Source organism: Rana temporaria, chromosome 5, assembly GCF_905171775.1.
Source record: "Rana temporaria chromosome 5, aRanTem1.1, whole genome shotgun sequence".
Classification (NCBI taxonomy): domain Eukaryota; kingdom Metazoa; phylum Chordata; class Amphibia; order Anura; family Ranidae; genus Rana; species Rana temporaria.
In genome coordinates, this window is record NC_053493.1 from 19,194,984 (window position 1) to 19,339,162 (window position 144,179).

At 47.5% G+C, this 144,179-nt stretch overlaps 1 protein-coding gene across 2 annotated transcripts; it reads left to right on the forward strand.

The window, feature by feature from the left end:
- The first annotated feature begins 37,912 nt into the window (after nt 1–37,912).
- Nucleotides 37,913–105,321, forward strand: LOC120939845 (anterior gradient protein 3-like). Of its 2 annotated transcripts, none has more exons than XM_040352241.1 (8): nt 37,913–38,260; nt 59,445–59,573; nt 60,922–60,985; nt 91,696–91,748; nt 94,675–94,751; nt 99,114–99,177; nt 102,930–103,013; nt 104,940–105,321. In XM_040352241.1, exons 2-8 carry the CDS (start codon nt 59,474–59,476, stop codon nt 104,987–104,989), a joined length of 492 nt encoding a protein of 163 aa, XP_040208175.1. In that variant the 5' UTR covers nt 37,913–38,260; nt 59,445–59,473; the 3' UTR covers nt 104,990–105,321. The 2 variants fall into 2 exon arrangements, with proteins under 2 accessions (XP_040208175.1, XP_040208176.1); XM_040352242.1 differs by lacking the exon at nt 37,913–38,260 and adding an exon at nt 48,518–48,622.
- The last annotated feature ends 38,858 nt before the right edge of the window (nt 105,322–144,179 follow it).

Consider the following 144,179-nt stretch of genomic DNA (forward strand, 5'->3'; position numbering starts at 1 on the left):
ATCTAAGGGCAGGCAGAAGGAACCTCAGAGCTGAGGGCGGAGCCATCCAGCATACCCGGTGTGTTTGCTATAGTGATCTAAGGGCAGGCGGAAGGAACCTCAGAGCTGAGGGCGGAGCCATGCAGCATACCCGGTGTGTTTCCTATAGTGATATAAGGGCAGGCGGAAGGAACCTCAGAGCTGAGGGCGGAGCCATGCAGCATACCCGGTGTGTTTGCTATAGTGATCTAAGGGCAGGCGGAAGGAACCTCAGAGCTGAGGGCGGAGCCATCCAGCATACCCGGTGTGTTTGCTATAGTGATCTAAGGGCAGGCGGAAGGAACCTCAGAGCTGAGGGCGGAGCCATGCAGCATACCCGGTGTGTTTCCTATAGTGATATAAGGGCAGGCGGAAGGAACCTCAGAGCTGAGGGCGGAGCCATGCAGCATACCCGGTGTGTTTCCTATAGTGATATAAGGGCAGGCGGAAGGAACCTCAGAGCTGAGGGCGGAGCCATGCAGCATACCCGGTGTGTTTCCTATAGTGATATAAGGGCAGGCGGAAGGAACCTCAGAGCTGAGGGCGGAGCCATGCAGCATACCCGGTGTATTTCCTATAGTGATATAAGGGCAGGCGGAAGGAACCTTAGAGCTGAGGGCGGTGCCATCCAGCATACCCCGCTGTATTTTCTATAGTGATATAAGGGCAGGCGGAAAGAAACAATGGCGCCGAAGGTGCGGCCATCCCGCATACCCTGGTGTGTTTTCCTTGGTGATCTAAGGGCAGGCAGAAGGAACCATGGTGCTGAAGGTGCAGCCATCCAGCATACCCTGGTGTGTTTCCTATAGTGATAAAAGGGCTCCCTGAAGAAATCTCAGAGCTGAGGGCGGAGCCATCCAGCATACCCAGAGTTATCATAGGCTTAGCTCCAGAGGCAGCTCTCTAATTAGGCAGTCGCCTAAGGCCTCGCAATCACAGTTGCCTCGCGGCGACCTAATTTGCCTGTGGTCAATACTAATGTAGGTGCCATCAGATCTCTCTATCACCCCTCTTTCTTTATCACCTCCCACTCTCTCCCCCCCTCTTGCATTGGCTGAATATGTCTGATGGGTGAGGAGGGTGCCCTGGAAGTGTGCTAGAGCTGTGCATTTTCTGCAGCCATTTTTCTTGCTTGTATTATTTTTCCCATTATGGGCCTGAATGGGGCCTCACGTCTAAGTTTTGCCTAAGGCCTCACAAAGCCTAGAGCCGCCTCTGCTTAGCTCTTGGAGAGAGCGAATATGGGTGGAAAGACAGGTAAGTATTCAACCTTCTTTTTCTGAGTGCTGGTTGGTGTTTGATCCAACGTCACAACACCTAAAAATAAATGCGCTGGAATGCATATGAAATCGCATGCCTTTTTAATGCACATCATGTGAGCAGAACTTGTACCTGGAGTCCCAGTAGATCGAATATTCGGCTGACCAGTCTACACCCAGAACTGAATCTCCCGATTTTAGGACTGATCCTTTAAGGAATGATTGTGGAGAAGATGAGGGGGGGGAGGTCTTATTTATTGATCATAAGAAATGTTTTTAAATTTGGATATAATTAGCAGTTGCTTTGTGTCGATTTATAAAAGAAGAAGAAAAAAGAAAGATTTTATTTTTTAACTGCTGCTACTGTACAGGCTCCATAAAATGTTGACCACCGGCTCTTGAAACTGTTCCTTTGCCGCTGTGCCTAGACGTTGCGTACGTTTGCTGCAAACCCGGGCAGTACACAGGCGTCTAAATCACTTCACTCTTATTCTACATACCGTAGCCCCTCCCCCCACGTGTGTGCGCGCTCAGGAAAACACGCCCTTTTACTACACCCCGCCCCCCATCCTATTTGGCCACAAGGGTGGCATTTAAATTGGATCTAAACCTGATCTAGAAGTCTTTATTTTTTATTATATATATATATATATATATATATATATATATATATATATATATATATACTTTTTATATATGTATATAATACTTTTTATTTATTTATATATATATATATATATATATATATATATATATATATATATATATATATATATTAACATGTTGAAGTTTTAAAAAAATTGTTCGAAATCTTTTAATGCAATGCCACCTGATGATCCTAACCATGAAGGTCATTGTTCAGGCACTTCCTGTTATGGGGTGACAACAGTCTTGCAAAAGTTCTCCTGCGTTGTCACCCCCTAGTGGAGGCCGCAAGCAGCTGTGCGCAGACATGGTTCAACGTTGTCGGGTAGGAAGCCAGTCCAGAGCAAATAAGTGCAGAAAGTAGGGTTGCTCCAATACCGTTTTTACCGGCAAGTACCAATATTTTTTTGATCAAGCACTCGCCAAAGCCTTATGGGTGCGATTTGAGCCCATACAAAATGAATGGCTCAAATTGCACTGCAAAGAATTTCATGCAATTTGAACAGGAATGTGGTAGGATTCCTGCCCGAATCGCATGCGGTCCGCCCCACCGCCTCTGTGTGATCACAAGCTGAAATCGCTATGACAAGCCTGGGTTCACACGGGAGCGGTGAGGGGAAACCGCATGCAATTTGGAACACTGCACTGCAAAGGTGTGGCACCTTTGCAGTTGAGTTGAGAGGTATCTTAACCACTTAAGACCCGGACCTTTAGGCAGGTAAAAGACCAGGCCAGTTTTTGCGATTCGGCACTGCGTCACTTTAACTGACAATTGCGCGGTCGTGCGCCGTGGCACCCAAACAAAATTGGCGTCCTTTTTTCCCCACAAATAGAGCTTTCTTTTGGTGGTATTTGATCACCTCTGCGGTTTTTATTTTTTGCGCTATAAACAAAAATAGAGCGACAATTTTGAAAAAAATGCAATATTTTTGACTTTTTGCTATAATAAATATCCCCCAAAAACATGTATACATTTTTTTTCAGTTTAGGCCGATACGTATTCTTCTACCTATTTTTGGTAAAAAAAAAACGCAATAATCGTTTATCGGTTGGTTTGCGCAAAATTTATAGCGTTTACAAAATAGGGGATAGTTTTATTGCATTTTTATTTTTTTTACTACTAATGGCCGCGATCAGCGATTTATTTTGTGACTGCGACATTATGGCGGACACTTCGGACAATTTTGACACATTTTTGGGATCAATGTCATTCTCGCAGCAAAAAATGCATTAAAAATGCACTGTTTACTGTGAAAATGACAATTGCCGTTTGGGAGTTAACCACATGGGGGCGCTGAAGGGGTTAAGTGTGACCTCATCTGTGTTTCTAACTGTAGGGGGTGTGGCTGTAGGTGTGACGTCATCGATTGTGATTCCCTATATAAGGGAACACACGATCGATGACGGCGCCACAGTGAAGAACGGGGAAGCTGTGGTTACACACAGCTCTCCACGTTCTTCAGCTCCGGGGACTGATCGCGGGACTCCAGCGGCGATCGGGTCCGCGGCAGGAGCCCGCGACCCATGGCTGGGCACTTGGAGGACGTGCCTGTGCCCAGCCGTGCCATTCTGCCGACGTATATGTGCAGGAGGCGGTCCTTAAGTGGTTAATATAGCGCGGTCTTACCCCGAAGGGTCCCGACGCGTATAGCGGAGTTCCTGGGAAAAGAGGACCCAGTGCAATTTGAACCCAAACAAAACGAATAGGCTCAATTCGCCCGATTTGAACAGGAGTCGCACCGCATTCGGAGGAGAATGAAAACTCCTCCTACAAGCTTTAACCAGACACTGATAGAACTCACAGGACTGCTTTATACTGCTGATGAGAAAAGGTATTTAGCTGTTTATATTTACTAAAATAATTGCTTTTCCATGTTCTGTGGGACATTGGGTACAGTGAATGCAGGCTTCTGGGTTTAATAACACTTTAAGTTCATTTATCCGATCTAGGCCACCTCCCCCTCGACCAAAATCTCCCACCCGCCCCAGATGCACAGTTACCTGAATCTGACAGCCGTGGACTTCCTGGAGATGCTTGGGATAGAAACGCAAAGAGCTTTAGGTTAAGACCTGTACACGCGATCATATTTTCTGACAACAAATGTGTGATGGAAGGGTTTTTGTCGGATAATCCAACCATCTGTACGCTCCATCAGACAATTCTTGTCGGAATTTCCAACAACAAATATTGGGTGTTCATGCTCTCAAATTTTACGACAATAAATGTGTGCTGTCAGCCTATACAATCGTGTGTACACAAGTCCCTTGGATTATAAGATTGTGTGTACACGAGTCCCTTTGATTATACGATCGTGGTGTACACAAGTCCCTTTGATTATACGATCGTGTGTACACAAGTCCCTCGGATTATAAGATTGTGTGTACACGAGTCCCTTTGATTATACGATCGTGGTGTACACAAGTCCCTTTGATTATACGATTGTGTGTACACAAGTCCCTCGGATTATTAGATTGTGTGTACACAAGTCCCTCGGATTATAAGATTGTGTGTACACAAGTCCCTCGGATTATAAGATCGTGCGTACACAAGTCCCTCGGATTATAAGATCGTGCGTACACAAGTCCCTCGGATTATAAGATCGTGCGTACACAAGTCCCTCGGATTATAAGATCGTGCGTGCACAAGTCCCTCGGATTATAAGATCGTGTGTGCACAAGTCCCTTGGATTATCCGATCGTGTGTGCACAAGTCCCTCGGATTATCCAATTGTGTGTACACAAGTCCCTCGGATTATCTGGTCGTGTGTACACAAGTCCCTTGGATTATACAATTGTGTGTACACAAGTCCCTCGGATTATCTGATCGTGTGTACACAAGTCCCTCAGATTATCCGATCGTGTGTACTAAAATCCAAAGAACAAAACACGCATACTCCGACCCAATGCAGTTGCCCAAAGGGTGGCTCCAAAGAGCATAAAAAACACGTTTCGTGTATGTTGGCTGAAAAAGTTCTGCCGTCTGTATGCAGAACAAGTTCACGGCCAAGGCCCTTCGCACAAGATTACACAGATTTGTCCGATGGAAATCCCGATCGCGTGTACGAGGCTTTTAGTGTTTCTCAACTCCAGCCCTCAAGGCGCCCCAACAGGTCATGGTTTCAGCATTTCGTTCAGATGAAACCACTGTGGCATTACCAAGGCAGTGAAACTGATCAAATCACCTGTGTGAAATAATGGAAAGCCTGAAAACATGACCTGTTGGGGCGCCTTGAGGACTGGAGTTGAGAAACGCTGCTCTAGGTGGATCACTGCGATGCTGCCAGTTGCTTAAAGTTACACAGCCCCGGGCGTAAAAATTGTAACTCTACCCCTGTTATGTCTCGTATATAAAAAAAAAAAAAAAAAACTTCACTTGCCAAGTTCAGTAAAAGAGGTGCTAATTTTTAATAAAAAAAATAAGTAAAATTCTACCTTCGTCAATCACAAGCTCTTGGGACCCAAGTCTGCATCACCCGAAGCTTTGGCCATTTCCCTCTGGTCTTCTTTCCATACAGTCCTATGGCTCGGGGTCTCACCAGACCAGGTCTCACCAGAAGAGATCAGGGAGACCTTACAAGACACACAAGGGTTCTGACTAGGGTTGTCCCGATACCACTTTTTAAGGACTGAGTACAAGTACCGATACTTTTTTTTCAAGTACTCGCCGATACCGAATACCGATACTTTTTTAAAATGTGTCCCCAAATGCAGCCATGTCCCCCCCACAGATGCAGCCATGTCCCCCCCACAGATGCAGCCATGTCTCCCCCCATATGCAGCCATGTCCCCCCCCATATCCAGCCATGTCCCCCCATATGCAGCCATGTCTCCCCCCATATCCAGCCATGTCCCCCCCATATGCAGCCGTGTCTCCCCCCATATCCAGCCATGTCCCCCATATGCAGCCATGTCTTCCCCCCCATATGCAGCCATGTCTCCCCCCATATCCAGCCATGTCCCCCCCATGCAGCCATGTCCTCCCATATGCAGCCATGTCCCCCCCATGCAGCCATGTCCTCCCATATGCAGCCATGTCTCCCCCCCATATGCAGCCATGTCCCCCATATGCAGCCATGTCTCCCCCCCCATATGCAGCCATGTCCCCCCCCATATCCAGCCATGTCCCCCCCCATGCAGCCATGTCCCCCCATATGCAGCCATGTCTCCCCCCCCCCCCATATCCAGCCATGTCCCCCATATGCAGCCATGTCTCCCCCCATATCCAGCCATGTCCCCCTTACCTGCATCCCGCTGCCACCGACTGGTTAATACGCGCGGGGAACATTACAGCTTTCATTTGAAAAGCTGTAATGATTCGCGCCGCGCTGCGTATAGACACTCCCCCTTGCTCGGGATTGGACAGTTCACCCGAGCAAGGGGGAGTGTCTATACGCGGCGGGAAACACTACAGCTATTCAAATGAAAGCTGTAATGTTCCCCGCGCGTATTAACCAGTCGGCGGTGGCGGGATTCGGCGTAACGGGGGGGGGGGTATTCTATTTCGGTATCGGGGGTATTTGCGGGAGTATGAGTACTCCCGCAAATACTCGGAATCGGTCCCGATACCGATACTAGTATCGGTATCGGGACAACCCTAGTTCTGACAACTGTCCAGCCGGAGACCAGATACCACTTTCTCAGAGACGCAAAATTTGAGGCGGAGTGACGCCGTCCTTTGCACTCATCGGGGGTTCAAGCATGGTGGAAGATTTGGGTGAAGCTTCTATTTTTTTTTTTTTTTTTTTTTTTAAATTAGTTAACTTTGTTGTCCCATCACACTCCCCAAAATAGTTTTGGTGATCACTGGTTTGATTTTCTTTTTTTTCTTTTAAGATTTGTTGGTTGATAAAACTGATTTTGTTTGGAACATGAGGCTCGCGGTCTTCTGCCGCTGTACTGTGCCGGTTTGCAGCGTTGATCAGTGAAAGTCTTGTGAACAGTAACATGTTTGTAATAAAACCTGATGGTGCGTTCATCATTTTAAAGAAAAGGTATTTTTATTTTATTTTTTTTCTTGCTGTTACTTGGATGATATAGAAAATGTAGATTGGATATACAGTGGAACCTCGGTTTACGAGTAACGCGGTTAACGAGCGTTTTGAAAGACGAGCAATTGATTTATTTTTTTTAACCACTTAAGACCCGGACCTTTAGACAGCTAAATGCCCAGGCCAGGTTTTGCGATTCGGCACTGCGTCGCTTTAACAGACAATTGCGCACTGGCTCCCAAACAAAATTGGCGTCCTTTTTTTCCCACAAATAGAGCTTTCATTTGGTGGTATTTGATCACCTCTGCGGTTTTTATTTTTTGCACTATAAACAAAAATAGAGCGACAATTTTGAAAAAAAGTCAATATTTTTTACTTTTTGCTATAATAAATATCCCCCCCAAAAAAAAAAATATATATATATTTCCTCAGTTTAGGCCGATACGTATTCTTCTACCTACTTTTGGTAAAAAATCGCAATAAGCGTTTATCGGTTGGTTTGCGCAAAATTTATAGCGTTTACAAAATAGGGGATAGTTTTATTGGTAATTTTTTACTACTAATGGCGGCGATCAGCGATTATTTATTTATTTATTTATTTATTTTCTCGTGACTGCGACATTTATGGCGGACACTTCGGACAATTTTGACACATTTTTGGGACCATTGTCATTTTCACAGCAAAAAATGACAGTTGCAGTTTGGAAGTTAACCACTAGGGGGTGCTGTTGGGGTTATGTGTTCCCTGAAGATTGTTTACAACTGTCGGGGGGGTGTGGCTGTAGGAGTGACGTCATCGATTGTGTCCCCCTATAAAAGGGATGACACGATCGATGCAGCCGCCACAGTGAAGAACAGGGAAGCCGTGTTTACACACGGCTCTCCCCGTTCTTCAGCTCCGGGGACTGATCGTGGGACTCCAGCGGTGATCGGGTCTGCGGGTCCCGCAGCTTCGGACCGGGTCGCGGGAGCATGCCGCGAGCCACGGCTGGGTACTAGTACAGGACGTACCTGTACGTACATGTGCCCAGCCGTGATCTTTTTGCAAACGTATATGTGCAGGAGGCGGTCCTTAAGTGGTTAACAAGCGTTTTGAAAGACGAGCAATTTGATTTTTTTTTTTTTACTCAGTTTGTGAGTGTTGTCTCGCAAAACGAGCAGGATTCGAGCTAATGGGGTGTGCAGTACCGCATTTGGCCAGGGGGTTCGGGGGTGCCAGTGACACTCGGAAATACTCCATTTCCGAGATCAGCCAAGCTGTCCCCGAGTATTTCCGAAGGCTCTCCGGTGCCCCCCCCCACCTCTGGCCACATGCGGTATTGCATGCCATAGAAGTTAATGCGGAACAAATTATCTTTGTTTCCATTGACTTCTATGGTGAAACTCGCTTTGATATGTGAGTGCTTTGGATTACAAGCATTCTCCTGGAACAGATTATGCTCATAAACCAAGGTTACATTGTATAGTCGATCCGCCATAACAATGACCACTGACATGTAAAGGGAATAGCATTATATTGTTACAATGGCATCTGAAATTCAGTGGGATATACAGTGTGGAAAATAATTATTTGATCCCCTGCAGATTTTGTACGTTTGCCCACTTACACTGAAGAAAAAAAAAGGGTCTATAATTTTTTATCATAGGTGTATTTTAAATGATGGAGACAGAATATTAACCAAACATCCAGAAAAAAAGTATTGTAAATTGAGTTGCAGTTCAGTGAGTAAAATAAGTATTTGATCCCTTACCAACCAACAATAATTCTGCCTCCCACAGACTGGCTACAGTAGGTGCTCATGTAGTGCACAGATTAGTCCTGTAGAAGGAGCTCCCTTCCATTCAAACCTCACCATCATGGGCAATACCAAGGAGCTGTCAAAAGAAGTCGGGGACAAGATTGTAGACCTACTTAAGGCTGGATGGGCTACAAGACCATCATCAAGAAGCTTGGTGAGAAGACAAATGTTGGAGTGATTATTCGCAAATGGAAGAAATACAAAATAACCATCAATGGCCCTCGGTCTGGAGCTCCATGGAAGATTTCACCTCATGGGGTGAGGATGGTCATGAGAAAAGTGAGGGATCCGCCCAGAACTACATGGGAGGAGCTTGTGAATGATCTCAAGACAGTTGGGACCACAGTCACCAAACAAACCATTGGTAACGCAATACACCGCCATGGATTTAAATCCTGCAGCACCTGCAAGATCCCCCTCCCCAAGGAGGCCCATTTACAGGCCTGTCTGAAGTCTGCCAATGAACATCCAAAAGATTCAAAGAAGGATCGGAAGAAAGTGCTGTGGTCAGAGACGAAAATTTAGATCTTTGGTATGAACTCGACTCGCCATGTTTGGAGGAAGAAAAAATGCTGACTATGACCCTAAGAACAACCTTACAGTAAAGCACAGAGGTGGAAACATTGGGCTTTGGGGCGGTTTCTCTGCTAAAGGTACAGGCCGACTTTGCCGCGTTGAGGGGCCAATGGACGGGGCCCTGTATTGGATGACAACCTTCTTCCCTCAGCCAGAACACTGAAGATGGGTCATTGATTGATTGGTCCTCCAGCATGACAACAACCCAAAACATACCACCAAGGCAACAAAGGAGTGGCTCAAGAAGAAGCACAAAGACTCTCACGAAAATACTCTCAACCAGATTGTTACCCTATATACCAGTGATGGCGAACCTTGGCACCCCAGATGTTTTGGAACTACATTTCCCATGATGCTCCACTACACTGCAGAGTGCATGAGCATCATGGGAAATGTAGTTCCAAAACATCTGGGGTGCCAAGGTTCGCCATCACTGCTATATACCCACACTAATACACCATGATCGGGTAGGATTTACGCCGGAAAGGGAAGGCAGGGAGAACACGCAAAGAGCGATAAGTGCCATACACTACGCTCAACATCATCAAAAACCATTAGTGTTAGTATCCACAGACGCAGAAAAAGCGTTTGACAGAGTTGATTGGTCGTTCCTGAGGGCGACCATACAACATATAGGGCCGGATTCAGGTAGCCCAGCGTAATGATGTGCGGGCGTAACGTACTTCCGATACAATACGCCGCCATAAATTAGGGCGCAAGTTCCGTATTCATAAAGAACTTGCGCCCCAAGTTACGGCGGCGTAACGTATGTGGGCCGGCGTAAGCCCGCCTAATTCAAATGGGGATGATGTGGGCGTGTTTTATTTAAATTAATGGTGACCCTGCGTATTTTACGGCATGCGCCGTTCGTGAAAGAATCCCAGTGCGCATGTTCGAAATTCCGCCGCAAATCGTCATTGTGTTCGACGTGAACGTAAATTACGTCCAGCCCTATTCGCGAACGACTTACGCAAATGATGTTTAAAATTCGACGCGGGAACAACGTCAATACTTAACATTGCGTACGCCTCAAAATAGCAGGAGCAACCTTGCGCCAAAAAAAAGCCTAACGTAAACGACGTAAAAAAATAGCGCCGGGCGTACGTAAATTTGTGAATCGGCGTATCTAGGTTATTTGCATATTCTACGACGGAAGCGCCACCTAGCGGCTAGCGTAAATATGCACCCTAAGATACGACGGCGTAAGAGACTTACGCCAGTCGGATCTTAGGCTAATGTCGGCGTATCTTGCTTTCTGAATACAGAAAGAAGATACGCCGGCGCAGCTTTGAATTTACGCTGCGTATCTATAGATACACGTACAGGTACGACGTACAGGTACGTCCTGTGCTAGTGCCCAGCCGTGGGCGCCCGCGACCCGAAGCTGCGGGACCCGCGGACCCGATCGCCGCTGGAGTCCCGCGATCGCTCCCCGGAGCTGAAGAACGGGGAGAGTCGTATGTAAACACGGCTTCCCCGTGCTTCACTGTGGCGGCTGTATCGATCGAGTGATCCCTTTTATAGGGAGACTCGATCGATGACGTCAGACCTACAGCCACACCCCCCTACAGTTGTAAACACACACTAGGTGAAGCCTAACTCCTACAGCGCCCCCTGTGGTTAACTCCCAAACTGCAACTGTCATTTTCACAATAAACAATGCAATTTAAATGCATTTTTTGCTGTGAAAATGACAATGGTCCCAAAAATGTGTCAAAATTGTCCGAAGTGTCCGCCATAATGTCGCAGTCACGAAAAAAATCACTGATCGCCGCCATTAGTAGTAAAAAAAAAAAAAATTATAAAAATATCCCCTATTTTGTAAACGCTATAAATTTTGCGCAAACCAACTGATAAACGCTCTATTGCGTTTTTTTTTTTTTTTTTTTTTTTTTTCAAAAATAGGTAGAAGAATACGTATCGGCCTAAACTGAGGAAACATTTTTTTTTATATATATTTTTGGGGGATATTTATTATAGCAAAAAGTAAAAAATATTGAATTTTTTTCAAAATTGTCGCTGTATTTTTGTTTATAGCGCAAAAAATAAAAACCACAGAGGTGATCAAATAAAACCAAAATAAAGCTCTATTTGTGGGGAAAAAAGGATGCTAATTTTGTTTGGGAGCCACGTCGCACGACCGCACAATTGTCTGTTAAAGCGACGCAGTGCCGAATCGCAAAACCTGGCTTGGGCATTTAGCTGCCTAAAGGTCCGGGGCTTAACTGGTTAAGGACCGCCTCCTGCACATTTACGTCTGCAGAATGGCTCAGATGGGCACATGCACGTACAGGTACGTCCTGTGCTAGTGCCCAGCCGTGGGTCGCGTGCCCGAAGCAGCGGGACCCACGGACCCAATTGCCGCTGGAGTCCCGCGATCGGTCCCCGGAGCTGAAGAACGGGGAGAGCTGTGTGTAAACACGGCTTCCCCGTTCTTCACTGTGGCGGCGTCATCGATCGTGTGATCCCTTTTATAGGGAAACACAATCGATGACGTCACACCTACAGCCACGCCCCCCTACAGTTTGAAACACATATTAGGTCATACATAACCCCTTCAGCGCCCCCTTGTGGTTAACTCCCAAACCGCAACTGTCATTTTCACAATATACAATGCAATTTAAATGCATTTTTTGCTGTGAAAATTACAATGGTCCCAAAAATGTGTCAAAATTGTCCGAAGTGTCCGCCATAATGTCACAGTCACGAAAAAAATCGCTGAACGCCGCCATTAGTAGTAAAAAAAAAAAATTAATAAAAATGCAATAAAACTATCCCTTATTTTGTAAACGCAATAAATTTAGCGCAAACTAGCTGATAAACGCTCTATTGCGTTTTTTTTTTTTTTTTTTAACCAAAAATATGTAGAAGAATACGTATCGGCCTAAACTGAGGAAAAAAAATGTTTTTTAGATATTTTTGGGGGATATTTATTATAGCAACTATTAAAAAATTAATTTTTTTTCAAAATTGACGCTCTATTTTTGTTTACAGCGCAAAAAATAAAAACCGCAGAGGTGATCAAATACCACCAAAAGAAAGCTCTATTTGTGGGAAAAAAAGGACGTAAATTTTGTTTGGGAGCCACATTGCACGACCGCGCAATTGTCTGTTAAAGCGACGCAGTGCCGAATCGCAAAACCTGGTGTGGGCCTTTAGCTGCCTAAAGGTCCGGGTCTTAAGTGGTTAAGATCCCGGTGGGAAACTTGAGAGTACTTTTAGAGTTAGGTTTTGCCTTTACTTCCACTTACTACTGATGGCTTGTTGCCAGATACCACAGCAGGGCTCGGGTTCAGGGCTGTTTTGGTGGCAAAAGGGGGACCTACTCAATATTAGGTGGGTGCTCATAAATGATCAGTGTTTATTTGGGTCGTAGGCATTATTCTAATCGTTCAGAAATTCCCACTTAACCACAATTTTTACATGGTCTTTATCTCGAATAAAATGAGCAGGTAAGTCGATGTGCTCTTAGTAATACATTACATACAGTGCATCTAGCTTGTATAATTTAACCACTTCCCGCCCGGCCTAGAGCAGATTGACGGCCGGGAAGTGGTTCTGTTATTCTGACTGGATGTCATATGACTTCCAGCAGGATAACATGCTGGCGCGCGGCAATCGGGGGTGTGGCGGGTCAGTCTGACACCCCGCATCTCTCATAGTGATAAGGAGTCTCTGTCAGAGACTTCTTACCATGTGATCAGCTGTAACCAATCACAGCTGATCATCGCGTGAACCAGGAAGTGCCGGTAAACAGCATTCCCCGGTTCACGCTGTCGGGGAGAGCCAATCGCTGGCTCTCCATGTTAGGGGGGGGGGTCTGTGCTGATAATCAGCACATTGATTATCAGCACAGCCCCCTCAGATGTGCCCTAATATTAACCACTTAAGACCCGCACCTTTAGGCAGGTAAAGGACCTGGCCAGTTTTTGCGTTTCGGCACTGCGTCGCTTTAACTGACAATTGCGCGGTCGTGCGAAGTGGCTCCCAAACAAAATTGGCGTCCTTTTTTCCCCACAAATAAAGCTTTCTTTTGGTGGTATTTGATCACCTCTGCGGTTTTTATTTTTTTGCGCTATAAACAAAAATAGAGTGACAATTTTGAAAAAAAAATCTATATTTTTACTTTTTGCTATAATAATCATAATATCCCCCAAAATTATATATAAAAAAAACATTTTTTTCCTCAGTTTAGGCCGATACGTATTCTTCTTCCTATTTTTGGTAAAAAAAAATCGCAATAAGCGTTTATCGATTGGTTTGCGCAAAATGTATAGCGTTTACAAAATAGGGGATAGTTTTATTGCATTTTTATACTTCTTTTTTTTTTTTTTTCTTTTTTACTACTAATGGCGGCGATCAGTGATTTTTTTTCGTGACTGCGACATTATGGCGGACACATCGGACAATTGTGACACACTTTTGGGACCATTGTCATTTTCACAGCAAAAAGTGCATTAAAAATGCATTGTTTACTGTGAAAATGACAGTTGCAGTTTGGGAGTTAACCCCTTCAGCGCCCCCTAGTGGTTAAGTGTGACCTCATCTGTGTTTCTAACTGTAGGGGGGCGGGGCTGTTGGTATGACGTCATTGATCGTGTTTCCCTATATCAGGGAACAGACGATCAATGACAGCGCCACAATGAAGAACGGGGAAGCTGTGTTTACACACAGCTCTCCCCGTTCTTCAGCTCCGGGGACCGATCGCGGGACTCAATCGGCGATCGGGTCCCGCGGTCACGGAGCTTCGGTCCGGGGTGCGCGCCCGCGACCCACGGCTGGGCACTTAAAGAGGACGTACAGGTACATGCTTGTGCCCAGCCGTGACATTCTGCCGATGTATATCTACAGGAGGCGGTCCTTAAGTGGTTAAAATCTGCCAGTGCCCAGCAGTAACACCTGTCAGTAATTTATCAGTGCCACCTGTCAGTGCCCATCAGTGCTGCATATGAGTGCCACCTATTGGTGCCCATCAATTCTACATATCGGTACCTCCTCATCAGTGCCCGTCAGTGAAGGGGAAAACAAAATTTTATGACAAACTAAGAATTTTTTTTTTTTTAGTTTAGCAAAAAAATAAAAACCCCAGAGGTGATCAAATAGCGCCAAATTCTTTTGTGGGAAGAAAATTATGAAAATGTACAGCGTTGTATGACGGCCCAATTATCATTCAAAGTGAGACAGCGCTGAAAATTGTCCTGGGCAGGAATGGGGGGGGGGGGGGGGGAGAGTGCACAGTATTGAAGTGGTTAAACTCTACAAAAATATCGACCATTATATTGGGCAAGCGTTTGCAGACACCCGACCTTCACACCTACGCGAGCTTGTTGGACATCCCGTTCTAAAACCACGGCTGTTAATTTGGAGGCGGCGCCCACTTATCAGCTGGAAAAAGCTTTGCACAACATTTTGAACTTTGTGGACATTTCTATTCGGCCAAAAGGGCATTTGTGAGGTCCGGTGGTGATGTTGTTGAACACGAGGTGTTCAGTGGGGTTGAGGTCAGGGTGCTGCACAGGCCACTTCAATTACTCCTCAGCCTTTGTTGTAGCATTAACTAGGGTTGTCCCGATACCACTTTTTTAGGACTGAGTACAAGTACCGATACTTTTTTTTCCAAGTACTCGCCGATACCGAATACCGATACTTTTTTTTCCAAGTACTCGCCGATACTTTTTTTTAAATGTGTCCCCAAATGCAGCCATGTCCCCCCCATATATGAAGCCATGTCCCCCCATATATGAAGCCATGTCCCCCCCATATATGAAGCCATGTCCCCCCCATATATGAAGCCATGTCCCCCCCATATATGCAGCCATGTCCCCCCCCATATGCAGCCATGTCCCCCCCCATATGCAGCCATGTCCCCCCCCATATGCAGCCATGTCCCCCCCCATATGCAGCCATGTCCCCCCCCATATGCAGCCATGTCCCCCCCCATATGCAGCCATGTCCCCCCCCCCATATGCAACCATGTCCTTCCCATATGCAGCCATGTCCTTCCCATATGCAGCCATGTCCCCCCCCATATGCAGCCATGTCCCCCCCATATGCAACTATGTCCCCCCCATATCCAGCCATGTCCCTCCCATATATGCAGCCATGTCCCCCTTACCTACATGCTGCCGTATCCCCGCTGCCGCTTGGTTAATACGGGCGGCGAACATTACAGCTTTCATTTGAATAGCTGTAGTCTTTCGCGCCGCGCTGCGTATTGGACAGTTCACCCGAGCAAGGGGGAGTGTCTATACGCGGCGCGGCAGGAAACACTACAGCTATTCAAATGAAAGCTGTAATGTTCCCCGCCCGTATTAACCAAGTGGCGGCAGCAGCGGGGATGCGGCGTAGCGTTGGCGGCAGCGGCGGGGGGGGGGGGGGAGTATTCTATTTAGGTATCAGGGGCATTTCCGGGAGTACAAGTACTCCCGCAAATACTCGGAATCGGTCCCGATACCGATACTAGTATCGGTATCGGGACAACCCTAGCATTAACAGTACCCTTCACTGGAAACACCTGAACTTAACCCAGTCATGCCTAATGGTAAAACAAATGTGAACTACTTCCCTACCGCCGTTTTGTCATATGACGGCCACAGGAACCCTGCGTCCCTCCGGGCGGCCTCCATATGACGTCCTGGGATTCCCTGCATTGTGGAGAGTGTACTCGCCGCATCACTGGGGACCTAGAAGCGCGTGCCTGGCGGCTGCGATGTCTGCCGGGCACCAGCGATTGCTCATCACAGAGCAGAGACTTGGATCTGTGTATGTAAACACAGATCCACGTCCTGTCAGGTGAGGAGACCGATCTGTGTTTTGTCAGTACAGAGGAACACCGATCGGTCTCCTCCCCTTGTGAGTCCCCTCCTCCTACAGTGAGAATCACTCCCTAGGTAACACGTTTAACCCCTTCCTCGCCCCCCTAGTGTTAACCCCTTCCCTGCCTGTCACATTTATACAGTAATCAGTGCATTTTTATAGCACTGTACACTTTATAAATGTAAATGGTCCCAAAAATGTGTCAAAAGTTTCCGATGTGTCCGCCGCAATATCGCACTCCTGACAAAATTCGCAGATTGCCGTATTACTAGAAAAAAAAATAATAATAAAAAAAATGTCAGAATTCAATCCCCTATGTTGTAGACGGTATAACTTTTGCGCAAACCAATCACTATACGCTTATTGCGATTTTTTTATTTTATTTTTTTATAATTTTTTTTTTTTTACCAAAAATATGTAGAATACATATCGGCCTAAACTGAGGGAAAAAAAAGTTTTTTTAAAAAATAAAAAAAAAAAGGATTTTTATTATAGCAAAAAGTTAAAAATATTGTGTTTTTTTTTTTTTTTTTCAAAATTGCCGCTCTTCTGTTTTTGTTTATAGCGCAAAAAATAAAAGGTGATGAAATACCACTAAAATAAAGCTCTATTTGTGGGAAAAAAAGGACATCAATTTTGTTTGGGAGTCACGTCGCACGACCGCGCAATTTTTAAATTAAAGCGACGCAGTGCTGAAAGCTGAAATTTCGCCTGGGCAGGAAGGGGGTATATGTGCCCAGTAAGGTTACAGCAGGTGATCAAATACCACCAACAATGGGGCCCAATGACACCCAATAATGGGGCACAATTCCGCCCAATGAGACCAACAATGGGGCCCAATGAGACCAACAATGGGGCCCAATGAGACCCAATGATGGAGCGCAATTACTTTCATTAAAACAAAATGATACCCCCCCCCCCCCCCACTGATGCTGGGACTTTTTCTACTCCCGATGGTCACAGTCCGGCCTCCCTAAAGTCTGAAGGACAGTAAACCGGCCCTTTGTTTAGAAAGTTTGGCGGCCCATGCTCTATAGCAGTAGACATCAGTAACAACCTTCTAAAAATGAGGCTGCACTGCCATCTTGTGTTCAAAAATCATAATGACTTTTGGAAGCCAAACCGCAAGAAAAGAGCTTGAAGGGTGGATTTGACTCGGGGTTGCCAAGCTCCTGCAGCATTTTTTACTGACAAAACATAGAAAATTTACTGGCAGAGCACATTTTTTTTACTGGCAACCTGAGAAATTACAGAATTCCTATTGAAAACTAACACAGTGAATATTTGAACAGTATAAACCAGTGGCGGCTGGTGCTCAAAATTTTTGGGGGGGCGCAAACGAAAAGAAAAAAATTGCAGCCTCACTGTGCCCATCACATGCAGCCACTGTGCCATCAAACGCAGCCACTGTGCCATCAATTGTCACCACTGTGCCATGCCATCAAACGCAGCCACTGTGCCATCAATTGTCACCACTGTGCCATGCAACACAGCAACTGTGCCATCAATTGTCACCACTGTGCCATGCCACCAAATGCAGCCACTGTGCCATCAATTGTCACCACTGTGCTATGCAACACAGCAACTGTGCCATCAATTGTCACCACTGTGCCATGCCATCAAACGCAGCTATTGTGCCATCAAACGCAGCCACTGTGCCATGCAACACAGCAACTGTGCCATCAATTGTCACCACTGTGCCATGCCATCAAATGCAGTCACTGTGCCATCAATTGTCACCACTGTGCCATGCCATCAAACAGCAACTGTGCCATCAATTGTCACCACTGTGCTATGCAACACAGCAACTGTGCCATCAATTGTCACCACTGTGCCATGCCATCAAACGCAGCTATTGTGCCATCAAACGCAGCCACTGTGCCATCAATTGTCACCACTGTGCCATGCCATCAAACGCAGCCACTGTGCCCCTCAATTGTCACCACTGTGCCCCATAATGCCACTGTGCCCATTGTCACCACTGTGCCCCATGATGCCACTGTGCCCATTGTCACCACTGTGCCCCATGATGCCACTGTGCCCATTGTCACTCACCACTGTGCCCCATGATGCCACTGTGCCAATTGTCACCTTTGTGCCCTTTGTCACCACTGTGCCCCATGATGCCACTGTGCCAATTGTCACCTCTGTGTCCTTTGTCACCACTGTGCCCCATGATGCCACTGTGCCCATTGTCACTCACCACTGTGCCCCATGATGCCACTGTGCCAATTGTCACCTCTGTGCCCTTTGTCACCACTGTGCCCCATGATGCCACTGTGCCAATTGTCACCTCTGTGCCCTTTGTCACCACTGTGCCCCATGATGTCACTGTGCCCCTTTCCCTGTAAAAAGCACTTACCTGAGGATTCCATGTCCTCCCTCGATGTCTTCTGCCGCTGTGGTGAAGCTTCAACCAATCAGGTTCCTGATAACCAGAATCCGGGAACCTGATTGGCTGAAACGGCCGTTTGTCCTATGCAAGGAGCGCAAATTCCCTGCGCTCAGAGTATAGACAGCTGAGAGCCGGAGAAAAGCCTATCAGAGCTGGCGGCGCCCGTGCGTCCCTATGGACGGGCCGCCACTGGACGATAAACATAATATGGAAACACCGACCATACCCATAACAAAGTAATTTGCTTGATTTACACTTAAGTCAACACAGCATGAAATTATCAGCCCCTGATATTTAATAGCAATTGTAAAAAAATCACCGATTTTTTTTTTTTACAAACTGTCAGTAAATTTACTGGCGTTTGGCAACCCTGATTTGACTGTGGAAAGGAAAAGCTGTAATTTTTATCCCTACTCCACACCAGGATTGCACTCTATTGCAGGTATGTACCTTCTTCTGTTCTGTAGATACTGAGAGAAGCTATATACCATTACACGTACTGATAGTGAATGTCAAATAGATGGGTGTGCCTACTACAGTCACACGATAAGCCCCAATGTTGTAATAAAGCATTGCTCCTCCGAACCCCTGTTCAGTTCGCACCAGAACCTTCGAACGGACCGACCGTTCGCGCTAACATTTAGAACCCCATTAAAGTCTATGGGACTCGAACGTTCAAATTCAAAAGTGCTCATTTTAAAGCCTAATATGCAAGTTATTGTCGTAAAACGTCTTTGAGAACCCGGGTCTTGCCCCAGGGAACATGTATCAATGGAAAAAAAGTTTTAAAAATGGTTGTTTTTTCTGGAGTAGTGATTTTAATGATGCTTAAAATGGAAAAAAAAATGAAAAATTTCTTTAACCACTTCCATACCGGGCACTTATACACCTTCCCGCCCAGACCAATTTTTAGCTTTCAGCGCTGTCACACTTTAAATGACAATTGCGCGGTCATGCTACACTGTACCCAAACTAAATTTTTATAATTTTGTACCCACAAATAGAGCTTTCTTTTGGGGGTATTTGATCACGTCTGGGATATTTATTTTCTGCAAAAAAAAAATGACTGAAAATTTAGAAAAAACATATTTTTTTGTTTCTGTTATAAAACATTGTAAATAAGTACGTTTTCTCCTTCACTGATGGTACTGCACTGACGGGCACTGATAAGGTGGCACTGATGGGCACCGATGAGGTGGCATTGATGGGCACAAATATGCGGCACTGATAGGCGGCACGGATGGGCACTGATAGGCGGCACGGATGGGCACTGATAGGCGGCACGAATGCGCACTGATAGGTGGCATAGATGGGCACTATCGTATGTGTTGTACTTATGGATGCCAATCAGTGCCAAACAATGCCTGCCAATCAGTGATACCCATTGTGGGCACTGATTGGCATCCATTGCGGCACTGATTGGCATCCATTTTTTGTGTCATTGTCATCCCTGGTGGTCTAGGGTGGCATACCTGTGGGGTTTTTTTTGCATCCCTGGTGGTCCAGTGGGCATCCTCGGGGGGGCTGTGCTGATAATCGATCAGCACAAAACCCCCCTGTCACAGGAGCAGCCGATCGCCTCTACTCGCGTCTGATAGACGCGAGTGAGGAAAAGCCGATTACCGGCTTTTCCCGTTTACATCGTGATGAGCCGTGATTGGACAAGGCTGATCACGTGGTAAAGAGTCTCCGTGAGAGACTCTTTACCTTGATCGGTGTTGGGGGGTGTCAGACTGACACCCCGCAACAACGATCGCCGCGATGCGCGCCCCAATATCCTGAGGACGTCATATGACGTCTGGTCAGGATTCTACAACCACTTTGCCAACGTCAGTTTGTCATTGGCGGGCGGCAAGTGGTTAAATATCGTACCTGCTGGGTGTCTATAGTATGCCTGTGAAGTGGCACGTGTTTACAACTGTCCCTGCACAAAATGAGATTACTATAAGAAAAAAGTAATTTAAAACTGCTTGCGGCTTTAATGTAATGTCTGGTCCCTGCAATATGGATGAAAATCATTGAAAAAAATAGCACAGACACAGACAGTACACACACCACGTAGCTTTAGGTGCAAACTACAGAGCACACAGCCAGTACACCACGTGAGAATACTGCAGCTAGCACAATCATCTGCCTGCCAGTAAATTAGGAAGTGCAGATCTAGCTAAACTATACAGTGTATAAACATATGTACAACACCTGGGATGCATATATATCCTCTACACACTGTAACTTTAACTGACTAGCCTGCCTGCCTGCTCTATCTACCTACTAAAAATGACACTCTCTCTCTCTCTCTCTCTCTCTCTCTCTCTCTCTCTCTCTCTCTGTCTTCTCTCTTTTAACCACCGCAACACACTACACAAGGATGACCTGCAGGCGGCCTTTTATAGTGTGGGGCGTGTACTAAACCCCCTGAGCCATAATTGGCCAAAGCCATGCTGGCTTTGGCCAATTATGGCTCTCCGTTTTTTGCAAGCTGTGATTGGCCAAGCATGCGGGTCATAGTGCATGCTTGGCCAATCATCAGCCAGCAATGCACTGCGATGTCGCCGTCAATTATGGGCCGTGAAACGCAACACGAATTTGGCGCGAACGGCCCAAAACGTTCGTAATTCGACGAAGGATCGAACATACGATGTTCGAGTCGAACATGAGTTCGATTCGAATACGAAGATCATCACTAATGACCACTGCCCTAAATGATACCCTTTATTGGCTTTTGGGATGCCTTAGAGTTTTTTTCAGGCTTTATACAAATAGTATGATTGATACTGCCATACAACAGGGTGTGGGCATGGATTTTGTGTTCCATGCAAGTCTATGAGTCTGAAAAACCAGCTTGAGGCTGGGTTCACACTAGAGATTGCAGCGGCTCCCAGCAGCATTCCGGTGCATCTCCATTCAGCATTTGAGGTCCAAATGTAGCCCCAAACTTTTGGCTAAATTGGGACCTGAAACTGACCAAAAGACGCACAGGACTCCTGTGCAATTCGCACCGGAGATGTGTGATCTAGCTCCATAGAGCAGGGGTAGGGCCCTCCAGCTGTTGCAGAACTACAAGTCCCATCATGCCTCTGGGAGTAATTGTAACTGCCAGCCTTGCAATGATTAATGGGAAATGTAGTTCCACAACAGCTGGAGTGCCCCAGGTTGCCTACTCCCTGCCATAGAGAGCCGGTCACAATCTGCTGCTTTGCGAATTGGATGCAGAGAAAGCTGCATCCAATTTGCAGTAGTGTGAACCCGACGTAAAACAAGTCAAATGCAGGTCATGAGGAGGTCAAATGCACTTGTCCCATGAATTCTGGATGATCCCAGAAACAATTTAACCCCTTGCCACCCAGGCCAATTCTCTCCTACATGAAAAAATTATATTTTCGCTAGAAAATTACACAGGATCCCCAAACATTATATATGGTTTTTTTTTTAACCACTTGCTTACTGGGCACATATACCCCCCTCCTGCCCAGGTGAAATTCCAGCTTCTGGCACTGCGTCGCTCACTGACGTCCTTTTTCCCCACAAGTAGAGCTTTCTTTTGGTGGTATTTGATCACCTCTGCGGTTTTTATTTTTTGCGCTTTAACCACTTCCATACCGGGCACTTACGCACCTTCCCGCCCAGACCAATTTTCAGCTTTCAGCACTGTCGCACTTTAAATGGCAATTGCGCGGTCATGCTACACTGTACCCAAACAAAATTGGCGTCCTTTTTTCCCCACAAATAGAGCTTTCTTTTGGTGGTATTTGATCACCTCTGCGCTTTTTTTTTTTTTGCGCAACAACTAAAAAAAGACAGAAAATTTTGAAAAAAAAATACGTTTTTATTTTTTTCTGTAATTTTTTTTGTAAATAAGTAAGTTTTCTCTTTCAATTACGGGCACTGATATGGTGGCACTGATGGGCACAGATGAGATGACACTGATGGACATCAATGAGGTAGTACTGATGGGCACAGATGAGGTGGCACTGATTGGCGGCGCTGGTATGCGGCACTGATGGGCACTCATAGGCGGCACTGATGGGCACACATAGGCGGCACTGATGGGCACACATAGGCGGCACTGATGGGCACACATAGGCGGCACTGATGGGCACACATAGGCGGCACTGATGGGCACACATAGGCGGCACTGATGGACACACATAGGCGCCACAGATGGGCACTCATGGGCGGCACTTATGGGTGACACAGATGGGCACTGTGGGGTGGCACTTATGGGTGGCACAGATGGGCACTGTGGGGTGGCACTGATGGGCACTGTGGGGTGGCACTGGACACTGTGGGGTGGCATTGATGGACACTGTGGGGCAGCACTGATTTACTTATGTTGCCAGTCAGTGCCCATTTGTGGGCACTGATTGGCATCTTTTTTTTTGGCATCTTTTTTTTTTCCCCATTTTTTTTTTTTTATTTTTTTTTTTCAGACTTTTTTTGCACTCTGTTTTTTTTTTTTACCTTCCCTGGTGGGCTTACCTGGTGGTCCAGGGTGGGCTTCCCTGGTGGTCCATGTGGCGATCCGAGGGGGGGTTGCGCTGATAAACAATCAGCGCGAACCCCCCCCTGTCAGGAGAGCCGCCGATCGGCTCTCCTCTACTCGCGTCTGTCAGACGCGAGTGAGGAAGAGCCATCAACGGCTCTTCCTGTTTACAACGTGATCAGCCGTGATTGGACACGGCTGATCACGTGGTAAAGAGTCTCAGTGAGAGACTCTTTACCGAGATCGGTGTTGCGGGGTGTCAGACTGACACCCTGCAATAACGATCGCCGCGATGCGCGCCCCCGGGGGCGCGCAGCGGCTGAGAATCCTGAGGACGTCATATGACGTCCAGTCAGGATTCTACAACCACTTTGCCGACGTCAATTTGTCATTGGTGGGCGGCAAGTGGTTAAAGGAGTTCTCCAAGCTAAAACTTTTAACCCCCGCTGTGCCTGGGCTGTAAAACTATACAAAATAAACTTTCACTTACCTGCCTACGATCCCCCGTTGTTCCAATATCGCCGTCCCGTTCTCCGGTCCCGGTCTCTTCCACTTCCTGCGGGTCGGTGACTCACAGTGCGCTCAGCCTATCAGCGGCCGCAGCAATGTCCCGTCGCGGCCGCTGATAGGCTGAGCGCACTGTAGTTTTACAGCCCGGGCACAGCGGGGGTTAAAAGTTTTAGCTTAGAGAACTCCTTTAAACAAAAAAAGAGCGAAAATTGTGAAAAAAAATTCAATATTTTTTACTTGTTGCTATAATAAATTAAAAAAAACAAAAAACATTTTTTTCCTCAGTCTAGGCCGATACGTATTCTTCTACATATTTTTGGTAAAAGAAAATAAAAAAATAATCGCAATAAGCGACTGGTTTGCGCAAAAGTTATAGCGCCTACAAAATAGGGGACAGAATTATTATTATTTTTATTAGTAATGGCGGTGATCTGCGATTTTTTATTGGGACTGCGACATTATGGCGGACATATCGGACACTTTTGACACATTTTTGGCACCATTCACATTTTTACTGCGATCAGTGCTATAAATATATAGAAAAAAAAGTGTGATCACAATAAACGCGCCCTAATGACTCACACCGCTGCGCTACGCTGACTAAATACAATAGAAAGTTTCACAGCTGCTGTTTTAAAAGTAAATGTGACAAAGTATATATAATGTGTTCAAATAATGATATAAGAAATAAATTATATATAAACAGCGCTAATGTGTGTGTGACCCACACTGTGAAATTACAAAAAGCAATGAAATAAATTTATTAAATGTAAACAAATGAGCAAAACCTGTGATTGAAAGTGTTTATAAGCAAACAATAGTTCAAAAGTGTTGAAGAGCAGCAAGGTAAAACACTTTCTCTCTCTCAAATGTGAAATCTTCAAAGTGATTTTTTCAAAGAATTCTTCCACCACACCCGATGTGCAAAGTGATTCCTCCACCAATAAGATTGGCCACTCACCAGAACCATTTGCCTGACGCTCTTGTGTTTCGGCACAATAGCATGTAATGATTGTTCAAACCATTAAGTGAGCTTCCATTTCCAACCGTGTGATAAATAAGATCCTCGTAAATAGTGTTGAGCAGAATACGCCATATTCGATTTCGCGATATATCACGAATATATAGCCGAATATTCGAGAAATATTCGCTAAATTCGAATATTCGTGATATTTTATCGAAATGAAATGTTTGCAAAATTTCGCTATTGCGAATGCGAAAATAATTGCGAAATTTCGACAACTGCGGTAGGAGCACTCTGGCTCAGAATATTCGTGATATTTTATCGAAATTTCGCAAAATGCGAATGCGATATTTATTGCGGAATTTCGACAACTGCGGTAGGAGCCCTCTGATTGGCTCAGAATATTCGTGATATTTTATCGAAATTTCGCAAAATGCGAATGCGATATTTATTGCGGAATTTCGACAACTGCGGTAGGAGCCCTCTGATTGGCTCAGAGTATTCGTGATATTTTATCGAAATTTCGCAAAATGCGAATGCGATATTTATTGCGGAATTTCGACAACTGCGGTAGGAGCCCTCTGATTGGCTCAGAATATTCGTGATATTTTATCGAAATTTCGCAAAATGCGAATGCGATATTTATTGCGGAATTTCGACAACTGCGGTAGGAGCCCTCTGATTGGCTCAGAATATTCGTGATATTTTATCGAAATTTCGCAAAATGCGAATGCGATATTTATTGCGGAATTTCGACAACTGCGGTAGGAGCACTCTGATTGGCTCAGAATATTCGTGATATTTTATCGAAATTTCGCAAAATGCGAATGCGATATTTATTGCGGAATTTCGACAACTGCGGTAGGAGCCCTCTGATTGGCTCAGAATATTCGTGATATTTTATCGAAATTTCGCAAAATGCGATATTTATTGCGGAATTTCGACAACTGCGGTAGGAGCCCTCTGATTGGCTCAGAATATTCGTGATATTTTATCGAAATTTCGCAAAATGCGAATGCGATATTTATTGCGGAATTTCGACAACTGCGGTAGGAGCCCTCTGATTGGCTCAGAATATTTGTGATATTTTATCGAAATTTCGCAAAATGCGAATGCGATATTGATTGCGGAATTTCGACAACTGTGGTAGGAGAACTCTGATTGGCTCTGATGCAAAAGAAGGGCGGAGAAAATAATCACGCAATATTCCTATTGCCGAATATTCGCATTGCGAATATTCTGCAATATAAAATGATCGCTTCAGCTACTCGGCCGGGTCGGCCCAAGGTCTCTAATCATACCAGCAATGCTTTTAGACGTCGATGGAGATCACTAGGATGTGATCTGTTCTAAAAATAAAATTGAAAAAATCCGAATATTCGGAATAGCGAATTTTGGCCGCGAAATTCGAGTTATTCGCGAATACTCGAATATGCCATATTCGAGCCGAATATTCGCAATACGAATATTCGTGAGCAACACTACTCGTAAATAATGAAGAAAGCATATAATAGTGTGATAACGTAAAACCAGTTTTAATAACACAAGTGAAGAAATATAATAGGGATTCTGAGGATTTTGCCAATGACAACATTTATACGTGGCAGAGCACTGTTGACCGGAATGATGACACTGGCCCAGATTCAAGTAGAATTGCGCGATATTTGCGGGGGAGCAGGGCAAAATCGATTTTGCCCTGCGCCCCCGCAAATATTTTGCGCTGCCCTCGATTCACGGAGCAGTAGCTCCGTGAATTGCGAGGGCGCGCCGGCAAATTTGCCCGGCGTAAGCGCGCACAAGTTAAATGATCCCGCCGGGGGCGGGAATCATTTAAATTAGGCGCGCTCCCGCGCCGAGCGTACAGCGCATGCTCCGTCGGGAAACTTTCCCGACGTGCATTGCGGCAAATGACGTCGCAAGGACGTCATTTGCTTCTAAGTGAACGTGAATGGCGTCCAGCGCCATTCACGTTTCACTTACGCAAACGCCGTGAAATTCAAATTTCACGGCGCGGGAAGGCCGCTATCAGGGCCGGACTGGGAGTAAAAACCAGCCCTGGAAAACCTTTCATACCAGCCCCATAGCATTATTATACCAGCCCAACGTCATAACGTCATTATTTTCTTGTTTATAAAAGAGAAAACCATACATTTTAAAGAAACATTTAAAGAGCGTATTATATAAAGATAAGACAGATATGAAAGCACATAGGGCTAGGGAGATTATATATATATATATATATATATATTACAGTGGAACCTCAGATTACGAGCATAATCCGTTCCAGGAGAATGCTCGTAATCCAAAGTACTCACATATCAAAGTGAGTTTCCCCATTGAAGTTAATGGAAACAAAAATAATTTGTTCCGCATTGACTTCAATTGCATGCAATACCGCATGTGGCCAGAGGTGGGGGGCACCGGAGAGCATCGGAGACACTCGGAAATGTCACTTGCCACTTGTCCCTTGTCACCAGATTCAGCATGTCACGACAGCAGGGGACTGGGTGACAGAGGACTGGGTGACAGAGGACTGGGCGACAGCAGGGGACTGGGCGACAGCAGGGGACTGGGTGACAGAGGACTTGGCGACAGAAGGGGACTCGGTGACAGAGGAATTGGCGACAGCAGGGGACTGGATGACAGAGGACTTGGCGACAGCAGGGGACTGGGTGACAGAGGACTTGGCGACTGGGTGACGGAGGACTTGGCGATAGCAGGGGATTGGGTGACAGAGGACTTGGCGACAGAGAACTTGGCGACAGCAGGGGGCTGGGTGACAGAGGACTGGGTGACAGAGGGCTGGGTGACAGGGGACTGGGTGACAGCAGGGGACTGGGTGACAGCAGGGGACTGGGTGACAGCAGGGGACTGGGTGACAGCAGGGGACTGGGTGACAGAGGGCTGAGTGACAGAGGGCTGAGTGACAGAGGGCTGAGTGACAGAGGGCTGAGTGACAGCAGGGGACTGGGTGACAGAGGACTGGGTGACAGAGGACTGGGCGACAGAGGACTTGGTGACAGAGGACTTGGCGACAGCAGGGGACTGGATGACAGAGGACTTGGCGACAGCAGGGGACTGGGTGACAGAGGACATGGCGACTGGGTGACAGCAGGGGATTGGGTGACAGAGGACTTGGCGACAGAGAACTTGGCGACAGCAGGGGACTGGGTGACAGAGGGCTGGGTGACAGTAGGGGACTGGGTGACAGGGGACTGGGTGACAGAGGGCTGAGTGACAGAGGGCTGAGTGACAGAGGACTGGGTGACACAGGGGACTGGGTTACAGAGGGCTGGGTGACAGCAGGGGACTGGGTGACAGCAGGGGACTGGGTGACACAGGGGACTGGGTGACAGAGGGCTTGGTGACAGAGGCCTGGGTGACACAGAGGACTGGGTGGTAGGGGACTGGGTGGTAGGGGACTGGGTGACACAGGGCACTGGGTGACAGGAGGGGACTGGGTGACAGAGGGCTGGGTGACACAGGGGACTGGGTGACACAGGGGACTGGGTGACACAGGGGGCTGGGTGACACAGGGGACGGGGTGACACAGGTCTGGGTGACAGGGGACTGGGTGACAGCAGGGGACTGGGTGACAGGGGACTGGGTGACAGAGGGCTGGGTGACACAGGGGACTGGGTGACACAGGGCTGGGTGACACAGGGGACTGGGTGACACAGGGGACTGGGTGACACAGGGGACTGGGTGACAGCAGGGGGCTTGGTGACAGCAGGGGGCTTGGTGACAGCAGGGGACTGGGTGACAGCAGGGGACTGGGTGACAGAGGGCTGGGTGACAGCAGGGGACTGGGTGACAGCAGGGGACTGGGTGACAGCAGGGGACTGGGTGACAGCAGGGGCTGGGTGACACAGGGGACTGGGTGACACAGGGGACTGGGTGACACAGGGGACTGGGTGACAGCAGGGGACTGGGTGACACAGGGGACTGGGTGACACAGGGGACTGGGTGACACAGGGGACTGGGTGAGATAGGGGACTGGGTGAGATAGGGGACTGGGTGACACAGGGGACTGGGTGACACAGGGGACTGGGTGAGACAGGGGACTGGGTGAGACAGGGGACTGGGTGAGACAGGGGACTGGGTGACACAGGGGACTGGGTGACACAGGGGACTGGGTGACAGCTGGGGACTGGGTGACAGCAGGGGACTGGGTGAGATAGGGGACTGGGTGACAGCAGGGGACTGGGTGACAGCAGGGGACTGGGTGACAGCAGGGGACTGGGTGACACAGGGGACTGGGTGACACAGGGGACTGGGTGACAGCAGGGGCCTGGATGACACAGGACTGGGTGACACAGGGGACTGGATGACACAGGACTGGGTGACACAGGGGACTGGGTGACACAGGGGACTGGGTGACACAGGGGACTGGGTGACACAGGGGACTGGGTGACACAGGGGGCTGTGTGACAGCAGGGGACTGGGTGACACAGGACTGGGTGACACAGGGGACTGGGTGACACAGGGGACTGGGTGACACAGGACTGGGTGAAACGGGACTGGGTGACACAGGGGACTGGGTGACACAGGGGACTGGGTGACACAGGGGACTGGTTGACACAGGGGACTGGGTGACACAGGACTGGGTGAAACAGGGCTGGGTGACACAGGACTGGGTGACACAGGGGACTGGGTGACCCAGGACTGGGTGACACAGGGGACTGGTTGACACAGGGGACTGGGTGACACAGGACTGGGTGAAACAGGGCTGGGTGACACGGGACTGGGTGACTGGGTGACACAGGGGACTGGGTGACACAGGGGACTGGGTGACACAGGGGACTGGGTGACACAGGGGACTGGGTGACACAGGGGACTGGGTGAGATAGGGGGCTGGGTGACACAGGGGACTGGGTGACACAGGGGACTGGGTGACACAGGGGCTGGGTGACACAGGGGACTGGGTGACACAGGGGACTGGGTGACACAGGGGGCTGGGTGACACAGGGGACTGGGTGACAGCAGGGGACTGACACTGGGGACTGGGTGACACTGGGGACTGGGTGACACTAGGGACTGGGTGACATAGGGGACTGGGTGACACTGGGGACTAGGGGACTGGGTGACACAGGGGACTGGGTGACACAGGGGACTGGGTGACAGCAGGGGACTGGGTGACACAGGGGACTGGGTGACACAGGGCTGGGTGACACAGAGGACTGGGTGACACAGGGGACTGGGTGACAGCAGGGGACTGGGTGACACAGGGGACTGGGTGACACAGGACTGGGTGACACAGGGGACTGGTTGACACAGGGGACTGGTTGACACAGGGGACTGGTTGACACAGGGGACTGGTTGACACAGGGGACTGGGTGAAACGGGACTGGGTGACACGGGACTGTGTGACACAGGGGACTGGGTGACCCAGGACTGGGTGACACAGGGGACTGGTTGACACAGGGGACTGGGTGACACAGGGGACTGGGTGACACAGGGGACTGGGTGACACAGGGGACTGGGTGACACGGGGGACTGGGTGACACGGGGGACTGGTTGACACAGGGGACTGGTTGACACAGGGGACTGGTTGACACAGGGGACTGGGTGACACAGGACTGGGTGAAACAGGGCTGGGTGACACGGGACTGGGTGACACGGGACTGGGTGACACGGGACTGGGTGACACGGGACTGTGTGACACAGGGGACTGGGTGACCCAGGACTGGGTGACACAGGGGACTGGTTGACACAGGGGACTGGGTGACACAGGACTGGGTGAAACAGGGCTGGGTGACACGGGACTGGGTGACACGGGACTGGGTGACTGGGTGACACAGGGGACTGGGTGACACAGGGGACTGGGTGACACAGGGCTGGGTGAGATAGGGGACTGGGTGACACAGGGGACTGGGTGACACAGGGGACTGGGTGACACAGGGGCTGGGTGACACAGGGGACTGGGTGACAGCAGGGGACTGACACTGGGGACTGGGTGACACTGGGGACTGGGTGACACTAGGGACTGGGTGACACAGGGGACTGGGTGACACAGGGGACTGGGTGACACTGGGGACTAGGGGACTGGGTGACACTGGGGACTAGGGGACTGGGTGACACTGGGGACTAGGTGACACTGGGGACTGGGTGACACTGGGGACTAGGGGACTGGGTGACACTGGGGACTGGACTCTCTCTCTCTCACCATTCCATGGTAAACCCCCCCCCCCCTCCCCCTCCCCTCTCTCTGAGATTATTAGACAGACTCTTTGCTGCCCCTGGAAAATGTAAACAGAGAGGAGGGGGGGGGGGCGGGGGGTGCACCGTTATATGGTGAGAGAGAGTCGAGAGATGTATACAGGATTTGTTCCTCACCTTGTGCTCCAAGGATGGCCGGGCCGGGCGTTCACTTCTTCTCCTTTGGCTGCGGCTGAAGACACGTGACTCTGCACTGGGCGGTGCTGGCGCCGCACGGGAAGATGGAACAAGGTCTGACGTTCGGTTCTTCTCCCGCTCGGCTCCTCCCCTCCCTCAGACACGTGACGTGACACGATCGCTCCAGTCCACACAGGCACAGCGCGGGAAGGAAAGTGCAGCGGCGAGCATGGCGGCCGCAAACCGCCGGCGGCCGGCCGCCGCTGCTTTTATTAACATACATAATGTGAGTGAGACTTTAACATGACACTGGAGAGGGGAGGCGCATAATTTAAAAGTGCGGCCGCGGCCGCGATGGCGGCCGCCGCGGCCCACAGGCAGCTGAGCTAATTAATATTTGATTGACAGCCGGCGGCCTACCGGGAATTTTCCCGGTATCCCGGTAGGCCAGTCCGGCCCTGGCCGCTATACTTTAGCATTGGCTGCCCCTACTATTAGAAGGGGCAGCCTTGCGCTAAAAGTAGCCGTACGGAAACTCCGTACCTGGCTTGCGCGGGGCCCGCGCAAGCTTGTGAATCAGTGGTAGTATGCAATTTGCATACTACACGCTGATACACAATGGGAGCGGCCCCCGCAAGAATGCAGCCTAAAATCTGCGAGGCATAAGAGCCTTATGCCGCGCAGATTTTAGCCTGCAGTCGGTGTAACGAGGTTCCTGAATCAGGAGCACTCGTTACACCGGAGCAAGTAAGCACTTGCGCTGTGTAACCTATGGTTGCGCGGGCGCAAGTGCTTCTTGAATCTGGGCCACTGTCAATGAAGGTATAGAACAACAGGCGAGTGCCACTATACTCCCGAAGAAAGATATGGTGAAGTCCACTGTAAAGGGAACTACAGGGAAGGGTACAAAACCACCTCCTGTTCAGGCACGGAACAATATACCAACACCTAACAGAGATGATCATCCCTCTACATCTTACGGATCACCTGGACCATCGCGATATGATAGGGAGAATTACTAATATCATACACAATATCAATCACCCAGAATGTACCAGAAGCCAAGCAACCATGAACATTATCATCAGTACCCCCAACAGGGCACCCAGAAATGGTACCAACATAATTTCTCCCCTCCTGGGTACTATTCAGGACCTGGTCAGGTCCCCACCTCCAATAGATTCCAACCATTGGAAGGAAATGAAGATGGGGCCTACCACCACCACCACCAACCTTTTCTAGGACAGAGGGGGAGGGGAGGCACTCCGAAGAAATCCCCTGTGGCTGGAGCCCGTATATAGACGGCCTCCTGGCAATTGGCATCCACACTGCGGCCGTACAAAGTCGTATGGCCTGCAGGAAGTGGTTAAACGGAGACCCCATAAAATGGCAGTTGTTTTTTTTTTAAAGTTAAAGATATTACGCGGGGTAAATAGCTACTCAACATGTCACGCTTCAAAATTGCACACGCTCGTGGAATGGCGCCAAACTTTGGTACTTAAAAATCCCCATACGCGACGTACATTTTTTACAGGTAACATGTTTTGAGTTACAGAGGAGGTCCTGGGATCCAATTTTTTTGGTCTCGCTGTAACGTTTGCGGCGATACCTCGCCGTTTACATATGTGGGCGCGACTTACGTATGTGTATGTGACAAACGTATGTGTTTGCGTCTGCACGCGGGAACAGGGGCGCTTTCAATTTTTTATTTTTTTGTTAATTTTACTTTTATTTCTCTAGTTTGATGCTTTCTTTTAAAAAAAAAAATATTTTTTTGTCACTTTTATTTCTATTACAAGGGATGTAAACATCCCTTGTAATAGGAATAGTGCGTGACAGGTCCTCTTTAGAGTGAGAACTGGGGTCAATAAGTCCTCGGCTGGGAAGCCTGAAATTAAAAATTAAAAATATATATAAATCTTGGCTTCCCAGCCGAGGCAGCGGCAATTTTCCTAATGCAGAGGCCGGGCGTGACGTCATAACGTCACGTCCGGCCTCCGAACGATCATTGAGACCATCTGGTCTGCCAGAAATCTCTATGGTCACCATCCGATGCCAGTCGGTTCCTTCTCTTCGGTTCGCTCATCACAGGAGCGAGTCGGGAGAAGCACCAAAGGGCGGCGAGAGTGAGTGCAGGTAGGAAAGATTTTTAGGATATTGGGGGTTATTTGCGAAAAGGCAAATCCACTTTGCACTACAAGTCGCTGTAGATCCCAGGGGGACACGCAAGGAAAATAAAAAATAGCATTTTTGCTTGCACATGATTGGATGATAAAATCAGCAGAGCTTCCCCTAAATTCAGAGCTTCCCTTCAGATCTACAGCGACTGCGCTTACAAGTGCACTTGTAGTGCAAAGTGGATTTGCCTTTAGTAAATGACCCCCAGAGTGTCTACAAGCCGAACATGGTTTCAATTGCTACTTGGTGTATTCAGCGCTCCTAAAGCACCTCAAAAATGCGGCTTGCAGGACTTTTTTCTTTTTTGACATCCTGCCAGCGCAGCGCCCCAGTGTGAAAGCACTTGGGCTTGCACACTGGGATTGCAGATGAGCAGCGGCGTAGCATGGGGGGTGCGAGGGGGGCCACCGCCCCCGGCGCAAAATTTAGAGGGGCGCTGTCATGAGTGTGAAGAGGAGAGAGCGCCAACAGCAGATGGGACATAGGAACATATGCATGATGTCATCACTCCAGGCTTTACCAGTCATTATCAAGCACGCTCTCCTCTTCCCTACAGCCACCGCTGTCTCGCACAGTGGATCATGTGACCAGACTAGAGATAGCTGAAAATAGGTAAGTCCATGGGTCAGGGGGGGGCGCAAATTACTTGCCTCTCCCCAGACGCTGACAACCCACGCTATGCCACTGCAGATGAGGCATTTTACAGGCGATATTTTTAGCGCTAAAGCACCTGAAAAACGCCTCTGGTGTGAAAGGGGTCTAACTATAAAGAGCGAGGCAGAAAGATTTCAAAGCAGGCTGGGGTTTCAAGATGTGCTTTTCAAGTGAAGAAGCACAAAGAAAAGGGCAATGTTGAGGAAATTAGACACAGTGGTCGGCTAAGGAAACCTAATGCATCAGCTGAAAGACCCATGCTGCTTACTTTCCTTCCAGCGGAAGGGGCTTTAGCGGCGCCTGGGTGCCGCCCCCCTATCCTTACCACCCCCTGTATGCAATGGATAGATTCATGCATAGCATGAATCTATCTACTGCCACCCCCTATTTTGTATGCCACCCCCCCCCCCCAAAAAAAAACACCAGCCGCAACTGTCCAGCGGTGCCATCAGCACAGAACTGGTGGAAACCAGTGGGACTCGGGTACACCCATCTACTCTCCAGAGACATCTGGCCAGAAGTGGTCTTCATGGAAGAATTTCTGCCAAAAAGCCATTCGACATGGAAACAAGACTAAGCGACTCGACTACGCAGAAAAACACAGGAACTGGGGTGCAGAAAATGGAAGCAGGTGCTCTGGACTGACGAGTCAAAATGTGAAATATTTGGCTGTAGCAGGAGGCAAGTTGTTGGGGGGGGGGGGGGGGAAGGAGAGCGGCATAATAATGAATGTCTGCAGCCAACTGTGAAGCATGGTGGAGGTTCTTTGCAAGTTTGGGGCTGCATTTCTGCATATGGTGTTGGAGATTTGGTCAGGATCAAGTGCTGAGAAATACAGGCAGATTCTTAATCGTCATGCCATACCATCAGTGAGGCGTGTGATTGGCCCCAAATGTATTCTGCAGCAGCATAATCACCCCAAACATACAGCCAATGCCATTAAGAACGATCTTCATCGAAAAGAAGCCAAGGAGCCCTGGAAAAGATGGTTTGGCCCCCACAGAGCCCTGATCTCACCATCATGTAGTCTGCCTGGGATGACATGAAGAGACTGAAGGATTTGAGGCAGCCGTCATCCACAGAAGATCTGTCCTTAGTTCTCCAAGTTTGGAACAACCTGCCTGCCGAGTTCCTTCAAACACTGTGCGCAAGTCTAACTTGATGCTGCTTTGAAGGTAAAGGGCGGTCACACCAAATATTGATTTGAGTTTTTCATTTTATTAACCGCTTGCCGACTGCCTCACGCAGATATACATCGGCAGAATGGCACGGGCAGGCAAAGCAATGTATATATACATTGCTTTGTATCCTGCCCCCTGGTGGGCGTGTCCGCCGGTGTCCCGCGATTGGGTCACAGAATGGCATGGGCAGGCAAAGCAATGTGTATATATATATATATATATATATATACATTGCTTTGTATCCTGCCCCCTAGCGGGCGTGTCCACCGGTGTCCCGCGATTGGGTCACAGAATGGCAGAACGGGGGGATGCCTTTGTAAACAAGGCATCTCCCTGTTCTGCCTGGTGACATGTCACTGATCGTCTGCTTCCTCTCATCAGAAGCAGCGATAACTGACGTGTCAAGTAAGCCACACTCCCTAACAGTTAGAATCACTCCCTAGGACACACTTAACCCCCTTCCCGACCCCTAGTGGTTAACCCCTTCCCTGCCAGTCACATGTATACAGTAATCAGTGCATGTTTCAATTACTTATTGCTGTATAAATGTGAATGTTGTCAAAGGTGTCCGATGTGTCCGCCATAATGTCGCAGTCACAAACAAAATGCCATAAAACTACCCCCTATTTTGTAGACGCTATAACTTTTGCGCAAACCAATCAATATACGCTTATTGCGATTTTTTTTTCTTTTTTACCGAAAATATGTAGAAGAATACATATCGGCCTAAACTGAGATAAAATCAGATTTAAAAAAAAAATCAAAAAATTGGGATATTTATTATAGCAAAAAGGAAAAAATATGGCTTTTTTTTTCAAAATTGTCGCTCTATTTTTGTTTATAGCGCAAAAATTAAAAACTGCAGAGGTGATCAAATACCACCAAAAGAAAGCTCTATTTGTGGGGAAAAAAGGACAACAATTTTGTTTGGGAGCCACGTCGCACTGCCGCGCAATTGTCAGTTAAAGCGACGCAGTGACGAATCGCAAAAAGTGGCCCGGTCAGGGCCGCCATCAGGGAGGTACAGGCAGTACACCTGTAAGGGGTCCGGAGGCCCCCAGGGCCCCAGATTTGAAACCCCCCTTTTTTTATTTTATTTTTTCTTAAAAAAAAAATATTTTTTATATAAAAAAAATGTTTTATATATTTGTTTTTATTTCTTTTATATATATATATATATATATATATATATATATATATATATATAATTTTTTTATTAAAGAGCTCAGAGGGCCCCATGTGGCAAACCCCCCCTTTTTTTATATATATAAATGTTTATTTTTTTATTTTTGTTTTATATATATTTTTTTATTAAATTTTTTTTATTAAAGGGCCCACAGGTCCCCAGGGCCCTGGATGGCAACCCCCCTTTTTTTTTATAAATGTTTATTTTTATTTATATATATATATATATATATATATATATATATATATATTTTTATTAAAGGGCCCAGAGGTTTATTTTTTTTATTTTTATTAAAGGGCCCAGAGGTCCCGGATGGCAACCCCCCCTTTTTTAAAAAAAAATATATATTTATTTTTATATATATTTTTCTTTATTTCCTCTTTTTTTTGTAAAGGCCCCCCCCCCCCCCCCCGGCTTCTCAATTTCAGGTGGCAACAATCCCCCCCCCCCCCGGTTCTCTGCACCAGGGGGCCCATGTCTGAAGCTGTGTAAAGGGCCCCATAATTCCTGATGGCGGCCCTGGGCTCGGTCATTTGGCAGCCAAATGATCCCGGGGGTGAAGTGGTCAATTGATAAAAATAAAATAGTAACACATTTACAGCATTTTTTCCACACCTGGCTAAAACTTTTGTACAGTAAGTATGTATCCTGTATATACTGTGTGTATGTATACTGTATATACTGTGTGTGTGTATGTATACTGTATATACTGTGTGTGTGTATGTATACTGTGTGTGTGTATGTATACTGTATATACTGTGTGTGTGTATGTATACTGTGTGTATACTGTATATACTGTGTGTGTGTGTATGTATACTGTGTGTGTGTGTATGTATACTGTATATACTGTGTGTATGTATACTGTATATACTGTGTGTGTGTATGTATACTGTATATACTGTGTGTGTGTATGTATACTGTATATACTGTGTGTATGTATACTGTATATACTGTGTGTGTGTATGTATACTGTATATACTGTGTGTGTGTATGTATACTGTATATACTGTGTGTGTGTATGTATACTGTATATACTTTGTGTATGTATACTGTATATACTGTGTGTGTGTATGTATACTGTATATACTGTGTGTGTGTGTGTGTATGTATACTGTGTGTATGTATACTGTATATAGTGTGTGTGTGTGTGTGTATGTATACTGTATATACTGTGTGTATGTATACTGTATATACTGTGTGTGTGTGTGTGTATGTATACTGTGTGTGTGTGTATGTATACTGTATATACTGTGTGTGTGTGTGTGTGTATGTATACTGTATATACTGTGTGTGTGTGTGTGTGTGTGTGTGTGTGTATGTATACTGTATATACTGTGTGTGTGTGTGTGTGTGTATGTATACTGTATATACTGTGTGTGTGTGTGTGTGTGTATGTATACTGTATATACTGTGTGTGTGTGTGTGTGTGTGTATGTATACTGTGTGTATGTATACTGTATATACTGTGTGTATGTATACTGTATATACTGTGTGTATGTATACTGTGTGTATGTATACTGTGTATACTGTGTGTATGTATACTGTATATACTGTGTGTATGTATACTGTATACCGTATACTGTGTGTATGTATACTGTATATACTGTGTATGTATACTGTATATACTGTGTGTATGTATACTGTGTGTATGTATACTGTATATACTGTGTGTATGTATACTGTATATACTGTGTGTATGTATACTATGTATACTGTGTGTGTATATACTGTATATACACACCTTCCTTGCCTTGTGATGACGCCTTACCAGGTTCTCTCCTATAATCACACTGCACTCCGGTGATCTTGAATCTCTCCCTTTTTTCTCGGGAGGATCTCCTCCTCTCCAGGGTTGCCTATCCTTGCTCTAAATGTTACAAGATAACCAAGTATGTATCTTTCAACCTTCGAGCTCCAGTGAGTCCGGGACGCTTCCCGGGAAACAATAGCCCCATACAATCTGAAGGTATTATTTTTCACTGGGAGCGGCCCGGCCCCTTCCATCCCCGGCCTCGGACACTGGGCTCTTTTAGAGCTTTTCTTTAATTTCCTGACATGCGATCCGCGGAGAGGGAGAGGGGTGGCACCGATCGGCCATGAGAACAGAACAAGTAACAAAGTTCCCAGTTCCACCTGTTTTCAGTTTTACGGGGAGCGATTTCCCTGTTGCCGTGGCGACACAAGGTGCAGGTCACCTGTTCAACGTTCGACTATAAAACCCTTATCTCAGCCGGGATAGAGCAGCCAGGACGTAGCTTCAGATTCTCCCAGGGTAAGTCATTCTTTTACTTGCTCCCCCTTTTATTGGGTCATGTAGCCTATATTGAGGGTATAATGGGGCAACTTCACCCAAAACTCATTTTTTTTAAACTTTTTGGGGCTGACTTCTTATATTTCTCAAAGAATCCAGTAGAGCTCCTGATCACATCTCCCTGAACAACCAAGACATGGAGGAACAGACTTGGATGGACTGATCAGTGGCGTCACTAGGGTTGGTGTCACCCGGTGCGGTAAAACATGGTGTCACCCCCCCTCTGTCTAGGCTGCCCAGCACCTAGCAGGCAGCGCACGGGCACGGGGCCCACCACAAACCAGCCCCTGTAAATGATAGTATAGGGCAGGTTAGGGTAGTATAGAGTGGTATAGTGGCAGGTTGGTGTACTGGGGTGGTATAGGACAGGTTAAGGTGGTATAGGGCATGTTGGGGTGATATAGGGTAGTTTGGGGTGGTATAGGCAAGTTAGGGTTGCATAGGGCAGGTTGGGGTGGTATAGGGCAAGTTAGGGTGGTACAGGGCAGGTTGGGGTGGTATAGTGCAAGTTAGGGTGGCATAGGGCAAGTTGGGATGGCATGGGAAAGGTTGGGGTGGTACAGGGCAAGTTAGGGTGGCATTGGACAGGTTGGGGTGGTATAGGGCAAGTTATGGTGGCATAGGGCAGATTGGGGTGGTACAGGGCAAGATAGGGTGGCACAGGGCAAGTTGGGGTGGCATGGGAAAGTTTGGGGTGGTACAGGGCAGGCTGTGGTGGCACAGGGCAGGCTGGGGTGGTACAGGGCAAGCTGGGGTGGTATAGGGCAGGCTGGGTGATACAGGGCAGGCTGGGGTGGTACAGGGCGGTTTGGGGTGGTACAGGGCAGGCTGGGGTGGCACAGAGCAGGCTGGGGTGGTACAGGGCAGGCTGGGGTGGTACAGGGCAGGCTGGGATTGCACAGGGCAGACTGGGCATGTCAGCTAAAAAAAAAAAAAACAGGATGGTGTCACCCCTCTAGCGGGTGTCACCCGGTGTGGACCGCACCCCCCTAGCAACGCCTCTGGGACTGATGGACTAAGTCAGGGATCTTCAAACTACGGCCCTCCAGCTGTTGCAGAACTACACCTCCCATGAGGCATTGTGAAACTCTGACATTCACAGACATGACTAGGCACGATGGGAATTGTAGTTCCCCAACATCTGGAGGGCCGTAGTTTGAGGGCCCCTGGACTAAGTGGTCAGAGGGAGATGCAATTGGCCAATGTCCATGCAAACTGAAATGACACCTTTGGGTGAACTTGTCCTGACAAATGCGATATCCTAGGGCAGGGAAATAACCGGCTCTGTAAATAGTCATTTAGGATTTGCATTCATAGTCTGTGCTTCTACAAGTTTCCTGAACACTTTTATAAATGCCCAAAGGGTTTAAAACAAGCCTGTGGGCGTTGTATTGATTTTTACAGCCGACTCTCAGCTTTCAGGTAGGTGATTGTATGTACTGGGCTCCAGAAGTGCTGCAGTACCTCTGCAGGCGCCTGCGGTGGTTCCTGGGCTATTCCATTCCTCTGGGATCCCAAGACCAGGGCCGTCTTAATAGCATTGTGGGCCCCTGGGCAAAGTAATACTCTGGGGCCCCTACAATGATGATAGTGCAGGTAAACAGACATCAAGTAGGTAGGAGGCAGACTGCCCCCCTGTGTATCTATCACTCTCAGTGCCATCATGGAGCCCCCAATTTCGGGGCAGCATGGGCTCAAGGGCCAGCTGCTTTGGGGAAAGTGCAGGAGCCCCCCATGTAGCTGGGGCCCCTGAGCAGTTCCCAGGTGTGCCCTCTCATTAAGACAGCCCTGCCCAAGACCATGGTAGACTAGTTTTAAAATTTACAGCAGGAGGAGTTCAGGGCCATCCATTCACCAAACCCTTCTGCATAGCGGGGGGGGGTCAAAGTTGTTGCGGGGGGGGGAGTTCAAAGTTGTTGAGCGGGGGGCCGGGGATCAAAGTTGCTCAGCGGGGGGGTTCTCCTACCTGTGAAAATACCGCTCTGCTCTGTCCCGACTGCCCGTCTGTTCCATCCGCCTGCTGCAGTCCGCTCCATGGTGTATGACTGCACTGTACCGTCGCACTGTGATTGGGCGTGTAGCGGTCATGTGCGGAGGCGGGACTTCTAGACGATCGCTGACAGGCCAGCCCCACGCCGCACATGTCCACCATACGCCCAATCACAGGGCACCGAACTCAAACATGGCGGCGGGAAACCAAAACAAACATGGAGGCACGGAATGTCGCCCCACCAAATGTCGCGCCCAGGGGCCCTGTTTTCCGGGACTCTAGTCTAGTCGCCGGGACCCCGGGACACACTTTAAATTGCGGGAGGATCCCGCGAAATCCGGGACGGTTGGGAGGTATGCTTCTGTGACTAATGAACTTGGAAGTGATATGTATTGTATTACTTCCGGGTTTAGAGCGTTCATTCCTCAGCTACTGTAGCCAGGGAAGAACATAATAAAGCTGTGGCGGCTGGTGCTCACATTTTTTTGGGGGGGGTGCAAACAAAATGAAAAAAACAACCCATCAATTGCCACCACTGTGCCCATCAAATGCCGCCACTGTGCCCATTAAATGCCGCCACTGTGCCCATCAAATGCAGCCACTGTGCCCATCAAATGCCGCCACTGTGCCCATCAAACGCAGCCACTGTGCCCATAAATTGCCGCCACTGTGCCTATCAAACGCTGCCACTGTGCCCATCAATTGCTGCCACTGTGCCCATCAATTGTTGCCAGTGTGCCCATCAATTGCTGCTACTGTGTCCATCAAATGCTACCAGTGTGCATCCCCCGCCTGCCCGGCACTTACCTGTCTAGGTGGGGCAGCGGGTCACGGCGGCAGTGTCCTCCATGCTCCTTCATGTCTTTTCCCGTCCTCTGCTATGATTGGACATCCAATAGGCACCGCCCCCTCTCTCCTGCCACCTGTCTATCACCATAGAGAGTCATGCATTGCATAACTATCTATGGTCGCCGCTGCCACCCCCTATTCAGGTGCGCAACCCCTTTTCAGGGGCCGGGCACCTGAATTACAGTGGTGGGGTATTTTTTGGAAGCACCTGATTGGAGACATAGGCGTCCAAAAAGGTTTACAGCGGGCGCTTTACTGCGTTTGATGGCACAGTAGCGGCGTTCGATGGGCACAGTGGCTATGTTTGGGCGCAGTCGCGGTGTTTGATGGGCACAGGGCGATGTTTGATGGGCACAGTGGTGGCGTTTGATGGGCACAGTGGCTGCGTTTGGGCACAGTGGCTGCGTTTGATGGGCGCAATGAAGGCGTTTGGGCGCAGTGGTGGCGTTTGGGCACAGTTTTGGCATTTGATGGGAACAGTGGCTGCAATTTGATGTTTTTTTGTTTTGTTTGCGCCCACCCCCAAAAAATTATGAGCACCAGCCGCCACTGCCTTGGACTTGGTTACACTGGTTAGATCACCAGATTAAAACAGAGTGGGAAAAAAAGCCTAAAAAAAATGAATGCAGCCACCACATCTAATAATTTGTAAGCTGCAATAGATTACATCTTTGGTTTTGGGTTTAATACCACTTTGACTTTTCTAAAAGTCTTTGGCTGGTCAATACTGCCCTTGGGGGGGCTCTTCTCAACGATCCAGGGAGGGGTTCTAACATGATATCAAGTGTGTTTCTTTACAACATCACACAATGGATGCAGGGAGCCGTGGTGGTGACACAATGTCATGGGGGCCCCCCCCCTCCGCGGTGACACAATGTCATGAGGGGGGCCCCCCTAAGGCTCTGCACTCTGTCTTCATTATTCTGGTTTAATAGATGATGGGTGTAATTCATCCTGGAAGAATGAGGACACGCAGGGAAGGAAAATCTCGGCAGGGGACAGCTTTCTTAAACATTTTTATATATGCATTAAAATACCTACCTAGACCCAGTCTGCTGGAACAGTATAGTCACCTGCTGACTTGACAGCATTCGCATGTAGCTCAACTTCTCAATAAGACAATTCCTATTGCCCAACACCTGGAACTACATGTCCCGGGCACTGGGCAAGAAGTGTTGTGGTTTTTTTTTGTTTTGTTTTTTTACATTTATCCCTTCTGCGGGCAATCAGTAGGATTTAGAGCTGATGGTTGGCTCTCTTGTAAAAGCAATACAAGCGGTTAACTAGCTGCTGGATTGCTTTTACAAGCAACAGGAGGGGACTCTGCCCTCCTCAGGCTGTCCCGTCCCACTGGGACACCCAATCAACCAGCCAGCGCTTCCACGAGCTGATCATAGAGGCGGACAAAGAACTGCTCTGTTCATCTCTGTGTTATAGGGAACAGGAAGCAATAAGCATGCATCACTTCTGGTTTCCCCAATGTCATTTTTAAAAATGGAAAGATCGTTGCGATCAAATGGGATCAATGAGGAGGGATCTGGAGTCTTATAGACCTCTCCATAATGTGTACCTGTCACATTCCTTGTGCACTGACGCTCCCCATTCAACCTAATGGAGCTTGAGAGGTCCTGCAAAGAAGAATGGGAGAAACTGACCAAAAATAGTTGTGCCAACCTTGTAGCTTGAGGCTGGGTTCACACCTCCGACAGATGCGGTTCGCAGCAGGGGTGCGGTGCATTTCTGTTCTCTGTTTCAGGGATAAATCGGTGCTGAATTTTTGCCTGAATTCTGCCCTGAAACGGAGCCAAAGATGCACACCATTCCTGTGCAGGCCGCTCTGCGCAACAGAGATGTGTGAATCGGCTCCATAGAGAGCCTGTCACAATCTCCTGTCCTGCTAATTGGATGTGGAGAAACCCACATGGAATTCACATAGGTGTGAACCCAGGCTAATACTCAAACGGACTTGAGGCTGTAATTTGTGGCAAAAGTGCTTCAACAAAGTATTAAGCAATGGCTGTGAACAGGGCTGGACTGGGACAGAAATTTGGCCCTGGACTTCATCCAGACGGGCCCACTTTGACAGGTCTCTCCCATGGTGGCTGGACAACTCCCGCACCCCCCGGGCCAACCAAGCCCCCTCTCCCCCTTCACTAGCCACTAGCCGTTCTACTTTATTAGAGTAGAACGGCTGGTACTGGCAGGGCTGTCTTAATGAGAGGGCACACCTGGGCACTGCCCAGGGGCCCCAGCTGCATGGGGGGCCCCTACACTTTCCCCAAACCAGCTGGACCTTGAACCCACGCTGCCCCGAAATTGGGGGCCCCATGATGGTACTGAGAGTGATAGATGCACAGGGGAGGCAGTCTGCCTCCTACCTACTTGATGTCTGTTTACCTGCACTGTCATCATTATAGGGGCCCCAGAGCATTACTTTGCCCAGGGGCCCATGATGCTATTAAGACGGCCCTGGGTACTGGTACTCTTATAGGCAGTACCAGTGGGGAATCTAGACATTATTTCACCCGGGCAAAGAATCAGTTTGGTGCCCCCCCTTATGGGACAAGATTAGGCAGAAGTGAGAAACTCCCAGGCCATAGCTGTTGAGTCAGCTATCTGTCCCCTCCCACATGCTCCTCTGTCATCCCCCTGCTCCTCTGGTCCTCTCCCTGCTTCTTTGTCCCCCCAGGTGAGCGCTGCGGGAAGGGTGAGCGCAGCGGTCCGCTGTCACTGAAGCCGGCCCACTGAGCCATCGACCCACCAGGAAACTCCCTGTAGTCCCAATGGCCAGTCCATCCCTGGCTGTGAATACTTATGTACATGTGATTTTTTTTTTTTTTTATATATATACAAATTTACAAACATTTAAAAAAAAATTCTTTCACGTTGTCATTATGGGGGATTGTTTGTAGAGTTTTTAGGAAAATAAGGAATTTAATCAATTTTGGAATAAGGCTGTTGCATAACAAAATGTAGAAAAGGTGAAGCGCTGGGAATACTTTCCGGATGCAATGTAAATAGAATTCAAAGGTTTATAACTAGAAGGATCACCAGCAGGAGGAAAGAGGTCCTCATACCTCTACATAGACCTTTATATCACTAGAGGGGTCACCAGCAGGAGGAAGGAGGTCCTCATACCCCTATATAGACCTTTATATCACTAGAGGGGTCACTAGCAGGAGGATTTCCGCTCTATAGATCTTTATATCACTAGAAGGATCACCAGCAGGAGGAAGGAGGTCCTCATACCTCTATATAGACCTTTACATCACTAGAGGGGTCACCAGGCACCAGCAGGAGGAAAGAGGTCCTAATTCCTCTATATAGACCTTTATATCACTAGAGGGGTCACCAGCAGGAGGAAAGAGGTCCTCATACCTCTATATAGACCTTTATATCTCCAGCAGAAGGAAGAAGGTCCTAATTCCTCTCTATAGATCTTTATATCGCGAGAGGGATCACCAGCTGATGTCTTTATATCACTAGAAGGATGCAGTGGCGGTGCGTCCATAAGCAGCGTTATTGAGAATCATTACTAGCCTAGCTAATTTACGGCGGTGTAGCCTAAACAGGCTAGGCTACGCCGCCCTAAAGTTAATCCCTTGTACCTGAATCTACCTATTAAAGTTGAGGTTCACCCAAAAACAAATAGGTAGATTCAGGTACATGGGATTAAATTTAGGACGGCCTAGCCTAGCCTGTTTAGGCTACACCGCCGTAAATTAGCTAGGCTAGTAATGATTCTCAATCTTCTTACCTGCTAATCTACGGCGGCGTAGCCTCAAACGAGCGGGCGTAAGGGCGACTAATTCAAATGACTTGGAGGGGGGCGTGTATCATGGTAATGAGGCTTGACCTCACGTTTTCTGCGTTTTTTGTCACTGCGCATGCGCCGGGCGACTACATTTCCCAGTGCGCATTGCGGCTAAGTACGCCGTACGGGCCTATTGATTTTGACGTGGACGTAAACGACGTAACTCCCGATTCGCGGACGACTTACGCAAACGACGTAAAAAATTCGAACCTCGCGGCGGGAACGGCGGCCATACTTTAACATTGTTATTCCACCTCATAGGCGCAAGCCGTCGTATCTTAGATATGTTTTAAGCGTATCTCTGTTTGAGCATACGCTTAAACATACGGCGGCGTAGATTCGGAGTTAGGTCGGCTTATCTACTGATAAGCCGGCCTAACTCTTTCTGAATCTACCTATTAATTTTTAACATTAGATTGAGGCTCATTTTGTCTAGGGGAATCGGGTGTTTTTTTTAAATCGAAGCAGTACTTACCGTTTTAGAGAGCGATCTTCTCCGCCGCTTCCGGGTATGGGACTGGGCGTTCCTATTTGATTAACAGGCTTCCGACAGGATTCCGACGGTCGCATACATCGCGTCACGATTTTCCGAAAGTAGCCAAACGCAGGCGCCGTATAGAGCCGCACCGACGTTCGGCTTCTTTCGGCTACTTGTGACGCAATGTATGCGACCGTCGGAAGCCTGTCAATCAAATAGGAACGCCCAGTCCCGAAGACCATACCCGGAAGCGGCGGAGAAGATCGCTCTCTAAAACGGTAAGTACAGCTTCGATTTTTAAAAAAAAACACCCGATTCCCCTTGACAAAATGAGCCTCAATCTAATGTTAAAAATTGTTTTTCGGGTGAACCTCCGCTTTAACATGTTCAGTCTGGAGGAAAGAAAGGAAAAGGGGGAACATGGACTGAAACCTTTTAAATACACGAAGGGTGTGAATAAGGTTCAGAAGGCCAGTAAGGACAAGAACACGGGGACACAACTTCAAACTAACAGGAGAAAAGTACAAAACATAAAAGTCGTGCAATTTTTGCCGCCATTTCGACGCGATTTCAGGCAATGACTGTGTAACATTGAGTTCTATGGACCTCAACTCGCATGAAAGTCGGACCAAAGTAGTGCAGGGACTACTTTCAAGTCGCCACGACTCGAAGTCGCACAGATATGAATGGTTAAAATTGGAAATCGTGGGGAACGACTTGATATGTGACTTTGCAGTCCCAAGTCGCAGGACAAGTCGCACATGTGTGAAAGGGGCCTAATTGATTCTCGGAGAAGACTTCCAGCAGAGGTAGCAAGTCAGTCAACAGTAAGTGGATTAAAAACATGCTTGGGATAAACCTACATCTAATACTTTGAGACTTTGGGCCAGATTCAGAGAGATCGGCGTATCTCTGTGCGGGCGTAGTGCATCTCATTTGCACTATGCCGACGTAACATAGAGAGGCAAGTACAGTATTCACAAAGCACTTGCCCCCTAAGTTACGGCGGCGTAGCGTAAATGGGCCGGCGTAAGCCCGCGTAATTCAAAGTAGGCTGGTAGTGGGCGTGTTGTATTGAAATGAGTCGTGACCCCATTTAAATGAAGCGCCGAACGAACTGCGCATGCGCGCGCATGCTCAGAATCACGTCGAATTTACTCCCTAAGATACGCCGGGTCCATTCATGCGACGTGAACGTAACCTATGCTAAGCCCCATTCACGTACGACTTACGTAAACGACGTAAAATACGGCGGCTGTTCCGACATCCATACCTTTGCATTACTTGCGCCTCATATAGCAGGGGTAACTTTACGCCGGACGTAAGCCTTACGTAAACGACGTAGCTAAATGCGACGGGCGCAAGTACGCTCGTGAATCGGCGTATCTAGGTCATTTGCATATTCGACACGTAAATCTACGGAAGCGCCCCATTTACGTTGGTCGTATCTTGGCAAAATTCAGGCGTATCTGGTTTCCAGAATACGCGTATAGTTACGACGGCGCACATTTGGACTTACGACGGCGTATCTGGAGATACGCCGTCGTAAGTCCTTTCAGAATCTGGCCCTGAGTTTCTAAATAAGGTACAGTTGGACATGATTTTGCTGCTGGACTTTGCCCTGTCTAGATAGTGATGGCACAAAGGATGCATTACATTACCAGCCATTGCTGTATATTGATTGCAGATGGAAGTAAAACTTAAGTCAAAACTTCTTTTTAACTTTGGAAAGAGTGGAGAGGGATTAGAACCTCTCTCGGGTTTTTATTGTTGCCTGTGCCTCCGTTGGGGAGATTTACTCTCTCTATTTGTCCTTCTTATTGATAATCAAAATTAAAAAAATAAAAAAGTTTTGCCTTTACTTCTACTGTGAGGGGTTGTAAAGGTTTTGTGTCTTTTTTCTTTTTTAAAGCGGAGTGGAACTTCTGCTTTTCGGAACCCCCCCCCCCCCCCATTCGGGGGGTTCTCCGCTTTAAATAACAAACATGCCATACTTACCTCCTTTGTGCAGGGTTTTGCACAGAGTGGCCTTGATCCTCCTCTTCTGGGGTCCGTCTGCGGCACTCCTGGCTCCTCCTCTCCTTGAGTGCCCCCCCCCCCCGGAGAAGCACTTTCCATGGGGGGCACTTGTGCTCCCGAATCCTGCTTCTGCGTCCATTGACACAGATAGCGAGACGCAGTCCCAGCTCCTGCTGCTATCAATCTATTCAATGAGGACCCGAGACACAGTGGCTGGAGCTGCTGTGCTCATCCCCGTCGCTGGAAAGATCGGGTTCAGGTAAGTAAAGGGGGGGGGGGGGCTGGGGGGGTAGAATGCATTAAAGCGGATGTGCCATGGGAAAAAAATATTAAAAGCCAGCAGCTACAAATACTGCAGCTGCTGACTTTTAATATTAGGACACTTACCTGTCCTGGAGTCCAGCGCCGATCGCAGCAGAGGACGAGCGATCGCTCGTCACCCTGCTGCTCCCCCCGCCATCCACGCTGAGGGAACCAGGAAGTGAAGCGCTGCGGCTTCACTGCCCGGTTCCCTACGGCGCATGCGCGAGTCGCGCCGCGCCCGCCGATTGGCTCCCGCTGTGTGCTGGGAGCCGAGTGTTCCCAGCACACAACGGGGGGGGGGGGGTGACGGGATGTGACGGAATGCCTGTCTTTTGCCCGTGAATGCCGGGCCGGAAGTGGGTGCAAATACCTGTCTTTAAACAGGTATCTGCACCCCCCTCCCCCCTGAAAGGTGTCAAATGTGACACCGGAGGGGGGGGGGGGTTCCGATCAGCGGGACTCCACTTTAGGGTGGAGAACCGCTTTAAGATGAAACAACCCTTTTAAGATCCATATTGTCTCATGCATATTTTTTCCCGAGAAAAAGGGAGTGCCGGTATGTGAGGCTTGGCACGGTGAAGGCCATCATGACCCTGGGCTGGATAAGTAGAAAATAAAACGGAGCTCATCAAATAGCACAAGTACCACACCCGGTGAAGGTGTGTGGCGCTGAAACACGTAGGTGGAGGGCCTCCCAGGATACAACCTCTGTCCTCCTTTTTCTTTGGGATGAGTTGTAGTGCCTTCCATGGTCTGACTTCCTGTCCACTCCACACCTTTCCTCTCCTGACTACCGAGTAAGAGAGAATCCAGCAACTGCAGACGTTACCTGGCTTCCATAGAACCTGGTTGTATTCTGATCTTCATGTTGTAAGTGTAATTGTATCACTTTACTTCATTAACTCCTTCCCAACAAGCATACACACTTACACAGCCTTGAAAAAAATGTCATACCCCTTGAAATTTTCCACATTTTGTCATGTTACAACCAAAAACATAAATGTATTTTATGTGATAGACCAACACAAAGTGGCTCATAATTGTGAAGTGGAAGGAAAAATTTCCTGGCATCAGTGGGAGTGAACATCTGGTATTAGGGGGAGAAATACTGCCCCATTGCTGTTATGATAGGGAGGATAAGTGCCCCATTAGTGGTGTCAGTGGGAGAAATGGTGCTCCATTGTCGGTGTCAGATGGCAGAATAGTGTCTCGTTTCAGGGGGAAGGATAGTGCTCCAAGGGCCGGATAAAGGCAAGCAAAGGGCCGCATCCGGCCCTCGGGCCGCAGTTTGGAGACCACTGATCTAAACCATGGGTCTTCAAACTACGGCCCTCCAGTTGTTCAGGAACTACAATTCCCATCATGCCTAGTCATGTCTGTGAATGTCAGTGTGTTACAATGCCTCATGGGATGTGTAGTTCTACAACAGCTGGAGGGCCGTAATTTGAGGATCCCTGATCTAAACCATTCCATTGTAGCTCTGGCTGTATGTTTATGGTCGTTGTCCTGCTGGAAGATGAACCTCCGCCCCAGTTTCTTCTAAGATTGCCCTGTATTTGGCTCCGTCCATCTTCCCATCAACTCTGACCAGCTTCCCTGTCCCTGCTGAAGAAAAGCATCCCCACCACATGATGCTGCCACCGCCATGTTTCACGGTGGGGATGGTGTGTTCAGGGTGATGTGCAGTGTTAGTTTTCCCCCACACAAATAGCTAGATTCAGGTAGTTTGCCGCAACTTTAAGGAGGCGTAGCGTATCGTATTTACGCTACGCCGCCTTAAGTCAGAGAGGCAAGTACTGTATTCTCAAAGTACTTGCCTCCTAACTTACAGCGGCGTAGCGTAAATGCGGCGGGCGCAAGCGCGCCTAATTCAAAATAGGCTGAGGGGGCATGTTTTATGTTAATATGCTTTGACCTGACGTGATTGACGTTTTTTTGGAACGGCGCATGCGCCGTCCGCCTACATTTCCCAGTGTGCATTGCGGCTAAGTACGCTGCACGGTCCTATTGATTTCGACGTGGACGTAAATGACGTAAATTCCTATTCACGGACGACTTACGTAAAATGTTCGAATTTCGAAGCGGGAACGGCGGCCATACTTTAACATTGGCTACGCCACCTAGGGGGCATCTTTAACTTTAGGTGGCCTATCTCTTACGGAAACGGCGTATCTGTACTGCGTCGGCCGGGCGTACGTTCGTGAATAGGCGTATCTAGTGATTTACATATTCTACGCCGACCGCAATGGAAGCGCCACCTAGCGGCCAGCCTAAATATTGCACCCTAAGATAGGACGGCGCAAGCCGTCTTATCTTAGATAGGTTTAAGTGTATCTCTGTTTGAGAATACACTTAAACTTAGGTCGGCGCAGATTCCAAGTTAGGTCGGCGTATCTACTGATAGCGTTTTGCTTTTAGGCCAAAAGCTTCAATTATGGTCTCATCTGACCAGAGCACCTTCTTCCACATGTTTGCTGTGTCCCCTCCCCCACATGGCTTCTCACAAACTGCAAATGGGACTTCTTATGTCTTTCTTTCACCAATGATTTTCTTGTTGCCACTCTTCCATAAAGGGCAGATTTGTGGAGAACACGACTAATAGTTGTCCTGTGGACAGATTCTCCCACCCCCATGCCTAAACATTTTTTACCTTTTGTAGCAAGGTCTCGGGCCTTGTCCAGTCTAATGAGAACTTTTCAAGCCAAAGATGGCTGACATCCTTCTGTATGTGGTGGGTTGTGAGGCATAGTGGGTGCAAGATGGACAAAGTTATTGGGTGCCATAGACACCTGGGTGGCACGAGAATGGCCGGACATCAATGTATGTGTAATGGACGTTCCCTAGCACAATTCTAGGGCAGAAAAACCTATTCTGCCTCTGACCCAAATTATGAAAACATGCAGAGAGCGATGGACAATCCGCTTGCTTCCTGTGTCCAACCGTCAAAAGATGCAGAACCCTTTTATTACCACAGCTTTATAGACAGAATGACATCATTCACATTAGCACAACTGATTGGTCAGTCCATATATGGTTTCTTCCTGTGACGTCTGTTCTTGGCATGCTGCACACATTTCAAAGTCTTTGGGGGCCATCTTTCTTTATTCGATAGAGGGGGCTATGGGAGGAGCTGTTTAGGAGTGCAGTAGAAGGGAGGGGTTGGAGACATCTGCTTTCACTTAACCACTAGCCGACCGCGCACCGTCATTATACGGCGGCAGGTCGGCTTTCCTGGGCGAGAGCCCGTAGCTATACGGCGGCTCCCTGAGCCGCCACTAGGGGGCACGTGCGCGGCGCCGGAGGCGTGCGCGCGCGCCCCCCGCTCGCCACCGACTCCCGTGCGTGTGCCCGGCGGGCTCGATTGCCGCCGGGCACACGCGATTGCTCGTTACAGAGCGGGGACCGGGAGCTGTGTGTGTAAACACACAGCTCTCGGTCCTGTCAGCGGGGGAAATGCTGATCTTCTGTTCATACAATGTATGAACAGAGGATCAGTGTTTCCCCTAGTGAGGCCACACCCCCCCCCTACAGTAAGAACACACCCAGGGAACATACTTAACCCCTTCCCCGCCCCCTAGTGTTAACCCCTTCACTGCCAGTGGCATTTTTATAGTAATCCAATGCATTTTTATAGCACGGATCGCTATAAAAATGCCAATGGTCCCAAAAATGTGTCAAAAGTGTCCAAAGTGTCCGCCATAATGTCGCAGTACCGAAAAAAAAAATCGCTGATCGCCGCCATTACTAGTAAAAAATATATTAATAAAAATACCATAAAAATACCCCCTATTTTGTAAACGCTATAACTTTTGCGCAAACCAATCAATAAACGCTTATTTGCGATTTTTTTTTACAAAAATAGGTAGAAGAATACGTATCGGCTTAAACTGAGGAAAAAAAAAAATTTTTTATATATTTTTGGGGATATTTATTATAGCAAAAAGTAAAAATATTCATTTTTTTCAAAATTGTCGCTCTATTTTTGTTTATAGCGCAAAAACTAAAAACCGCAGAGGTGATCAAATACCACCAAAAGAAAGCTCTATTTGTGGGAAAAAAAGGACACCAATTTTGTTTGGGAGCCACGTCGCACGACCGCGCAATTGTCAGTTAAAGCGCGCAGTCCCGAATCGCAAAAAGTCCTCTGGTCTTTGGGCAGCAATATGGTCTGGGGGTTAAGTGGTTAATCACATCCTGAAGGGTTGGTTAACTCTATAATGTCTTAAGGACTATAATATTCTAATACACTCACACATACATATGTATATATATATATATATATATATATATATATATATATATATATATCAAGAAATAAAACAATATAAGGAAAGAAAAGCAACATTTGAGTGGTTTTAGTAAAAAGAAGCATAACACAAAATAATCATTTTATTTTAACTCCATCACATATGCCCTCCCTGCATTTTAAGCCCACGCTGTAGCCGTCTTTCGGCTATAGTGTGGGCATCAACTACTTAAAGGGGAGTTCCAGCCATTTGTATGTTTATTAAAAGTCAGCAGCAACAATAAGTGTAGCTGCTGGCTTTTAATAAACAGGCACTTACCTGCTCCAGCGACGCGCCGGCCGGGGCTCCGCTCCTCTCCCCCCCTCCCCGGCCGGCGTCTTCATTTTCAGTGTGGGCACCCGGCCGTGACAGCTTTTGGCTTCACGGCCGGGCACCCACTGCACATGCGCGAGCGGCACTGCGCATGCGCGAGCGGCGCGGCCCGGCACCGTGTAATTGGCCAGGAGATCGCCTAGGACCTGTGACGTGTCCTAGGCGATCGCCTACAGCAGCTCCTTCCTGAAGGCGATTAAGCTTAGTCGCCTACAGGAAGGAGGAAGTGGGACAGGAAGTCCCACTCTTCCTGAAGCCCCCACTCCTCCCCCAAAAAAAATTACATGCCAAATGTGGCATGTAAGGGGGAGAGGAGTGGGTTAAGAGGAAGTTCCAAATTTGGGTGGAACTCCTCTTTAAAATCACTACAATTTACATAAATCACCCAGAGGGGAATGTTTTTTTTTTTCCTCAACAGAAATGGAGTTACTCTTTAGGCTGCATTCACACCTGAGCGTAGGGCGTTCGGTCGTTTTTTCGGGGCGTTTTTTTTCGCGCGTATTCATGCTTATTTGCGCGTTTGCATACAGCGTCGTGCGACGTTTTTGTACTTCGGCGTTTCTTATTTTAGCCAATAGGAAAAATTATCATCTTTTCATCACTTGTTGCTATGTTGGTAGATTTTTTTTAATCTTCTGCCTGGGCGACAAGTTCTATTGATTAAAGCGACGAAACGCCCATAGCAAACGCCCGTTGTCGCGCGATACGCTCAATACGCGCGTTTCCCATTACTTTCTATGGGGAAAAAAAAACGCTCAAACGCCGCTGTCGCGCGATTCGCGCGACAAAAAAAGGTCCGGGACTTGTTTGAGCTTCGCGCGACAGGCGTTTGGGCGTTCAGGCGTTCAGGTGTGAACAGTCACCATAGGGAATAATGTTAATTCTCCCCTCTGGCGTTTGTGAGCAGTGCGCTTCAGGCGTAAAAACGCCTAGGTGTGAATGGGGCCTAAACACCTGAAACCAGTTTTGCAACTTTGGCATGTGTTAGTTAAACTATGCATAGCATTACAACAGGAAGAAAGGGGGAATCCAATATCTTACAGTTGTCACCACAATAGAGGGGGGATGGGAAATCCAACATTTTATGGTTGTTACCACAATAACGTGATATGAAGTCCAACATTTTACAGTTGTCAGGAGAACAGGGAGAAGGTCAAAAATATAACATCTTAAGGTTGTGACTTGGGACAGAAAAGCCTCGTACACAAGACCGGTTTTCCCGGCAGGAAAACTGCCAGGAGAGCTTTTGGCCAGGAATCCCAGCCGTTTGTATGCTTTGCTTCCTTGCAGTTTTCCTGTCAGAAAAACAGACAGGAATCCCGACGGGAAAATAGAGAACCCTGCTCTCTATTTTCTTGTTGGGTTTCCTGGCAGAGTGTTTCCTGTCGAGAAAACCTGATGGCCTGGATTCACAAAGCACTTGCGGCAACGTATCTCCAGATACACCGCGTAAGTGCAAATATGCGCCATCGTATCTGTGCGCCGGACCCACAAACTAAGATACGCCTAAAAACAGGCTTCATCCCAACGACGTAACTTGCCTACGCCGGCGTAGGGTGGGCACACATTTACGCTGGGCGCATATTTACGCTCACATTGACCATTCAAATATGCAAATGAGGAAAATACACTGATTCACGAACGTACGTCCGGCGTAAAGTTATGCCCCATAAAGGAGGTGTAACTCGGCAGCATCCATGCAAAGGGCTGCACCAGGGAACCCAAGCCGGCGTAATTTACGTTGGACGTGTGTGACTGGGCGTAGATTACGTTCAGGGCGTACGCAGTGATCCGACGTATTTTAGGCAGTTGTTCCGACGTGGTTGTGAGCATGCGCACGGGGACGCGTCCACGTCCCGGCGCATGTGCAGTTCATTATACGTATCTGTCTGGCGCTTGTCCCATCATTTGCATGGGGTCACGGCTAATTTTCATGGCTCACGCCCACTTCCACCTAGGCCAGCTTACGCCTTAGAAACCCAGCGCAGTTTTGGGAGCACTGGCTTTGTGAATTCCGTGCTTGCCTCTCTGCACTGCGTCGGCGTAGCGTACAGGATATACGCTACGGCGGCATAAATGTGCACCGCTGTCTGTGAATCCGGGCCATGGTCTGTATGGGTGAAAAACCGTGCATGCTCGATAACACTTTGACGCATGCGCAGTAGAATACAAGGTTAGTGTGGGGTGTAGCAAGATGGCGGCGACAGCATCGAATGTGACGAGACACCAGCTCGTCGTAGTCGATGACGTCACCGCGCTCTTGCCATTCAAAAGAACGAATCGATTTCGTTTCCAAGTCAAGCCTGCCAGGAATCGGGAATACTGTCTTTTTTTTTTTTTTCCCGACTGGATTCCCGGTCGTGTGTACAAAGCTTAAGGGATGGAAGATCCAAATCTTACAGTTTTCGCCACGACAGAAAGTGCTGATAAATCCAACATTTAACAGTTGTCACCAGAACAGGAAGAGAGGGGAATTCTTTATGGATATGTCAATTCTAGTTGAGCCTCCAGTACAGGAAGTGAGGGGAAATCTCTCAATTGGACACATAGGAACAAACCTGATGGAGGCTTCAACCCTTCCCTGTTCTCAACTAAAATGAAGAGGTTTTTTTCTTGGATTTCCGCTAGAAAAATCTGATTAGTGGCCCTGTATTGGATACCAAATTTTGGCCACTAGATGGAACTGTTGATCATAGGAAGTTGTAATATTATAGAAAATAAGGAGAAATCTTGTGCAGCCTGGACAAATAATAAATGTTTTATAAAGCGCCCCCTATATGTACATTGCTTATTTTTTGATGGACATAATTGACTACAGATGTAGCACCCTCCCAGATAGGCTGCCAGGTTAGGTTAGGCTCCTCTGTAACTGCACAGATGGGCACTGATGTGACATGGATGAGCAGTGTGATGGCACAGATGTGGCACTGATGGGCACTGTGATGGCACTGATTTGGCACTTATGGACACTGTGATGGCTCTGATGGGCTCCGTGATGCAGCCATCTCACGCTGCTGCGCTGTCTCCCTCCTCTCACGCTTTATCGATCAGTGTGAGGAGAGAGCTGAACCAGACGTGACACTGATTTGTTGACAGCGATCACATGGTAAAGGGCTGCTGTGATTTTTTCCCTTTGCCCCAAATACCCAGCCATCATGCACACTCCCGGGTGAGCACCCGGGGGGGGGGGGGGGGCGTGAGAAGTGTGAGCCCGTCAAAAAACACCCTCCAAGAACTAGGCAGGACGCACTGTAGCCATCATTCTGGCTATAACGCAGTCGGCAAGTGGTTAAGCACTGTCCTCACCCAAGATGACTGCAGAGGGTCACACAGAGCACTAGAGTGCAATCGTGCTGCTGCTTTGCGATGACCCAGGAAGTCATAGAGGAAACAAGTTCCTCTCGTCTTCCATCCCTTCTGTATTGCCACTTAGCTCCAAAGCCACCTACAGAGTGGAGTACAGACTGCCCCTGTCTACAAAGCTAAGGAATTTGGAAAAAAATAATATACACTGCTCCAAAAAAATTAAAAGAACACTTTTGAATCAGAACTCCTGGATATTGATCTGGTCAGTTAAAGCGGAGTTCACCCATTTATAAATTTTTTTTTTTCTTCCCCTAGATTCCTGCTCGTTCGGTCTAGGGGAATCGGCTATTTTATATTAAAATATGTGCAGTACTTACCCGTTTTCGAGCTGCATCTTCTTCCGTCGCTTCCGGGTATGGGTCTCGGGAGCGGGCGTTCCTTCTTGATTGACATTCTTCCGAGAGGCTTCCGACGGTCGCATCCATCGCGTCACTCGTAGCCGAAAGAAGCCGAACGTCGGTGCGGCTCTATACTGCGCCTGCGCACCGACGTTCGGCTTCTTTCGGAAAATCGTGACGCGATGGATGCGACCGTCGGAAGCCTCTCGGAAACCTGTCAATCAAGAAGGGAACGCCCATTCCCGAAGCCCATACCCGGAAGCGACGGAGAGGATGCGTCTCGTAAACGGGTAGTACTGCACATATTTTAAAATAAATAGCCGATTCCCCTAGTAATAACGAGCAGGAAGCTAAGGGGAAAAAGTGCCCTCTAAGGGTGAACCCCCGCTTTAAGTAGCAGAGGGGCGAGGGGTGTATTCAGAGGGGGAGGGGCGTATAAAGAAGGGGAGGGGTTTATTCAGAGGGGGAGGGGTGTATACAGAGGGGGTTGTTAATCAGTTTCAGCTGCTTTGCTGTTAATTTGAATTAACAGGTGCACTAGATGGGCAACAATGAGACGACCTCCAAAACAGGAATGGTTTTTCAGGTGGAGGTGTCTGACATTTTTTTTTCCTACTCATCTTTTCTGACTGTTTTTCACTAGTTTTGCATTTGACTGGGGTCAGTGTCACTACGGGTAGCACGAGGCGATACTCGGACCCTATAAAGGTTGTACAGGCAGTCCAACTCCTCCAGGATGGCACATCAATATGGTCTCAAGAGAAGGTCTCAAGAGCATGGAGGAGATTCCAGGAGACAGGCAGTTACTCTAGGAGAGCTGGACAGAGCCGTAGAAGGTCCTTAACCCATCAGCAGGACCGGTATCTGTTCCTTTGTGCAAGGAGGAGCACTGCCAGAGCCCTACAAAATGACCTCCAGCAGGCCACTGGTGTGAATGTCTCTGACCAAACAATCAGAAACAGACTTCATGGGGGTGGCCTGAGGGCTCGGTACGTCCTCTAGTGTGCACCTCAGTCTGTTCAGGAGCTCAGTGATGCTCTGGTCCAGATCTGGGAGGAAATACCCCAGGACACCATCTGTCGTCTCATTAGGAGCATGCCCTGATGATGTCAGGCATGCATACAAGCACTTGGGGGGGGGGGGGGGGCATACAAACTACTGAGGACCATTTTGAGTTGTTGCAATGAAATTTTAGCAAAATGGACTCGCTTGCTGCATCATTTCCTCACTTTGATTTTCGGGGTGTCTTTGAATTCAGCCCCCTGTAGGTGGATAATTTTCATTTCCATTAAATGATGTGCCATCCTTTCATTCCCAAAACATTACCCCGTCCATATCAGTATAGATATCCAGCATGAGATTTTGCCCATGGAGATCTAGGGCCAGATTCACGTAGCGCAGCGGATCTATAGATCCGCTCGATCTACGTGAAGTAAGATCCGCTCCCGCAAGTTTAGGAGGCAAGTGGCTAATTCACAAACAACTTACCTCCAAACTTGCGACGGCGGATCCTAAATCCCCGGCGGAATTCAAATTCCGCGGCTAGGGAAGTGTACTATTTAAATCAGGCGCGTTCCCGCGCCGATTTAAATGCACAGGCGCCGTCCGCAAAATTTCCCGGCGTGCATTGCTCCCACTGACGTCACTAGGACGTCAGTGGTTGCGACGCTTACGTAAACGACGTCCGTCCGTATTCGAGAACGACTTACGCAAACGACGTTAAAAAATTTAAATTCGACGCGGGAACGTCGGCTATACTTAACATTGGCTGCGCCTGATAAAAGAAGGGGTAAGTATACGACGGAAAACCGCTACGGAAGCGACGTAAGAACACTGCGACGGGTCCGCGTACGTTCGTGAATTTGCGTATCTCGCTGGATTTACATATTATTTATCGTAAATCAGCGGGAACGCCCCGGCGCCATTTTTAAATTGAAAAAAAGATCCGACAGTGTAACACATGTAACACTGTCGGATCTAGGCCCTATCTATGCGTATCTGATTCTATGAATCAGGCGCATAGATAGGACCAGTGTAAGTCAGAGATACGATGGTGTATCTGTAGATACACCGTCGTATCTCTTTGTGAATCTGGCCCCTAATATGTTTTTAAAGTGTTCCTTTCATTTTTTTGAGCAGTGTATATATATATATATAAAAAAAACAGCCTAGCCTAGAGTTAGACTTTAATAGCTAGATTCAGAAACACTTACGACGGCGTATCACTAAATACGCCGTCGTAAGTCCGAATCCGCGCCGTCGTATCTTCAAGCGTATTCTCAAACTGAGATACGCTTAAATCTTGCTAAGATACGACCGGCGTAAGTCTCCTACGCCTTCGTATCTTAGTTGCATATTTACACTGGCCGCTAGGGGCGTGTACGTGGATTTACTCTGAGAATATGCAAATGAACAAGATACGCCTATTCACGAATGTACTTGCGCCCGATACGATGTTTACGCAAGGCGTTTTTCCGGCGTAAAGATAAACCACCAGAAAGATGGCGCAGCCCATGCAAGGTATAGGCGACGGAACAGCCGTCGTATTTTACGTCGTTTGCGTAAGCGTACGTGAATGGGGCTGGGAGTAGGTTACGTTCACGACGACGGCAAGGAGTATTTGCGACGTGATTCTGAGCATGCGCGCGAATGCGCCGTACCAACGGCCCTCATTTACATGGAGTATTTTACATGGAGCACGCCCCCTACCTGCCTAATTTGAATTAGGCGGGGTTACGCCGGCACATTTACACTACGCCGCCGTAACTTAGGATATAAGTTCTTTGTGAATACAGTACCTGCCTCTCTAAGTTACGGCGGCGTAGTGTATCCGAGATACGCTACGCCCGCACAAACTTAAGCCAGTCTTTCTGAGCCTGGCTAATACTCTTCAGGAACAGGCTGCTGGTGCTGGAGCATGCTCGGCATTGAAACTTTCAGAAGCAATAGCAATTTCAGCTAAGGAACATCACAAAAATATAAAAGCCTTGAGTGCAAATTTAGGAGATCCCTACTTTAACCTGAAATCTTGTATCCCCCCCCCCCCACACTTCCTGTTTTATAAATGTGTAGAACCATGCAACATAAATGTCATTCTACGTACCCCCCTTTCTTCCAGCTGCCTTTGGCCAAGTTGAATGATGTTGGGCGTCTCAACCCAGAAGAGGGCTAGAGGGTGCCAGAGCTGCTTTTTTTTATTAACTTGCACTGGGGGAAATTTTTAAATGTACAACCAACCTAGACTTGGGCTCTAGTGATGTTTTGATATTTCATAATGCTGAAACCATTTTAAAATGTCAAACCGCCAGTTTCAATTTAATTATTTTTTTAAATGTTCCTTTTTTTATTTTATTTTTTTATTCTCTACAGGGCAGCTCACACCACAAACAGGAGACACAATGTTTCTGTCATTGGCTGTACTGTTCATCGTAGTCACCTTCTCCTCCAATCTCGCCATGGCAGTGAACAGGGAGAACCGACTGCAGACACTTTCCAGAGGTCGTATAGCTGATGTTAGACGCTGACCATTTTATGCATGTAATAGTTACCAGGAGGGTGTTACATGGAGGCAGAAAAACATAGTAATAAACTATTTCATGAAAATGAGTTTACAGGGCCATTAAGTATTGGATGTGTATAGGTTATTGTCAGAGAATAAGGATATTGTTAAGTGTCACATTAACGGCAAATCAACAAGAATATCTGCTACACTAATTATCCCTGTTGGTGTTCAAAAGAATATATGCATAATTTATTTAGTAGATCATATTAGGAAATATGTATAGGTTGTATTATAGTTAATGTTATACCTGTTGAATACAGTGTTCCCAGCCCCCCTGAGAGCCATTAGCCCCCACAATGCCCTCTAACCTTCTATAGTGGCCTACAGTGCCCCCATCCCCCCTGTGAGCCCTTAGCCTCCACAGTGTCCACCAACCTTTTATAGTGGCCTACATTGCCCACCAACCTTCTATAGTGGCCTACATTGTCCCCAGGCTCCCTGAGAGCCCTTAGCCTCCACATTGCCCTCCAACCTTCTATAGTGGCCTACAGTGCCCCCAGCCCCCCTGAGAGCCCTTAGCCTCCACAGTGTCCACCAACCTTTTATAGTGGCCTACAGTGCCCCAGCCCCCCTGAGAGCCCTTAGCCTCCACAGTGCCCACCCACCTTCTATAGTGGCCTACAGTGCCCACCAACCTTCTATAGTGGCCTACAGTGCCCACCAACCTTCTATAGTGGCCTACATTGTCCCCAGGCTCCCTGAAAGCCCTTAGCCTCCACATTGCACTCCAACCTTCTATAGTGGCATACAGTGCTCCCAGGCCCCCTGAGAGCCCTTAGCCTACACAGTGCCCACCAACCTTCTATAGTGGCCTACAGTGCTCCCAGGCCCCCTGAGAGCCCTTAGCCTCCACAGTGCCCACCAACCTTCTATAGTGGTCTACAGTGTTCCCATGTTCCTTGAGAGCCTTCAGCTGCTGCCTGTTCACTTCCTGGATTTACACAGTGACACACCTCCAGCTCTGCAGTTCTCATTGGCCCTCTTATGACTCATCCCCTCCCTTCCTGGCAAACTCTCACGAGAGTGAAAGAGAGAGCTGTGCATGATGTAATAATCCTAGTCTAACGAGCAGACAAGAAACAGGAAGTGGGCTGTATAAGGGATTTACTGGGTTTTTCTACCCAAAGTTAAAACAACAACAAGGGGGAAGATTTAATAGATGGAAAGATGAAACAAAATGACTGAAGGTCCACTTTAATCATCTTGGACAGTGCACCAAATAGTTCTGATATTATTGTGAAAAGGTCATACAGGTCAATGAATCAACAACATGTTTTCTTCCAGGATGGGGAGATGACATCACATGGGTCCAGACATACGAAGAGGGATTGTATAATACAAAAAAGAGGTAAGGGGATTTACAGTATCTCATGACTTGTAGACACTTAAAGGGTCAGCCCACTCAAAACATAGGGCCAGATTCACGTAGATCAGCGGATCTATAGATCCGCTCGATCTACGTGAATTAAGATCCGCTCCCGCAAGTTTAGGAGGCAAGTGGCTAATTCACAAACCACTTACCTCCAAACTTGCGACGACGGATCCTAAATCCCCCGGCGGAATTCAAATTCCGCGGCTAGGGGAGTGTACTATTTAAATCAGGCGCGTTCCCGCGCCGATTTAAATGCGCATGCGCCGTCCGGGGAATTTCCCGGCGTGCATTGCTCCCACTGACGTCACTAGGACGTCAGTGGTTGCGACGTGAGCGGGACTTGCGACGTGCGTGTTCGTGAATCGGCGTACGCAAACGACGTAGGAAAATTCAAATTCGACGCGGGAACGCCGGCTATACTTAACATTGGCTGCGCCTGATAAAAGAAGGGGTAAGTATACGACGGGAAAACCGCTACGGAAACGACGTAAGAACACTGCGATGGGTCCGCGTACGTTCGTGAATTTGCATATCTCGCTGATTTACATATTATTTATCGTAAATCAGCGGGAACGCCCCCGGCGCCATTTTTAAATTGAAAAAAAGATCCGACAGTGTAACACATTGTAACACACTGTCGGATCTAGCCCTATCTATGCGTAACTGATTCTATGAATCAGGCGCATAGATAGGACCAGTTTACGTCAGAGATACGATGGTGTATCTGTAGATACACCGTCGTATCTCTTTGTGAATCTGGCCCATGGAGTCTTGGAGGTCTATTTATAAAAATTTGTAGAATGAATGTCACACATTTGTGCATACTGCACTCCTTGCAGCTGTAATCTCTCAAGTAGAGTAATCCTTATTATCATAGCTCCATCTAGTGGCCAAAAGGCAGTATACATTCTCATTGCGACATTTCAGAAAACTATGCCACATTTCAGCCACTAGATGGTGCTGACAATGACAGGTATTCATCTACTAACTACTAGACTATAGCATTTAAGGCCAACATTTGTGCAGCATGAATGAAAATTTGTAACATTTGTCCAACTAAAGTATTATAAATAGACCCCTATGTCTTCCTGTTGCAGTAACTCTCTTAAAATAAACCTGCGCTTTGCCTGTGCCATGCTAGTCCAACCGGTTGGCACAACAGCCAATCCCCAAGCACCAGTACTACCCTTAAATCCTTGTACCCTTGTGACAAACGTTAAAGTGATTGTCATTTTTCCCATGTCTGTCAAATTTGGTTCCTTAACCACTTTGCCGCCCGCCCTATTACAAAATGACGGCGGCAAAGTGGTTTAAATATCCTGACCCAACGTCATATGACGTCTTCAGGATATTGAGCCGCTGCACGCCCCTGGGAGCGCAAATCGCGGCGATCGTTGTTGCGGGGTGTCAGTCTGATACCCTGCAACACCGATCTAGGTAAAGAGTCTCTGACGGAGACTCTTTACCACGTGATCAGCCGTGTCCAATCACAGCTGATCATGATGTAAACAAGAAGAGCCGGTGATCGGCTTTTCCTCACTCGCGTCTGTCAGACACGAGTAGAGGAGAGCCGATCGGCTGCTCCTGTGACAGGGGGGGTTTGTGCTGATTGATTATGAGCGCAGGCCCCCCCCCCCCCCCCGAGGATGCCCACACTAGATCACCAGGAATGCCACCAGACCTCCAGGGATGCCCACCACCAGGTATACCAATCAGTGCCCTCAATGGATGCCAATCAGTGCCCACAATGGGCATCACTGATTGGCAGACATTGTTTGGCACTGATTGGCATCCATCAGTACAATATGTATAAAGTACATCTGTGCTGCTTATCCGTGCCGCCTATCCGTGCTCATCTGAGATGCCTATCTGTGCCCATCTGAGATGCCTATCTGTGCCCATCCGAGATGCCTATCTGTGCCCATCTGTGACGCCTATCTGTGCCCATCCATGACGCCTATCTGTGCCCATCCATGATGCCTATCTGTGCCCATCTGTGTCGCCTATCTGTGCCCATCCATGTCGCCTATCTGTGCCCATTCGTTTTGCCTATCTGTGCCCATAGATGCCACCTATCTGTGCCCATCCATGCCAACTATCAGTGCCAATCATTGCCGCCTATCAGTGCCCCATCAGTGCTGCATATTAGTGCCCACCTCATCGGTGTCCATCAGTGCCGCCTATCAGTGCCCCATCAGTGCTGCATATTAGTGCCCACCTCATCGGTGCCCATCAGTGCCGCCTTATCAGTGCCCGTCAGTGCAGCCCCATCAGTGAAGGAGAAAACGTTCTTATTTACAAAGTTTTGTAATGGAAACAAAAAAAAAAGAGCATTTGTTTTTCAACATTTTCGGTCTTTTTAAAAAAAAATTGGCAGAAAATAAAAATCCCAGAGGTGATCAAATGCCACCAAAAGAAAGCTCTATTTGTGGGAACAAAATGATACAAATTTAGTTTGGGTACAGTGTAGCATGACCGCGCAATTGTCATTCAAAGTGCAACAGCGCTGAAAGCTGAAAATTGGTCTGGGCGGGAAGGTGTATAAGTGCCCCCCGGTATGGAAGTGGTTAAGGTGATATGCTGGGAAAAAAATAAAAAAAATCACATAAATGTTCAGTGCCAAGATGCCAACCTGTGCCCCGCCGTCCCTTAGGGTTAGCAGTGATGTCGCTATCACTACTCCTGTCAGCCTTGTAACAGAAGCAAATGGCACAGGGATCCCGCCTCCCTGCCATAAACCAATGTGCCCGGGGCAGTCCCCCCTCCTGCCCCCCCTTGCCCCGGCCCTGTATACAGTATATGATGCAGTCTGTCAGTAGCATTAAAACGGCAGTTATTGTTTTCCTGTAACACACAGTGGAACCTCGGTTTAAGAGTAACTTGGTTTGAGAGCGTTTTGATTTGCGAGCAACTTTTTTTTATTTTTTAACTCTTACTCGTTTCGCGAGTGTTGACTCGCAAGACGAGCAGAATTTAAGCTAAATAGGCCTGCAGTACCTCATTTGGCCTGAGGTACAGGGGCGCAGGAGCTGAGAAAATCCGAACATTGGCCTGCAGTACCTCATTTGGCCTGAGGTACAGGGGCGCAGGAGCCGAGAAAATCCGAACATTGGCCTGCAGTACCTCATTTGGCCAGGGGTACAGGGGCGCAGGAGCCGAGAAAATCCGAACATTGGCCTGCAGTACCTCATTTGGCCTGAGGTACAGGGCCGCAGGAGCCGAGAAAATCCCAACATTGGTCTGCAGTACCTCATTTGGCCAGAGGTACAGGGGCGCAGGAGCCGAGAAAATCCCAACATTGGCCTGCAGTACCTCATTTGGCCTGAGGTACAGGGGCGCAGGAGCCGAGAAAATCCCAACATTGGTCTGCAGTAACCTCATTTGGCCAGAGGTACAGGGGCGCAGGAGCCGAGAAAATCCCAACATTGGCCTGCAGTACCTCATTTGGCCTGAGGTACAGGGGCGCAGGAGCCGAGAAAATCCCAACATTGGTCTGCAGTACCTCATTTGGCCAGAGGTACAGGGGCGCAGGAGCCGAGAAAATCCCAACATTGGCCTGCAGTACCTCATTTGGCCTGAGGTACAGGGGCGCAGGAGCCGAGAAAATCCGAACATTGGCCTGCAGTACCTCATTTGGGTGTACAGGGGCGCAGGAAACAAGCCAAACTGTCCTCGGGCCTTTTCGGCTGTTTTCGGTGCCCTCTGGCACCCCCTGCCTACGTCTGGCCGCATTCGGTATTGCATCCCATTGAAGTCAATGCGGAACAATTATTTTCATTTCCATTGACTTCAATGGGAAAACTCGCTTTGATATGCGAGTACTTTAGATTGCGAGCATTCTCCTGGAACGGATTATGCGCGTAATCCGAGGTTCCACTGTAGTTTTATTGCCTTTTGATTCTACCGCTTGAGTTGCTATTTCTCCTTTACATGTCATAGGGTGACAACGCTGGTTATTCTGCAGCAAAATTGTACAGCACTGTTGTCACCCCGTTTACAGGGTCATCTTATGGTGGTCATACACCAGTGATCTCCAAACTGTGGCCCGAGGGCCGGATGCGGCCCTTTGCTTGCCTTTATCCGGCCCTTGGGGCAGTATGCCTCCCACTGATACGAGACACTGTTCCGACATCTGACACCGACAGTGGAGATCGATTTCTCCCACTGACACCACTAATGGGCCACTATTCCCCCCTATGATACAAACTAGGGTTGTCCCGATACCACTTTTTTAGGACTGAGTACAAGTACCGATACTTTTTTTCATGTACTCGCCGATACCGATATTTTTTTTTTAAATGTGTCCCCAAATGCAGCCATGTCCCCCCATATATTGCAGCCATGTCCCCCCCATATATCCAGCCGTGTCCCCCCACATATATCCAGCCATATCCCCCCACATATATCCAGCCATGTCCCCCCACATATTGCAGCCATGTCCCCCCACATATATCCAGCCGTGTCCCCCCACATATATCCAGCCATATCCCCCCATATATTGCAGCCATGTCCCCCCATATATGGCAGCCATGTCCCCCCACATATTGCAGCCATGTCCCCCCACATATTGCAGCCATGTCCCCCACATATTGCAGCCATGTCCCCCCATATATTGCAGCCATGTCCCCCCACATATATCCAGCCATGTCCCCCCACATATATCCAGCCATGTCCCCCCATATATTGCAGCCATGTCCCCCCACATATATCCAGCCATGTCCCCCCACATATATTGCAGCCATGTCCCCCCATATATTGCAGCCATGTCCCCCCATATATATCCAACCATGTCCCCCCACATATATCCAGCCATGTCCCCCCACATATATCCAGCCATGTCCCCCACATATATCCAGCCATGTCCCCCCACATATTGCAGCCATGTCCCCCCACATATTGCAGCCATGTCCCCCCACATATTGCAGCCATGTCCCCCCACATATTGCAGCCATGTCCCCCCATATATTGCAACCATGTCCCCCATACCTAGTAGATGATGATGCCGCCGCCGCTGCCGCATTAATCAGCGTGCGGGGAACATTACAGGCAACTTTCGTTTAAATAGCTGTCCAATCCTTGCCGCGCCGTGTATAGACACTCCCCCTTGCTCGGGATTGGACGGATCTGTCCAATCCCGAGCAAGGGGGAGTGTCTATACACGGTGCGGCAAGGATTGGACAGCTATTTAAACGAAAGTTGCCTGTAATGTTCCCCGCACACTGATTAACGCGGCAGCGGCGGCTTTACGGTATGCGGTGGCGGGGGGGGGGGGGGGGGGGCAAGTATTCTATTCAGGCATCGGGGGCATGGTATCGGTATCGGGACAACCCTAATACAAACGACGGGGCACTATTTCTCCCCCTAATACCAGATGTTTAGTCCCACTGATGACAGGAAAATTTCAACCCCCGCTGGCCAAAGTCCAGCCCTCCAAGGGTCTGAAGGACAATAAACCGGCCCTTTGTTTCGAATGTTTGGAGACCCCTGTCATACACTATACAATCTGATTGTACAATTATCTTTTAGATTTACCAAAAACAATATAATAAAAGGACACCCCCTATTCATCCAATGGATCCGTACCCAATCCAGGCCCTTGAACTGCATAGTTGACAGTAGATCTAAAAGGAAATTTAGAACAACAAGCAATTTTTTCTCTTTTATTCTGACTCGGTGTGCGAGTGTTGTCTCGCAAAATGAGCAGAATTCAAGCTAACGGCGTGTGCAGTACCGCATTTGGCCAGAGGTGCGGGGGCGCCGGTGACACTCGAACGGTTTGGAGCCGTTCGGAAATACTCAGTTCCTGTCCGAGATCAGCCGAGCTGTCCCCGAGCATTTCCGAGGCTCTCCGTCGCCCCCCACCCACCTCTGGCCTAATTCGGTATTGCATGCCATAGAAGTCAGTGTGGTACAAATTATGTTCGTTTTCATTGACTTCTATGGGGAAACGCGCTTTGATATGCGAGTGCTTTGGATTACAAGCATTCTCCTGGAACGGATTATACTGGAGCAGGGCTCGACAAATCCCGGGCGCCAGGTCGCCATGGCGACTAGAAATGGTGTCCTGGCGACTTGGCTTGGAAGGTGGGCAAAAAAAAAAAAAAAAAAAAAATTTTTTTTTTTGTGAGCTGGCGTCATCTGGTGGTGAGCTGTTGGTATTACAAGTTATTACCACCAGATGTGTAAGCTGGCGCCATCTGGTGGTGGCCGTTGGTATTACAAGTTAAGCATTACAAGTTAAACAGCAATTCTAATGTCATTTTTCACTATTTTTCACTGCCATCTTCTTCCCTCTAATTAGAACCCCCAAACATTATATATATTTTTTATCCTAACACCCTAGAGAATAAAATGGCGATCGTTGCAATACTTTCTGTCACGCCGTATTTGCAAAGCGGTCTTACAAGCGCACTTTTTTGGGAAAAAATTACACTTTTTTTAAATAAAAATCAAAAATAAGACAACAGTAAAGTTATCCCCATTTTTTTTTATATTATGAAAGATAATGTTACGCCGAGTAAATTCATACCCAACATGTCACGCTTCAAAATTGCGTCAGCTCGTGGAATGCCGACAAACTTTTACCCTTTAAAATCTTCATAGGCGACGTTTAAAAAAATCTACAGGTTGCATGTTTTGAGTTACAGAGGAGGTCTAGAGCTAGAATTATTGCTCTCGCTCTACCAATCGCGGCGATACCTCACATGTGTGGTTTGAACACCGTTTTTATATGCGGGCGCTGCTCACCTATGTGTTCGCTTCTGCGCGCAAGCTCGTCGGGACGGGCGCGTTTTCTGGCTCCTAACTTTTTTAGCTGGCTCCTAGATTCCAAGCAAATTTGTCGGTTCCACTGTATAACGAAAACAACAAATTCATTTGTATTCAAGCAATGATATATAATGATATATAACTTGTTACAACTGTAACTCCACTTTTGCCGGACAGCTTGGCCTGGAAAAATAAGAGATACAATACAGCTATGTACAATGGGGGCTCAGAAGAACAAACCCTGCTTTGCTGATGCCAGTGACAGACGGCCGTATATACCGCATGTCATTTATTTTATTATATTGCCCACAGATCTACTACTTGTACAACCATTTATTCAGAAGTCCTTCAGTTTATAGTCCATATAAAAAGATTATAGCGATGTGATTGGTTGTGTAACCATGAAATGTCCATCCACAAATGGAAGCCTCCACAAGGGGATTAGATGCAAAATCCAGGGGGAGCCACAGAGTATAAAAGAGAAGAGAGGAGCCTCTATGTAGCAATTTGGTTACATTTAATGAAGGTACAACATATAGCAACTTACATGGTTGATAATTAACCGCTTAAAGGGTCACTAAAGGAATTTTTTTTTTTAGCTGAAATGACTGTTTACAGGGCATAGAGACATAATAGTTAACTGATTCCTTTTAAAAATGATTACAAATAGATAAAAAAACAATCATATAATGTGCCTGCAGTGTAGTTTCGTTTTTGCTGTTGTTTCCTGGTTCTCTGATGTACAGAGAGCCACTAGAGGGCAGTCAGCCAATAGAGAGCAGTGATACTTTGTCTAAAACTCCTCAGCACCAATCCAGTTTCGTTTTACACACAGTAATCACACCTCCTTGATTAGTGACCACCGTGAGAAATCTCCCAGTACTGTGGTTATCAGGAAACAGGCAACCAGGAAGTGTCCAGAACAGAGAGGATTTACAGCAACATCAAAGCAAAAACGAACACTGAGGACATGAAACCAGGACTGCAGCAAGGTAAAGGAAGCTATTTAGCTAAAAAAAAAAATTCCTTTAGTGACCCTTTAAGGACCGCCTCCTGCACATTTACGTCGGCAGAATGGCACGGCTGGGCACATGCACGTACAGGTACGTCCTGCACTAGTGCCCAGCCGTGGGTCGCGGGCGCGCACCCGCGACCCGGTCCGAAGCTCCGGGACTCGATCGCCGCTGGAGTCCCGCGATCGGTCCCCGGAGCTGAAGAACGGGGAGAGCCGCGTGTAAACACAGCTTCCCCGTTCTTCACTGTGGCAGCGTCATCGATCGTGTCATCCCTTTTATAGGGACGCACAATCGATGACGTCACACCTACAGCCACACACACCTACAGTTAGAAACACATATTAGGTCACACATAACCCCTTCAGCGCCCCCTTGTGGTTAACTCCCAAACTGCAATTGTCATTTTCACAGTAAACTGCTGTGAAAATGAAAATGGTCCCAAAAATGTGTCAAAATTGTCCGAAGTGTCCGCCATAATGTCGCAGTCACGAAAAAAATCGCTGATCGCCGCCATTAGTAGTAAAAATGTTTTTTTAATAAAAATGCAATAAAACTATCCCCTATTTTGTAAACGCTATTAGCCAGATTCAGAATGTGCGTCCTAACTTTGCGGTGGCGTAGTGTATCGTGTTTACACTACGCCGCCGTAAGTTAGCGAGGAAAGTACATGATTCACTAAGTACTTGCCTGCTAAGTTACGGCGGCGTAGCCTAAAGCGGGCGGGCGTAAGGGCGCCTGATTCAAAATAGGCTGAGGGGGCGTGTTTTATGTTAATTTGGGTAGACCTGACGTGATTGACGTTTTTTTTGGAACGGCGCATGCGCCGTCCGCCTACATATCCCAGTGTGCATTGCGGCAACGTCCGCCGCACTGGCCTATTGGTTTCGACCTGGATGTAAATTACGCAAATCCCTATTCACGGACGACTTACGCAAACAACGTAAAATTTTCGAATTTCGACGTGGGAACGACGGCCATACTTAACATTACTATTACAGCTATCTGATGGAATAACTTTAGGCCTGATAATGCCTTACGTAAACGGCGTATCTGTACTGCGTCGGCCGTGCGTACGTTCGTGAATAGGCGTATCTACTGATTTACATATTCTACGCCGACCGCAATGGAAGCGCCACCTAGCGGCCAGCCTAAATATTGCACCCTAAGATAGGACGGCGCCGTCGTATCTTAGCGAGGTTTAAGTGTATCTCTGGTTTTGAAAAAAGCTGCGCTGCAAAATGTGAGAAATATCAACGTGACAGTCAAATATAAAAGGGTGCTACATGCACAAACCACTAGTGTAATCTGAAATAAACCAATGAATAGTGCAAAGTCCATATGAGTGGAAGAATCGTAGAGAAAATCAAAAGAAGGCAGAAAATTCTCCAAATGGGTGAAAAGTATCCTGGCAGTGTCCCGTGAATCTGTAAGACAGATGAAAGTGTCCTCCAGACCTCCACCAGTATATCCTAGCTGCTTACCAGATAAATGAAATAATCAAGCATGTAGCCAAGTAAAACCACCGAGACAGTTTCCAGGATCTCCAGGGTACGTTTTTCACTTTCACATATCAGACCACTCAATCAGAAAGTACAAAACCTCCCAAAATATCTTCTTGTATTTCTTAAGTGTATCTCTGTTTGAGAATACACTTAAACTTAGGACGGCGCAGATTCCGAGTTAGGTTGGCGTATCTACTGATACGCCGGCCTAACTCTTACTGAATCTGGCTATATAAATTTTGCGCAAACCATACGATAAAAGCTTATTGTGATTTTTTTTTTTTACCAAAAATATGTAGAAGAATACGTATCGGCCTAAACTGAGGAACAAAAATGTTTTTTTTATATATATTTTTTGGGGATATTTATTATAGCAAAAAGTAAAAAATATTGATTTTTTTTTTTAAATTTGTCGCTCTATTTTTGTTTATAGCGCAAAAAATAAAAACCGCAGAGGTGATCAAATACCACCAAAAGAAAGCTCTATTTGTGGGAAAAAAAGGACGCCGATTTTGTTTGGGAGCCACGTCGCACGACCGCGCAATTGTCTGTTAAAGCGACGCAGTGCCGAATCGCAAAACCTGGCCGGGTCCTTTAGCTGCCTAAAGGTCCGGGTCTTAAGTAGTTAAAAGAGGCACATCTAGGTATGCAGACATCCAGGGTAAAGCTGCCCATATAGACCATCCTCCTCACCGCTGGGTCTCACCGCTGTCAGTCTGCAATCGTGACCGGGAAGACTACCCTGCAGTAAAGCGATCTGAAAGCCAGGCTTGAATCGCTCGTGGAAGGGACGATGTTGATGGCGGTGCGGAGGACGGACTATGTGGACAGCTTTACCCCTGATCCCTGCATACTTAGATGTGCCTCTTTTAATCATCAACCATGTGAGTTGCTAAATGTTGTACCTTCATTAAATGTAACCATATTGCTACACTTAGAGTCGCCTCTCTTGTCTTTTATACTCAGTTGTGACATGACGCTACTCTTATATCAAGACATCGCTTGTATATCAAGGCAAAATTTTATTTAAAAATTGTGCTTGTCTTGAAAAACGCTCTCAAACCAAGTTACTCTCAAACCAAGGTTTTACTGTATACTGAATCATTTTATACATTTGTCATTTGTGGACATTTCCACTAGATGGCAGCACCCAATCGTTGACCATTTTCCTCCCACGTGTTTTTTCTGGTTTTGAAAAAAAAGATTGAAAGTCTGCACAAAGATTCTAGTAACATTTTCTGCACTAGGGATTTCAGTTTTGGTGAGATACTCCCCAAGGGTTAAATACTTCTAAAGGGATGCAGACACTGTAACTTTTCTCATCAGAACACTGAAAGTGCACCAGGCAGGGGCGGACTGACCATCCGGGCACTGCCCGAGGGCCCCATGCCACTAGGGGGCCCCATCAGGGTTTCCAGCCTCAGTAAAACCAGGGACAGTATGTAAAAATCTGTGTTTTTTTTTATACATCTGTCCCTTACCGACATCCTTTTGGTCTAAAAATCCCAAGACCATAGCTCTCCAATACCTTTTCAGTGTGTGTATGTGTATTGTGTATACTGTTTGGCCCCATAATCTATTGCCCGGGGGCCCCATAATCTCCTACTGCCGGGGGCCCCATAATCTCCTATTGCCCGTGGGGCCCCATAATCTCCTATTGCCCGTGGGGCCCCATAATCTCCTATTGCCCGTGGGGCCCCATAATCTCCTATTGCCGGGGGCCCCATAATCTCCTATTGCCCGGGGGCCCCATAATCTCCTATTGGCCGGGGGCCCCATGAGTTGTCAGTCCGCCCCTGGCACCAGGTGATTATAACGAACCAGACCCTCCCATTTAGAATCGGTCAGCACAAGACACAGGGGGCCAGATCCACAACCAGCGGGCTTAACTTAAATGTTCCTATTTAAGTTACACCGCCGCAAAATCTCTACCTAAGTGCCCGATCCACAAAGCACTTACCTAGAAATTTGCAGCGATGTAACTTAAATCCGTCCGGCGCAAGGCGTGCCCAATCTAATGGGGCGAGTCCCATTTAAATTAGGCGCGCTCCCACGCCGGACGTACTGCGCATGCTCCCGACGCTATTTTCCCGACGTGCTTTGCGCGGATTTATGTTGCGCCGAGTTTTGAGAATCGCGACAGGTGTAAAAGAAAAAAAAAGAGTTGCGGCGGGAAATTTTTTTTTTACAAAATTTGACAGCGACGTAAACGGGTCTACTTTTACATGGTTTACACTTTGTAAAAGCAGCCCTAATTTTGCGACGGCAAATGAATACTTACGGAGAAATAACGAAGGGAAAAAGCTTTGTGGATCTCCGTAAGTGCTAATTTGCATACCCGACGCGGAATTTCGACGAGAAATGCCCCCAGCGGCGGCCGCGGTATTGCATCCTAAGATCCGGCAGTGTAAAACTATTACACCTGTCGGATCTTAGGGATATCTATGCGTAACTGATTCTATGAATCAGCCGCATAGATAGAAACAGAGATACGACGGCGTATCAGGAGAAACGCCTGCGTATCGCTTTTGTGGATCTGGCCCAGTGTAACAAACAGTAATCTTTTCTAAATATTTTTTTCCTGATTGAGGCATTTAAAAACAAATATTGCATTATGGCCACTAGATGGCGCTTATGACCATTCCGGATAGTTCTGTAGCACAGAATTTTTTTCCTCAGTTTAGGTCGTATGTATTCTACATATTTTTGGTGAAAAAAAAATTGCAATAAGCGTATATTGATTGGTTTGCGCAAAAGTTATAGCGTCTACAAAATAGGGGATAGTTTTATAGCATTTTTATTATAAATTTTTTTTAGTAGTTATGGCGGCGATCTGCGATTTTTATCAGGACTGCGACATTGTGGCGGACACATCGGACACTTTTGACACATTTTTGGGACCATTGCCATTTATACAGCTATAAAAATGCACTGATTACTGTAAAAATGTCACTGGCAGGGAAGGGGTTAACACCAAGGAGTTAATTGTGTTCCCTCTGTGTGTTCTAACTGAAGGGGGGATGGGACTTAGTAGGGGAAATTACAGATCACTGTTCATACATTGTATGAACCGATGATCAGTCATTTCTCCCCCTAAGACAACCGGAATCTGTGTGTTTACACACACAGATCTCGGTTCTCGCTGTGTCACGAGCGACCGCAGGTGCCCGGCGCTGGTCATTGTGCCTGCCGGGCACCCACGATCGCTCGTGATCTGTGTGTGTGTGTAGACGCACAGATCCCGTTCTCTTAGGGGAGAAATGACTGATGACTAGGCGATCTCTAATTTCTCCTAGCATCCGCTACGGGATCGAGCAGCGGGCACTTTAGTGGCCACATGGCGAAGCGACGTAACATAATGTCGTTTCGCCCAGCTGAGCCATGTTGCCGCAGTAAAACTGCGGCAGCTGGTCGGCAAGTGGTTAAAGGGGAGTTCCAGCCATTTGTATGTTTATTAAAAGTCAGCAGCAACAAAAAGTGTAGCTGCTGGCTTTTAATAAACAGGCACTTACCTGCTCCAGCGATGCGCCGGCCGGGGCTCCGCTCCTCCCCCCCTCCCCGGCCGGCGTCTTCATTTTCAGTGTGGGCACCCGGCCGTGACAGCTTTCGGCTTCACGGCCGGGCACCCACTGCGCATGCGCGAGCGGCACTGCGCATGCGCGAGCGGCACTGCGCATGCGCGAGCGGCGCGGCCCGGCGCCGCGCCGTGTAATTGGCCAGGAGAACGCCTAGGACCTGTGACGTGTCCTAGGCAATCGCCTACAGCAGCCACTTCCTGAAGGCGATTAAGCTTAGTCGCCTACAGGAAGGAGGAAGTGGGACAGGAAGTCCCACTCTTCCTGAAGCCCCCACTCCTCCCCCAAAAAAATTACATGCCAAATGTGGCATGTAAGGGGGAGAGGAGTGGGTTAAGAGGAAGTTCCAAATTTGGCTTGAACTCCTCTTTAAGGAGCTGTAGTAGGGGATGCTAAACTTTTTCCTCTTTTCTGGCACATTGGACACGGGGTGCAGTGCCGGGACATGGTATTTCGGTGCCCAGGGTGAAGATGGCAAACTGGTGTCAGCGAGGCGATGAAGAATGGAGCCGCTGAAGCTCTCATTGTGCGCCCCCTATATATATTTTTTTTAAAAAAGAGCAACCCCCCCTTTTTAAAAAAAGGGCCCTGGGGACCTCTGGGCCCTTTAATAAAAAAAAATATATATATATATATATATATATATATATATATATATATATATATATATATATATATATATATATATAATATATATATATATAAATATAAATGTAGGTGTGTATATATATAAAAAAAGGAGGTTGCCATCCAGGACCTCTGGGCCCTTTAATAAAAATAAAAAAAACAAACCTCTGGGCCCTTTAATAAAAAATAAATAAATAAATATATATATATAAAAAATAAACATTTATAAAAAAGGGGGGGTTGCCATCCATGGGGACCTCTGGGCCCTTTATTAAAAAAAAATATATAAACAAAAATAAACATTTATAAAAAAATTTAAATAATATAAAACAAAATTAAATTTGTTTTAAAAAAAAGGGGGGTTGCCATCCGGGGCCCTGGGACCTCTGGGCCCTTTAATATTAAAAATAATAATAATAATAAATAAAATATATATATATATATATATATATATATATATATATATATATATATACAGTATATAGAAAATATATAAAAAAATGATTTTTTTATAAGAAAAAGGGGGAAATCTTGGGCCCCTGGGGACCTCCGGACCCATAAAAAAAAATTGTCCCTTTTTAATAAAAAATAAATAAAAAAAAGGAGGGGTTGCCATCCGGGGCCATGGGGAACTTCGGACATATATATTTTTTTTATAGGGGGTTGCCACCTGGGCCCCTTACAGGTGTACTGCCTGTACCCCCCTGATGGCGGCCCTGCACCCGGGGCATCTGTTCCTTTTGCCCACCCTATTTCCCGGCCCTGATTGGGTGAAACATCAGAAAGTAAAGTCATTCTGATTAAAGATATGAAAAAGAATGGATCCGTCACTCGCTCTGTAACACGTCTCATTACACACAGGGAAGTTATCGTCACAACCACATCCTCATACTTCACAGGTCAGCTCGCCCCTGCAAACTCCCTACAAGGAACTTCTCTCTATTGTTGTCTGGCCTTCCATCTCCTCCTATCACCGAGGAAATCTCAGAATCTAAAGACAGCTCAACACATTGTGATTGGCTGCAAACAAATCTAAAGCCTACTCATCACATTGTGATTGGCTGCAATCAAATCTAAAGCCTACTCATCACATTGTGATTGGCTGCAATCAAATCTAAAGCCTACTCAGCACATTGTGATTGGCTGCAAACAGAACGATTTTACTAATGGTGGTTGGAATGTATTTTTAAAATGGTCTACGCAAAAAAAAAAAAAGAAGTTATTTGATTTATATCATGTAGGTAAAATCAATGTTATAAAACTCTTTTCTGCATGTTCTGCTCGCTGTCCTGCGGTTTTATGTGACACTAAGGAATTCTCCGTATAAAAAAAAAAACTGCCATTGTCTTAACCACCTCCCATCCGGGCCAATTCTGGCACTTCGCTCCTACATATAAAAATCATCATTTTTTTTTCTAGAAAATTACTCAAATATATATATTTTTTAGCAGAGACCCTAGGGAATAAAATGGCAGCTGTTGCAACTTTTTATGTCCCACGGTATTTGCGCAGCGATTTATGAAACGCGTTTTTTTGGACAAAAATTTAAACCGTAAAGTTAGCACTTTTTTTTTGTATAATGTGAAAGATGATGTTACGCCAAGTAAATAGATACCTAACAACGTGTCACACTTTAAAATTGTTCACACTCATGGAATGGCGCCAAACTTTGGTACTTAAAGATCTCCATAGGCGACGCTTTAATATTTTTTTTACAGGTTACATGTTTAGAGTTACAGAGAAGGTCTAGGGCTAGAATTATTGCTCTCGCCCTAACATTCGTGGCGATACTTCACATGTGTGGTTTCAACGATGTATACATATGTAGGCGCGACGTATGTATGCGTTCGCGGGTGCGCTTTAAAAAAAAAATTAATTCATTGTTTATTTTATTAGAATTTTTTATTTTTATACTTTCCATTTTTTCAGCACTTTTATTCCTATTACAAGGAATGTGAACATCCCTTTTAATAGGAATAGTGCGTGACAGGTCCTCATTATGGAGAGATGTGGGGTCTATAAAACCCCACATCTCTCCTTCAGTCTGGAAAGACTGAGATCAAAAGAAAAAATAAACGATTGCGCCCTTTCCAGCCGAGTCCCCCCCTATGTTTACTTCCGCCGGACGTGACGTCATAACGTCGCGCCTGGGCCCCCGAAGGTCAGAGAGATTGACAGGGACCATCTGTCCCTTGGAAATCTCTATACTCAACTTCCGGCGCCGGTGGATTCCTTGTCCGGCTCGCTGATCGTACGGGTGAGCCGGTAGAAGCAACGGGAGGGGGGGGGGGGACTTCCCCTCCCACCTCCTGCAAGAAATGGCTGAACTGCCCCTGTGATTGTTCTTACGTTGCAGGGAATTGCCAGCCGAAAAAGATTATATCTGGATGATGCCTGTAGCTGCATACAATATTCAGATATCCCCACTCAAAGTCCAGGACGTCATATGATGTACCTTGGGTGGGAAGTGATTAACCACTTGCTTACTGGGCACATATACCCCCCCTCCTGCCCAGGTGAAATTTCAGCTTCCGGCACTGCGTCGCTTTAACTGACAATTGCGCGGTGGTGTGACGTGGCTCCCAAACAAAATTGACGTCCTTTTTTTCGCACAAATAGAGCTTTCTTTTGGTGGTATTTGATCACCTCTGCGGTTTTTATTTTTTGCGCTATAAACAAAAAAAGAGCGACAATTTTGAAAAAACAAATTAATATTTTTTACTTGTTGCTATAATAAATAGCCCAATTTTTCGAAAAAAAAAAAAAAATTCTCAGTCTAGGCCGATACGAATTCTTCTATATATTTTTGGTTAAAAAAAAAAAAAAAAAATCGCAATAAGCGACTGCTTTGCGCAGAATTTATAGCGCCTACAAAATAGGGGACATAATTATTATTTTTTATTATTTTTTTTCTTTACTAGTAATGGCGGCGATCTGCGATTTTTATTGGGACTGTGACATTATGGTGGACACATCGGACACCTTTGACACAATTTTGGCACCATTCACATTTATACTGCGAGCAGTGCTATAAATATGCACTAATTACTGTATAAATGTGACTGGCATTGAAGGGGTTAACACTAGGGGGTGAGGGAGGGGTTACATGTGTACCCTGCATAGTGTTCTAACTGTGGGGGAGGGGGGGTGACTGGGGGAGGTGACCGATCTGTGTCCCTATGTGCAAGAGACACAGATCGGTCTCCTCTCCCCCTGACAGGATATGGATCTGTGTGTTTATAGACACAGATCCACGTCCTTGTCTGTGTAACCGCCGATCGCGGGAGCCTGGCGGACATCACGGCCGCCAGGCACGCACATCGGCATCTCAGTGATGCGGCGGGCACGCGCGCCCCCCAGTGGCCCGGAGGAGCGGAGGCTGTAAAAAGACGGCGACCCAGAGATTTAGAACCACCCTGCGGCCATATATAGTCGTACAGCCGCCAGGAAGTGGTTAAAGTGTTACTAAACCCATAACAGTAAAATCAGTCTGTGTATATGCAGTAAAGCATGCTTGTTATACTCGCTGTTTAACCTAAGGAGTTAATCTTCTGCATTGTGTAAAATTGCTGTTTGACCGTGTATGGACAGATCCTCCCCTTCTCCCACTGACTCCAGAACATGTCTGGATAGTACAGAGCCTATGGAGTCAGGCTGCACATGCTCAGTGTGGTGTGTATTGCTAGAGAGTTTTTTTTTTCTTGGGAGAGTGCATGTGATCAGCACAGGACCAATCCGCACTGTCCAGACAGAGGGTCAGGGGACCTGGATCCTGATAGGACAATTAGTGCAGTATAAAAACTCCTCCTACAAGCTTTAATCAGACAATGATAGAATTCACAAGACTGCTACATGCTGCTCAGAAAATTTATTTTGCAGCTTATATCATACTGGTGAAAAAATAATGTTTTTTTTTTTTTCATATTTTTTGGGGGATATTTATTACAGCAAAAAGTAAAAAATATTGAATTTTTTTCAAAATTGTCGCTCTATTTTTGTTTTTAAGCTCAAAAAATAAAAACTGCAGGGGTGATCAAATACCACCAAAAGAAAGCTCTATTTGTGGAAAAGAAAGGACGCCAATTTTGTTTGGGAGCCACGTCGCACAAAGCGCAATTGTCAGTTATTGCAAAGCAACGCCATGCCAAATCGCAGAAAGGGGCCAGGTCCTTTCCCTGCATATTGGTCCGGGTCTTAAGCGGTTAAAAGAGCGCAAGAATCTTATCCGAGAATTATTACAAAATTTGGGTCCCAATGGCATCAAGTTAAAGGTATTCTGGAAAAGCATTGGCATGTTTTGAACTTGACTCCCCTAATTGCTGATGTAGTGGGTTCTAGACCCCTTATGATGGCAAGGAGGGCACAGAACCTAAATGCCACATTGGTCCATTCCGAATATCAGAGGACACAGACTAAAAATTGGCTTACCAGTTCTAAACCCGTAGCTGGTATGCACGCCTGTGGGCATTGTAGCATCTGCAAATATGTGCAGAAAACCTGGCATTAGCATTGGCGAACACATCGGTAGTATCAAGAAGGACGATCGTCCTATTTCGCTGCACTTTGCACAATTCCACGGGGGTGACCCAAAGGGGCTTAAGGTGAAAGGGATTTATGTCCTTAATTTGCCCCTAAGGAGAGGCGTCTTCAACACCGTTCTTCTATCTACAGAAAGAAAAAATGTGGATTTATTATTTGAATTCTATGACGCCGCAAGGCCTCAACCATAGGCGTGCGCACAGGGTGTGCCAGGTGTGCCTGGGCACACCCTAATGACCCTGTGTGGTGCAGATTGCATCAAAATATACTGCGTTAAACATGCAGTAACGCACAGAAAAATACAGCATTAAATGGCACATAACACACCAAAATATACAACGTTAACCACTTCCATACCGGGCACTTACGCACCTTCCTGCCCAAGCCAATTTTCAGCTTTCAGCACTGTCGCACTTTGAATGATAATTGCGCGGTCGTGCTACACTGTACCCAAACAATTTTTTTATCATTTTGTTCCCACAAATAGAGCTTTCTTTTGGTGGTATTTGATCACCTCTGCGGTTTTTATTTTTTGCGCTATAAACAAAAGAAGAGTGACAATTAAAAAAAAAAACACTATTTTTTACTTGTTTATTTAATAAATATCACAATTTAAAAAAAAAAAAAAAAATTTTTCCTCAGTTTAGGCCGATACATATTCTTCTACATATTTTCGGTAAAAAAAATCGCAATGATCATATATTGATTGGTTTGCGCAAAAGTTAGAGCGTTTACAAAATAGGTGATAGATTTATGTCATTTTTATTTTATTAATTATTTTTCTAGTATTGGCGGTGATTTGCGATTTTTTTACTGTCACCGTGACATTGCGGCGAACACATCGGACACTTTTGACACGTTTTTGGTGCCATTCACATTTATACAGCGATTAATGCGATAAATATGCACTAATTACTGTATAAATGTGACTGGCATTGAAGGGGTTAACACTAGGGGGTGAGGGAGGGGTTAATATGTATACCTGTATTGTGTTCTAACTGTGGGGGAAGGGGGGTGACTGGGGGGGTGACTGATGCTGTGTCCCTATGTACAAGAGACACAGATCGGTCTCCTCTGTCCCCTGACAGGACGTGGAGCTCTGTGTTTACACACAGAGCTCCACGTCACTGCTCTTTCGTTACCGATCGCTGGTACCTGGCGGACATCGCGACCGCCAGGCACGCGCATCGGCATCTCGGGGACGCGCCGGGCGCGCGCGCCCCCCAGTGGCCGGAGGAATACAGGACGTCAATAGACGTCCTGTTGAGTTTTCAGAGTCACCGTGGAGCCGTCATTTGACGATGGCCCGGTACTCTAGTGGTTAAACGTGCACTAATGCACAGAAATATGCTGCATTAAACGTGCAGAAATAGACCCCTGATATTTCACCAAATCTCCCTAATGGGGCTCCTAAAATAAAATAAATATATAATAAAAATAAAAAACTACTAACACTGTCCACTGCCCTACTGACACCAATCTCTGCCCTACTGACACCGTCCACCGCTCTACTGACACCATCAGTATACTGTATATACACATGCAAATATGTTTGAGCTTTGGGGTGCACACCCTAATGCAATAGGCTGCGCACACCAATGGCCTCAACACTGAGTGTAATTTGCAGCCTTTTTTGGAAAAGTAATGCATAAAAGATGAGGAGTGAACATCGATACAGTTTACCAATGTGTTCAATGATCCCTGTGCTGAAAGTTGTATGGAGGTGGATGTGTGGATGACATCTAGTGGCTGATAGGAGCCATAGCAGGCGAATTATGTGGCTATTTAAAGCGGAGTTCCACCTAAAAATGGAACTTCCGCTTAACCCACTCCTCGCCCCCTTACATGCCACATTTGGCATGTATTTTTTTTGGGGGGGGGGAGTGGGGGCTTCAGGAGAAGGGGACTTCCTGTCCCACTTCCTCCTTCCGCCGAGGGGCTGGAAAGGCGATTAGCTTAATCGCCTTTTCACAGCCCCTCCCTGTAGGCGAGCGCCTGTCCAATTGGACGGCGCCGCGCCGCTCGCGCATGCGCAGTGGGGTCCGGCCGTGAAGCCGAAAGCTGTCACTTCCGGGTGCCCACACTAAGAATGAAGACACCGGCCGGCGAGGGGGGGCAAGGAGTGGAGCCCCGGCCGGCGCGTCGCTGGAGCCGTGGAACAGGAAAGTGTCTGTTTATTAACCACTTCCTTACCGCGTCATTGTGAAATGACGGCAGCAGGAACCCCTCCTCGATCCAGGAGGACGTCATATGACGTCCTGGGCTTTCCGGGTGGATATCTGAATGATGCCTGCAGCTAGAGGCATCATTCAGATATCCTTCTCTCCCGTACCATCGGGGGCCCGGAGAACGAATCGTCCGGCGCTGGCAGGAAGCATAGAGATGACTGGTGACCAGATGGTCACAGTCATCTCTATGACCGTCGGAGGACCCGGGCGCGATGTGATGACGTCCCGCCGGGTCCCCGTAAGTAAACAAAGCCGCAATTGCGGCTGCTAAGCAACCGTAAGCATGAGATCGGTGAATTTTTTTTCACCGATTTCATGCTTTCCAGCCTGGAGGAGAGATGTGGGGTCTTATTGACCCCGCATCTCTCCATAAAGAGGACCTGTCACACACATTCCTATTACAAGGGATGTTTACATTCCTTGTAATAGGAATAAAAGTGATAATAAAAAAAAGAAAATAAAAAAAAAAAGTGTAAAAAAATAAATAAATATGTAAAAAAAAAAAAAGAAATAAAATTTTTTTTTTTAACGCCCCTGTCCCCAGTAGCTCGCGCGCAGAAGCGAACGCACACGCAAGTGCCGCCGACATATGTAAACGCCGTTAAAACCACATATGTGAGGTATCGCCGCTTGCGTTGGAGTGCCAGCAACAATTCTAGCACTAGATCTCCTCTGTAAATCTAAACTGGTAACCTGTAAAAAATTTCAAAGCGTTGCCTATGGAGATTTTTAAGTACCGAAGTTTGGCGCCATTCCATGAGTGTGCGCAATTTTAAAGCGTGACATGTTAGGTATCTATTTACTCGGTGTAACATCATCTTTCATATTTTACAAAAAAATTGGGCTAACTTTACTGTTTTGTTATTTTTTTAATTCATGAAACAATTTTTTCCCCAAAAAAAGGCGTTTGAAAAATTATTGCGCAAATGGCGTGCAAGATAAAACGTTTCAATGACCGAGGTTTTATTCCCTAGGGTGTCTGCAAAAAAAAACATATATAATGTTTGGGGGTTCTGTGTAATTTTCTAGCAAAAAAAATCTGATTTGTACATGTAGGAAAGAAGTGCCAGAATAGGCCTGGTATGGATGTGTGTATAACTGCCCGGTATGGAAGAGGTTAAAAGCCAGCAGCTACACTTTTTGTAGCTGCTGACTTTTAATAAACTTAAAAAAAAGGTGGAAAACCCCTTTAAAGCAGAGTCTTTTTTTTTTTAAGTCAGCAGCTAAGTCAGAAGACAGCGGGGGGGGGGGGGGCACTGGACGTGGTGTAGATTCCTGAAGATAATGCAGGGATCTATGCTCGGAAGTGGGTGCAAATACCTGTCTTGGACAGGTATCTGCTACCCCCTCCCCCCTGAAAGGTGCCAAATGTGACACCAGAGGGGGGGAGGAATCCGGGCAGCGTAGGTTCCATTTTTGTGTGGACCTCCGCATTAAAGGGTTACTAAAGGAAAACATTTTTTTCCTTTAAAATAACAAACATGTTATACTTACCTCTACTGTGCAGCTCGTTTTGCAGAGTGGCCCCGATCCTCGTCTTCTGGGGTCCCTCGGCGGCTGTCTCTGGTCCTCCCCGCAATTACTGGCCACAGTCATGCGAGAGCTCGCATGGTGGTGAGTAATTGCGGGCGTGCTCCCGTGATACAGCGATTGGCCGTAGCCGCTCACTGTATCACTCGGCCCCGCCCCTCGGCGCGCTGCATCACTGGATGTGATTGACAGCAGCACCAGCCAATGGCTGCGCTGCTCTCAATCCATCCGCTCTAGCCAATCAGCGGCCAAGTTGAGCGGCAAAGAGGATCTTGGGACTGAGCGCAGGACTTTCAAAGGGGTCAGGTAAGTATAACGGGGGCTCAGGGGGGGGCGTCAGCATCCGATGTTTTTTCACCTTAATGCATAGATTGCATTAAGGTGAAAAAACATTTTCCTTTACAACTCCTTTAAGTCTGTTTCCCTAACTCCTCCTAGCTCTGAGGAAGTTGGCTGTCATTGGATAACGAAACGCGTCAGTGTGAGGACCGAGGGATTGTAGCTCACAGCACGAGCGTAACATGGAGCAGTGGCTACAAGTTTACAGGACGCGGTCCATAGGGCGCACGAACGAGACTTTATCTACAGTGGGCAGCTCCTTGGTGGTGATATCCTGGTATCTGACAGAGCGCGGCTCGAACCGGATTGATGGGTGGAGCTATATGAGAACGCCGGCGGCAGAGGAAATGGCGAGAGTATCTCTATCTGCTTCACTACACAGTTCTGATTTTTGTCTTATTTTTACCTCCTCATCTTCCGCCTCTTGGATGCATAGCCCCCTTCAGACACAATTTCCTGAATTGAGTGACCCCCTGCATACCCTTTTGGACACTTTAAGCATCTGTGACCCCACCTCTATGCCTCTAATAGGTTAAGGTGACCAGATTTTTTTAAATGAAAACCGGGGACATATTTAAATTTTTTACTAGTAATGGCGTCAATCAGCGTCTCAATGCCCGTTGTCGTCACCGCCACCCGCCTCGCTGCCTGTCAAGTCTAAAGCCTCATTCCCCGTACACACATGTGGGATTACCGACGGGAAAAGTTCCCGTTGGAAATCCTGAGGGGAAAGCCGAGAACCTGCTCGATCAGTCTTTCCCCCTACACACGGCCGGTTTTCCCGACAGGAAAACTGCGATGGAGCTTTGGTCGGTAATCCCGGCTGTGTGTATGCTCCTCACACTTTTTCCCCTTAGGAAAACTGCCAAAAACCGCCGGGCAAAAGGCGGTTTTTGCGCAGTTTTCCCATCGGAAAAACTCTGAGGAGCATACACACGGCCGGGATTCCCGGGCCAAAAGCTCTCCTCGCAGTTTTCCCGTTGGGAAAACCGGCCGTGTGTATACTCCTCGCAGTTGTTCCCATAGGAAAACTGCCAAAAAACGCCGGGCAAAAGTCCGCCGGTTTTCCCGGCGGGGAAAAAAAAAAGTTGGTTCTCTTTTTTTTTTTTTTTTTGTCCGGCGGTTTTTGGGGCAGTTTTTCCGTCGGAAAAACTGCAAGGCGCATACACACGGCCGGGATTCCCGGCCAAAAGCTCTCCTCGCAGTTTTCCCGTCGGAAAACCAGCCGTGTGTACGAGGCTTAATACACACGATCAGATTTTCCGACGGGAATTGTGTGATGATAGGCTGTTGTCGGAAAATCCGATCGTTTGTACGCTCCATCAGACAATTGTTGTCGGATTTTCAACCAACAAATGTTGCATAGCCATGCTTTCAAATTTGCAGACAAAAAATGTGTGTTGTCGGATTATCTGATCGTGTGTACACAAGTCATCAGACAAAGCTCCAAAGTACAAACACGCATGCTCGGAATCAACGCTCACAGTAACACAACATTAGCAGAAGTTGCCCAAAGGGTGGTGCTAAAGCGCATGCTCGAAATTAACCCGCAACAAGCCAATGCTTACGACGCGAACGTCATTCTACGCAAAGCCCTATTCGCGAACGACTTACGCAAACGACGTAAAATTTTCAAAATTCGACGCAGGAACGACGGCCATACTTAACATAGGATACGCCTCATATAGCAGGGGTAACTATACGTCGAAAAAAGCCTTACGGAAACAACGTAAAAAAATGCGCCGGCCAGACGTACGTTTGTGGATTCGCGTATCTAGCTAATTTGCATACTCGACGCGGAAATCGATGGAAGCGCCACCTAGCGGCCAGTGTAAATATGCACCTTAGATCCGACGGCGTACTAAGACGAACGCCGTCGGATCGGGTCAAGTAAAATTAGCATAAAACACGCCCACATCACATCCATTTGAATTGCGCGCCCTTACGCCGACAAAGATACACTACGCCGCCGTAACTTACGGCGCAAATTCGTTGAGAATACTGAAAATACGCCGTAAGTTACGGCGGCGTAGTGTATCTGAGATACACTACGACGGACGGAAAGAAGCGCCGCGCTTCGTGGATCTGGCCCCTACACTTTGTCCGATGAAAATCCGATCGCGTGTACCAGGCTCCGGTTACTACTGGGTGGGGAGCGGAGGAAGATCACTCCGCCAGGGAAGGCAAGGAGATAGGCAGGCAGGCGACTGGCCAGGATTTGAGCCAAGGCAGAAGAACATGCGAGCGGAGCTGAATGGGCATGCGCCCGAAACTAAAGAAATATTCCCTCCGCTCCGACCAGCACATGATCATCAGAAAGGGGAACAATTTTTTTCATTCTGCACTGACTGTCTTTAAAATGACTCCAGCCCCTGTTTAGATCCAATCCGGGGACAAAACCGGGACAGACTTGGTCCAGGGACAGTGTCCTCAATCCAGGGACTGTCCCCTAAAAACGGGGATGTCTGTGGTCACCCTCTAATAGGTGCAACTGTGCCAGATTCCTAACTAAAAGGACTAACAATCATTCCTCTTGGACTGTAAATAGATGTCTAATACATAGTTGCCAACAGTCCCGGATTTCCCGGGACATTCACGGATTTAGGACCCTTGTCCCGGATTGTTTTTGTCTCTTTTTTTTTTTTCCGAGACTTTGTCCCGGGAAATTCAAAAATGTTTTTGCCAAAAAACGGCAACGGCTACACCAAAATGGCCGCCGCCGCCACTGTGTTGTTTCCTATAGCCCCTCCCTAGTTCTCTTTTATGGGGATTAATTTGTAAATAACTTTTTTCTTTTCGGCCCACGAATATCTGTAAAATATACAATGTGGCCCTCGAAGTAAAACATTTGGAGACCCCTGGTGTAGTGTATTAATTTAGTGTAGTGGTAATCAGTGTAGTAAACAGTGTAGTGTAGTGCGTGTTGCACCTGATGCAAGGACGGACTCTGCTGGGGAAGCACCTGATGCAAGGACGAACTCTGCTGGGGAAGCACCTGATGCAAGGACGGACTCTGCTGGGGAAGCACCTGATGCAAGGACGGACTCTGCTGGGGAAGCACCTGATGCAAGGACGGACTCTGCTGGGGAAGCACCTGATGCAAGGACGGACTCTGCCTTATTTTTCTATTCGGGTGTGACATGCCTACAAACGAATATCACGCCCCCTAATTACAGCAAGTCTCCGCCTACATGCAAAAAAGTGTCCCGGATTGAGTTTTTGCAATGTTGGCAACTATGCTAATATAGGACTTTAGGATGTCCCTGGATAACCAACCTGTTCAACAACATTCACACCCCAATTAGCCACCAGATAAATATCCCTAATAAGCGTCTGGGAGTGTCCTGGGAAGATGGAAAAAGCTATTTTTTAATATTAAAGACTTGATAAATGATTATTTCCAACAACCTGGAGCTATTACATAATCAGAGTGATGCTCGTGCAGCCGCAATCCCCCTTTCAATGACAACGTTGTCTTTTTATGCCGCGTACACACAACTGTTTTTAATGTCATGGAAAAAAAAACAACGTTTTTCTCGACGTGATTCCTCTCAAGCCGGCCTTGCCTACACACGATCGTGAAAAAAAATGCCAGAGCAAAGCGCAGTGAAGTACAACTCGTATGACGGCACTATAAAGGGGATGTTCCATTCGAATGGCGCCACCCTTTGGGCTGATTATGTAAATTTCCCTTCTCATAACTTGCTTCTGAGCATGCGCGTTTCCCCCCCGTCGTTAACCACTTCAATGCCAGGCACGTAGGCACCTTCCTGCCCAAGCCAATTTTCAGCGCTGTTGCACTTTGAATGACAATTGCGCGGTCATGTTACACTGTACCCAAACACATTTTTTATCATTTTGTTCCCACAAATAGAGCTTTCTTTTGGTGGGAGTTGATCACCTCTGCGATTTTTTATTTTTTGCGCAACGATTAAAAAACAAAAATTTGGAAAAAACTTTTTTATTTGTTTCTGTTAAATTATTTTGTAAATGGATACGTTTTCTTCTTCAATGACTGCCACTGATATGGCTGCACTGACTGGCACTGATAAGGTGGCACCGATGGGCACCAATGAGGTGGCACTGATAAGCACTGATGATGGGCACTCATAGAAGGCACTGATGGGTACTTATGGGCGGCACTGATGGGTACTTATGGGCGGCACTGATGGGTGGCACAGATGGGCACTGATGGTGGGCACGGGTGGGCACTGATAGGTGGGCACGGGTGGGCACTGATAAGTGGCACTGAGGGGCACTGATTACTGGTGGGTGGCATTGCTGGGCATCACTGTTTTAACTAATGTACCGTTATGGTGCCAGTCAGTGCCCATTTGTGGGCACTAATTGGCATATTTTTGGGATGTTTTGGAACATGTGGCTGACCATGGGGGATGTACCTGGCCATCCACATGTTGAAGGCTTTCCTGGTGGTCCCGGCGGCTTCCCTGGTGGTCCAGTGTGGGCATCTGAGGAGGGGCTGTGCTGATGAATAATCAACCAGAACCCCCCCCTGTCAGGAGAGCCGCCGATCGGCTCTCCTCTACTCACGTCTGTCAGACGCGAGTGAGGAAGAGCCGATCAATGGCTCTTCCTGTTTACATCGTGATCAGCCGTGATTGGACACGGCTAATCACATGATCACCGTCGGAGGCTCTTTACCGAGATCGGTGTAGCGGTGTGTCAAACTGACACGTACACGCAAAGATCGCCGCGTTTTTAACCACTAGCCGACCGCGCACCGTCATTATACGGCGGCAGGTCGGCTCTCCTGGGCGAGAGCCCGTAGCTATACGTCCTATCGTATAGCCGCCACTAGGGGGCGCGTGCGCGCGCTCCCCGCTCGCCCCCGACTCCCGTGCGTGTGCCCGGCGGGCGCGATCGCCGCCGGGCACACGCGATCGCTCGGTACAGAGCGGGGACCGGGAGCTGTGTGTGTAAACACACAGCTCTCGTTCCTGTCAGCAGGGGAAATGCTGATTTTCTGTTCATACAATGTATGAACAGAAGATCAGTGTTTCCCCTAGTGAGGCCACCCCCCCCCCCCCCACAGTAAGAACACACCCAGGCATACTTAACCCCTTCCCCGCCCCCTAGTGTTAACCCCTTCACTGCCAGTGGAATTTTTATAGTAATCTAATGCATTTTTATAGCACTGATCGCTATAAAAATGCCAATGGTCCCAAAAATGTGTCAAAAATGTCCGAAGTGTCCGCCATAATGTCGCAATACCGAAAAAAAAATCGCTGATCGCCGCCATTACTAGTAAAAAAAATATTAATAAAAATGCCATAAAAATACCCCCTATTTTGTAAACGCTATAACTTTTGCGCAAACCAATCAATAAACGCTTATTGCGATTTTTTTTACGAAAAATATGTAGAAGAATACGTATCGGCCTAAACTGAGGAAAAAAAATGTTTTTTTATATATTTTTGGGGGATATTTATTACAGCAAAAAGTAAAAAATATTCATTTTTTTCAAAATTGTCGCTCTATTTTTGTTTATAGCGCAAAAAATAAAAAACGCAGAGGTGATCAAATACCACCAAAAGAAAGCTCTATTTGTGGGAAAAAAAGGACGCCAATTTTGTTTGGGAGCCACGTCGCACGACCGCGCAATTGTCTGTTAAAGCGACGCAGTCCCGAATCGCAAAAAGTACTCTGGTCTTTGGGCAGCAATATGGTCCGGGGGGTAAGTGGTTAATGACCAATTTAAAAAAAATTGCATTTTTCTTGTCATGAAAAACAGTCGTGTGTTTAGGTATATTGAGTTTTTTTTTTTTTTTGTGTATAAATGATGGTGTGCGTTTTTTCTATTAATAAAACTACTTAATTGACCACAGTGTCCTATAGCAGTGGCCTTCTTGGGGGAACTCCCCTCTTTTTGATATATGCGTTTTTCTGGTCGCATGGACTTTCGCCCATGAGGCGAAAGGTTGAGAAATTACATAACTTTTGAATCTATTAAGTTATACAAGTAATTATATTCTGCCGTTGATCCAGGCATCTATAAAATATTTTTTCTGAGAACTCGAATGTTTCTTTTTAACCACTTAACCCCCGGACCATATTGCTGGTCAATGACCAGGCCACTTTTTGCGATTCGGCACTGCGTCGATTTAACAGACAATTGCGCGGTCGCGCGACGTGGCTCCCAAACAAAATTGGCGTCCTTTTTTCCCCACAAATAGAGCTTTCTTTTGGTGGTATTTGATCACCTCTGCGGTTTTTAGTTTTTGCGCTATAAACAAAGATAGAGCGACAATATTGAAAAAAATGAATATTTTTTACTTTTTGCTATAATAAATATCCCCCAAAAATATATATAAAAAAAAAAAAAAATGTCCTCAGGTTAGGCCGATACGTATTCCTCTACATATTTTTCGTAAAAAAAAATCGCAATAAGCGTTTATTGATTGGTTTGTGCAAAAGTTATAGCGTTTACAAAATAGGGGATAGTTTTATGGCATTTTTATTAATATCTTTTTTTACTAGTAATGGCGGCGATCAGCGATTTTAATCGGTACTGCGACATTATGGCGGACACTTCGGACACTTTTGACACATTTTTGGGACCATTCGCATTTTTATAGCGATCAGTGCTATAAAAATGCATTGATTACTATAAAAATGCCACTGGCAGGGAAGGGGTTAACACTAGGTGGGGGAGGAAGGGGTTAAGTATGTTCCCTGGGTGTGTTCTAAGTGAAGGGGGGATGAGACTGACTTGGGGAAATGACTGATCACTGTTCATACATTGTATGAACAGACGATCAGTCATTTCTCCCCGGGATAAGGACCGGGAGCTGTGTGTGAGCTGTGGCACGCGCATCAGGGGCGAGCGGGGGGCGCGTGCGCCTCCATTGGCTGAACGGCGAGATGACGTATATCTACCTGATCTTGCCCAGCAGAGCCGACCTGCCGCCGTATAACTGCAGCGGCTGGTTGGCAAGCAGTTAAAGAGGGCCCCCCCTCAATCAATACCTTCGGGTCTGGTATGGATTTAAAGGGGAACCCCACCCCATGCTATGCATACTAGCTCATTATGACTTTCTCTTGCAGGTTTTTTTAACCACTTGACCACCAGGCACGTAAACCCCCTTAATAACCAGACCAATTTTCAGCTTTCGGTGCTCTCACAATTTGAATGACAATTACTCAGTCAAACAACACTGTACCCAAATGAAATTTTCGTCCTTTTTTTCACACAAATAGCTTTCTTTTGGTGGTATTTAATCACCGTTGTTTTTTTTATTTTTTGCGCTATAAGAGAAAAAAGACTGAAAATTCTGTAAAAAATAATAATTTTTATTTGTTTCTGTTATAAAATTTGGCACATTTAGTATTTTTTCTTTTGCTTAAATGTGAAAGATGAAGTTACGCCGAGTAAATAGATACCCAACATGTCACCCTTCAAAATTGCACACGCTTGTGGAATGGCGCCAAACTTTGCTACTTAAAAATCCCCATAGACGACGTTGCAGGGTATTGCGGAGTATTGTGGGGTATTGCGGAGTATTGTGGGGTATTGTAGAGTATTGTGTGGTATTGCAGGGTATTGCGGAGTATTGCGGGGTATTGTGGAGTATTGCGGGGTATTGTGGGGCATTGCGGAGTATTGCGGGGCATTGCAGAGTATTGCGGGGCATTGCAGAGTATTTTGGGGCATTGCAGAGTATTTTGGGGCATTGTAGAGTATTTTGGGGCATTGTAGAGTATTTTGGGGCATTGTAGAGTATTTTGGGGCATTGTAGAGTATGGGGGCATTGTAGAGTATTGCACAGGGAGGGATCGATGGCTGGATCTGTGACTACATGTGTCACAGATCCAGCCCGCAGCAGCAGCAGCAGCTGCTGCTGCTTCCGCTCTCTCCCCTCTCCTCTCTCACACTGTACCGTTCGGTACAGAGAGGAGAGGGAGGAACCGGCGTCATCACATGACGCCGGTTTGTTTACTAGTGATCGCTCCGTCATTGGACGGAGCGATCACGTGGTAAATCGCCGCTATCAGCGGCGATTTACCGTGATCCGTGATCAGCCGGGTCCGGAGGACCCGGCGGTCACGGAGACTCCCGTGTGCGCGCCCCATAGGGCGCGCGGGAGCGCGACTCTGGGAGGACGTACATTGACGCCCTCCCAGAGTTAAGCAACCGCCTTGTAGACGTATTTCGTCTATAGGGCGGTTGCTAACTGGTAAAAATAAAATTAATGAAGGTTTACTTCCTCTTTAAATAATACAATTCAACAAAATTCTTTACACCCGAATCTCCAAATAACTAAATGTTCATTCGAATGAAGACCTGGACCGAAATGAATTGCACATGTCTCTAATATTTATAAAGCAGCGAATTCACCACCAGTGAATGTTTGGTGAATGGTACATTCACTGCTTTATAAATATGCCCCACGTGTTTTTCTTTTTTTTGTCTCTCTGGTTGAACTTGTTGGACTTGTATCTTTTTCAAGCAATGTAACAATGTAATGAGCCCCCAGCAGTGTTCAGTCCATTCTCTATTGTTCTCAGGCTGATGTCATTGCTCATGTCTTGTTTTTCTTGCAGCAATAAACCGCTGATGGTGATCCACCATTTGGAGGACTGTCAGTACTGCCAAGGTAACCTACCCGTCCAGATTCCCCTCCTCATACAAGACCGTATTCTTCTTCTATCATACCCCCCAATATTTTGAGATGGGAATGAGGAACACCTACTAACAAACATATGTAGGCATAGGACACGCCCCCTGCCACACCCCCTTAACCACTTAACCCCCGAACCATATTGCTGGTCAAAGACCAGAGCACTTTTTGCGTCGCTTTAACTGACAATTGCGCGGTCGTGTGACGTGGCTCCCAAACAAAATTGGCGTCCTTTTTTCCCCACAAATAGAGCTTTCTTTTGGTGGTATTTGATCACCTCTGCGGTTTTTAGTTTTTGCGCTATAAACAAAAATAGAGCGACAATTTTGAAAAAAATTTATATTTTTTAACTTTTTACCATAATAAATATACCCAAAAATATCTAAAAAAAAAAATAAAATTTCCTCAGTTTAGGCCGATACGTATTCTTTAAATTTTCTCGTAAAAAAAAAAATCGCAATAAGCGTTTATTGATTGGTTTGCGCAAAAGTTATAGCGTTTACAAAATAGGGGGTAGTTTTATGGCATTTTTATTAATATTTTTTTTTTACTAGTAATGGCGGTGATCAGCGTTTTTTTTTTTCCGGTACTGCGACATTACTTTGGACACTTCAGACACTTTTGACACATTTTTGGGACCATTGGCATTTTTATAGCGATCAGTGCTATAAAAATGCATTGATTACTATAAAAATGCCACTGGCAGTAAAGGAGTTAACACTAGGGGGCGGGGAAGGGGTTAAGTATGTTCCCTGGGTGTGTTCTAACTGAAGGGGGGGTGGGACTGACATGGGGAAATGACAGATCGCTATTCATACATTGTATGAATAGAAGATCAGTCATTTCTCCCCCTGACAGGACCGGGAGCTGTGTGTTTACACACACAGCTCCCGGTCCTCACTCTGTAACGAGCAATCCCGGTGGACGCCCGGTGGCAATCGCGCACGCCGGGCACGCGCACGGGAGTCGGGGTCGAGTGGGGGGCCCCTAGTGGCCTGCGCGAGAGCCGACGTATAGTTATGGGCTCTCGCGCAAGCAGTTAAAGATGGATATAGCCGCTGCCACAACTATAATATCCATCTTTTTAGCGACCGGTCCTGTAAACGATAATGGTGGTCTCTGCGGCAGATTCACCGCGAGATCACCGTTATCGGCGGCAGGAGAGGACCCCTCGCCACTCTCCCGTGCCCTCCACCGCTTACCAGAGCTGTCGGTAGCGGCGGAGGCGACCGCCGGGCACGGGCACGGGAGTCAGGAGCGAGCGGGGGGCGCGCACGTGCCCCTAGTGGCCGCGTCGAGAGCCGACGTAGAGCTACGGCCTCTTGCGCAGGAGAAACGACCTGCCGCCGTAGAACTGCAGCGGCTGGTCGGCATCTAGTTAAAGGAGAATTAACACGAAGAAAGAGATTAATTAAATCCACAAGGGCTTTTTTTACCACTTCTATTCCTTTATATTGTAAAATTTACAAATGCAGCAATTTAGAAATGTAATGAAAGGTTTAGCTCTGGGAAACACTTTTTGAAAGATAAAAGGTGCATTTTATATCCATTTATCAGACCAAAATGAGGGACAAATGAGGAGGAAAGAGGGACAGAGGGACATTTCTCCAAATCGGGGGCAGTTGTTCTATGGGGGTTCCATCGGACCCACGTCACACCCAATCTTATTCAATATGGAATCCTGTAGCAAACAACCAATGAAAATGTTGTCTTTCATTGAACTGTCTCTTTATACTAAAGTCTGATTGGTCGCTGTAGATGGCTCTCTCCCATGGCGGCCGGACAACTTCCTCACCCCCCCCCCCCCCCCCCCAGCCACCCAAACCCCCTCTCCCCCTTCACTAGCCACTAGCCGTTCTACTTTATTAGAGTAGAACAGCTGGTACTGGTACTCTTATAGGCAGTACCACTGGGGAAGCTAGACATTATTTCACCCGGGGCAAAGAATCAGTTCGGTGCCCCCCCTTATGGGACAAGATTAGGCAGAAGTGAGAAACTCCCAGGCCATAGCTGTTGAGTCAGCTGCCTGTCCCCTCCCCCATGCTCCTCTCTCGTCTCCCCTGCTCCTCTGGTCCTCCCCCTGCTTCTTTGTCCCCCCAGGTGAGTGCTGCGGGGAGGGAGAGGAGGTGAGCACTGCGGGGAGGGAGAGACAGAGGGTCAGAGGGGGGCGGCAGTCCGCTGTCACTGAAGCCCGGCCCACTGAGCCATCGGCCCACCGGGAAACTCCCTGTAGTCCCAATGGCCAGTCCATCCCTGAAATGACGTAGATCACCATGCAGTGATCATACCAGATAATGGGTACCTGTCAAATCTAGGTACCTGCTTCCCCCTCTCTCCTCCCCCCCCCAAAGTGCCAAATGTGGTAGTGATTGGGGGGGTTGAACAAGTGGAGCTTCCCCTTTTGGGTGGAGCTCTGCTTTAAGTGAATGAAGTGAAGCTTCACTTTGCAAAAAATACCCAATCACATGCAAGGGGGGGGGGGGGCAGCATTTTATCAATCTTCCCCACCAGGGCCGGGGGGGACCTAGGGGATGAATTAGAGTGGAGACAGCAAGCCAGGCCTTCTCGTCCAACATCAGAGCCTGACCTCGCAAATGCTCTTCTGGAAGAATGGTCAAACATTCCCATAGACACACTCCTAAACCTTTTGGACGGCCTTCCCAGAAGAGTTGAAGCTGTTATAGCGGCAAAGGGCGGGGCCAACTCAATATTGAACCCTACGGACTAAGACTGGGATGCCATTAAAGTTCATGTGCGTGTAAAGGCAGGCGTCCCAATACTTTTGGTAACATAGTGTGTGTAAGCTCCAGAGGTAGAGGGTCTGAGAATAGTACAATATATTGCCAGTATATCACAATAATAATAATATAAATATAACACTCATACAATTATCTTACACCAGCTCTGAAGAAAGTATTCGCAGAAAGTGAAGAACTTCAGAATCTGGCCAAGGATAATTTCATCATGCTCAACCTCATGGTATGTGGATCTACTACGGTTCTTCTTTTATTCATGGTAACAATGAGCAACACAAAGGACATTTATAATGGATTTGTTTTATATCGCCTGTGATTGGGGAGTGTTGGGATGATCTGTTCATGATGGGCTGATTTAAAGTTTTTCTAAACCCCAAAAAACAAAAATATAATATATTGCAGCTCACCAATCCTGAGATGTGGTGGTTGCATTTGTTTTCTTTTTGGGGCTTCTTTGCCTTTTTATTTTCACCAGGTGATCCTGCAAACAGCGTCCCTGCATGGCTACAGTCATTGCCTCCATTGTATCTATGGAGGCCGTCATGGTAGTCCTACATACATCACCAAGCATGTAGGGGCGGCCGCACATACACAAGCAGGATATGCCGGCGGTGGGACTTCCTGAACGATTCGGTGCTTTCTGTTCCCAAGTGCTGGGCTGAGCGCTGTTCTTGTGTGGTAATCGGTTTTATTTTAAATGACACTGGCAGGAAAGAGGTTAACACTAGGGGGCGATCAAGGAGTTAAATGTGTTCCCTGGGAGGTGTTTCTAACGGTGGGGGTGAGAGGACTGACTGGGAGTAGAGAGAGGTCGCTGTTCCTGATCACTAGGAACAGACCATCACTCTGTACTCCCCTGATAGAACGGGGGTCTGTTAGTTTACATTGACAGATCCCCGTTCTGGCTCTCTATGGAGCGATCGCGGGTGGCCGGCGGACATTGCGCATCAGCCCCCCCACCATGCAGCGGGCGCACACCTGCTATAGCTGTAAAAACGGCTTATCGCAATCTGGGAGCCCCCAGATCCTGGCCCCCCACCCTATGTGAATGAGTATTGGGTATATTGTACCCTTACCCATTCACCCGAAAAAAGTGTCAAAAATAAAACACAGCACAATAATTTATTAGGCAGCTCGGGCGGTCTCTTTCGATTTCTTCTGCCCTCTCTGGCTGTTCTCCGCTCTCTCTCCGGTTCTTCTCCCTCTTTCTTCTGCCGGGTCTCCTCCGCTATCTTCTGCTCGCTCTTGCCCGGTCTTCTCCGTTGTCTTCATCCCTCTGCTCTTCTTCCAATGTTGGCACGACGCTCTCTCCCGCTCTAATGCCCAGTGCGTTGTCACTGGAGGCGGGGTCACTGGAGGCCCGTCCCTTATGACATCACCACCCATCATGCCACGGGCAGTAACGTCATAAGGGGCAGGGCCTCAGTGTGACGTCACGCGGTGACCCCGCCCCATTCCTATATAAGTAGTGGCACACTGTGCACCAGGCATTAGAGCGGGAGAAAGGTCAGAACATCAGAAGAAGAGCAGAGGGAAGAAGACCGGGCAAGAGCGAGCAGAAGATAGGAAGAGACCCGGCAGAAGACACCGGAGAGGGGAGAAGAAATCGAAAGAGACCCCCGAAGCTGCCTAATAAATGACTTTAAAAACCTGTGTAGTGTGTTTTATTATTGACACATTTTTAAATGGGGGGCCGGGTTCCTGGGGCCCCCTTATTAAAGGGGGCTCCCAGATTCTGATAAGCCCCCGGAAACCAACAACCAGGGTTGTCGAGAAGAGGCCCTTGTCCTCATCAATATGGGCACCCACCCCCCCATGTTGAGGGCATGTGACCTGGTACAGTTCAGGGGGGGTGCTTGCTCGTCCCCACTCCGTTTCCTGACCGGCCGGGCTGCGTGCTCGGACAAGGGTCTGGTATGGATTTTGGGGGAACACCCATGCCGTTTTTTCGGCGTAGGGGGTTCACCTTAAAATCCCTACCAGACCGAAGGACCTGGTATGCTCTTAGAGGGGGAACCCATGCCGTTTTTTTATTTTTAATTTGGAGTTCTTCCTAAAGATTCATGCCAACTCCTCACACCCCCCTGTGGCGGAATCCTAACCTATCGCAGTTCTATACCATCCCAGATCCGCAGGCCTGGGCCAAATACAAAATACTAACCCTTGAACATGTTATCACCAACAGAGAGCTCACTCCCTTCCACATTTTACGCACCAAATTTAGCGTACCTGCACAGGCCCATTATAGGTATCTTCAGGTAGCTGATGCCTACAGGTGTCAATTTTTGGGCCAACCAGTGGAATTGGTATATTCTGAACTTGAATCCACCCTCCGGGTGAAAGACTTGGAGAAGCCCACGTCTCAGATCTATGGATCCCTGTTGGTTGCTGCCAGCCCCGAGCTGTCCTCCCTCCGCAGGCAATGGGTGGGGGATATACCGGGGCTGGATGAGGAAGATTGGGGGGAGATTTGGGACTTCCCCTTCTCCCCTCTGGTCTCAGCAAGGGATAAATTAGTACATTACAAAATTGTGCATAGGGCTCACTACACACCCCACAGGTTGCACCAGATGTCGCGGGCACACTCTCCGGAGTGCTGGCGTTGTTCCTGCCTTTTTCCACATTTTTTGGGCCTGCCCGGCAATCGAACATTATTGGAAGGAAGTTCTCCAGGTGATCAATAAAGTCGCTGGGACGGGTGTTCCTTATGATCCTAAATACTGTCTGTTGGGGCTGGTGGAACAAATGTCAGTGATTAGAGCCAGGAAGATACTCATATCCCTGTTACTATATTATGCTCGTAAGGCCATTACGATGACCTGGAAACAATCGTCTCCCCCTTCTGTCAGATTCTGGAAAAGCCTAGTAAATGCTAGTTTGCCCTTGTATAGGGCCACCTACTCGGGCAGGGGATGCCCACAGAAATTTGAGAAGGTATGGAACTGTTGGCTAGATGACAACGCCACGGTAAATGATCCAGTAGCAAATGCCTAGATAGATAATGTGCCTGCAGTTTGTTAGCTCTTGACCCAACTATTTTCATGCTGCACTCTTCTGTCAATACCGATTTGAGCACAAATTATCCTGAAGTTACCCTCTCCCCACATTGGGGATATAGTATAAGTTACGTTAGGATGTTTAAGATGTGTGTTGTGCCCTGTTGCGGCATGTTGTCGCGACCGGGGTACTGCCCCTGCGTGGGCAACTGTTCGGCCCCTGCGTGGGCTAATTTTGTATGTCAATATAAATCTCAATAAAAAAGATTTTGCAAAAAAAAAAAAAAAGATTCATACCAAACACAGTGCCTGGTATTGTGGATCGAAGTCGGATCCCTGTTCATGGAAGTCAGACGCACGTCAGACTTCAAGTCGCAGGGCAAAGTCGGATCCAAAGTAGTACGACTGTCGAGTCGTACCAGTGTGAACCAGGCCTAAAGGGATGAGGTGGCAACCCTACTATCGATGGAAATTCACTTCCCTGTGTGTGGCTTATGAATCAAATGGGCTGTTGGTTATACATTGATTATTCCTATTGAAAGAGATTAGTCAGAAAATAAATTGATCATTTATCAAAGTTGGGATTTGTAGTTTGCACAATAAAGATAAAGGGGCATATTCTTAAAGATCTGAGGCGGCGGAACGTATGTCCTTTACGTTACGCCGCCGCAAGTTTAAGTGGCAAGTGCCTGATTCCCAAACCACTTACCTGTAAACTTGCGGCGGCGTCGCGTAAAGTCCACCCGCGCAAGCCCTCCTAATTCAAATGATCCTGGTAGGGGGCGTGGATCATTTAAATTAGGCGCGCTCCCGCGCCGATCGTAATGCGCATGCTCCGTCGGGTAAATTACCCGACGTGCATTGCGCTAAATGACGTCTCACGGACGTCATTTGTTTTGACTGTAACGTAAATGGCGTCCAGCGCCATTCACGGACGACTTACGCAAACAAAGTAAAATTTTCAAATTTCGACGCAGGATCGACGGCCATACTTAACATTGAGTACGCCACCTAGGGGGCATGTTTATCTTTACGCCGCGTATCGCTTACGGAAATGACGTTAAAACACTACGGCGGGCAAGCGTACGTTAGAGAATCGGCGTGACTAGTCATTTGCATATTCTACGCTGACCGCCACCTAGCGGTCAGCGTAAATATTGCACCCTAAGATACGCCGTCGTATCTTAGGCATGTTTAAGTGTATCTCAGTTTGAGAATACACTTAAACATAGGATCGGACTTACGTCGGCGTATCTGCTGATACGCCGGCGTAAATTATTTGAGAATATGGCCCAAAGTCCTTTTTGTGCTTTCATTTAATCTCAAGGGAAGCTACACAGCATTTTCTGGCAGGATCAGCAGATATTTTCTGTACTTGTCAGAAATATTCTTAGACTGAAAAAAAACAAACAAATGCAGCCGCCACCTCTGACTGGTAATCTGCAATATAGGAAATTTTTGTTGTGGGGTTTAGATACGCTTTAATATATGTTACCAGGAAAATGGTTGTATTTGATGAACAAACTGTTGCAAAAACGTGATCAATGTTATATGGGTCCCTGCCCCCCCCCCCTCCTCCCCTCTTCTAGCACGAGACTACAGACAAGAACCTGGCACCGGACGGGCAGTACGTACCCCGGATAATGTTTATTGGTAAGGACAGGACGTGATGTGGTTTTATAATGTTTTTTTAATGGCCTTAAAGTGGAAATATTGCTACATTTTGTATCGTTTCCTCCTGTAATGCATGCTTTTGCACCTTGCGGTTTCATGCACCCGAGGGCGCGATGCATTTTCCTATGTGTAAAAATAATGACAACTCTGTGCATCTGCATAACAGCGTTCAATTTGGCTGCGAGTATGGGAAAGTTTGCAATTGCACGCCTTCCCACACCCGTAAGGGTGTGAACCTAGCCTAAGACCGCATTGGGCACAACAGGAGACCTTCAACCTCTGTAGCTCCCTCCTAGAGTAGACTGCTGTAATCAGTGGAGCGGGGGTTGATTCAGTGGCGTCACTAGGGTTGGTGTCACCCAGTGCGGTAAAACATGGTGTCACCCCCCCCTCTGTCTAGGCTGCCCAGCACCAAGCAGGCAGCGCACGGGCACGGGGCGCACCCCAAACCAGCCCCTGTAAATGCTAGTATAGGGCAGTATAGTGGCAGTTGAGGGTAGTATAGAGTGGTATAGTGGCAGGTTGGTGTAGTGGGATGGTATAGGACAGGTTAAGGTGGTATAGGGCATGTTGGGGTGATATAGGGTAGTTTGGGGTGGTATAGGGCAAGTTAGGGTTGCATAGGGTAGGTTGGGGTGGTATAGGGCAAGTTAGGGTGGCATGGGAAAGGTTGGGGTGGTACAGGGCAAGTTAGGGTGGCATTGGGCAGGTTGGGGTGGTATAGGGCAAGTTATGGTGGCATAGGGCAGATTGGGGTGGCATGGGAAAGTTTGGGGTGGTACAGGGCAGGCTGGGGTGGTACAGGGCAGGCTGTGGTGGCACAGGGCAGGCTGGGGGGGGTACAGGGCAGGCTGGGGGGTATAGGGCTGTTTGGGGTGGTACAGGGCAGGCTGGGGTGGTACAGGGCAGGCTGGGGTGGTACAGGGCAAGTTAGGGTTGCATAGGGTAGGTTGGGGTGGTATAGGGCAAGTTAGGGTGGCACAGGGCAGGTTGGGGTGGCATGGGAAAGGTTGGGGTGGTACAGGGCAAGTTAGGGTGGCATTGGGCAGGTTGGGGTGGTATAGGGCAAGTTATGGTGGCATAGGGCAGATTGGGGTGGCATGGGAAAGTTTGGGGTGGTACAGGGAAGGCTGGGGTGGCACAGGGCAGGCTGGGGGGGTACAGGGCTGTTTGGGGTGGTACAGGGCAGGCTGGGGTGGTACAGGGCAGGCTGGGGCGGTACAGGGCAGGCTGGGATTGCACAGGGCAGGCTGGGATTGCACAGGGCAGGCTGGGGTGGTACAGGGCAGGCTGGGATTGCACAGGGCAGGCTGGGCATGTCAGCTAAAAAAAAAAAAAAACAGGATGGTGTAACCCCTCTAGCGGGTGTCACCCAGTGCGGACCGCACCCCCCGCACCCCCATAGCAACGCCTCTGGGTTGATTAATACTGGCTGTTCAGGTTTTTATAGGCTGCTGCTCTGCTACTTCCCCCTGTCTTCTAGAGATTTCTAGAAAAAAGTGGGAGGGAGGGCAGAGACTGCAGTCTGAATTTTTATGGGATATCAGCCAATTCCTGGGGAGGTGTGCCCAGAAGGTGGGGGAAGTCCATAAATAGTCTGAAACCCGTGCAGCAGGAGCAGCTTGCAGTATGTGGGCGTGGGGCAGTGTTCCTGGGTCCAGCCTGCTGGAGGAGACCCCTGTTGAGGGGCCTTGCCCTCCTACAAGGAAGGCAGGGATGGAAGCCAGCCTGAAGACACCGAGGTCCCAGCTAGGCTTGGCTGAAAGAATGGGCTAGACATGTGCAGAATATAATTTTTTCATTCCGGATAGATTCTATGTTACTTATTTTGTTTTGTTGAAATTTGTTTCATTTTAGTTAACTAAATTTAGTTTTCAAAACGATTCGGATCAGTCAAAAAAGGATTGACCGATTAGAATTCTGTGTGAAGAATAGCTACCATGTTAAACAGCGGGGCCGGCCGCCGCATCCTTAACAGCCAATGTCTCATCAGCTGTCAGCGGACTTCCCCACTGGCAGCTGAAATGTAAACAAAAGAATGTCGGAAATAGAAGTCATAACCCCCCCCCCCCCCCAATCCATACCAGGCCCTTTGCGTCTGGTATGGATTTTATGGGGAACCCCACACCAAAATTAACCTAAAAAAATGGTGTGGGATCCCCCTAAAATCCATACCAGACCCTTATCCAAGCATGCAGCCTGACAGGCTGAACCATACCAGGCCACATGCCCTCAACACCGTGGGTGCTTTGAGTCAGGGGGGCTCTGCCCCCGCTCCAAAGCACCCTGTCCCCATGTTGATGGGGACAAGGGCCTCTTCCCCACAACCCTGGGCGGTGATTGTGGGGTCTGCGGATGGGGGGATTATCAGAATCTGGAAGCCCCCTTTAACAAGGGGGCCCCCAGATCCTGCCCCCCCCCCCCATGTAAATGAGTATGGGGTACTTGTACCCCTGTCTATTCACCAAACAAGTGAATGCATTTTTTTACAATTGCTGCAGCAAAAATGAAATTTCGAAAGGAAAAAAAAAAATGATTTAAATGACCATTAAATTGACTCGCGGTTGCATCTGCCGGACAGAAATATAAATAAAGAACCAAGGAAAAAACGGCGTGGGCCCCCCCCCCCCCAAAATCCATGCCAGAACCTTATTCGAGCATGCAACACGGCAGGCCAAGAAACAGGAGGGGACGAGTGAGCAGCCCCCCCTTTTTTGAACCATACCAGGCCCCATGCCCTCAACATGGGTGCAGGGGTGGATGCTTTGGGGCGGTGGAGGCTGTGCCCCCCCCAACCCCAAAGCACCTTGTCCACGTGTTGATGGGGACAAGGGCCTCTTCCTGACATCCCTAGGCTGTGGTTGTGGGGGTCTGCGGGCAGGGGTCTTATTGGAATCTGGAAGCTCCCGATCCCGGCCTCCCCCTATGTGAGTATGGGGTACATTGTATGGCACTGGTGTGTGTGTGTGTGTGTGTGTGTGTGTATGTATATATTTACTGTATTTATTGGCGTATAACACTCACTTTTTTACCCTGAAAATAGAGGGTAAACTGTGCCTGCATGTTATACGCAGGGGGCTGTGGAAAGTTTTTTTTCCCTGAAACTTCCCTCTTAAAGTTAGGGTGCGTGTTATACGCCGATAAATATGATATATAATGTATAGGGAGAGAGAGAGGGAGAGAATTTGATTATTGGACTGGCAGCTTCTGCACGCCAAAGGATTTCCATGATCATCTGTTATAATGGAGATGATTGAATCCTGAATCTGAGTGGCACATCATGATATTTGAGTCCAAATACAAATTTATTCCAAAGCCAACACACTTCCGGGGGGGTTGAAACCCACTTCATCAGGGCTAGGATATAGCAGAAAAATAAAGATAGAAAAATGAAAAAATTATCCACTATACATCATTGTAACACATGTTTCTATATAATTAATTGTTCCTTATTTTTGTGATAACTTTTAGCTATCCTAGCCCTGACGAAGGGGGTTTCTGCTCCCGAAACTCGTTGGTTTTTGTAAAGCAATCTATATATGGAATAAACGTGTATGTAAACTTCAATATCACGGTGTGGTGCTTCAATTCTCGATCAAATCATCCCACATACTACAGATAAATCGGCGCTGAATCGGTGTAGGTGGGCGGGACAAGTGCTGACTATGGACTCCAAACCAAAGTCTGGGAAACATGAAGAACAAACCTGAGTGTCACCTCTTATTTTACAGATCCGTCACTAACTGTCAGAGCCGACATCACCGGGCGTTATTCCAATCGTCTTTACACTTATGAGCCGCAAGACGTCCCTGTCTGTAAGTTTGTAATCCTAATACTGAACTCCAGGCAAACCGCTGAACACACAGATTAAATACATGGGGCTAGATTCAGGTAGCCCTGCGTAATTTAGTGCGGGCGTAACGTATCTCCGATACGTTACGCCGCCGTAAATTAGGGAGCAAGTTCCGTATTCATAAAGAACTTGCGCCCTAAGTTGCGGCGGCGTAACGTATGTGGGCCGGCGTAAGCCCGCCTAATTCAAATGGGGATGATGTGGGCGTGTTTTATTTAAATTAATGGTGAACCCGCATATTTTACGTTTTTTACGAACGCCACATGCGCCGTTCATGAAAGAATCCCAGTGCGCATGCTCGAAATTCCGCCGCAAATCGTCATTGCTTTCGACGTGAACGTAAATTACATCCAGCCCTATTCGCTAACGACTTACGCAAACAACGTAAAAAATTCAAAATTTGATGCGGGAACGACGTCCATACTTAACATTGCGTACGCCTCATAATAGCAGGAGCAACCTTACGCCGAAAAAGCCTAACATAAACGACGTAACAAAATAGCGCCGGGCGTACATACGTTTGTGAATCGGCGTATCTAGGTCATTTGCATATTCTATGCCAAAAACGACAGAAGCGCCACCTAGCGGCCAGCGTAAATATGCACCCTAAGATACGACGGTGTAAGAGACGGATCTTAGGCTAATGTTGGCGTATCTTGCTTTCTGAATACAGAAAGAAGATACGCCGGCGCAGCTTTAAATTTACGCAGCGTATCTATAGATACGCCGGTGTAAATTCTTGCTGAATCTGGCCTATACTGTATATTCAAGCTGTTTTACCTGCCAAAGGATATGAATTTCTGTCTATCCAATCCTGAGATGTACACAGCAGGAGACCTGGTTTTTCTCTTTTGCAGTTAGGCAACACTTAAAGTGGATGTAAAGCCGCTCTCATCTTTTCTAAACTCCTGCCATAGTGCTGATCTATAAGGATATAGACGCCTCCTGCATGTATCCTTACCTGTCAAATGTCTCCCCTCTGTCTGTTATAAGAACTGAAAAACTGCAGATTCTGTGGGTGGGTCTGTTGTCTGGAGCTCTGTGGGTGGAGTCGTGATGTCAGTAGACTCCCGCCCACCTTTACACTCCCCCTGTCAACATGCATTTTCTCCTGTGTATTCCTTACACTGAATTCTGCTATGATCACTAACATCCAGTCAAAATCCAGAAAAGTAACCACATGACTTCAGAAAAGGAGTAGGGGTGGGAATTAAAAAATAATGCCTGTCTCAAAGCTAGTGCATGAGATATGTAAGGACAGACCTGTTAATATGTTATAGCAGGGCTGGACTGGGACAAAAATTTGCCCCTGGACTTCATCCAGACTGGCCCACTTTGACAGGTCTCTCCCACGGTGGCCGGACAACTCCCGGCCACCCAAGCCCCCTCTCCCCCTTCACTAGCCACTAGCTGTTCTACTTTATTAGAGTAGAATGGCTGGTACTGGTACTCTTATAGGCAGTACAAGTGGGGAAGCTAGACATTATTTCACCCGGGGCAAAGAATCAGTTTGGTGCCCCCCCCCTTATGGGACAAGATTAGGCAGAAGTGAGAAATTCCCAGGCCATAGCTGTTGAGTCAGCTGTCTGTCCCCTCCCCCATGCTCCTCTGTCGTCCCCCCTGCTCCTCTGGTCCTCCCTCTGCTTCTTTGTTACCCCCAGGTGAGCGCTGCGGGGAGGGAGAGACAAAGGAGCGGAGGGGGGCGGCAGTTCGCTGTCACTGAAACCGGCCCACTGAGCCATCGGCCCACCGGGAAACTCCCTGTAGTCCCAATGGCCAGTCCATCCCTGTGTTATAGCGGAAAGCTTGCCATTAAACATGCACTGCATCACTCAGCACTGTGGAATCGCTCATGCCTAATGATTTTCTTTATGTGTTTTTATTGCAGTGATAGAAAATATGAAGAAAGCGATGCGCCTCATCCAGACAGAGCTATGATCGGCGCTCAGCACGGGTCTCTGAATTCTCCCCCGATGATAGATTTTTAACAATCCAACTTACACAGGTCCTTTTAATGTCCATAGCGGGACATTTGTGTCCATTTCTCCAAGAGATCACCAACAGTTGGTGCCGTTACCCCCCCCGTCACTGCTCCTCACTTTTCTAACCAATCGTATCCGCTCCCATGCACAGCCATAGACACAATTTTCAGGACACTTAATGACATCCTGTTATTTTGCCTAATTATAGCAAAGCCTTGCTGTCTTCTGGGACCTGTGTGTCTCCCAGAAGACAGCAGGGGTCGGAGAAGGTGCCGGAAGTGGCGTAGATACCCGCGGCTGGCTCAGGTATCTATGCCCGGAAGTGGGAGCAAAATACCTGTATTAGACAGGTGTTAAATGTGACACCGGAGGGGGAACCGGAAAAGCATAAGTTCTATTTGGGTGGAACTCCGCTTTAAGCACTGTCCCACAAATTATGAGATCTTCATTATTTTGTTTCCCCTATTCTGTCCACCCCCTGGACAATGTGTAAAAATTCACCAAGAAACTGTAGGGTGAAATAGAAGCCGGGGGTGTTAAGAGGAGTCACAAGACTCTCTGCGGTCCTGTTAACGTGAAACCATCCTCTCCTTTCTCTTTGATGTTCTATTTAGTTGAAAAGTACTTTACGTATAAAGCGGGCCGCATGCTTCTTCCAGTAGCACAGTCTACCCTTAGAAAATGATCACATGACACAAGGGGTGGGGCTAGGGTGACCACATTTCCAGACTGCCATTCAGGGACACCATAGATTTCACTAGTTCATCCTGGGACCTGTAGTTCTTCACTGGATGGGGGGTTGGAGGGGGATGGTCATTTTCAGCTCTGAGGGGTTCATGGTGGGACCTGTAGTCCTTCACTTTTGGGGGTCACATAATATCTAAAGATCTGACCCCCCCACCCCAAATTTGAAGGACTACATCATCCAGCATGAACCCCTGAGATCTTAGGGTGTGATCCCATAGATTTTACAGGTTTATGCTAAGGCTGGCTTCACACTAAAGCGTCAGCAGCGGTGACGGTATAGCCGCGCTATTTGTAGCGCGGCTATACCATCGTGTTTACCGCAATATTCGGGCGCTAGCGGTGAGGTTTTAACCCCCGCTAGCGGCCGAAAAAGGGTTAATACCGCCCGCGTTGCGGCGGTATTACCGCGGTATTACAGCGGTATTACCGCACTTTCCCATTGATTTCAATGGGAAGGCGCGGTATAGGAGCGGTGAACACACCGCTCCTATACCGCGGTAAAGATGCGGCTAGCAGGACTTTTGGAGCGTTCCTGCTAGCGCACCGCTTCAGTGTGAAAGCCTTCGGGCTTTCACATTGAAGAGTACAGGGCATGATTTTTCATGCAGTATAGCAGCGCTATTTTTAGCGCTGTACCGCATGAAAAACGTCCCAATGTGAAAGGGGCCTAAGACCTGTGGTTCTTCACTGTTTGGGGGGTGGGGGGGTTCTCACATCTTCAGCTCTGGGGGGGGGTCATGCTGGGACCTGTAGTGCTTAACTTTGGGGAGGTCACCCCCCCAAAGTAAAGGACTACCTGTCCCAGCATGAACCCCTGAGATCTAAGGGTGTGACCCCCCCCCCAAATTTGAAACTCCCAGCATGAACCTGTGAGATCTAGAGTGTGATCCCATAGATTTCCCAGATCTATGCTGGGACCTGTAGTTATTTTCTTCACTATTTGGGGGGGGGGGGGTCAAATCTTCAGCTCTGAGGGGTTCATGCTGGGACCTGTGTCAGTTTCATTCCGGGACAGACCTGCAGAATGCGGGACTGTCCCGGGCAATCCGGGACACGTGGTCACCCTAGGTGGGGCTTGTACAAAAGCACGTGGGGGTGTCACCGGTTGGTCGATGATGTTTCTGCTCCACCGCGTGCTTTTGTACAAGCTCCGCCCCTTGTGTCACATGATCATTTTAGTAAAAACTACAGCTAGAATAAGTTACTGAAACAAGCATGTGGGGGATCAACAAAGCATCTAACAAAATAAAGGAGAGACGGGTTCATGCTTCTAGAGCTACAGAGAGTCTTATGACTCCCCTAAGCATCCACTGCTTCATTTTCACCCTTTTGTTCTCTCGCTAAATTTAGGTACAAATGTCCGGGGGTGCACTTAGAGACCTTCTACAGCATACTGTACATTCAACGCATCAGAAGCCTACATCAGCGTGCAAAGAGAAATGCATGCAGGTTGATATGCATTTAACATGCGTTTTTTTTTATGTTCATTGCATTACATTTGCGCTTTTAAGTGTGTTGGCATTTTTATTATGTCATCTCTTTTGACAGGTCGCTGGATGGGTCGAAATACTACCAACTATGGGCTAGATTCAGGTAGGGGCGCGCAATGTTACGGCGGTGTAGCGTATCGTATTTACACTACGCCGCCGTAAGTTAGAGAGGCAAGTGCTGTATTCACAAAGCACTTTCCTTCTAATTTACGGTAGCGTAGCGTAAATGGGGCCGGCGTAAGCGCGCGTAATTCAAATGCGGATGAGGGGGTGTGTTTTATGTAAATTCTTGGTGACCCAACGTGATTGACGTTTTTACGAATGGCGCATGCGCCGTCCGTGTACATATCCCAGTGTGCATTGCTCCAAAGTACGCCGCAAGGACATATTGGTTTCGACGTGAACGTAAATTACGTCCAGCCCTATTCGCGAACGACTTACGCAAACAACGTAAAAAATTCAAATTTTGACGCGGAAAGGACGGCCATACTTAACATTGTGTACGCCTCCTAATACCAGGAGTAACCTTACGCCGAAAAAGCCTAACGTAAACGACGTAAAAAAATAGCGACGGACGTATGTAAATTTGTGAATCGGCGTATCTAGGTAATTTGCATATTCTACGCTGAAAACTACGGAAGCGCCACCTAGCGGCCAGCGTAAAATTGCACACAATAATACGCCGGCGTATTCAAGTTACGTTGGCGGAGGAAGCCTTTTTTTTAAACGTATCTGCCTTTGAGAATCGGTGTAAAGATACGACTTTGACAGATTTGAAATTACGGCGGCGTATCTGGAGATACGCCGCCGTATCTTGTTGCTGAATCTAGCCCAATGTATTTTTTATATCTCTGCCTTCAGTTGCATTACATTTGCATGTGTGCCTGTGTAGGTTGTGTTGCAATGAAATAATTTGAACGCAATTCTTATTTAAAGGAAAAGGGAATAAGGAAAACGATGTCATAATTGGTAAATGTTGAGACTTTTTTTTACCCCGCTATGCCTCCTATACTTACTGCCCTAGGCACATGTCCGCTTACCGCAACTCGCAGCAAAACGCATAAATGCATTGGTGGGATGCTGTGCCATTCATTCTGAATTGCTGCAACAAGATGATGAGACGGGCCCCGATGGTAAATACAGCACTGGGAGTACTCACACTGAACTAGACATGTGCACTGCCGAAAAAATAGGATTCCATGGACGGACACAGCCTTCTCAAGTCTTGACCTCTCCTATGAACAGGAACATAACCCACTTGTCAAGACTTGTGAAGGCTGTGTCCGTCCATGGACGATAAGAGAAATTAGTTTGTTTTTGTTTCATTTGTTTTTTTAGCTTTTATCGTAAATTCAACAATTCTGAAATTTGAAAATCCAAATTTTCAGGTTCTCGAATTTCCGAATTTTCGCACCTTCCAGACTATTCTTCGTTGTCGCTCTGTAAGGTTCCTCCATTTTATTTTTGTAGATTGTAATCATCCCGGCACGTTTCTTTATACAGTGATATTTTTAGGAAATGTAAAGATTGTGAAATGTTAAATAAAATTGATTTTTAAAAACAAAATTAAGTTTGCAATTTTGTTTATAAACGGAGGTGTGCGTTCTAAAAAAAATAAGGAGGACGTGAATGTTTTCTGATGGATCCGAAATTTTGAAATTCCTATTTTAAAAACCCAAGAATGCAATTTTTGACAAATCCAATACTGTAAATTTTTGTATAATCGCAGTACGGCCTCATTTACACTTGAGGTTGGGGAGGTAAAAATACAGTTCATACAAAAAAGTAATACACGTTTTATTATAAAAGAGGGAACATAAAACTATATGCGATATTTGCCACTGTTTTTTTTTTTTTAAATAACACATTCATATCTGGTTGGATGGATGGAGTAGCAATTCTCAATGTATTCTCAACGTGCTCATCCGATAATTTGGTTCTAAATATGCCCTTCGTTTGCTTTATTGTTAAAAATAGTTGCGCACAAATATAGGTGCTGGCGGAAACTGAGGATATGAGTAAGGCATGATTGTGAAGAGTGGGAGATTTTTGTTTGGGGGAAAACAAAAAAGGCGAAAAAAAGATAAGAGTCCAGTAAAGACACGCTGTCAAATTTTTCTTCAGCCGCATGTGTTCATGAAGTGGAAACACATTTTTACAAATTAAAAAAAAAAAATCATCATTTTAGGTAAGTTGATGATTTTGTGTTGGGTCACATTCATAGCCATTTTGGGCCGCAGGTTGGACAACCCTGATACAGAAAAATCAGGACCTCCTGCTGGTGATAACCAATGAGATATATAGAGAGGAATAAGGACCTCCTTCCTCCTGTTGGTGATCCCTCTAGTGATAACCAATGAGATATATAGAGAGGAATAAGGACCTCCTTCCTCCTGTTGGTGATCCCTCTAGTGATAACCAATGAGATATATAGAGAGGAATAAGGACCTCCTTCCTCCTGTTGGTGATCCCTCTAGTGATAACCAATGAGATATATAGAGAGGAATAAGGACCTCCTTCCTCCTGTTGGTGATCCCTCTAGTGATAACTAATGATCTACATATCGGAATCAGGACCTCCTTCCTCCTGCTGGAGGCCCCTCTAGTGATATTAGATCTATATACAGGAACCAGGACCTCTTCCCTAATGCTGATGACCCCTCTAGTGATAACTAATGATATATATATAGAGGCATCAGGATCTCCTTCCCTCTGCTGGTGATCCCTCTAGTGCAGGGGTACTGAATTAAAATTCAAGGAGGTCCGGTCGCCCAAATTTTCTTTGGGCCGAGGTCCGAATCTCAAGTCTGTGCTATGACTCAGAAAGATTGTAGTCACAGGTGTCCCCATCACAGTGCCCCTTTAAATCAGGTGTCCCCATCACAATGCCCCTTTAAATCAGGTGTCCCCATCACAGCGCCCCTTTACATCAGGTTTCCCCATCACAGCGCCCCTTTACATCAGATGTCCCCATCACAGCGCCCCTTTACATCAGGTGTCCCCATCACAGCGCCCCTTTACATCAGGTGTCCCCATCACAGCGCCCCTTTACATCAGGTGTCCCCATCACAGCGCTCCTTTACATCAGGTGTCCCCATCACAGCGCCCCTTTACATCAGGTGTCCCCATCACAGCGCCCCTTTACATCAGGTGTCCCCATCACAGCGCCCCTTTACATCAGGTGTCCCCATCACAGCGCTCCTTTACATCAGGTGTCCCCATCACAGCGCCCCTTTACATCAGGTGTCCCCATCACAGCGCTCCTTTACATCAGGTGTCCCCATCACAGCACCCCTTTACATCAGGTGTCCCCATCACAGCGCTCCTTTACATCAGGTGTCCCCATCACAGCGCTCCTTTACATCAGGTGTCCCCATCACAGCGCTCCTTTACATCAGGTGTCCCCATCATAGCGCTCCTTTACATCAGGCATTCCCGTCAGAGTACCTCCTTAAGGCTGGGTTCACACTACGATTTTCCCGTCCGTCAGCCGCATACGATTTATATGAAAAACCGTATGCGGCTGAAACGGACGGGAACGTATGGAACCGCACATATGTGCGTTTTCCATTGACGTTAATGTTAAAGAAAAACGTATGCGTTTGCCATACTGTTTTAAAAACGGCCGCAAAACCGTGGTTGAACACGGTTTTGCGTACGTTTAAAAAACGTTTTGCCAGCAAATCGTACGCACCCGGATGCATCTGAGTGCATACGATTTGCAATGCATTGTCTATCTATACGTTTTCCCGTCCGGGCCCGTACGTTTTCGATACTGAAATCGTATGCGGCTGACGGACGGGAAAATCGTAGTGTGAACCCAGCCTAACATAAAATGAGAGTCACGTTGATGGGCACATTTTATGTTGAGGGACATTTTATATTAAGGGGCACTCTGATGGGCACAAATAAAATTTGCCCATCAGAGGGCCCCTTAACATAAAATATATCCAACAGCGTGCCCCTTACCATAAAATTTGCCTATCAGAGTGCCCCTTAACATAAAATAAGGGTCACGCTGATGGGCACATTTTATGTTAAGGGACACTCTGATGGGCACATTTAATTTTAAGGTGCATGCTGATGGGCACATTTTATGTTAAGGGGCACTCTGATGGGCACAACAAAATGTGTCCATCAGTGTGCCCCTTAACAAAATATGCCCATCACTGTGCACATTAAAAATCTACCCATCAGCGTGCCCCTTAAAATTAAACGTGCCCCTTAACATTAACAACATATGACCGGCAGTGTGCACAATAAAAATATGCCCTTTAGTGATCTCTAATGGCCCACATACCTTGAATGCAGGAGGGCACTGAAATACCGAAGGGGGTGGAAGCTGCGAGATAAGGAGCCAGGACCCATGAGCAGCAGGGGGCCGAGCGCACATGACATCATGCCCCTACTCGCAAGGAGAGCCAGGAGTGGACCTGGGAACCGCAAAAAGCAGGGGGGCGGGGCGCGCACATGATGTCACGCCCCTACTCGCGGACCGTCAGTCTTCTGTGTACTCCGGACCTGTGGCGAGGAGCAGGGAGCAGCGTCACTGGTTGCTGGGGAAACCTGCGTTCCCAGCAAATGCTTGATGTCATTTAGAATTATACTGGCGGTCCAAGCAGAAGCGGGCCGGACTTAGACCGCGGGCTGCCATTTAGTGACGGCTGCTCTAGTGATATAAAGATCTATATAGAGGAACCAGGACCTCTTTCCTCCTGCTGGTGACACCTCTAGTGATATAAACATCTATATAGAGGAATGGGGACCTCCTTCTTGCTGAAGATCCCTCTAGTGCAGGGGTGCCCAACCTTTTGAAGTGCAAGGGCCACTTAAGCGAATTGGTAACAGGTTGCGGGCCACAATAAACGGAGCGGGGGGTTGGCAGGTCCATGTCTGCTCTGCATATGCAGAGCGGACACAGCCCACTATACTCTTTTTTGAATTTATTTTTATTTTTTTATCGGATGGGATTGGTTCGGATCATAATTGGATTGGAGGTAGGACACAAGTCGGTTTACATCTGCCACTCCTTAGGCCTTGTACACACGGTCGGTCAAAACCGATGGAAACGGACTGAAGGTCCGCTTCATCGGTCCAAACCGATGGTGTGTGGGCCCCATCCGTCTGTTAGCCTTCGGTCGAAAAATGTAGAACTTGCTTTAAAATTCAACCGATGGACGCCTAACCGATCGGTCAAAACCGACAGTTAGTATGCAAAAGCATCGGTTAAAAGCCCGTGCATGCTCAGAATCAAGTCGACGCATGCTTGGAAGCATTGAACTTCATTTTTCTCAGCACGTCGTTGTGCTTTACATCACCGCGTTGGACTCGATCGTTTTTTTAACTGATGGTGTGTAGGCACATCAGACCATCAGTCAGCTTCATCGGTTAACCGATGAGAACGGTCCTTCGGACCGTTCTCATCGGATGGACTGATCGTGTGCACAGGGCTTTAGAGGTGAATGGAGGGTCCAATTGGGTCGGACTGATCGTGTGAAAGGGGAATTTTGCTAAGATCCGACTGGCGTAAGCCTCTTACGCCGTTGTATCTTAGTTGCATATTTACGCTGGCCGCTAGGTGGCCCTTCCGTAGATTTACGCAAGGAATATGCAAATTAGGTAGATACGCCGATTTACAAACGTACGTACGCCCGGCGCATTTTTTTACGTAAGGCTTTTTCCGGCGTAAAGTTACCCCTCATAAAGCAGGGGTAAGTCATGTTGGGTATGGACGTCGGAAACGTACGAACAGCGTCGTATTTAACGTCGTTTGCGTAAGTCGTCCGTGAATGGGGCTGTACGTAAGTTACGTTCACGTCGAAAGCATTGACTATTTGCAAAATGATTACGAGCATGCGCACTGGGATACGTCAACGGACGGCGCATGCGCCGTTCGAATACAGCGTCAATTACGTGGGGTCATAATAGTTTAACATAAAACACGCCCACTACCAGCCAAATTTGAATTAGGCGGGCTTACGCCGACACATTTACACTACGGCGCCGTAACTTTGGGCGCAAGTTCTTTCTGAATACGGAAAGCGGGCGCCCTAATAGCTAGATTCAGGTAGGGACGCGTATCTTTAAGGCAGCGTAGCGTATTGTATTTACGCTACGCCCCCTTAAGTCAGAGAGGCAAGTAATGTATTCACAAAGCACTTGCCTCCTAACTTACGGCGGCGTAGCGTAAATGGGGCCGGCGTGAGCGCGCCTAATTCAAATGAGGATGGGGGGGTGTGTTTTATGTTAATGTTTGGTGACCCGACGTGATTGACGTTTTTTACGAACGGCGCATGCGCCGTCCGTGTACATATCCAGTGTGCATTGCTCCAAAGTACGCCGCAAGGACGTATTGGTTTCGACGTGAATGTAAATTACGTCCAGCCCCATTCACGGACGACTTACGCAAACAACGTCAAATTTTCAAATTTCGACGTGGGAACGACAGCCATACTCAACATTGGCTAGGCCAGCTATTTGTTGAAATAACTTTACGCCGGAAAAAGCCATACGTAAACGACGTAAAAAAAATGCGACGGGCACATGTACGTTCGTGTATCGGCGTATCTAGTCATTTACATATTCTACGCCGAAATCAACGTAAGCGCCACCTAGCGGCCAGCGGAAAAATTGCACCCTAAGATACGACGGCGTAGGAGACTTACACCGCTCGTATCTTAGCCTAATTTAAGCGTATCTGGTTTCCAGAATACGCTCAAATTAACGCCGGCGTAGATTCAGAGTTACGACGGCGTATGTACTGATACAGTACGCTGGCGTAAACGTACCTGAATCTGGCTATAAGTTACGGCGGTGTAGTGTATCTGAGATACGCTACGCCCGCCGATAGATACGATAATGTATCTGAATCTGGCCCTGTGATTTTAGTAATAAACTGACCTTTAATAACAGTATTCTATTCAAAACCATCCCAGAGCGGGAGGTCGCAGGCCACATCAGAGGGCTCCGTGGGCCACTGGTTGGGCACCCCTGCTCTAGTGATACTGTTGATCTATAGGATAAGGCATGTGTGTTATGTAACCCATTGGCATGTATTGCAGTAAGGTAGACCATTGGAATGGGTTTTGTCCCAAAGATCGGAAGCGTTGCAAATGTTTTTCTGCGCAGCACTATGGTGCGTTGCCGTGTGTTACAGAACGTTGCAATGCAAGTGCATGGTCTTAGCGCATTGGGGTGGTAGTAAAAATGAATGGCACCGCAAGACGTCAGCGTGCAGTTCCCACAACTTCTAGGGATAAATCAGTTTTTTTTTTTTTCCTTTCCTAGACTGAGCTGGACTCGTTCGCTTGCTTCTCATGATTAGCAGACAATAAACATCAGCGGCTGAACTGGCGGAACCGGATCTGCGGCAGCATCCGTCTTCGGCCTGCAGGGTGTTGGCCCGTCACAGCAGGTGGCCAGTGTGAACGCTGACGAGCTCCGTCTATATTTCCGAATATGACAAAGTACAAATATTTGTACAGCTCCAGAACAAAAGGGACCACGGCAGTGCTGAGTGTGCAGAGCTAAGGACACATCAGCATTTGGGAGACGCCGGCGATCAGATCGGCTCTGAGTCAGCGCGGAACGTTCCGGAATGTGAATGAGCAGGAAGAATTCGATATTTCCTCCTTTACAACCTCCGGGTCTCATCACCCCAGAAATAATGTCACCGCTACAAATCTCCCATCAGGAAAAATACAATAAAATAAAATGTTGGCTAATTTTTTACTTTTTGTTACAAAATGTCGCTTGGTGACAAATTGCTGGAATCTCTGTGGCCCCCGGATCCTCATTAACCACTTCAGCCCCGGAAGAATTTACCCCCTTTCTGACCGGAGCACTTTCTGCGATTCGGCACTGCGTCTATTTAACTGACAATTGCGCGGTCGTGCGACGTGGCTCCCAAACAAAATTGGCGTCCTTTTTTTCCCACAAATAGAGCTTTCTTTTGGTGGTATTTGATCACCTCTGCGGTTTTTATTTGTTGCGCTATAAACAAAAGAAGAGCGACAATTTTGAAAAAAATGCAATGGCCCAGATTCAAAGAGATTTTCTCTTTTTTTGCGGAGGCACAGGGCAACGTTTTTGCCCTGCGCCCCCTGCAAATTTGCGCCGCTGCCCTCGATTCATGGAGCAGTAGCTCCGTAAATTGCGAGGGCGCACCAGCAAAATTGCCCGGCGTAAGCACGCGCAATGTAAATGATCCCGCCGGGGGCGGGAATCATTTAAATTAGGCGCGCTCCCGCGCCGAGCGTAGAGCGCATTCTCCGTCGGGAAACTTTCCCGACGTGCATTGCGGCAAATGACGTCGCAAGGACGTCATTTGCTTCAGAGTGAACGTGAATGATGTCCAGCGCCATTCACGAATCACTTACGCAAACAACTTAGATTTTAAATCTCGCGACGCGGGAACGTGGGTATCCTATAGCATTGGCTGCGCCTGCTATTAGGATGTGTAACGTTGCGCGAAACCCGACGTACGCAAACTACGTAATTTGCGTACGCAGGGCTCGCGCAACGTTGTGAATCGGTGTTAGTATGCAACATTTTCTTTCCTCAGTTTTCCGATACGTATTCTTCTACATATTTTTAATAAAAAAACTTGCAATAAGCGTTTACTGATTGGTTTGCGCAAAAGTTATAGCGTCTACAAAATAGGGGATAGATTTATGGCATTTTTTTTTATTCTTTTATACTAGTAATGGCGGCGATCTGCAATTTTTATCGTGACTGCGACATTATGGCGGACACATCGGACACTTTTGACGCTATTTCGGGAACATTGTCATTTATACAGCGATCAGTGCTAGAAAAATTATTACTGTGTAAATGACACTGGCAGGGAAGGGGTTAAACATTAGGGGACGAGGAAGGGGTTAAATGTGTCCTAGGGAGTGATTCCAACTATGTGTGTGGGGGGGGGGGGGCTGGGTTACCAGTGGCACGACAGAGATCACCGCTCCCGATGACAGGGAGAAGTGATCAGTGTCCTGTCACTAGGCAGAACAGGGAAATGCCTTGTTTACATAGGCCTCTGCCTCTCCTGACTGCAATCGTGGGACACCGGCGAACATAGAGATTTATTTTGGTGGTATTTGATCACCTCTGCGTTTTTTTATTTTTTGTTGAAAAATAAATAAAAAAGACAGAATTAAAAAAAAAATTATATTTTTTTAAATTTTGTTATAAAATTTTGCAAACGGGTAATTCTTCTCCTTCATTGATGTACGCTGATGAGGCTGCACTGATGGGCACTGATAAGGTGACAAGGGCGGGCACTGATAGGCATTGACACAGTAGGTAGCACTGGTGGGCACCGAGAAGGGGCAATAATAGGTGGCAGCGATGGCCACTGATGGGTGGCAATGATGGGCACTGATCAGCACTGGTAGGTTTCACTGATAGGCAGCACTGATTGGCACCACTGGTGGGCATTGATAGGCGGCACTCTGATCAGCACTGGTAGGTTTCACTGATAGGCAACACTGATTGGCACCACTGGTATGCATTGATAGGTGGCACTCTGATCAGCACTGGTAGGTTTCACTGATAGGCAGCACTGATTGGCACCACTGGTAGGCATTGATAGGTGGCACTCTGATCAGCACTGGTAGGTTTCACTGATAGGCAGCAGTGATTGGCACCACTGGTGGGCATTGATAGGTGGCACTCGTGGGCACTGGCAGGTGGTAATTGTGGGCACAGATGAGGCAGATGTGCCTCCTTCCTCTTCGGGACCGATGTCCTGTACACATAATCCAGTGATCGGCTTTTTTTTCCTCCTCGCGCTCTCTTGAGCAGAAGAGGTTTCCTTTCAGACTATCTCTCTCTAATTGAAATTCTATATGGTCTTGTGTGGGCAAAGCAGGAGGCAGGGAGGGGGAGGAGTTTAACTGTAACAAATGTCAAGGGTGTGATTGCAGGTTGTCCCCTCCAGGGTGGGGTCAAGGGGGTTTGTAGCCTGTCACCTCGGGGCGGGGGTGGTGGTACAACCTGGGTCTCACCAGTGCTATTAGTTCCTATGCCCAGCCTGGTTCTCCTCCCTCCTCTGTGACCACAGATTGGGAAGGGAGTAGTGGTGCTTGGAGAAGGGGAGTGGGCGCCCTCTGGTGGAGAGACGGTGGCAGTGCAGGATGTGTTGGCTTGCTCTGCCTGCCGCCAACCCCCGCCGTGCAGCCCGGGGGATGGAGACCCCCTGAGTTAGAGGACCTTTAAGGTATTTATTACCTCTCACAGAGATCTCAGCCTTGACCTGCTTCTCTCTCCAGAAGAATGGAGCCACCTTTGTTCAGGCATCCTCCAGGGTCACCAACTTTCTGGAATAAGATGTTGGCTCAGTGATGACACAATCCTGTACAATTCTTGGCTGTGTTCACCAATGCTTGACACGGACCAGCCCCTGTTGCTGCCTCTCACCTTTTGAATTGCTAGAAAGTTACAATGTTGCAGCTTTCTATCTGGCAAACAAGCCTGGATGTCGTACATTGGCAGGGAACGGGCGTGTTTGCCATAAGTGGATACAACATTTGGTAATCTTGTAAAAAACGGGCAGATTTTAGCCAAGGTACACTATCAGTATCTAACACAAACATTGTCGGGGGTTGTTGGCGGTGATAGTGAGGCCTTTACTGGCAACAGATTTGTCAGATGAGCGAATCCAGTGCTGCAGCTCAGGAAACCTTTCAGCACTGTGCTGGGACTGTGAGCTCCAGGATCCTGTGCAGGGAAGACAGTTCAAGCTTCCCAGATTATTACACTAATGGAAGGCTGCAAAATATAAAATAGTTGGGAATTTTTTTTTTTTTGCAGCAAGGGGTTTGTGCAGTGACAATCTGTAATCTGACACGCCCCTTTCCAAGTGTACCAATCAGCAGCATTCACACTCCCTGTGCAATACTGTTTATTGGGCATTTCAGACCACTGGAGACCCGGAACACTTTACCCCCTTCACATGAGGTCCTTCCATCATACCAGTGATCCTCCTTTTATATCAGAGGTCCCCCTTCACCTCAGAGGTCCTCCCATCATCTCAGAGGTCCCCTTCACATCAGAGGTCCTCCTATCATATCAGAGGTCCCCTTCACATCAGAGGTCCTCCCATCATCTCAGAGGTCCCCCTTCACATCAGAGGTCCTCCCATCATATCAGAGGTCCCCTTCACATCAGAGGTCCTCCCATCATCTCAGAGGTCCCCCTTCACATCAGAGGTCCTCCTATCATATCAGAGGTCCCCCTTCACATCAGAGGTCCTCCTATCATCTCAGAGGTCCGCCCATCATACCAGAGGTCCTCCAGTCATAGCAGTGGTCCCCCTTCACATCAGAGGTCCCCCCATTATATCGGAGGTCCCCCTATCATATCAGACGTCCCCCTATCATATCAGAGCCCCTCCCATCATATCAGAGGTCCCCCTAACATATCAGAGGTCCTCCCATCATATCAGAGGTCCCCCTAACATATCAGAGGTCCCCCTAACATATCAGAGGTCCTCCCATCATATCAGAGGTCCTCCCATCATATCAGAGGTCCTCCATTCATATCAGAGGTCCTCCCATCATATCAGAGGTCCCCCTAACATATCAGAGATCCTCCCATCATATCAGAGGTCCTCCATTCATATCAGAGGTCCCCCTAACATATCAGAGGTCCTCCCATCATATCAGAGGTCCCCCTAACATATCAGAGGTCCTCCCATCATATCAGAGGTCCTCCCATCATATCAGAGGTCTCCCTAACATATTCGAGGTCCTCTCATCATATCAGAGGTCCCCCTATCATATCAGAGGTCCTCCCATCATATCAGAGGTCCTCCCATCATATCAGAGGTCCCCCTATCATATCAGAGGTCCTCTCATCATATCAGAGGTCCTCACATCATATCAGTGGTCCTCCCATCATATCAGAGGTCCCCCTAACATATCGGAGGTCCTCCCATCATATCAGAGGTCCTCCCATCATATCAGAGGTCCTCTCATCATATCAGAGGTCCTCTCATCATATCAGAGGTCCTCTCATCATATCAGAGGTCCTCTCATCATATCAGAGGTCCCCCTAACATATCAGAGGTCCTCCCATCATATCAGAGGTACCCCTTCACATTAGAAGTCCTCCCATCATATCAGATGTCCTCTAGTCAAATCAAAGGTCCTCCCATCGTATTAGGGGTCCCTCCTTCACATCAGAGGTCATCCCGTCATATCAGAGATCCTTCCATCATATTAAGGGTCCCTGCTATACATCAGAAATCCTCCCGTCATATTCAAGGTTTTCCCATCACATCAGAGGTCCTCCCATCATATCAGAGGTCCTTCACCAGGTCAGAGTTGCCTCTGTACATAAGGGGCCCCTATACATTGTGTCCTGTCAATAACAATCCAAACCTCCCCATCATCACAGAGTCCCCCTCATCACAGAGTCCCCCTCATCACAGAGTCCCCCTCATCACAGAGTCCCCCTCATCAAAGTCCCCTCTTCAAATCAGAGGTGGAGAAGGTCTTCTCCTGCATGCCGCCTACCCTGGATCAGAGTCAAGCACTGCCATAGTGCGGGTAAACTGGCTTCCAGGGACGATCCTAGGCAGGGTGCACAGGGTGCATTGCACCCAGGCGCCTGCAGAGGTGGGGGCGCCAAACATCTAACAGAAGCCCTCTCTGGGTCCATCACAGAGGCCCCCCTTCAGGTCCCAATAAAGTACTCTGTTTCTCTTCCTGTATTTTGTTTATTGTTAAGAGATCATGTAAGGATCCCAGTTTAATGAAGACTTTGTGGGGGTGCATCTCTGTGGTTGAGTCATTGCCATAGAAATATTTGTAATGGGGAGGAGTTGGAAAAATGACGACGCCCATGTGGGGGGCACCAGAAATATTTCTGCACCCAGGCGCCTGTGACCCTAGGATCGGCCCTGCTGGCTTCCATAACCAAAGCAATGAATGACGCCATGCGTCCTGCCCCTAAAGTGTCATAGGTTGTGATGTTGGCAACTGGCCCACCCGCATCATGCCAACTTGTGACCCTGATTAAGGGCAAACTGTGTCTCATGCTCGTAACACCCCAGGGTTCCGTGTCACCCTGGTTGAGACAAACTGGTTTAGTCAGCCACACTGTGTCACGGTCACAGTAATACCGAAGGTAGGTTCAAATGAACTTTATTAGGAAGGGTTTGGGTCGACCTTACAATAGGCCCTGTTCACAGGCGTGGTATTATGTGGGGCATTTAAAAAGTCCTGCCTGGTGCCCCCTGGATGCACTTTCATGCACGTTCTATAGAGTTCAATGGAAAAGCACCAAAAACACAATTCAGAGATGTGAACCGGTGACTTGTCCTCAATGTTCCCCTAACGGCGAAGTTCCTTCACTGACTGCGCAGGCGCAAACTTCCCGACGGAAATCACTGAAGAAATAGCACTGGGACTGTATTTTTCTCCTCTTGTATTTTTCTCCTTTAGTATTTTTCTCCTCTTGTATTTTTTCTCCTCTTGTATTTTTTCTCCTCTTGTATTTTTTCTCCTCTTGTATTTTTCTCCTTTAGTATTTTTCATCACGGATGAGGAATTGAGCACATGGAAAACGGTAGATCAGCATTGAAGAAATAGAACTGGGACTGTATTTTTCTCCTCTTGTATTTTTCTCCTTTAGTATTTTTCTCCTCTTGGATTTTTCTCCTCTAGTATTTTTCTCCTTTAGTATTTTTCTCCTCTTGGATTTTTTCTCCTCTTTTATTTTTCTCCTTTTGTATTTGACTCCTCTAGTATTTTTCTCTTGTATTTTTTCCCGCTTGTATTTTTCTCCTCTAGTATTTTTCTCTTGTATTTTTCTCCTCTAGTATTTTTCTCTTGTATTTTTCTCCTCTAGTATTTTTTCTCCTCTAGTATTTTTTCTCCTTTAGTATTTTTCATCACGGATGAGGAATTGAGCACATGGAAAACGGTTGATCAGCATTGAAGAAATAGCACTGGGAGGGTATTTTTCACCTTTTGTATTTTTCTCCTCTTGTATTTTTCTCCTCTTGTATTTTCTCCTCTTGTATTTTCTCCTCTTGTATTTTTTCTCCTCTAGTATTTTTCTCCTCTTGTATTTTTTCTCCTCTAGTATTTTTCTCCTCTAGTATTTTTCTCCTCTAGTATTTTTCTCCTCTTGCATTTCTATATATTCTTTGTTTGTTCTGTTTTTATTAATTTTTTGGCATCGTAAAATAGTTTTGCTTTATATTTTGCTATTGAAAGCTCAGGTTTGGGTGGATTATTTGATATAATTGCACATTGTGGCACTTTATTAATATTCACTGCTGAAATAGAAGTGTCATAAAGACGCGGCAACACGTAGTTAGCGCAGTTATCACCTTTTTTCCCACAATCTTGGTGGGAAACATTTAACTGCAGCAAACGTTTACATCGGACACAATTCGTTTTTTTTTCCTCCTGGTGACGCACAAATCGCATAAACCCCAAATGGACAACATGGATTGCTTAAAGCAGAACTCCGGGGAAATGTCAAAACCTTCCTTGCAGAGGGACGCTCCCCTCACTGCAAGGGTTACATGGTTTGATTATGTCTCTTCGCTCCAGCCAGTTGTCACTGAGATCTGCAGAGCGTGGGCTAGATTCAGATAGATCAGCGGATCTTTAGATCCGCGTAATCTACCGGAATTTTTGGGGTATAGCGCGCTCCCGCGTATAGCGCGCACCCCTAAAGTTGCCCGAAATTCCTGTGGAAAAAATATTTTTTGTGCTTACAGTTTTGGTGTCTTGCGCGGCGTCCATCGGTGGCCTCGTCGGGTCCGGCGTTCGTCTGCGGCTTCGGGTGTCCTCTTCGTCGGGTCCGGCGTCCTTCTGCGGCGTCCTCCCCGCTTGTTTCCCGCGCCGAGTTTGAATACTGCGCCAACATATACAGAGCGCAGTACACTCGTGTATGGTCGGGCAGGCTCGGCTACTCTCGCGCTGACATCCAATGGCGTCGAGTTCGGCGTGAACGTAAATTACGTCCATCCGTATTCGCGAACGACTTACGCAAACGACGTAAAAATTCAAAACTCGGCGCGGGAACGACGGCCATACTTAACATTGGATACGCCGCATATAGCAGGGGTAAGTATACGCCGGAAAAAGCCGAACGCAAACGACGTAAAAAAAAAAGCGGCGGGCGTTCGTTTCTGAATCGGCGGATCTACTCATTTGCATATTCGTCGCGCATACAAATGGGAGCGCCACCTAGCGGCCGGCGGGAGATTTCAGCCTAAGATCCGACGGTGTAAGTCACTTACACCTGTCGGATCTTAGGGAGGTCTATGCGAAACCTGATTCTATGAATCAGGCGCATAGATCCGACCATCGGATCTCAGAGATACGACGGTGGATCAGGAGATACGACGGTGGATCAGTAGATACGCCGTCGTATCTCTATCTGAATCTCCCCCCGTAACTTCAGCTCCCCGCCCCCTACTTTCTGACAGCTCAAACAAGCTGTATAAATTCTGCACTTTGAAGGTAATGCAGAGAAAAGAAGACCGCAGATAAACAGGTACAATATATGTAGCTAACTAACTTATGTAATCCCTGGGGTAGATTCAAGAAGCAATTGCGCCTGTGTAACCATAGGTTACACAGCGCAATTGCTTACTTGCCCCAGCGTAACGAGTGCTCCTGATTCAGGAACCTCGTTACGCCGACTGCAGCCTAAGATCTGCGCGGCATAAGGCTCTTATGCCCGCATATCTTAGGCTGCATTCTTGCGATGGCCGCTAGGTGGGGTTCCCGTTGTGCTCAGCGTAGAGTATGCAAATTGCATACTAACGCCGATTCACAACGTTGCGCGAGCCCTGCGTACGCAGTTTACGTCGTTTATGTACGGCGGTTTTCGCGCAAGGCTGCCCCTGCTATTAGCAGGGGCAGCCCATGTTACGTATACCCTTCGTACCCGCGTCGCGAAATTTGAATTTTACGTACTTTGCGTAAGTGAATCGTGAATGGCGCTGGACGCCATTCACATTCACTTTGAAGCAAATGACGTCCTTGCGACGTCATTTGCCGCAATGCACGTCGGGAAAGTTTCCCGACGGAGCATGCGCTCTACGATCGGCGCGGGAACGTGCCTAATTTAAATGATTCCCGCCCCCCTACGGGATCATTTAAATTGCGTGCTCTTGCGCCGGGCATTTTGCCGGCGCGCCCGCGCAATTTACGGAGCTTCTGCTCCGTGAATCAAGGGCAGCGGAGCAAATTTGCGGGGGCGCAGGGCAAAAACGTTTTTGCCCTGCGCCTCCGTAAATTATGGGCAATTCTACCTGAATCCGGGCCACTGTTTATCACCGGATGCCAGTCTATTCACTAGGTACGTGGTTTACAAGCACATTAAACAAGCATTTAACCCTTGCCTCTTGCAGGGCTGCGGGGGGAACCCTGCTACATGTGAAGTTTGGACTTTCCCCCCAGAATCCCGCTATAAGCCCTGTGTATCATAAAAAGGGACCCCTTTAAAAAAAATAAAAAACTTTTTTTTTCTTATAAAAATACATTTTTTGACCTCCAGTGCTGATTACCTCCAGTCCCTTTGTGCCACTTCCTGTCTGCATACACTCGGCCTGCATATCATTGCTATGGACCCATGCTGGACTATGACTGTGCAATGTATCAACTGGCCAACAGGGCCTGGAAAAAGTATTCATACCCCTTGAAATTTTCCACACTTTGTCATGTTACAATCAAAAAACGTAAATGTATTTTATTGGGATTTTATGTGAGAGACCAACACAAAGCGGCACATAATTGTGAAGTGGAAGGAAAATGATAAATGGTTTTCAGTTTTTTTTACAAATAAATATGTGAAAAGTGTGGGGGGGACATTTGTATGGCGCCCCCCGGAGTCAATACTTTGTAGAACCGCCTTTCTCTGCAATTACAGCTCCAAGTCTTTTTGGGGGTGTCTCTACCAGCTTTGCCCATCTAGAGACGGACATTTCTGCCCATTCTTCTTTGTAAAATATCTCAGGTTCTGTCAGATTGGATGGAGAGCGTCTGTGATCAGCAATTTTCAAGTCTTGCCACAGATTCTCAATGGGATTTAGATCTGGACTGTGACTGGGCCATTCTAACACATGGATATGCTTTGATGTAAACCATTCCATTGTAGCTCTGGCTGTATGTTTAGGGTTGTTGTCCTGCTGGAAGGTGAACCTCCCCCCCCAGTCTCAAGTCTTTTGCAGACTCTAACAGGTTTTCTCCTAAGATTGTCCTGTATTTGGCTCCATCCATCTTTCCATCAACTCTGACCAGCTTCCCTGTCCCTGCTGAAGAGCATCCCCACCACATGATGCTGCCACCACCATGTTTCACAGTGGAGATGGTGTGTTCAGGGTGATGTGCAGTGTTATTTTTCCGCCACACATAGGCCCGGATTCACAGACAGCTGCGCACATTTATGCCGCCGTAGCGCAAATAATATACGCTACGCCGACGCAGCGCAGAGAGGCAAGCACGGAATTCACAAAGCCTGTGCTCCCAAAATTGCGCTGGGTTTCTAAGGCGTAAGCCGGCGTAGGTGGAAGTGGGCGTGAGCCATGCAAATGAGGCGTCACCCCATGCAAATGATGGGCCGAGCGCCAGACAGATACGTATAACGAACTGCGCATGCGCCGGGACATGGACGCTATGGGAGAAGAGCCGACACACGCAGAGGGGGTGGTGAAGACAGGAGACTGCTCCATGCGCACCGGACAGAATTAATTAGTGAAGCCTAGTGCCGGAACGTGTACTAGGCTCCGCGGATTCCGGGTATGCCCTCTTGTCAGTTGCCAGCGGAGAGAGCAAGCGGGATGGGGAACTGCAGCACCCGCTACATGCGCTCCGCCTCTGGACACAGACAATGAGGAGGGAGAGGAGCACTTTGGAGCTTCGGCGCCCCCCGCCTCTGCGGCGCCTGGGTGCGAAGCACCCCGTGCACCCTGCCTAGGATCGGCCCTGTGTTATGCGATTTATTGATTGGTCTTCTATACAGATTGTGATTTCCTGAACCCGATGGCTGCCAGGTCCCGGGGAACCAATGGAATGGAGGATGTTCTCGGAACGGTTGTGTCTCCAGGATTGGGTTCCTGACTCTTTGTTTGACTATTGATTGTGGTGTTTGCTTTGTAGACGGGAGAAGGCGGCAGCATCCCGGATGTAGAGAGGCCGGGACATTTCTCAGCACAGTCAGAGGAATGGAGGACTCTACTGATGAATCAGCACTAGAGAGTCGTCATCCAACCCCGAGCGGCTCCGAGTGATGAATTGCACAGATCCTATCTCCGTGTACATCTACTTTCATACGAGGAAACAAACCAGGATGTAAGAGAAAAAAATAAATCAAAAGGAAAAATTATAGTACAATGTATAAACATTGGCCCGGATTCAGAGAGCAATTGCACCTGCGTAACCATAGTTACGCAGCGCAATTGCTTACTTGCGCCGGCGTAACGAATGCTCCTGATTCAGGAACCTTGTTACGCCGACTGCAGCCTAAGATATGCGTGGCATAAGGCTCTTATGCCACGCATATCTTAGGCTGCATTCTTGCGATGGCCGCTAGGTGGCGTTCCCGTTGTGCTCTGCGTATAGTATGCAAATTGCATACTAACGCCGATTCGCAACGTTACGCGAGCCCTGCGTACGCAGTTTACGTCGTTTGCGTACGGCGGTTTTCGCGTAAGGCTGCCCCTGCTATTAGCAGGGGCAGCCAATGTTACGTATACCCGTTGTTCCCGCGTCGCGAAATTTAAAATTTACGTAGTTCGCGTAAGTGAATCGTGAATGGCGCTGGACGCCATTCACGTTCACTTTGAAGCAAATGACGTCCTTGCGACGTCATTTACCGCAATGCACGTCGGGAAAGTTTCCCGACGGAGCATGCGCTCTACGCTCGGCGCGGGAACGCGCCTAATTTAAATGATTCCCGCCCCCTACGGGATCATTTAAATTGCGCGCGCTTATGCCGGGCATTTTGCCGCAGCGTACACGCAATTTACGGAGCTACTGCTCCGTCAATCGAGGGCAGCGCAGAAAATTTGCAGGGGCGCAGGGCAAAAACGTTGCCCTGCGCCTCCGTAAAAAATGTGCAAATCTACTTGAATCTGGGCCAATCTAAAGAGGAGAGAAACATATAGGCCCAGATTCACAAACGAGATACGACGGCTTATCTCTGGGTTGCGCCGTCGTATCTATGCGCCTAATTCTTAGAATCAGTTACGCATAGATTTCCCTTAGATCCGACAGGCGTAAGTCTCTTACGTAACTGCATATTTACGCTGGCCGCTAGGGGCGTGTACGCTGATTCACGCGTCAAAATATGTAAATCAGCTAGATACGCAAATTCACGAACGTACGCCCGACCGATGCAGTACAGTTACGCCGTTTACGATAGGCTTTTCCCGGCGTAAAGTTACCCCTGCTATATGAGGCGTAAGTGCTGCGTACCAATGTTAAGTATGGCCGTCGTTCCCGCGACGAAATTTGAAAATTTTACGTCGTTTGCGTAACTCGTCTGTGAATGGGGCTGGACGTAATTTACGTTCACGTCAAAACCAATGACGTCCTTGCGGCGTATTTGGAGCAATGCACACTGGGAGATTTCCACGGACGGCGCATTGCGCCGTTCGTGAAAAACGTCAATCACGTCGGGTCATGGTTATTTTACATAACACACGCCCCCCCTGTTCCAAATAAGAATTTGGCGCGCTTACGCCGGCCGATTTACTCTACGCCGCCGCAACTTACGGAGCAAGTGCTTTCAGAATACTGCGCTTGCCCGTCTAAGTTGCTAAAGGGCGTAACGTAAATCGGATACGTTACGCCCGCGCAAAGATACGCCGATCTACGAGAATCTGGCCCATAAAGTGTATTCAAATCAAGTCCACTTTGTATAAAAAAAAAAAACATAACGTAAAGTACTGTGCATACTTAAAGATTAAGGGCCAGATTCACAGCAGAAATACACCGGCGTATCTACTGATACGCCGGCGTATTTTCAAATTTGCCGCGTCGTATCTTTATTTGGAATCCTCAAACCAAGATACGACGGCTTTTGGCATAGATCCGACAGGCGTACGGCTTCGGATCGTAGGTGTAATTCTAAAGGCGGCCGCTGGGTGGAGTTTGCGTCGTTTTCCAGCGTCGGATATGCAAATTAGCTGTTTACGGCGATCCACGAAGGTACGCGCGTTCGTCGCATTCTCTTACGTCGTCGCTAGTCGGTTTTTCCCGTCGCAATCTTAAGCCTGCTATTTCATGGCTTAGATTTAGACCAGCCATGTTAAAGTATGGCCGTTGTTCCTGCGTCAAATTTCCAATTTTTTTTTTTTTTGCGTAAGACGTCCGGGAATACAAAAGTACGTTACGCACGTCGCCGTTCAAAAAACACATTGGGGCGCCGTAATTTCGCGCAAAGCACGCGGGAAAATTTCCTAACGGAGCATGCGCAGAACGTTCGGCGCGGGAACGCGCCTAATTTAAATGGTACATGCCCCATTTGAATTAGGCGGGCTTGCGCCGGACGGCTTTACGCTACGCCGCCGCAAGTTTACAGGCAAGTGCTTTGTGAATCAAGCACTTACGCCGAAAACCTGCGGCGGCGTAACGTAAAGGGGATACGTTACGCCACCGTAAATATTTGTGAATCTGGCCCTAACTTTTTATTGCAAAGTTACATTGGGTTTAGCTGGGTACAATGTGAGCAAGGCCAGGATAAGAGGTGGGCAGGAGGGGAGGCTGCCCTGGGCACTGTGGAATCATGTGAGGTGATAGGAGGGGGGTGATTTGTGCTGGTTGGGGGGAATTTGGGGCCAGCAGTGGGTGAGGATTGTTCTAGGAGGGAAAATTTGGGGTACTAGGAAAGGTGATTTGGGGGGATTTGTGTTGGGAGGGGGGATGAGGGAAGAGGATTTGTGTTTGAAGAGGGAATATGATAGAGGGGGCAGGGGATTGGTGCTTAGAGGGGATTTGGTTTTTTTTTGGGGGGGGGGATTTGTGCTAGTAGGGGATGATCAGGGTGTATATAAGCTAGGAGGGGAGATGTGGTAGGGGGGGATTTGTGCTAGTAGGGATGATCAGGGTGTATTTGTGATAGAAGGGGAAATGTGGTAGGGGGGATTTGTGCTAGTAGGGGATGATCAGGGTGTATATAAGCTAGGAGGGGAAATGTGGTAGGGGAGATTTGTGCTAGTAGGGGATGATCGGGGTGTATTTGTGATGGAAGGAGGAATGTGGTAGGGGGGATTTGTGCTAGTAGGGATGATCGGGGTGTATTTGTGATAGAAGGGGGAATGTGGTAGGGGGGAGATTTGTGCTAGTAGGGGATGATCAGGGTGTATTTGTGATAGAAGGGGAAATGTGGCGGGGGGGGGGAGATTTGTGCTAGTAGGGATGATCAGGGTGTATTTGTGATAGAAGGGGAGATGTGGTAGGGGAGATTTGTGCTAGTAGGGGATGATCAGGGTGTATTTGTGATAGAAGGGGAAATGTGCTAGGGGAGATGTGTGCTAGTAGGGATGATCAGGGTGTATTTGTGATAGAAGGGGAAATGTGGTAGGGGAGATTTGTGCTAGTAGGGATGATCGGGGTGTATTTGTGATAGGAGGGGGAATGTGGTAGGGGGGGTTTGTACTAGTAGGGATGATCAGGGTGTATTTGTGATAGAAGGGGAAATGTGGTGGGGGAGATTTGTGCTAATAGGGGATGATCGGGGTGTATTTGTGATAGGAGGGGAAATGTGGTAGGGGGGATTTGTGCTAGTAGGGATGATCGGGGTGTATTTGTGATAGGAGGGGGAATGTGGTAGGGGGGGATTTGTGCTAGTAGGGATGATCGGGGTGTATTTGTGATAGAAGGGGAAATGTGGTGGGGGGGATTTGTGCTAGTAGGGATGATCAGGGTGTATTTGTGATAGGAGGGGGAATGTGGTAGGGGAGATTTGTGCTAGTAGGGATGATCGGGGTGTGTTTGTGATAGAAGGGGAATGTGGTAGGGGGGATTTGTGCTAGTAGGGGATGATCGGGGTGTATTTGTGATAGAAGGGGAAATGTGGTGGGGGAGATTTGTGCTAATAGGGGATGATCGGGGTGTATTTGTGATAGGAGGGGAAATGTGGTGGGGGGGATTTGTGCTAGTAGGGATGATCGGGGTGTATTTGTGATAGAAGGGGAAATGTGGTAGGGGGGATTTGTGCTAGTAGGGATGATCGGGGTGTATTTGTGATAGAAGGGGAAATGTGGTGGGGGGGATTTGTGCTAGTAGGGATGATCAGGGTGTATTTGTGATAGGAGGGGGAATGTGGTAGGGGAGATTTGTGCTAGTAGGGATGATCGGGGTGTATTTGTGATAGGAGGGGAAATGTGGTAGGGGAGATTTGTGCTAATAGGGGATGATCGGGGTGTATTTGTGATAGAAGGGGAAATGTGGTGGGGGAGATTTGTGCTAATAGGGGATGATCGGGGTGTATTTGTGATAGGAGGGGAAATGTGGTGGGGGGGATTTGTGCTAGTAGGGATGATCGGGGTGTATTTGTGATAGAAGGGGAAATGTGGTAGGGGGGATTTGTGCTAGTAGGGATGATCGGGGTGTATTTGTGATAGAAGGGGAAATGTGGTGGGGGGGATTTGTGCTAGTAGGGATGATCAGGGTGTATTTGTGATAGGAGGGGGAATGTGGTAGGGGGGATTTGTGCTAGTAGGGATGATCGGGGTGTATTTGTGATAGAAGGGGAAATGTGGTGGGGGGGATTTGTGCTAGTAGGGGATGATCGGGGTGTATTTGTGATAGAAGGGGAAATGTGGTGGGGGAGATTTGTGCTAATAGGGGATGATCGGGGTGTATTTGTGATAGGAGGGGAAATGTGGTGGGGGGGATTTGTGCTAGTAGGGATGATCGGGGTGTATTTGTGATAGAAGGGGAAATGTGGTAGGGGGGATTTGTGCTAGTAGGGATGATCGGGGTGTATTTGTGATAGAAGGGGAAATGTGGTGGGGGGGATTTGTGCTAGTAGGGATGATCAGGGTGTATTTGTGATAGGAGGGGGAATGTGGTAGGGGAGATTTGTGCTAGTAGGGATGATCGGGGTGTATTTGTGATAGGAGGGGAAATGTGGTAGGGGAGATTTGTGCTAGTAGGGATGATCGGGGTGTATTTGTGATAGAAGGGGAATGTGGTAGGGGGGATTTGTGCTAGTAGGGATGATCGGGGTGTATTTGTGATAGAAGGGGAAATGTGGTAGGGGAGATTTGTGCTAGTAGGGATGATCAGGGTGTATTTGTGATAGGAGGGGGAATGTGGTAGGGGGATTTGTGATAGAAGGGGAGATGTGGTAGGGGGGATTTGTGCTAGTAGGGATGATCGGGGTGTATTTGTGATAGGAGGGGGAATGTGGTAGGGGGATTTGTGATAGAAGGGGAGATGTGGTAGGGGGAGATTTGTGCTAGTAGGGATGATCGGGGTGTATTTGTGATAGGAGGGGAGATGTGGTAGGGGAGATTTGTGCTAGTAGGGATGATCAGGGTGTATTTGTGATGGAAGGGGAAATGTGGTAGGGGAGATTTGTACTAGTAGGGATGATCAGGGTGTATTTGTGATAGGAGGGGGAATGTGGTAGGGGGATTTGTGATAGAAGGGGAGATGTGGTAGGGGGGATTTGTGCTAGTAGGGATGATCGGGGTGTATTTGTGATAGGAGGGGGAATGTGGTAGGGGGATTTGTGATAGAAGGGGAGATGTGGTGGGGGGGATTTGTGCTAGTAGGGATGATCGGGGTGTATTTGTGATAGAAGGGGAATGTGGTAGGGGGGATTTGTGCTAGTAGGGATGATCGGGGTGTATTTGTGATAGGAGGGGGAATGTGGTAGGGGGGGTTTGTACTAGTAGGGATGATCGGGGTGTATTTGTGATAGAAGGGGGAATGTGGTAGGGGGGGATTTGTGCTAGTAGGGATGATCAGGGTGTATTTGTGATAAGAGGGGGAATGTGGTAGGGGGATTTGTGATAGAAGGGGAGATGTGGTGGGGGGGATTTGTGCTAGTAGGGATGATCAGGGTGTATTTGTGATAGGAGGGGGAATGTGGTAGGGGGGGTTTGTACTAGTAGGGATGATCGGGGTGTATTTGTGATAGAAGGGGGAATGTGGTAGGGGGGGATTTGTGCTAGTAGGGATGATCAGGGTGTATTTGTGATAAGAGGGGGAATGTGGTAGGGGGATTTGTGATAGAAGGGGAGATGTGGTGGGGGGGATTTGTGCTAGTAGGGATGATCAGGGTGTATTTGTGATAGGAGGGGGAATGTGGTAGGGGGATTTGTGATAGAAGGGGAAATGTGGTAGGGGGGTTTGTACTAGTAGGGATGATCGGGGTGTATTTGTGATAGAAGGGGAATGTGGTAGGGGGGATTTGTGCTAGTAGGGATGATCAGGGTGTATTTGTGATGGAAGGGGAAATGTGGTGGTGGGGGGGGGAGATTTGTGCTAGTAGGGATGATCAGGGTGTATTTGTGATAGAAGGGGAAATGTGGTAGGGGGGATTTGTGCTAATAGGGGATGATCGGGGTGTATTTGTGATAGAAGGGGGAATGTGGTAGGGGGGGATTTGTGCTAGTAGGGATGATCGGGGTGTATTTGTGATAGGAGGGGAGATGTGGTGGGGGAGATTTGTGCTAGTAGGGGATGATCAGGGTGTATTTGTGATAGAAGGGGGAATGTGGTAGGGGGGGATTTGTGCTAGTAGGGATGATCGGGGTGTATTTGTGATAGAAGGGGAGATGTGGTGGGGGAGATTTGTGCTAGTAGGGGATGATCGGGGTGTATTTGTGATAGGAGGGGAAATGTGGTAGGGGAGATTTGTGCTAGTAGGGATGATCGGGGTGTATTTGTGATAGGAGGGGAAATGTGGTAGGGGAGATTTGTGCTAGTAGGGATGATCGGGGTGTATTTGTGATGGAAGGGGAAATGTGGTAGGGGGGATTTGTGCTAGTAGGGATGATCAGGGTGTATTTGTGATAGGAGGGGAGATGTGGTAGGGGAGATTTGTGCTAGTAGGGATGATCAGGGTGTATTTGTGATAGGAGGGGGAATGTGGTAGGGGGATTTGTGATAGAAGGGGAGATGTGGTAGGGGGGATTTGTGCTAGTAGGGATGATCGGGGTGTATTTGTGATAGGAGGGGGAATGTGGTAGGGGGATTTGTGATAGAAGGGGAAATGTGGTAGGGGGGGATTTGTGCTAGTAGGGATGATCAGGGTGTATTTGTGATGGAAGGGGAAATGTGGTGGTGGGGGGGGGGGGGGATTTGTGCTAGTAGGGGATGATCAGGGTGTATTTGTGATAGAAGGGGGAATGTGGTGGGGGGGATTTGTGCTAGTAGGGATGATCGGGGTGTATTTGTGATAGAAGGGGGAATGTGGTAGGGGGGGATTTGTGCTAGTAGGGGATGATCGGGGTGTATTTGTGATAGAAGGGGAAATGTGGTAGGGGGGATTTGTGCTAGTAGGGGATGATCAGGGTGTATATAAGCTAGGAGGGGAAATGTTGTGGGGGGGGGGGATTTGTGCTAGTAGGGATGATCAGGGTGTATTTGTGATAGAAGGGGGAATGTGGTAGGGGGGATTAGTGCTAGTAGGGATGATCGGGGTGTATTTGTGATGGAAGGGGAAATCCTTTTTCTCGATGATATTTCAGGGATTTATTCCAGCCGACTTGTAAAGTAACTAAAAAGTTTAAAAAGCTTTTGCTTGTCGCTGTTCGCTGCATATATTGGGGTAGATTCAAGTAGGGGCGCGCACTACTACGGCGGCGCAGCGTACCGTTTTTTTACGCTACGCCTCCGTAAATTACTTGAGCTACGCTCCATTCACGAAGCATTTGCTCCATAATTTGCGGCGGCGTTTCGTAAAACTGCCCGGCGTAAGCGCGCGTAATTTAAATGATCCCGTAGGGGGGCGTGGATCATTTAAATTAGGCGCGTTCCCGCGGCCGAACGTACTGCGCGTGCTCCGTCGGGAAAATTTCCCGACGTGCATTGCGGTAAAATGACGTCGCAAGGACGTCATTTGCTTCGACGTGAACGTAAATGGCTTCCAGCGCCATTCACCGATTCACTTACGCAAACAACGTAAATTTCGAAAATCGCGACGTGTATACTTACCATTGGCTGCACCTCCTAATAGCAGGAGCAGCCTTACGCAGAAAGCGCCGTACGCAAACGAGGTAAAACTCGAACGCCGGGCGCGCGTACGTTTGTGAATCGGCGTTAGTATGCAATTTGCATACTCTACGCCGACCACTACGGGAACGCCACCTAGCGGCCAGCGTAAGAATGCAGCCTAAGATACGACGGCATAAGAAGCCTTATGCCAGTCATATCTTAGGCTACAGTCGGCGTATCGAGCTTTCTGAATACAGAAAGTCGATACGCCGGCGCTACTTAGCAATTACGCTGCGTATCTATGGATACGCAGGCGTAATTGCTTGCTGAATCCACCCCAATGTTCACTTGAAGGTGATTGGAGAAACACAAATCTTGGTTGTGTTGGCCAGAAGAGGGCGCTGTCTATTATTATACAGGATTTATATAGCGCCAACAGTTTACACAGTGCTTTACAACGTACCCCGTCTATGACGGGTAAATGCCATGCGTCCCCAGTGCCAGTCCCCGGGCTGCAGTTCCCTCCCCAGTGACGGGGGGGGTGGCAGAGTCCCCATAATCCACCTCCAATTACTGCATAGTAAATACTGCAGCCTGCCCATCCCAGATCTCAGGATTAGACGTCTTAGGTTCACGTGGCCCTTCGCTGACACCAGGAAGGTGGCGCCCAAATCCTGTTCCTTAAACAGAGCCACGCCTCGGTCGCCATGGAGCTTTCCCCGTTACGTCCTGGACAACACCCGACGTCCCCGGCAAAGACGCACCCAGCTAACAGGAGAGGAAAACAAATAATTTCTAGGACAGGGAAGAACTGGACTTTTCTAGAGCTGTGATTGGCTGAGCTCCTTGGCCCCATTCACAAAGCAATGCGTGTAAATGCAGGGGATGAACAGATGTGCGTTTAGGCGCGTTCATTTTAGCTGAGACAAAATTTGTGCGTCCGGGGGGCAGATTCATATTCTCTGTGGCCCAGATTCTCGTAGAATGGCGTAAAACTCGGCGGGCATAACGTATCTGATTTACGTAACGCGGCCGCAAGTTTTACAGGCAAGTGCTTTAAGATTCACAAAGAACTTGCCTGTAAAGTTGCGGCGGCGTAGCGTAAATCACCCGGCGCAAGCCCGCCTAATTCAAATTAGCCGGGTAGGGGGCGTGGAGCATTTAAATTAAGCGCGTTCCTGCACCGAACGTATTGCGCATGCGCCGTCCGCAAAAAATCCCAGGGTGCATTGTTCCAAATGACGTTGCAAGGACGTCATTGGTTTCGACGTGAACGTAAATGGCGTCCAGCCCCAAACAACGTACATTTTTAAATTTCGACGCGGGAACGACGGCCATACTTAACATTGGTTGCCCCTCATATAGCAGGGGCAACTCTACGCGCCGCAAATCTAACGTAAACGTCGTAACTTCACTGCGTCGACCGTGCGTACGTTCGGGAATTCGCGTATTTTGCTAATTTGCATACTCGACGGGGAAAACGACGGAGGCAACACGTAGCGGCAAAAAAAAATTGCATTTAAGAGCCTTACGCCTGTCGGATCTAATGGATATCTATGCGTAACTGATTCTAAGAATCAGTCGCATAGATACGACGGCCCAGATTAGGATTTACGATGGCGTACATTGCGTTGCGCCGTCGTAAGCCCTTTGAGAATCTGGGCCTGTGCGTCTAAATATGTGTAAATGCATGCAAGCGCACGGACATTTAACCACTTGCCGACCGCTGACCGCCGCACGCCAATATACGTTGGCAGAATGGCACGGACAGGCAAATGGGCATACCTATACGTCCCTTTACATTTGCCACCCAGCGAGCGCACACGCGCCTGCCGCGTGCCCCGTGAGTGCGTCCGTGGGTCCCGGGAACTTAACGTTCCCGGGCGGCCCGCGATTGCGGTCGGCAAAGCCAGGATCAGGGGGATGACTTTGTAAACAAGGCATTCCCCTGTTCTGCCTAGTGACACAAGTCCATCCAGTCCAACCACAAAAAAATAAAAATAAACAAACAAAATAAAAAACACAATACAATCCCACACACCCAACTCCATACCCACAGTTGATCCAGAGGAAGGCAAAAAAAAAAACCAGCAGAGCATGATCCAATTTGCTACAGCAGGGGAAAAAATTCCTTCCTGATCCCCCGAGAGGCAATCGGATTTACCCTGGATCAACTTTACCTACAAATCTTAGGGGCAGATTCACAAAGATCTGCCCCGGCGCAGCGTATCTGAGATACGCTACGCCGCCGTAACTTACTTTTTTTGGTTGCAATCCTGGAAGAATTTGCGCCATAAGTTACGGCGGCGTAGTGTATCTCTCGCGGCGTAACGGCGCCTAATTCAAATCGGCGAGTAGGGGGGTGTGTTTCATTTAAATGAAGCGCGTCCCCACGCCGAACAATCTGCACATGCGCCGTCCCTAAATTTCCCGCTGTGCATTGCGCTAAATGACGTCGCAAGGACGTCATTGTTTTGACGTGGACGTAAATTACGTCGAGCCCGATTCACGGACGACTTACGCAAACAAAAATTTTTTTTTAAAATGAGACGCGGGAATGACGGCCATACTTAACATTGAGTACGCCACCATACAGCAGCTTTAACTATACGCCGGAAAAAGCCGACTAGAGACGATGTAAAAGAATGCGACGGCCGCTCGTACGTTCGTGGATCGTCGGAAATAGCTAATTTGCATACTCGACGCGGAAAACGACGGGAACGCCACCCAGCGGACGCCAAAGAATTGCATCTAAGATCCGAAGGCGTACGCCTGTCGGATCTAACCCAGATGCCGTTGTATCTTGTTTTGAGGATTCAAAACAAAGATACGACGCAGGAAATTTGAAAGTACGCCGGCGTATCAGTAGATACGCCGGGCGTACTCTCTCTGTGGATCTGCCCCTTAGTATCCAGTTATTTTATGTACATTTAGGAAAGGATCCAGACCTTTCTTAAAGCAATCTACTGAGCTGGCCAGAACCACCTCTGGAGGGAGTCTGTTCCACATATTCACAGCTCTTAGGCCGCGTACACACGATCGGTCAAAACCGATGAAAACAGACTGAAGGACCTTTTCATCGGTCCAAACCGATCGTGTGTGGGCCCCATCGGTCAGTTAACCTTCGGTCAAATTTTTTTAGAACTTGCTTTAAAATTTAACCGATGGACTGATAACCGATAGGTCAAAACCGATGGTTAGTACGCAAAGCATCAGTTAAAAACCCGCGCATGCTCAGAATCAAGTCGACGGACGCATGCTTGGAAGCATCGAACTTCGGTTTTTTTCAGCACGTCGTTGTGTTTTACGTCACCGCGTTCTGTCCCGATCGGTTTTTAACTGATGGTGTGTAGGCACATCAGACCATCAGTCAGCTTCATCGGTTAACCTATGACAACGGTCCTTCAGACCGTTCTCATCGGAGGGACTGATCGTGTGTACGCGGCCTTACTGTGAAGAAACCTTTCCGTATTTGGAGGTGAAATCTCTTTTCCTCTAGACGTAAAGAGTGCCCCCTTGTCCTCAGTGTTGACCGTAAAGTGAATAACTCAACACCAAGTTCACTATATGGACCTCTTATATATTTGGACATGTTGATCATATCCCCCCTAATTCTCCTCTTCTCAAGAGAGAATAAATTCAGTTCCTCTAATCTTTCCTCATAGCTGAGCTCCTCCATGCCTCTTATCAGTTTGGTTGCTCTTCTCTGCACTTTCTCCAGTTCTCCGATATCCTTTTTCAGAACTGGAGCCCAAAACTGAACTGAATATTCCAGATGAGGTCTTACTAATGATTTGTACAGGGGCAAAATTATATCTCTGTCTCTGGAGTCCATACCTCTCTTATACAAGAAAGGACTTTGCTCGCTTTGGAAACCGCAGCTTGGCATTGTATGTTATTATTGAGCCTATGATCAACCAAAACCCCCAAATCCTTCTCCACTACGGATCCCCCCCCCCCAGATTCTTCTCCACTACGGATCCCCCCAGTTGCACTCCCCCTAGCATGTATGCAGGGCCGCCATCAGGGGGGTACAGGCATTACACCTGTAAGTGGCCCGATGGTGCCCAGGGGCCCGGCTGGCCCCCATCCCATTTTTTTAATATATATTTTTAGTATATATATATATATTTTTTTGCATTACACCTGTAAGGGGCCCGATGGTCCCCAGGGGCCCGGCTGGCCCCCATCCCATTTTTTTTATATATTTTTTTTATATATAAATATTTTTTTGCATTACACCTGTAAGGGGCCCGATGGTCCCCAGGGCCCCTTACAGACGCGGCTGGCCCCCCTCCCGTTTTTTTTTTTCTTTTTAATTTTATTATCTCGCGTCAGGAGAGAAGAGATTATACTTTTTCTTTCGTCAGCACCCCCCTGGTTCTCTGCTCCAGGGGGGCCCTGCCTAAAGCTGTGTAAGGGGCCCCAAAATTTGTGATGGCTGCCCTGTATGTATGATGCATATTCTTAGCCCCCAAGTGCATAACATTAAACCTCATCTGCCACATAGTCGCCCAATTAGACAGAGCATTGAGGTCGGCTTGTAAATTGGCGACATCCTGTAAGGACGTTATTCCACTGCATAGCTTGGTGTCATCTGCAAAGACAGAAATGTTACTTTTGATCTCAGAACCAATATCATTTATAAAGATATTAAAAAGTAAGGCTCCCAGCACTGAACCTTGGGGTACACCACTGATAACCTTCGACCATTCAGAGTAAGGCCCTGTACACACCAGCGGATCTGTCCGATGAAAATGGTCTGCGGACCGTTTTCATCGGACATGTCCGCTGCCGGATTTTGGTCTGATGGCTGTACACACCATCAGACCAAAATCCCCGCGGAAAACAAACGCGGTGACGTGTCGCGACGTGGCCGGCCCTGGAAGTTCAAAGCTTCCACGCATGCGTCAAATCAGTACGACGCATGCGAGGGATGGCGGTCGGACGTGTCTGGTGAGTCTGTACAGACGACCGAACACGTCCAACGGACAGGTTTCCAGCGGACAGATTTCTTAGCATGCTAAGAAATTTTTGTCCGCTGGAAACTGTCCGATCCGCCGGACAATTGTCCGGTCGAGCCTACACACGACCGGATCTGTCCGCTGAAACTGGTCCGTTTGACCAGTTTTAGTGGACAGATCCGGTCGTGTGTACGGGGCCTTAGAATCGTTAACCACGACTCTCTGAATTCTGTCTTTCAGCCAGTTTTCTATCCATTTACAAACTGATATTTCCAATCCTGTAGACCTTACCTTACACATGAGCCGTGTGTGCGGAACTGTATCGAACGCTTTTGCAAAATCCAAGTATATCACGTCCACAGCCACGCCTCTGTCCAGGGTTTTACTTACCTCTTCATAAAAGGAAATCAGGTTTGTCTGACAACTTCTGTCTTTCATGAATCAATGCTGGCGATTTGTTTAGCGCATGCGCCAGAGTTAGAAAGGGCACGCTGTGCTGTTTCTAACTCTGGTCATGCTGCGAGTGGACGTCACGCGACTCCGGCCACTCACAGAGCCGGAGTTGCAACCATAATCCACTGATTGCAGGCTCATTTGGAGCCAGAGATAGGTGGTGGATATCTATGTCTCCTTGCTAGCTGCGTTGTCGGACAGCCATGGGGGGAAAAGGCATCGCTTATCCTGTCTGACCACGTAGGTAGCCTTCCACAGCAAGTAGGAGGAAAGAAAAGAAATTTGTTTGCTATGATAAAAAAAAGGAATAAAACTTCTTTAGTTTGTTATTTTATTTTAAACAAGCCTGCAGGAGATCGGCAGCACTGAGCACAACAAAGGATAAAAAAAAGTTGAAAAACTGGTTTTATAAGAAAACAAAAATGGAAAAGGATACACACTATTCGTTTATATCTCCTGTAATTATCATATCACTATCAGGTTGGACTGTTAGTAGTGCCCCCAGGCTGTTTCCCTCGGGGACGGTGCCATCCTGTCCCACACGTTCAATATTTGTCCAAGCCGGGTGCCAATGTTTGTAAGACATTCCAACAAATGTCAGCACACAGATCGCCATCACCTGACAGCCAACGCCGCGTGTCTTCTGTGTTTACATCGGACGCGCTTCCTCCTCCAGAACTGCTAAATATACTGTCCAATAATAATTTATTGCCTGTTTATGAACGCGTGCTGCGATAACACACGTAAGTGCATTGGGGGATTGCGGTACACCAGCACATACTGGAGCGAATGACAAGAAAATAAAATGCAGCATATATCAAATTTTCATGCGTTACAGCCCACCTTAATGTTATATGCTGCAGTATGCATTGCAACACAATGTAGTGTATTGTGAATGAGCCCCAGGGGTCAGCTCTTTGTGGCAGAGTTATGGGATCACAAATAAATCTCCTAAACAATTCCGAAAAAAAAAACGCATACTGCTTCTTGCTTCTAAGGCAGCGTACACACGGTCGAACATGTCCGCTGAAACTGGTCCGCGGACCAGTTTCCGCGGACATGTCCGACCGTGTGTACGGCCTAGTGGACAGGTTTCCAGCGGACAAAAGTTTCTTAGCAAGCTAAGAAACTTGTCCGCTGGAAACATGTCCGTCAGACATGTCCGATGCTTAGTACACCTAATCGGACATGTCCGCTGGTTATGACGTGTAACCAGCGTCCCGAAATCCTGCGCATGCGTCGAATTGATTCGACGCATGCGTGGAAGCATTGCACTTCCGTGTTTGAGAACGTCGGTGTCTTCTACGTCACCGCGTTCTCTGTCCGCGGGGATTTTGGTCTGATGGTGTGTACACACATCAGACCAAAAGCTCCCAGGAGACATGTCCAATGAAAACGGTCCGTGTCCGCTTTTCATCGGACATGTTTCCTCGTGTGTACGGGGCCTAAGGCTTTGCTTAAACCAGTACATCGCATGCCGAAGGGCCGGGGGGGGGGGGGGGGGTAGGTGTAAAGCCCAGAACCCAACACCTACCTACTGGGCTTTACACCTACCCCCCCCCCCCGGCCCTTCGGTTTGATGTTTCTGGGTCTCCTCCCCTCTTCTGGTGGTTTCTTCTGCACGTACGTAGTTTGGTCGCCAGCACTCACGGCCATCTTGTTATGCTATATTATAATATGTATGTCAAATGTGTTATTTGTGACTTATGTTCTCTCTCCATTACTGTAGCACACTCTTAACAAAAGGCCCTTTGAAGAAGTGCCAAGCTTTAGCGCGAAACATGTCAGGCCACAGCGATACAATTGCCATCGTCTAGACCTCCAGTCTATGCAATCTGCGGTTCCTCTCCAGGAGTTATACAATCTATAAGTGGTTGGAGGTTTTTTGCCTCTAATATCTGCATTTTCTCTCATGTGATTATGTCCAATGATCAATTCCTGGTGGTTCTTTATGACTACTGCAACGCTGTGTAACTTTGTTAACGTGTGAATCTAATTGTATGGAGATTTTATAATTGTCAAATATATATATTTTGTAATAAATAATTTTTTAGCAAAATCCCCCTTTTGTGACTACTATCTTTACCAGTTTACAGTGCCCTAAAAGTCCATGACTTGCCCCTAGGTCTCTCTTTTTGTTCGAATATATCCAGGACGTGGCACACACAATACCACTATGTATCCACATGCTCACTACATGTGAAGATGCATAATTTCCCTCCCCTTTTTTCATGTAAGTGTAACGTCCATGTACTTCTTAACATCCATGGAATTGTAACATCCATGGAATTGTAACGTCCATGGAATTGTAACGTCCATGGAATTGTAACGTCCATGTAATTCGTAACGTCCATGTAATTCTTAACGTCCATGGAATTGTAACGTCCATGGAATTGTGTAACGTCCATGTACTTGTAACGTCCATGTAATTGTAAAGTCCATGTACTTCTAAGTCCATATTCTTGTAATGTCCATGTAATTGTATTGTCCATGTAATTGTAACGTTCCACCTTATTGTAACATGCATGTACTTGCACAAGTTGTAACAAGTGTGCGCAATTTTAAAGCATGACATGTTAGGTATCTATTTACTCTACATAATATCATCTTCCACATTATGCAAAAAAATCGGGCTAACTTTATTTTTTTTTTCGTTTTTTTTTTTATTCGTGAAATAGTTTCTTTCAAAAAAAAAAAACGTATTCAAAAATTTGCTGTGCAAATTGAGCGTGACATAAAAAGTTGCAACAACAACCATTTAATTCCCTAGGGTGTTTGCTAAAACAATATATATAATGTTTGGGGGTTCTGTGTAATTTTCTGGGAAAAAGATGATGAGAAGTGTCAGAATTGGCCTGGGTGGCAAGGGGTTAATTACCATACGTAAGTAATATACAAATAATTATTATATATTGTTTTTAAGGTAATTGACTATATTTTCAAAAATTTTACTCAAGCAGGTGGCTTTAACGGACAAATAACTGAAGTTTGAAGTTATAACTTCCAACCAGTAATTTCACAGTAAATCGATAAATAATCAATGATTATGTTATATAGCAGGCATATAAAATTAGAGGACCTCCGGCTGTTGCAAAACTACAAGTCCCATCATGCCTCTGCCTCTGGGTGTCATGCTTTTGGCTGTCAGAGTCTTGCTATGCCTCATGGGACTTGTAGTTCTGCAACTGCTGGAGGTCCACTATTTGTATATCCCTGTTATATAGCATAATAATTTGTTATTTACCTTGATTAAAACAGTACCTTTTAAACAGCAGCAGATCCACCCTCTTAACCGTGTGAGAAAAACATGGGATTATGGGTAAATCTTATACACATAAGCACATTTTTTTCATTCTGGATAAGAGGGCTGGGCTGGAAGGGAGCATTTGTCTTTTAGACACGCCCCCTTCTATTACACTGCAGTGAGAGGCGTGCCTCCACTGCAGCATTTTTATTAGACAGCTTGGGCTAATGGTGCTTTCCATTGGTCCAAGACTCCAAGCTGTCCTTTGAGTTCAGTGCCTCTGACAAGAAGTAAGGAGAGGCACTGTGAGCTCATCCTCTCAGTCTGCTGCAAACAGTGTGCCAGCTTGTATTTAATCTGGCCAATCTGTATGTAGCTTCTGACAGGCTGTGCAAGTAGTCCCGTATCTCCAGAACCATAGATGTGGTGTGGTGGTAGACCAGTGGTGCGGTGGAACTTCAGCTACCTACCCCCCCCCCCCCCCCCAAATTCGGGGTCTTTGAGACCCCAGGTCGCTGAGCTACGACCCTTGAAGCTCGATTTGTTTCTTTTTTGTTGTTATTGCTGCCTCACCTGCCTCCCCTGATAGCACGTCCCTGCTATGAAGAGCAATCCATGGTGAAACACTTTTCAGAGGGCATTTGACAGGCGGTGAGGTGGCAATATGTCACCTCCTCATTATCTGGTTTAACCCCTAAAAAAAAAACAGCACCATTGTGATGCAAGTTCACGTGGTTGCAGGGTGTTTGCAGCATGGGTCTATTCAGCTGAAGGGTCACTTTTTGAGGGTGCCAGCTACTGCCCAAGTCGACGGGTGATGATTTTTGCCACACCATGTGTACACTCCTGTCCCCTGCCTTTGCAGCTTAAGAGGGGATAGTTCGGGGGGCAATGAACGGACATATACCGCGCACTTTTTTCCCCTTAAAATCAGGGGAAAATCGTGGGTGTGCGATATACGCCGATACTGCTGTTCCCGGCCTTCGCCAAAATAGACAGAGCTGAGCCGAGTGTACTGCACACTCGGCCGCGCTCGGCTCCGCCCGCAGCTACGTGAGAGGAGCCGAGAGTCGCAGCCTAGAGCCGAGCCGAGCTGAGTGTACTGCGCACTCGGCTAGGCTCGGCCACGCTCGGCTCCGCCCGCAGCCACGGAGAGAAGCCGAGAGAAGCCGAACACACAGGAAATCCGGCTCCTCTCGGCTCAGCAAAGGCGCCAAATCCAAAAACGGACACTCACAACACTGGACGGACCCCGCGAGGAAGCCGCAGACGTACACCTCCAAAGCCGCAGACGGACACCTCCAAAGCTGCAGACGGACACCCACAAGGCTGGACAGACCCCGCGCAAGGCCGCAAACGGATGCCGGAACAAGGCCGCCGATGGACGGAGGACAAAAATTTAAGTTTTTATTTTTTTCCTTAAACTACCTTTCTAGGTTTGGGGTGCGCGTTATACGCCGACGCGCGGTATACCACGATAAATACGGTAAATAACCAATGGATACTAAAGGGTTCATTGGGTCCCCAGGCCTTAGGTTGGGTACAACCAATCCTCAACTAGCATTGGATATTTTGAAATTGGAATGAGGGACACCAGGGTTGCCAACCGCCAGTAAATTTACTGACAGTTTGTAAAAATCTGTGTTTTTTTTTTACAACTTCCAGTAAATATAAGGGGCTGATAATTTCATGCTGTGTTGACTTTTTAAGTGTAAATTAAGCAAATTACTGTGTTATAGGTATTGTCAGTGTTTCATATGATAATAATACTGTTTAAATATACACTGTGTTAGTTTTTAATAGAAATTCTGTAAGTTCTCAGGTTGCCAGTAACAAAAAGTGCTCCGTCAGTAAATTTTCCATGTTTAATCAGTAAAAAATGCTGCGGGAGGTTGGAAACCTTGGGACACACCCCCCTGCCACGCCCCATTAACCACCTCCCCCAGGTAGACATCTGGGACTTTGAGTGGAGATATTTGGATGAAGCCTGCAGCTACATGCCTCATCCAGATATCATTTTGTTTTAGCTGGAAATTCCCTGCAATGTAAAAGCCATCATAGTGACTGTATAGCCGCTTGATTGCTTTCACAGGCTCTCCCACCGT

Excerpts from the sequence above, each read along its gene's own strand:
- LOC120939845 (XM_040352241.1), top strand. The coding sequence starts at position 59,474 with ATGTTTCTGTCATTGGCTGTACTGTTCATCGTAGTCACCTTCTCCTCC. Across the intron at positions 59,574-60,921 it reads ACTGCAGACACTTTCCAGAG|GATGGGGAGATGACATCACA; the intron begins GTCGTATAGCTG and ends GTTTTCTTCCAG. Across the intron at positions 99,178-102,929 it reads ACCCCGGATAATGTTTATTG|ATCCGTCACTAACTGTCAGA; the intron begins GTAAGGACAGGA and ends CTTATTTTACAG.